The sequence below is a fragment of the Capra hircus genome, chromosome 3 (genome assembly GCF_001704415.2).
Source record: "Capra hircus breed San Clemente chromosome 3, ASM170441v1, whole genome shotgun sequence".
Lineage (NCBI taxonomy): Eukaryota > Metazoa > Chordata > Mammalia > Artiodactyla > Bovidae > Capra > Capra hircus.
The window spans coordinates 80,480,481-80,624,659 of NC_030810.1; positions in this window are offsets into that span (position 1 = coordinate 80,480,481).

Sequence of the window (144,179 nt, forward strand, 5' to 3'; positions counted from 1 at the left end):
TGAAAAAAATCAGTTTGTTAAAGCTAAAACATGAGCTTCAGTTTCATGATAGAACTATCTGAGCTGAGAAATAGCTGGTTTATCTATTCACTTCTCTACAGACTTTCTTGTCAAAAGTGCTAAAGTGTGATATTTTAAGTTTTTCAATAAAATGAAAACAAAACACTAATAAATGTGTCTCTAACTTGCCATTTTATATTTTACTTTGAATCGAAATCCTATCATGCTTTATTTGTTCTTTTCCCCCCCTCTATTTCTGTTTTCAGACATTGGGCTGAATTATTTCATTACAAAGTACTGAACAGAATTATACAAATTTAGACATCTCCAAACATTTGCTACATGCAGCTGGACTAGGGTAGAACAGCCTAGCTTTCCAGAACTCACACACACACACATGCACACATATAAACGGGTCACACTGAAATGAATGGAACTATTCATGGAAGTAGAGAGAGGGACCTGTGCAAACTTTGAAAGAACTGTTGTTCCATATATACATACTCTACCACATTTACCATCTTTATTTGTGGAGAGCAAATGTTTCTGTCTTAAGGTTTACTGCATTTAGACTCATTTATTATTCACCATTCCATATTCATTTTTTTTTTCTGGGAAATGACAGCAATTTGAATATTTAGCTTGCCCTTCATACTAAAATAAACACCACAGTCAGCACACTCCCAGACAAACTAAAAGCAGCAATTGAGAGAGTTGAACTGACAGTTGAATTCATAATTCATTCATTTGAATTATGCGGATTTCAGACTCTTAAAACTGGTCTGGGTTAACTTTCTTGTGAGAATTCATTTGTTGTCAATATTTTGGAATTTTTGCAAAACAGGGAGGAATGTCATATGCAATAGTACAATAATTCCGTAAGATTCTCACAATTTTTTTTCTAAAAAGGCTGAATAAATTCAGTATGTGTTGTCAAATGATTTTAAGACCAAAGTAACTTTTTTTTAAAGGGACTCTTACTTAAGGAAATGAATGCTTTAGGCTGGGATCTTTTCCCTACATTTAACTTTATTTTATTTATCATTTTCTGCTTGTTTATTTTTTTAACCCACTTTGACTACATGAGTAATTAACCTTTAGCAAAGCAAATAAACAATCCAGGTATGCTGGGTTTAAAAATTTAGAGCTAATTACTTTCAAAGGGTCCATGACTTTCCCCATCCCACTACAGCCACTTTTTTTTAACCTTCCAAAGCTCTTGTGTTAATGACCATCTAGTGTTTCATCTACAAAAATGCCAATTATTGATCTTAATGGACAATTATGATCATATTTTAACAAATTTCATCTCCATAATGCAGCTGATCAGAGCATATTTATTTGCCAAACATTTTGCCTGCTAAGTCGCTCAGTCATGTTTGACTCTTCGCAACCCATCGACTGTAGCCGGCCAGACTCCTCTGTCCATGAAATTCTCCAGGCAAGGAAATTGAGCGGGTAACTGTTCGTTTTTCCAGAGAATCTTCCTGACCCAGGGACCAAACCCAGGTCTCTTGCGCTGCAAGTGGATTCTTTATCTTTTGAGCCACCGGGAAGCCCCAATATTTAGAACTGTATCTTGAAGCACAAGTAAGTTTACTCTGAGAAAACAGGGGGAAACGTGAAATGGTAAAATATAAAAATAGAGAGGGTATTTTGAAACCACAAATATGTTGTGTGATTGGAGTCCCTGGTACATGAAAAAGAGGGATTCAGTTTCATAAACTATTTTATTTTCCACACAACTAAGACACGTTTTATCCTCCTACTTTTCTAGAATGTAAATGCAATTAATTTTTCAGGCATGATTTCTTGTAAGTAATTGATACCTACTTTGGATTATTTCTATCTTTTCTTTGGAACTCAGAACTCATGTATCTTAGGCCATTTGTTATTGCCCCATGTCATTGAGGCTTAACTGATTTTAAAGTCACTGTTTTGGTTTTTGCAAACTCCAAAGTGTTTTTAACCCACTCATGTTTTTTTTTTCATTTCAGATATCGTATATTTTTATTTCCAGAATACCATTCTTTCTTTTTGTAGATTCCATATTTTTACTAGTATTTCTCAACTGTCCACACAGTATGTCCCTTTTCTCTTTAAAGCCTTAACCATATTTTTAATATATGTTTTAAACTCTCTGTGAATTTCAACATCACTGTCATCATAATGTCCGTTTAAGTATTCAGCCAAATACTTATGTAGTACTTTGGGAAGTTCTTCTCTTTAAAGATCTCTTCTTTCTACCCCACAGATTCCAACTGCGCAGAAGCTCAGAAATACAATCTCTGCTCTAAGACCTCTGTGTTTTACATGGGCTCCACTATTGTATATCATAGTCTAAAAAACTACTTCTAGACAGAAATTATATCTACATAGCTTGTGTGTTTCTCTCCAGAGAACAAAGTGCTAAGTTCTCTGTTTCACAATGTCTATAAATCTTTGCTTAATATATATGTCCAGTTTATAATTTATGATGGGGGTCTAAGCCTGTATTATTACTGTATTAATTGGGAGTGAAAGCTCAGTGATTGTGATTTTAATTTTAATGGATACTATCTTTAATTTAGTCCAAAGTAAAGCAACTCATATTCCCGTTAGCAATGTATGAAAGTACTTATTTTCCTAAAAATTTTCTAGTCATAAAGATAATTTGTCCTTTTAATTTCTACAAGATCAATATGCTAAAATGTTATTTTATTCTAGTTACATTTCCCTAACAACTGAAATATCTTTTTTTGGTTATCCTTTTACAATACTCTGTTATTACTGTTTATATACTTTGCCTATTTTATATTGAATTTACCTTTTTAATATCCATTTTCAGGATTTCAATTGCTTTACAACAATGCATTCAATTTTATTTTGAATATTCTATTATCTGCAAATTGTCAAAATATATATTTAGTTTCTGATACATAAAATTTTATTTAATTGTATTCATGTGTATTTATTCAACAAATGAATTATAAGCAAATATAATACATTGTATGTAACACTGTACATTATACCTAATAAATGAATATTAATTACTGAACAGTTTCTTCTTATTTATGTGCTACTTCTTTACAAATAAATGAGATGGGATTTTTTAATGTAATTTTTAAAATTTCCACAGTACAAGCCATTTGCTGCAGTAAAGTGATGACTTAATATTAAGTCTCCTACAGCTTCCAAAACAATCTAATGACACTCCCAAGCACTGGCTTAGACACTGGGAAAAAGTGACCATTCTATATTAACTACTATATTTCTAGTAGGTAGTTTTAATAGCTTGTGATTCATTCAGCATATTATAAGCATGAGATTTACCTATTTCTTTTAAAAAACATTTTAGTTAAACTAGAATGTGGGAGTAGAGGCTAAATTAATTACTATAAGATTTGTCCAAATTCTGCCTTGTGGTGGGCGTGAGCTGAATATGCTTATGTCATGTTTCCATTATTTAGCTAAGAATTTCTATTTTTAATATTTTGCTTGATTTCATAGTGATCTACAAAGTTATTTACACCCAGAATTTACCTAAGTAGTAATGTTTCATATGAAACACATGTCAAATCATTACTGTCAAGTTTTCAAGAATAATGAGATTGTTGAGATTTAAAAGTATGAGTTTTCTTTGACATAGATATCAAATAGACTTGTTCAAGCTGAGATACCTAAATTTCTGATAAAATAATGTAAAGGTAATCATATCATTCAACAAGCAAGCTAATCTATAGAATCTACAACTATACAGAAACATATACCTGGAGAGGCATACATGAAAATAAAAATAATAAATATAACTTATATGAAGCATTTTATTTCAAATACACACATTAAAGCTAAATAATATGGGTCAATAACAATGGGCCCTTCACAAAGGGTCTGATGAAAAAGACAGATACATATATCAGTAACAACAACATATTTCTCAAGAAGAAATACTCTCATATGGCTTCCATTTGTCAATTAGTATTTTGGTTGTGTATAGAAAGAGAATCAACTTCAGGTAATGTCCTTACAGAAACAATTCTTCGTGAAATTAATAATTGTTGTATAACCCCCAAGAGTAAAACAAAAGAGGAATGACAACATTAGTTAAAATTTTTGAAAAATTATTCTGTATGCCATTTTTTCCAACTATACCATCTTTCCAGCAAAATTATTTTAATTAATTTTCTTAATATTCACAAAAACTCTAGTAGAAAATTACTTCTGAAATTGAGGACAAAACAGACTTAAATAAATCTAGTGAACTATTTCACCATGGAGTTTTCCTGGTGGCTCAGTGGTAAAGAATCTGCCTGCCCATATGGAGATGCAAGAGACTCAGGTTTGATCCCTGGCCCAGGTAGATCCCCCAGAGAAGGAAATGGCAACCCACTCCAGTGTTCTTGCCTGGAGAATCCCAGGGTTGGGGGAGCCTGATGGGCTGCCATCTACGGGGCCACACAGAGTCGGACACGACTGAAGTGACTTACCAGCAGCAGCAGTGAATTATACAAAATATCCAACTAATAAAGGGTAAAACTGATCTTCAACTAAGAGTTGCCTGCCTCTTGCTTTGTTTACCTTAAAAATAGAGCCTGAGAATGGGATGCTTATAGAAGAAGGGGAGATGAAGAGAGCAGTATCTGGTAGACACAATATAGCATCTACTACAGCAATACTGGAGTTTCCCTGGTGGCTCATTGGTAAAGAATCCCCCTGCCATAGGGAGATGAAAGAGACTCAGGTTTGATCCCTGGCCCAGAAAGATCCCCTGGAGAAGGAAATGGCAACCCACTACAGTATTCTTCATGGGAAACGCTATGGACAGAGGAGCCTGTCAGGCTATAGTCCATGGGGTTGTAAAGATTTGGACACAACTGAGTGAACAAAAATAGTGACCCTGACCCTCCCTCCTTTCTGAGGGATATTAGACCTTGATTTCTAGATTCATCTATTAATGCATGCCCTTGTTAGATCTTGGTTGCTATATTCATCTCTTAATAATTACAACTGGGGGTAGATGCCAAACAGATTACCTGAATGTCAAATGCATTCCTCAATGCCCCCATTATTTTGTAAAAGTCCTACTCCTCCCACATCTAATGATCAGCTTCAATTACTCCTGACAGTAATAATTTCTTTTTGTTTCTTTTATTCTATGAATATCAGGAGCCCAAAGTCACTGGTAAATACCATAGTTTTAAGTACAGTGGTGCTCTTACTGTGTCCCCTGGCAAAACCATCCCTCTTAAAGGAACTGAGCCTAAAATCATAAATCCTATAGTCTCAGGGATAAATTCAGTTCAGTCGCTTAGTCATGTCCGACGCGTTGCAACCCCATGAATTGCAGCACCCCAGGCCTCCCTGTCCATCACCAACTCCCGGAGTTTACTCAAACTCACGTTCATCGAGTCAGTGATGCCATCCAGCCATCTCATCCTCTGTTGTCCTCTTTTCCTCCTGCTGCCAATCCCTCCCAGCATCAGAGTCTTCTCCAATAAGTCAACTCTTTGCATGAGGTGGCCAAAGTACTGGAGTTTCAGCTTTAGCATCATTCCTTCCAAAGAACACCCAGGGCTGATCTTTAAAATGGACTGGTTGGATCTCCTTGCAGTCCAACGGACTCTCAAGAGTCTTCACCAACACCACAGTTCAAAAGCATCAATTCTTCGGCACTCAGCTTTCTTCACAGTCCAACTCTCGCATACATACATGACGACTGGAAAAACCATAGCCTTGACTAGACAGACCTTTGTTGCCAAAGTAAGGTCTCTGCTTTTGAATATGCTATCTAGGTTGGTCATAACTTTCCTTCCAAGGAGTAAGCTTCTTTTAATTTCATGGCTGGAGTCACAATTTGCAGTGATTTTGGAGCCCCAAAAGATAAAAAGTCTGACACTGTTTCCACTGTTTCCCCGTCTATTTCCCATGAAGTGATGGGACCAGATGCCATGATCTTAGTTTTCTGAATGGTGAGCCTTAGGCCAACTTTTTCACTCACTTGTTTCATTTTCATCAAGAGGCATTTTAGTTCCTCTTCATTTTCTGCCATAAGGGTGGTGTCATCTTCTCATCTGAGGTTATTGATATTTCTCCTGGCAATCTTGATTCCAGCTTGTGCTTCTCCCAGCCCAGCATTTCTCATGCAAGGTCCCAGGGATGGGAAGCACTTATTTCAAAAACACACATGACTGTAGATCTACTGATACATATTGGGCCATCTGGAGATGCCAGTCCAAATACTGTTGGCTAGCTCTAAGTCAACATTCACAAGCAGCTTATTGATGGAGACATTAGCCCGGTAAAAAGGATCTCAAAAAGCACCTTTAGTATCCACTACAGTCTTAATTATTCTTATAAATTTAAATCTGTTTAACCAATGTTTCAAATCAGACTGGATTTGCAATTCACAACCCCAAACTCCTCACAATCTATTGGGAGTGAAGCATTCCAATTTCTTGGAAGAGACAGATAACTTGTCTTTTCAATTCACAGGTCTTCAGAGGGAGCAAAGTTATAACAGAGTCCTTTCATTCACATCTGGACCTGGTTTCGAAGACAAAATCTTGGACTATAAGACTGAATCTGATGCCATAATTGGGTAAGTCTTTGGGCATCTTGGGACAGTGTATTTTGGTTGTGTGTTGACTATAAGCTATTAGGAGTGAGAGGATGAATTGTAGAAGACTATTCCTTTGATAACTCAGCTGATAAAGAATCTGTCGGCATTACACAAGACACCAGTTTGATTCCAGGGTCTGGAAGATCTGCTGGAAAAGAGATAGGCTACCCAGTCCAGTATTCTGGCCTGGGGAATTCCATGGACTGTATGTCAATGAGGTTGCAAACAGTTGGACATGACTGAGTGACTTTCACTCATTCACTCATTACTTTGATTGTCCTCCAAAAATTTCATACCACTTGGGATTCATAGCCTTGTGTAGTCCCCTACCTATTGATTTTTTTTTAAATTGCTTTAGCCAATGTAATTCAGTGAAAGTGATACTGTGTCAGATTCATGTCTAACCTTATGCATTGTAGCTTTTGCTTTTACATTCATCCTGAGCTGCCATGGAAAAATTTTAGTCACCATGCTGGAGAGATAATGGGGTCATAGAGAGGCCATGTGAAAAGGAAGGGGCCTTGAAATTACATAGGAATGAACCAAGAAATCCAGATGACAGCAAGTATAGAGATCCTAGACATTTAACCCTTAGTTGAACTGTTCCAGCCAGCCCAACTCTTTAATCTTTCCTAGGTGAAGTTAAGACATGTGACTGGAGAAGCTATCTTTGATCTTCTAACTCCTATAGATAACACATGCAAAAACACACTTTCCCTACTATGCTAGGTCTGAATTCTGGGTCTCACAGAAACTTGTACAAATAAAACAGCTTTTGTTTCAAGCCATTACATTTTGGGGTAGTCTGTCACACAGTAATGATAACCAGGATAAACAGATATTTTCCCCCTTTATAATGAGAAGGAAGCTAGTATGATGTACCTCAAGAGCAATATAATTGAACAGTTCAATCTCAAGGGCCAAGAACACTATGTTATTATAATAGTATTGATTTTTACATTGAACTTCAGGTAGTGCATGATAATTTCTGTGCCAATGTTCACTTTCTCTAGCATATTTTTAAACATAACACAAAATGTGATCAAATATATAAAATATTTTTCATCCTTAACAGAATTATCTTGGCTATGGAGAAGAGAACACTTATTTTTTAGAAATATGTTTTCACTTAGGGATTCTAACTTTCATTTTGCAAAGCCTAGTGGGAATACTTTTTCTTAGTCTGCATTCCAGTAGCCTTTTTATTTCCTGTGCCTGTTTCAAAAGCAATAGTAGCAACTCAAAAGAATGGAACAGGTTACCTTATAATATACGTACCATATGGTTTCATAGTTTTATGCTTTCATTGGTTTGAAAATTACTGCTATGTGATAATAGTAAATTGGCCTGCTAATTACTTCTCCCTGTCTTTTACTATGTAATTTTTAATGTAATAATTAATGTAATTTAATATCCATTAAATAATAAAGATGTGACCTTTTTTTTTCCCCAAATCTTATCTTTCAGATTGTTCTGTGTTTGTAATATAACTACATTTCTTAAAATCTACTTTTATGGCAAGACATTAATATTCCATCCCTAAAGTTCTAAGTAATAGTCTTAGCCAAGTCAAGATACAGAAAGAAACAGAGCCAAAGAAGCTCTGGCAGAATGAGTGAAGAGGAAAGCAGATTGACTGTGAGGTAAAGGAAAAAATCATTGACAGCTCCAAGATTGTTGGCTCAGGCAACAGTCATTTACTGAAATGAGTAGGGATGGGGGAAATGTATGAAGTGTCAAAACATTTATATTAGTTGTATTCATTATATACAACACTTACATGAAGAACTACTATTCTATGTGAAACTGTATCATAAGTAAAGAACTCTATGTTTAACAAAAGTAACCATTTCACCTCAATGGAAGAAAGTCACCTAGAAAAATCCATGATATAAATTAGCTATTGAAGTGGGCATGTTAGGTCATATTACTTTGAATAAATAGGCTTATTTTTCTGAATGTATCTTTCTTGATAAAAATCTGAATTAAAGAAAAAAGCAAGGCCTTGTATAAGTTTTTGTAGCAAAATGGAAAATATATCATCCTAAATATTCTAAATAAATGCATATATCTGAAATCCATCAGTCAGTCAGTTCAGTCACTCAGTTGTGTCCGACTCTTTGTGACCCCATGAATCACAGCACACCAGGAGAGGCTTCCCTGTCCATCACCAACTCCTGGAGTTCACTCAGACTCACATCCATTGAGTCAGTGATGCCATCCAGCCATCTCATCTTCTGTTGTCCCCTTCTCCTCCTGCCCCCAATCCCTCCCAGCATCAGAGCCTTTCCCAATGAGTCAACTCTTTGCATGAGGTGGCCAAAGTACTGGAGTTTCAGCTTTAGCATCATTCCTTCCAAAGAAATCCCAGGGCTGATCTCCTTTGAAATGGACTGGTTGGATCTCCTTGCAGGCCAAGGGACTCTCAAGGGTCTTCTCCAACACCACAGTTCAAAAGCAACAATTCTTCAGTGCTCAGCTTTATTCACAGTCCAACTCTCGCATACATACATGACCACTGGAAAAACCATTGCCTTGACTAGGCAGACCTTTGTTGGCAAAGTAATGTCTCTGTTTTTCAGTATGCTATCTAGGCCCTATAGGAAATAAAAATTATTCTAGAAAGTGTTCATTCATCCATTGAAAAATATGCAAAGAATATGCCTCTGTGAGATACTGGGATTCATAGGGAAAAATTAATTTAGACAAGGAGAGAAAGTGGGATTGACCAAATTAATGGCCAATTAAATTAAATAACTAATTAAAATTACATTTTAATTACATTGCTAAATTAACATCCATGTGGAAATAAGAGAAGTGGAATTGACACTGTGGAAAAGTCAATTAGTGTTTTCCTCTAAAGGGAATTAAAAAAATAAGTTTATAAAACAAAAGTACTGTAACTGACAGATTAGTTATTAAACCTGAGAATTATGAGTATACCTTGGCAAGAAATTTGAAAAACTGAGAGTAAGCAAAAAAAAAAAAAATGCTAAACAGGAAAAAATATTCTGACTTTTCTTGAGTCTTCTCTCTCTTTTTTATTAGTTAGTCTAACTAAAAGTTTTAGCTGATACCACAGAAATACAAAGGATCATAGAAACTTCTATGAACAATCATATGTCAACAAGTTCGGTAACCTAGAACAAATGAGTACATTCCTAAAGACAAAATCTACCAAGACTGAATTAGGAAGAAATAGAAAATCTTAGCATGTCAATAACTAAAAAAAAACATTGAATTAGTAATCAAAAATCTCCCAACAAAGAAAAACCCAGGACCAGGTGGCTTCACTAGTCAACCTTACCATGCCTAAAAGAATTAATATCAATTCTCAAAATATTGAAGAAGAAGGAATATTTCCAAACTCATCTGAAGAGTTCAGTCCTAAACTGATACCAAAGCCAAACAAAGATACTATAAGAATAGAAATATCCCATTTTAGAAATATCTACTATTTACATGTAGATAAATGTACATGTAAAATCCCTCAACAAAATATTAGTAAACTGAACTGAATTCAGCAGCAAATTAAAATGATTATACACTGTGAACAAGTAGGGTTTATCCCTGGGATGCAAGGATGGTTCAAGGTGACCAAATCAATAAATGAGATACATCACATAATGAAATTAAGATTAAAATTATACAGTCATCACAATAGAGATTTCATTAAGGGTTTTAATGCTCTTTTGAGCATTTAATAAAATCTAACATACTTTCATGATTAAAAACTGTCAATCATTTAGATACAGAAGACCTGTACCTCAACACAATAAAGACCATACATAATAAATCCATAGCTAACATCATATTTAACAATGAAACACTGAAAGTTCTCTAAGATCAGAAACGAGAGAAGGTTGCTCACTCTAGTCACTCCATTTAGCATATTTCTGGAAACCTAGCTAGACCAATAAAGATAGAAAAAGAAAGAAAAATTATCCAAATCAAAAAGGAATAAGAAAAAGTGCTGGCAGATAACATGATCTTTTATACCAAAAACCTTGAATACTCTACCAAAAAACTGTTAGGACTAATTGTTAGAAAATGGTTAGCGCTAGAAATTAACATACAAAATCAGTTGTGTTTGTTTATACTAATAATGAAATAAAGAAAATAATGAATTTATAATAGCACTGAAAAGAATAAAATATTTAAGAATAATTTTAATCAAGGAGGTAAATCCATACACTGAAGACTATTAGACATTGATGAAAGACATAGAAGACAGAAATAAATAATGGCTAGAGATAACATATGCACAGAATAGATGAATTAACATTGTTAAAATGTCCAAAGAGGTTCAGTATAATCTTTATGAAACTTCCAATGAAATTTTCCACAGAAATTAAAAAAAAAAAACCTAAAATTTGTTTGGAACCACAAAAGATCCCTAATTTTTAACAAGACTAGCAAAGCTAGAGGTGTCATACATCTTGATTTCAAACTATATTACAAAGTTTTAGTAATCAAAGCAAGATGATATTGGCATTAAAACAGACATATAGATCAACAGAACAGAATAGAGAGAACAAAAATAAACTCATGCATATACAATCAATGATTGGCAAAGGCAAAAAAAAATACATACTGGGGAATGATTGTCATTCAATAAGTGATGCTGGGAAAACTAAATATCCACATGAAAAAGAATGCAATTGAACTCTTATCTTACATCATACACAAAAATCAACTAAACGTGGGTTAAAGATTTAACCATTAGACCTGAAACCATAAGACTCCTAAAATAAAACATTAATAAAAAGATCCTTGACATTGGTCTTTTCAGCTATAATACCAAACACACAGGCAATAAAAACAACAATAAGCTTATCAGACTAAAACATTTCTGCACTATAAATGAAACAATCAATAAAATAAAAAGGCAACTAATGGAATGCAAGAAAATATCTGGAAGGCATATATCTGATAAGAAGTTAATATCTAAAATATATAAGGAGTTCTTATAACTCAATAGCAAAAAATAACCTGATTTTAAAATGGGCAAAGAACCTGATAAATATTTTCACAAAGGAGATATACAAATGGACAACATGCATGTTAAAAAATGCTCACTACCACTAATCATCAGGGAAATACAAATTAAAGCATAATTATATATTATCCCACATATTTTAGGATGTCTATTAGAAAGACAAAACAGAATAAACATTGGAAAGTCTGTGATGCAAAGTGAATTCTTGTACACTGCTGTTATAACCATAATGGAAAACAGTATGGGGATTCCTAAACAAAGTAAAGATAGAGCTACCATATGATCCAACAGTCTTCCTTTTAAGGTACACATCCAAAGGAAGTCACTATCAGGATGAAGTATATATACCCTTATGCTCAATGCATTCACAATAACCAAGATATGGAAACAAACTGCGCACTGGCATATGAATGAATCAAGAAAACATGGCATATATACAATGAAATGTTGTTAAAAAAAAAAAAAGAAAACCCTATCATTTGTGACAACATGGATGAACTTGGAGGGCTGTTTGTTATGTGAAATAAGCTAGATAAAGACAAATAGTTTATGAAACTGCTTATTTGAGGATCTTTTTAAAAAAGGTCAAATTCAGAAAAGGATGTAGTGAGTAGAAGGGGTTGAGTATGGGAAGAATGAAGGTGGGGAGATGTTCAAAATGTACAAACTTTTAGTTATGAGCTGAATAAGTTCTGAGGATCTAATGTAGAGTAAGATGAATATAAAAATTCTGTATTGTGTTCTTGAGATTTGCTTAGAGAGTAGATCTTAAGAGTTTTAACTATTAAAAAAGTACAAATAAAAGAAAACCTTTTCCAAACTGGAATATTACTCAAGTATATGAATCAAAAGGAATAACTTTATGAATTCAATAAAAGCAATGAAAAAGTGACCCAAAATAAAGTATTAGCGCTAGGCAGAAATCTATGAAAGAACAAAAGTTGGGTTGTCCCCAAATTTCTCTTCTACATAACTGAATGCCAGAAAACAAATAATTTTAATGGGAAAGTTTTGTGAAGTGAGAATTCCACATCAACCGATTTATTGTTCTAATATGAAAGCAACTGAAGACATTCTTACCTTATAAGGACTTGGAATATATTGCAACCAAGTACTCTTCTTGGAAAAGAAAAAAAAAATAGTGATATAATTCAAGTGATAAAAATATAAATCAAAATGAAAATACTACTGCTGAACACTGAGACTACTTAAAGATATTGCATTAACATACTGAATACAACCTCAACAAAAATTTTCTAAGGATCTACTGTGGTTGAAACCCTTTTAAGTGTCAGAGAAATAAGAGTAAACAAGAGAGTCTGTACCTGCCTTGTTAGAGCTACATTCGAACAGAGGAGTAAGGTGTTAACCAAAGAGTTTTAGATAGTGACCAGCACTCTAAGAAAATAGAAGAGGGTCCAGAGATAAGACAGAGCTGCAATTTTAGACAAGTGGGCTCAATAAAACTTTCTAAGGAGCAAGGCCCTGACTGAAATGCAATAAGAAAGCTTTTAAAAGCCTTAGAGAATTTTTGCAAAGTTCCAAATACTGAAGGTGGGGGAGAGCTTGCCATAATCCAGCAAGGAGGCAAGTGTGAGAGCAGTGCAGAAAGAGGAAGAGTTATAGAGGTCTGTCGGTAAGATGCTCAGAGTCAGCATAGCATTACTCAATCCCTAGGTACATCCTTTCAGATTTCATTCTATGGCAGTTGGAAAACCAATGCAGTGATGTGAGCTTGGTACTGGTATAATCAAACTTAGATTTGCAAAGGATTGGGGTAGAATGGTGGTTGCCAGTGGCTGCGGGTGGGAGAAACAGTGAGATGTGAATCAAAGCGTAAAAACTTCCATTCAAGATGGTAACGATAACCCTGTATGGAAGACAGCAAAAGAGACACAGATGTATCAAACAGTATTTTGGACTCTGTGGGAGAGGGAGAGGGTGGGATGATTTGGGAGAATGGCATTGAAACATGTATAATATCATATAAGAAATGAATCACCAGTCCAGGTTTGGTACAAGATACAGGATGCTTGGGGCTGGAGCACTGGGATGACCCAGAGGGATGGTACGGGGAGGGAGGTGGGAGGGGGGTTATAAGATTGGGAACACGTGTATACCCGTGGTGGATTCATGTTGATGTATGACAAAACCAATACAATATAGTGAAGTCAAACAAAATTAATAATAATAATAATAACTTCCATTCATAAAATGAATCATTTTATGATGACTATAGCTAACCATATTGCATTATATACTGGCAAGTACTTGGAGAGTCGATCTTAAAAATTTTTACCTCAAAAAGGAAACAATATTTTTGTGAGGTGAAGAGGTGTTGTGGTATTCATTTCACAATATATATCAAGCCATTATATTGTACACCATGAACTTATAAAATGTTACATCTCAGTAGAGCTGGAAAAAAGATTATTTTGCAGTTTAGAAAAGACACAGGAATCAGAGATCAAATTGTCAACATTAGCTGGATCATTGAAAAAGCAAGAGAGTTCCAGAAAAACATCTATTTCTGTTTTATCGACTATGCCAGAGCCTTTGACTATGCGGATGACAATAAACTATGGAAAATTTTGAAAGAGATGGGAATACCAGATCACCTGACCTGCCTCTTGAGAAACCTATATGCAGGTCAGGAAGCAACAGTTAGAACTGGACATGGAACAACAGACTGGTTCCAAATAGGGAAACGAGCACAGTAAAGGTGTATATTGTCACCCTGCTGATTTAACTTATATGCAGAGTACATCATGAGAAAAGCTGGGCTGGATGAAGCTCAAGTTGGAATCAAGATTGCCAGGAGAAATATCAATAACCTCAGATATGCAGATGACACCACCCTTATGGCAGAAAGTGAAAAAGAAATAAAGAGCCTCTTGATGAAAGTGAAAGAGGAGAGTGAAAAGATTGGCTTAAAGCGCAACATTCAGAAAACGGAGATCATAGCATCTGGTCCCATCACTTCAAGGCAAATAGATGGGGAAACAGTCGAAACAGTGGCTGACTTTATTTTTCTGGGCTCCAAAATCACTACAGATGTTGACTGCAGCCATGAAATTAAAAGATGCTTAATCCTTGGAAGGAAAGTTATGACCAACCTAGACAGCATATTAAAAAGCACAGAGACATTACTTTGCCAACAAAGGTCCATCTAGTCAAGGCTATGGTTTTACCAGTAGTCATGCATGGATGTGAGAGTTGGAATATAAAGAAAGCTGAGCACCGAAGAATTGATGCTTCTGAACTTGGTGTTGGAGAAGACTCTTGAGAGTCCCTTGGACTGCATGGAGATACAACCAGTCCATTCTAAAGGAGATCAGTCCTGCGTGTTCATTGGAAGGACTGATGTTGAATCTGAAACTCCAATACTTTGGCCACCTGATGGGAAGGGCTGATTTATTTGAAAAGAACCTGATGCTGGGAAAGATTGAGGGTGGGAGGAGAGGGGCAGGAAGACAACAGAGGATGAGATGGTTGGATGGCATCACTGACTCGATAGACATGAGTTTGGGTGAACTCTGGGAGTTGGTGATGGACATGGAGTCCTGGAATGCTGTGGTTCATGGGGTTGCAAAGAGTTGAACACGACTGAGCAATTGAACTGAACTGAACTTGCATTTTGATAGGTAATAGACTATAAGATGTCAGGAAGACCAATTACAAGGTCATAATAATAACTGTCTTTATGATCTCATATTAATACAAAAGAAGTAAAGCATCTTGCAAGAAAAGCAGAAATATTTTAAACTTCTTATTGTGCCTTACAAAGGCAAATTTATTGTACTTTAATAATTGGAGAAATATGTGTCTAAGTAGGCATTTAACAAGCTTAAAGATAAATACCAGTAGAATTTAAAATAGACCGCTTAAATTCCAAATAACTATTGAAGGAAAAGTAGAGAACACATGTTGTTGTTCAGTTACTCAGTCACATCGGATTATTTGGACCCCATGAACTGCAGCATGCCAACCTTTCCCTATCCTTCACCATCTCCTAGAGCTAGATAAACTCATGTCCATTGAGTCAGTGATGCCATCCAACTCTCTCATCCTCTGTCATCACCTTCTCCTCCTGCCTTCAATCATTCCCAGCATCAGGGTCTTTTCTAGTGAGTTGGCTCGTCACATCAGGTGGCCAAGGTACTGGAGCTTCAGTTTCAGCAACAGTCCTTCCAATGAATATTCGGGGTTGATTTTCTTTAGGACTGACTAGCTAGATCTCCTTGCAGTCCAAAACACTCTCAAGAGTCTTATCCAACACCACAGTTCAAAAGCATCAATTTTTCAGCACTCAGCCTTCTTTATTGTCCAATTATCACATCTGTACATGACTACAAGAAAAAGCATAATCCGGACTATTCAGATCTTTGTCAGCAAAGTAATGTTTCTGCTTTTTAATATACTGTCTAGGTTTGTCATAGCTTTTCTTCTAAGGAGCAAGTGTCTTTTAATTTCATGGCTACAGTAACGATCTGCAGTGATTTTGGAGAACAAAATATGTCTGTCACTGTTTCCATTATTTCCCCATCTATTTGCCACGAGTGATAGGATCAGATGTCACAATCTTAGTTTTCTGAATGTTGAGTTTTAAGCCAGCTTTTTCACTCTGCTCTTTCAGTTTTATCAAGAGGCTCTTTACTACTTCTTTGCTTTCTGCTATAAGAATGATGTCATCTGCTTATATAAGGTTACTGATATTTCTCCAGCAATCTTGATTCCAGCTTGTGCTTTATCTAATCTGGCATTTTGCATGATGTACTCTCAGTATAACAGTAATTCAAGTCTATGCTCCACCAGAAATGCTGAATAAGCTGAAGTTGAACTGTTTTATGAAGACCTACAAGACCTAGTACAAACACCCAAAAGATGTCCTTTTCATTATAGGGCTGGAATGAAAAAGTAGGAATTCAAGAAATACTTGGAGTAACAGGCAAATTTGGCCTTGGAGTACAGAATGAAGCAGGGCAAAGGCTAATAGAGTTTTGCCAAGAGAATGCACTGGTCATCGCAAACACCCTCTTTCAACAACACAAGAGAAGACACTACACATGGACATCACCAGATGGTCAATACTGAAATCAGATTGATTATATTCTCTGCAGCCAAAGATGGAGAAGTTTAATACAGTCAGCAAAAACAAGACTGAAAGCAGACTGTAGCACAGAACATAAACTCCTTATTATCAAATTCAGACTTAAATTGAAGAAAGTAGGGAAAAAAAAATAGACCATTCAGGTATGACCTAAATAAAATCGCTTACAATTATACAGTGGAAGTGACAAATAGATTCAAGGGATTAGATCTGATAGACAGATTGCTTGAAGAACTATGGATGGAGGTTCATGACATTGTTCGGGAGGCAAGGATCAAGACTATCCCCAAGGAAAAGATTTGCAAAATGGTAAAATGTTTTTCTGATGAAGCCTTACAAATAGCTGAGAATAGAGGAAAATTGAAAGGCAAGGAGAAAGGAAAGATATACCCATTTGAATGCAGAATTCCAAAGAATAGTAAGGAGAAACAAGAGAATTCCTCAGCGATCAATACAAAGGAATAGAGGAAAACAATGGAATGGGAAAGTCTAGTGAACTCTTCAAGAAAATTAGAGATGCCAAAGGAATATTTCATGCAAAGATGGGCATAATAAAGGACAGAAATGTTATGGGCCTAACATAAGCAGAAGATATTAAGAAGAGGTGGCAAGAATACACAGAAGACCTATACAAAAAAGATCTTTATGACCCAGATAATCATGATGGTGTGATCACTCACCTAGAGCCAGACATCTGGAATGCGAAGTCAAGTGGACCTTAGGAAGCATCACTACAAACAAAGCTAGTAAAGGTGATAGAATTCCAGTTGAACTATTTCAAATCTTAAAAGATGATGTGGTAAAGTGCTGCACTCAGTATACCAACAAATTTGGAAAACTCAGCAGTGGCCACAACTGGAAAAAGTCAGTTTTCATTCCAAACCCAAAGAAAGGCAATGCCAAAGAATCCTCTAACTACCATACAATTGCACTCATCTCACAGGCTAGTACGGAGAAGGCAATGGCAATCCACTCCAGTACTCCTGCCTGGAAAATCCCATGGACAGAGGAGCCTGGTAGGCTGCAGTCCATGGGGCTGCAAAGAGTCAGAAACGACTGAAGGACTTCACTTTCACTTTTCACTTTCATGCATTGGAGAGGGAAATGGCAACCCAGTGTTCTTGCCTGGAGAATCCCAGGGACAGCGGAGCCTGGTGGGCTGTGGTCTATGGGATCGCACAGAGTTGGACATGACTGAAGCGACTTAGCAGAAGCAGCAGCAGCACAGGCTAGTAAAGTAATGCTCAAATATCTCCAAGCCAGGCTTCAACAGTACATTTATCATGAACTGACAAATGTTCAAGCTGGATTTAGAAAAGGCAGGGAACTAGAGATCAAATTGCCAACATCTGCTAGATCATCAAAAAATCAAGAAAGTTCCAGAAAAATATCTACTTCTACTTTATTGACTGCCAAAACCTTTGACTTTGCAGACCACAACCAACTTTGGAAAATTCTTGAAGAGATGGGAATATCAGACCAACTGACCTGCCTCTTGAGAAATCTGTATGCCAGTCAGGAAGCAACAGTTAGAACTAGACATGGAATAACAGACTGGTTTAGAATAGGCAAAGGAGTACATCAAGGTTTTATATTATCACCCTGCTTATTTAACTTTTATGCAGAGTACATCATGAGAAATGCTGGGCTGGATGAAGCACAAACTGGAATCAAGATTGCTGGGAGAAATATTGATAACCTCAGATATGCAGATGACACCACCCTTATGGCAGAAAGTGAAGAAGAACTAAAGAGCCTCTTGATGAAAGTGAAAGAAGAGAGTGAAAATGTTGGCGTAAAATGCAACATTCAGAAAACTAAGATCATGGCATCTGGTCCCATCATTTTGGGAAACAGTGTAAACAGTGGCTGCCTTTTATTTTGGGGAGCTCCAAAATCACTGCAAATGGTGACAGCACCTATGTAAAAGATGCTTGCTCCTTGGAAGGAAAGTTATGACCAACCTAGACAGCATATTAAAAAGCAGAGACATTACTTTGCAAACAAAGGTCCATATAGTCAAAGGTATGCTTTTTCCAGTAATCATGTATGATGTCAAAGTTGGACTATGAAGAAAGAGTCTTCCTCGGTGGCTTGATTGCCAAAGAATTGTAGCTTTAAAACTGTGATGTTGGAGAAGACTCTTGAGAGTCCCTTGGATTGCAAGGAGATCCAACCAGTCCATCCTAAAGGAAATCAGTCCTGAATATTCATTGGAAGGACTGACGAAGCTGAAACTCCAGTACTTTGGCCACCTGATGAGAAGAACTGACTCACTGGAAAAGACCCTGATGCTGGGAAAGATTAAAGGTGGGAAGAGAAGGGGCTTACAGAGGATGAGATGGTTGGATGTCATCACCAACTTGATAGACATGAGTTTGAGTAAACACTAGGAGATTTTGATGGACAGAGAGGCCTGGCATTCTGCAGTCCATGAGGTCACAAAGAGTCAGACGTGACTGAGCAACTTAACTGAACTCTGCATAGAAATTAAATAAACAGGGTGACAATATACAGCCTTGACGTACTCCTTTCCCAATTTTGAACCAGCCAATTGTTCCATGTCTGGTTCTAGCTGTTGCTTCTTGACCAGCATACACGTTTCTCAGAAGGCAGGTAAGGTAGTCTGGGATTCTCATCTGTTTAAGAACTTTCCACAGTTTGTTGTGATCCATACAGGCAAAGGCTTTAGTGTAATCACTGAAGCAAAAGTAGATTTTTTTTATGCAATTATCTTGCTTTTCCAATAATCCAGCAGATATTGACAATGTGGACTCTAGTTTCTCTGTCTTTTCTTTTTTTCTTTTTTTTTCAATATACAAAATAATTTTATTTTATTTTATTTTTAATTAATTAATTTATTTTTTAAATTTTTTGTTTTTCATTTTATTTATTTTATTTTTTTTTTAGTTTTTTATTTTTTTAATTTTAAAATCTTTAATTCTTACATGCGTTCCCAAACATGAACCCCCCTCCCACCTCCCTCCCCATAACATCTCTGTGGGTCATCCCCATGCACCAGCCCCAAGCATGCTGTATCCTGCGTCAGACATAGACTGGCGATTCAATTCTTACATGGTAGTATACATGTTAGAATGTCATTCTCCCAAATCATCCCACCCTCTCCCTCTCCCTCTGAGTCCAAAAGTCCGTTATACACATCTGTGTCTTTTTTGCTGTCTTGCATACAGGGTTGTCATTACCATCTTTCTAAATTCCATATATACGTGTTAGTATACTGTATTGGTGTTTTTCTTTCTGGCTTACTTCACTCTGTCTTTTCTAAATCGAGTGTGTACATCTGGAAGTTTTCAGTTAACATACTATTGAAGCTTAGCTTGGAGAATTTTAAACATTACTTTGCTAGCCTGTGATATGAGTTCAGTGGTGTGGTAGTTTGAACATTCTTTGGCATTGCCCTTCTTTGGGACTGGAATGAAAACAGACCTTTTCCAGTCCTGTGCACACTACTGACTTTTCCAAATTTGCTAGTATATTGAGTGCAGCACTTGAATACCATCATCTTTTAGGATTTGAAATAATCTTAGCTGGAATCCCATCACTTCCACTAGCTTTGTTCATAGTGATGCTTCCTAAGGCCCATGTGACTTCATACTCCAGGATGTCTGGCTGTAGGTGAGTGATTACATCATCGTGGTTACATGGATCATTAAGTTATGGGTATATTACAATGGACAGGGAGGCCTGCCGTGCTGCAGTCCAAGGGATCACAAAGAGTCGGACATGACTGAGTGACTGAACTGACTGAATTGAAGATATTTTTAAATAGTTCTTCTGTGTATTCTTGCCACCATTTCTTAATATCTTCTGCTTCTGTTAAATCCATAATATTTCTGTGCTTTATTTTGCCCATTTTTGCATGAAATGTTCTCTTTGTAACTCTAATTTTCTTGAAGAAATCTCTAGTCTTTCCCATTCTATTGTTTTCCTCTATTTCTTTTCATTGTTCACTTAGGAAGGCTTTCTTATCTCTCCTTGCTATTCTTTGGAACTCTGCATTCAGATGGATATAACTTTCTTTTTCTCCTTTGCCTTTCACTTCTCTTTTCTCAGCTATTTGTAAGTCCTCCTTAGACAATCATTTTGCCTTTTTGCAGTTCTTTTTATTGGGGATGGTTTTGATCACCATCTCCTGTGCACTGTTATGAACTTCTGTCCATAGTCCTTCAGACTCTCTGTCTATCAGACATAATCTCTTGAATCTATATGCCACTTCCACTATATAATCATAAGGTATTTGATTTAGGTCATTCCTGAATGGTCTAGTGGTTTTCCCTACTTTCTTCTATTTAAGTATGAATTTGGCAATAAAGACTTCATAATCTGAGTCACAGTCAGTTCCTGGTCTTATTCTGCTGCCTTTAGAGAGTTTCTACATCTTCAGCTGCAAAGAATATACTCAGTCTGATTTCTGTATTGACCATCTGCTGATTCCCATGTGTAGAACTGTCTCTTGTATTTTTGGAAGAGGGTGTCTGCATGACCAGAGGAAACATGAATCCTATCTTAATCAGATCATCTATTAAAGTTATAGAAAGTGAAGTCACTCAGTCGTGTCTGACTCTGCGACCCCGTGGACTGTAGCCCACCAGGCTCCTTCGTCCATGGGATTCTCCAGGAAAGAATACTGGAGTGGGTTGCCATTTCCTTCTCCAGACTAAAAGTCTTAATTCTTCTTCTTAACATAATCTTCTAATTTTAACATTGTTGTTGTTTAAACCATAAGTCATGTCCAACTCCTTTGTGACCCCATGGACTCCAGCCCACCAGACTCCTCTGTCCGTGAAATTTTCCAGAGTTGAATACTGGGTGGGTTGCCATTTCCTTTTCCAGGGGATCTTCCCAATCCAAGGATCAAACCTAGGTCTTCTGTACAGCAGATGGGCTCTTTACCCACTGAGCCACCAGGCAAGCCCTGCTTTTAATGTACCTAAAGGATTAAATTCTCAAATCATGCTTTATAAAACTCACACTATTAGTTTTTTTTTAATTTCTACCTCATTCATATTTTAAAAATGAGTTAATTTAATTCAATTATTTTACTGCCATTAGATTCACCAAAATGTATCCAAAGGGTAAAAAAATATGAATAAAATTAAATTCAGTGCTTACAGAAACTTGGAATCCTCCTATAAGGTATATTTTTTGAAAAGGTCAGTTCAGTTCAGTTCAGTTCAGTCACTCAGTCATGTCCGACTATTTGTGAGCCCATGAATCGCAGCACGCCAGGCCTCCCTATCCATCACCATCTCCTGGAGTTCACTCAGACTCACATCCATCGAGTCCATGATGCCATCCAGCCATCTCATCCTCGGTCGTCCCCTTCTCCTCCTGCCCCCAATCCCTCCCACCATCAGAGTCTTTTCCTATGAGTCATGAGTCAACTCTTCGCATGAGGTGGCCAAAGTACTGGAGCTTCAGCTTTAGCATCATTCCTTCCAAAGAAAAGGTCAGTGAGCATAAAAGCTAATCATCCACTCTGCTGAGCAACTGGGTGAGATAGTCCTATACTCCAGTGTCCATAGAACTCAGAGAGAAGGGATATAAAGCAGGGTTTCCAACCTCCAAGATCTAATGTCTGATGACCTGTGGTGCAGCTGATGTAATAATAATAGAAATAAAGTGCACAATACATGTAATACACTTGAATCATCTCAAAACCATCCCCCTACAATGTCCATGGAAAGAATTGTCTTCCATGAAACTGGTCCCTGGTGCCAAAGACTGGTGACTGCTAATATAAAGAATATTATAAAAAGCTAGCACCAGAAAAAGAAAATAATTAGAGATATTAGTCAAATGAAAGGAAGGGTCTGGTGAATTAAGAGCCACTATTAAGGTGAATTTTTGGTGATTTTGAAAATGGATTTTGTACACAGAAAGAAAATTGGCAGTTAGTTGAGTTATTATAATTCATGTTAAATTTATTGAAGTTATAAACTCAAAAACCTTTCCTTCTCATATGCCCAAGATTGTAATAGGTTAGATAACCTCAAAGATACCCACATTTTAATCCCCAGAATCTATGAGTATGCTATATTAAATGGCAAAAAAAGACTTTCCCAAGTTGATTAAATTAGAAATCTTAAAATGAAAAGATTGTCCTATATTATCTAGTGGGCCCAATGTAATCACAGGACCCTGAAGAAAAGGAAGCAGGAGCATCAGAGTAAAAGAATGAGATGTGAAAATAGGAAAAAGGATTCTAGTTCGACTGAGATTTGAAGATGCTGTGCTACTGGCTTGAAGCTGGAGATAGGGGCTGTTAGCCAAGGAATGCAGGTGGCTTCCAGAAGCTGGAAATCTCAAGGAAATAGATTCTCCCTAGAACTTCCAGAAATAACACAGCCTTGCCAACACCATGCTTTTAGTCTCTAAAATACATGTACTTCTGGCCTCAAGAACTGAAAGATAATAAATTTGTGTTCTTTTAAGGCACTGAATTTGCAGTAATTCACTACACTAGCAGCAGAAAATACGTTAACTTGAAAATATTAATGTGGAAAATTTCAAGTATAATTTTCAAGAGAACACTTGACTAATCCAATGGAAATTTTGAAATCATCCATTTTCAAACCTAGTTAATGAAACAGTAATAAATATGTGCAATCACATTTATAAATCTGAAATATATTTTTCACTACTTAAATTATTTAACAAATGAATACATTCTTGCCAATGAAGATCATTCATGTAACATATTATGGCCAACAAAAGTATGGTGAATATTACACTTTCTCAAATATTAGAATATCATTATAAACTTTGCCACGTTCTTTTACAATACTAAATTTATAATCACAAGTTTAAAATGAAATATTCAATTAGAGTATCAGAGTCATTTGGCCAGTAATTAAATATTGCAATTGCCACATTCTCTAAAGCAATGCAAACATTAGAAAACAGTCATCCTAAAGGTTTTAATTACTTCATCTCCTCTATACTTCTTTCTAACTTCCACGGGCTATAAGTTGTTGTTTAGTCACTAAGTTGTATCTGACTCTTTTGTGACCTCATGGACTGAAGCCTACCTGTCTGGCCCCTATGTTCATGGGACTTCCCAGGCAAAAATACTGTAGTGGGATGCCATTTCCTTCTGCAGGGGTTCTTCCTTACCTTGCGAATGCTTATGCACTAAAGAGCCAGTCACTTCATTCTAAGGGGTTACAGTTTTAGCTGAGTAAAATGAAATTTTGACCAAGGAAATTTAAACATAAAATAGGATTTTAATTCTTCCTTTTATTTTTTTTTATATAGCTTTATAACTTACTGAGAAAAAGGATGATCTCACAGTTGACATCCCATAGATTCAAGTTATAAACGCATCAGTTCAGTTCAGTTCAGTCACTCAGTCATGTCCAACTCTTTGCAACCCCATGAATTGCAGCACCCCAGGCCTCCCTGTCCATCACCAACTCCGGGAGTTCACTCAAACTCATGTCCATCGAGTCAGTGATGCCATTCAGCCATCTCATCCTCTGTCATCCCTTTCTCCTCCTGCCCCCAATCCCTCTCAGCATCAGAGTCTTTTCCAATGAGTCAACTCTTCGCATGAGGTGGCCAAAGTACTGGAGTTTCAGTTTTAGCATCAGTCCTTCCAAAGAACATACAGGACTGATTTCCTTTAGAATGGACTGGTTGCATAGCTTCCATCTAATTTAAATCATCAGCTCTTAAGCCCTTCTTCAGGGTATTTCACTGCTTGGTTGGGTTTACTATTTACTGTTTTGTTTTCTCCTGACACTTTTCAAATCCCTCCTGTCTGTCAAGTCCAAGATTTTGGGATATATTTAAATGACATTCAGTTAAATTCAGGCCCAATTAATGTCTACTTTTGACCATAAGGCCATATTTTTAAGGTCCCAAAAGTAAAACTGGACATGTTTCCTATGATATAGTTTGGAGATTTTAAAGTTTTCAAAAGCAAAAGTTCACTACCCATTTATTTGCTGGGATGTGGCAAGTAGCTCCTTGGTAGATAGAGTACATGAAGGCAAAATTGAAAATAATGACTATATAATCATAGAAACATAGAATCACAAATGACAGAGGATGAGATGGTTGGATGGCATCACCTACTCAGTGGACATGAATTTGTGTAAACTCCAGCAGTAGGTGATGGACAGGGAAGCCTGGCATGCTGGAGTTCATGGGGTCACAGTCAAACACGACTGAGTGATTGAACTGAACTGAATCATAGAAAAGCAATTTAAGGGGATAATAACCAATGGGAGCCACTAATGTTGGGAAACAGTAAGTTGAGGTTAACAACAGTATCTTCCACTTTTACTTATTGATGAGAGATTTGGAGCCAAAGGTAACATCAATTTCTTCATTATTAAATTGAGAGTTTGGAGTTTTGAGGTGACAGAACCAATGAAGACATCTGCTTTTCATTCCAAGTGATTTGTCTTGGCAGCGAGTAGGCACTCCAAGTTAATTCAAAACTGTTGTGAAATCCAAATTCAAGCCTTTACTGCTGACCTAAAAAATAAAGATAAGGATTTTAAAACCACTGAATAAGAGGCAGATCATCTGCTTAGGGAGAAAACTAAGTTAAAAAACTAGGGAAAATATAATTATACATATAGTGGGCATGATAAACACTGAGACTGAGCTACACTCAACTTATAATAAGAAGAGTTTAGCCATCTACCTGCTTGAACTATGAATTATCATTATTAAAGTCTCCCTGCATAAAAGTATTTGAACTAAAATTGACTCATTTTCTTGAGTTACCAATCTTTTTGGATTCTTTGTTGTATTTATTGCACTTTTTTCAGCTTAGCAATTAAAACTTTACTCTAAACTTAGATGCACTCTACCAGAAAATGCATTCAGGAATTAACTGTAAATATTCCCTGGTGGCTCAGAGGTTAAAGCATCTGCCTGGAATGCGGGAGACCTGGGTTCAATCCCTGGGTCAGAAGATCCCCTGGAGAAGGAAATGACAACCCACTCCAGTATTCTTGCCTGGAGAATCCCGTGGACGGAGGAGCCTGGTGGGCTACAGTCCACGCGGTCGCAAAGAGTCGGACACGACCAAGCGACTTCACTTTCACTTCCATTCTAAGAATGCTGTTGGAAAATTCACCTATCATACAGTTTAAAAACCACATACCTATGTTTCAAAACTCTTCAGACCACATTGGTCTACTTCATTAGCATTTATTATTATGCAATAAGTCTGTTTATACTATTTGGTGGTGTTAATTTTTGAATTCTCTTAAGTGAGATAGCAAATGTATTATATCTAATTTCATTTTTATCATGCATATCTTTCCTGTGTGCTCAATTATGTCTGACTCTTTGTGACCCTATGGACGTTAGCCTGCCAGGCTTCTTTGTCCATGGGATTTTCCAGGCAAGAATACTGGAATGGGTAGCCATTTTCTTCTCTAGGAGATCTTTCCAACCCAGGGGTCAAGTTCATATCTCTTGTCTCCTGCACTGCAGGTGGATTCCTTACTGCTAAGCCACTTGGGAAGCCCCTATCAAACATACCTCTATCCTGTTCATAGCTAACTATTATAACACCTATTTAAACAAATTTAAGAAAAAAAAATCAAAACTAGCCATATTAATAGCTGATTCAACAGAAATCAAACCAAAAGCACTAAATAGGGGAAAGAAACTTTTATGTATTAACAAAAATTAGTTCTATATCAAAGCTTTAAAAATCTTGAATCTTCATATTGTAAAAATATAAAATAAAATTTAAATTAAAAATAAAAATATAAATGCAAGGAAAACAACTTTTGCAGTAGACACTTCTCTAGTTCCATAATCAAGCTCAATAATTTAAAACAAAACTCATATTAGAGTTTTACTAAAGAAAAAAAAAACACTTCTTTTCAAGGAATCATAGAACATATAGAAAATACATTGTACAACATGCCACTAAAAAAATCTTCCAAAAGTGAAAGAATGACATTATGTAAATCTCTATTTTATATCATATGTGGAAAATTAAGCCACTATGAGCAAAATTAAGAAGGTCTAAAGATTAAGAAACACTTCTAAAAACCAAAAGTAACAATATATAACATTATTCCAGTAGATTTGTAAAGAAAAATATTACCTTATCAAAATCTATGTGCTTCAAACAGTGCTATACTCAGGTGCAAGAAAACAGAATTCCAAAGATGGAAAGGACTTCTTATGTAATATGACATCTCAAAATTTATTTTAAAAAATGGCATGATTCATCCATATAATGATGAATGACATATTTGTTCAATGACACAAAAAATAAAGTTTTTTTAAAAAGAAAGAAATATTTGCACTTTTTTAAAAAGCAAAAATGAAAACAGATATATTAAATAAATATACATTAAAATAGACAAAAACATGTAGTATGTATATGTTACACTATACCCCATACATGTAATACAAATATAAAATATGCATCCATAATGCAAAGGATTTTCACAAATCCATGACAAAGCATCAAACAACTTATCCTAGACTGGTTACCCTAGAAAGCAAATCTGATGAAAAAGAAATACTTAAAAAAAATTATGTGTCTCCACTTTATCAGATAGTGCAAGGAATTGGGAGTGAGAAGTATGTGGCTAACGTATGCTCAAGCTTCAAGGAAACATCTCAATACATTATTATAACTAAATCCAGGTAGTCTTGCCAAAACACTGAATTCTAGGTCACAGATGAGTAGACCCCAATTATTAAATCCTGCTTTGACAAGCCTAAAAATCTACCCCCTTGACTTAACCTCCTCAGTATTCTTCCCCACATATTTTTCTCTGGTCCTTGCAGGCACACATTAACCAGGCCCTTCAACTTGATGCATAGAATACTTCTCTTGGAGTGGAGCAGGGACTGTACTTTCCTACTCAGACTATGCTGAAATCTGCTCCTTGCTATCAGCCAGAAGCAATAAGGGTTGTGAGGTATAAGCATCATCTAACTGCAGTCATGAAGTTAAAAGATGCTTGTTTCTTGGGAGAAAAGCTATGACCAACCTAAACAGCATATTACAAAGCAGAGACATTACTTTACCAACAAAGGTCTGTCTAATCAAAGCTATGGTTTTTCCAGTAGTCATGTATGGATGTGAGAGTTGGACTATAAAGAAAGCTGAGCGCCGAAGAATTGATGCTTTTGTACTGTGGTGTTGGAGAAGACTCTTGAGAGTCCCTTGGACTGCAAGGAGGTCCAACCAGTCAATCCTAAAGGAAATCAGTCCTGAATTTCATTGGAAGGACTGACACTGAAGCTGAAACTCCAATACTTTGTCCACCTGATGCGAAGAACTGACTCATTTGAAAAGATCCTGATGCTGGGAGAGATTGAAGGAGAGAGGGGAAGGGGCCAATAGAGAATGAGATGGTTAAATGGCATCACTGACATGATGAACATGAGTTTGGGTAGGCTCCAGGAGTTGGTGATGGACAGGGAAACCTGGCGTTCTGCAGTCCATGGGGTCACAAAGAGTCGGACACGACTGAGCGACTGAACTGAACAAGCAGTTGCTTTCAGGTCTGTCACAGTCCTGTCTGTCACAGGACTGCCAGGCAAGAAAAAGACAGTTCTCTTCTGGTGAGCAGGAGGAAGATTCTTCTGCTGGCCTACAAGTTTCAGAGGAATTTATATGTACAATATTCTCAAGGTCATTAATACAAATATCCTCAGGCCAGAGTTAAGGTCTCTCTCTTATCTTACCAATGTTTAACTTTTACATGTAAAGTTTTGAAGCTGCACATTAAATCTGTTTGCAGTTGTGAAACCTTTATAGTTAGAGGTTAGGCCTTATTTTTAACATGATCTCTGGTACTCTTTCTCTCCCCTCAACTCCCTCTCCCCTCATAGTTTTTGTAACAGAAGCTACAATCTTTATAATTTTCATTGCCTCTCTAATATTTAGTCCACTAGATAGTGCCTGTCCCAATGTTACCTTTCACCAATTAACCACGATGAAATCCTTCATGGCTGTGAAGGCAGTGCACCCCATGGATTACAGCCACTCCACCTCTCACCTGCAGCAGGGTTCTTCCTGCTTTCACAGTGTTGAGTGATCTAGCTCCAAAACACCATTCTGAGACTCTGTGTTCTAGACTCATTCCAAGTATTTATTTATGGTTGCCTCTCATATTAGTGAAAGTCTACCCCAGGGGGTTTAACTTCCCCAGACCACTTGGTAGTGCAGGTATGAGTTCCAAACAGATCTTTTGAGGTAACTGTCATGTTGTGACCACATGAAGCAGTAAGAGCCCATACAGAGTCAGTTGCCTCAGTAGTAGGTGGGACAGAACACATTTCCAAGGTCTCAGGAAATATTAGATAAAATGGCTCAGAAGTAGCACATAAATGGTATATGCTATATATACATCAGGCAATTCTAGAAAATAACCAGAAGTGGTCAATGAACATATCTTAATATATATACAAGTTCACTAGTAATCAGCAGAAGAGCATATTATAAAAAAATAATGAGATACGTTATAATCAATCAGATTGGCAAGCATTAAAAGAATAATCATTTCTAGGGTTGATACCGTGTATGAAAATGATCCTTCCTAATGACAACTCTATCCTATGCAAAGTACAAAATTTAGAGAATAGCTGGCATAGTTTACAATGTCTGCATCTCTCCACCTTTCTTTCACACATAGGACAGACTCACTTCTCCTCAAGGGAGACAACCTTAAGGCCAGTTATCCAGCTCAAACTCCAAGATCTCATGCACAGTCTATCCTCCCATCCATCCAGTTCAAATATTATTCCTTATGATACCCTAAATTATAAATTTAAAAGATAAGTTATCTATCTCCTGATCTTCAATCCAAATACAATGGTGAAGCAAAGGTAAAATATCTGCATTAAGTCATCTTTTAAAAACAATTATTTTATTTAAGTATAGTCTGTCTAGACACAGTTACTGGTTCATATAAATATAATTCCAGGCTATGTATCAGCTCTTCTCTGGTGACAAGAAAGTTTCTCTCCACCTCCCTAGTAAAACTTGGTTAATGTAAGGCAATCCTAAAATTTTTGCTATGTCTACATTTCTTCACACACATACACAAAAGAAAGAATAAAAAAGAAAGAAGAAAAATAATCATTGGAATACAGTCAAGCCACTGAGTAAAGTTTTTTTAGTGATTGAGTAGAATTTCTCCCAACATGCTCTCCATCATTATTATATTTGATCATTAATGCTGTCAAAAAATTGATGGAATCAATAACAATAAGTGAATTTATTTTTTGCCCAACTTTTTATATTTTGAAAAATTTAAAACCCATATAAACACTGGGAAAAATAGTACATGGAGGGCTTCACTGGTGGTCCAAGGCAGAGTCTGCCTTGCTGTGCGAGGGACACCAGTTTAATCCCTGATTCGGGAGGACCCCACGTATTGCGGAGCAACTAAATCCATGTGCCACAACTACTGAGCCCACACACTGCAACTACTGAAGCCCACATGCTTAGAGCCTGTGCTCTGCAACAAGAGAAGCCACTGCAATAATCCCACCTACCACAACTGAGTACCCCCTTGCCACAACTAGAAAAAGCCTATGTGCAGCAACAAAGACCTACCACAGCCAAGAAATAAATCTTAAAAAAAAATACAGTAGAATGAGTACACATATTCCTTACCTAGATGCATCTTTTTTGATCCATTAAAAGGTAAGATACAAACATCATATTTCATCCTTAAATATTTCAGCATGTATTGGTTAAAATGAGAATATTTTCTACATATTGGCAATGCTATTATGACATCCAGATATTTAGCATTGATTCAGAAGTATTATCTAATATGTGATTCACATTTAAACTTCCCCATTGTTCTGACAAGTCTTAATGATCATTTTAACTTGATTCTGGGATCTAAAACAAATATCATTTGTAATTTAAGTTATATCCCTAGCATCCTAGAACTGTTTGTCAGTTCTTTTTCTTCTCCTTTCTTTTCATTCTCTTCCTTCTTCTCCTCCTTCTCTTTCTCATTCTTTCATGGTATTGAAAGCATGGTCAATACCATTCAAAGGTCATTCATGATATTGACCTTTTAAAATCTGACCAAGTTATTTAGTAGATAATCTTGCAAGCTAGACTAATCATTTTTTCTTGATTGTATACACATTAAATAGTTTTTCAAAAAAATCTCTTAATTGATATTGTGTACTTCCCTATAATCATCTCATGATATACTTATTGTCATATTTTCTCACCATTGGTGATTCTCCTTTCAATCGTTTGGTTAAGGTAATATGCTTAAAATTTCTCCATTACAAATGATCCTTTTCTCTTTTTAATTAACAAGTAATCTCTGGAGTAATACCCTGATCTTGTATGAATATTCTGTACCCAACATCTTTCACCCAATTATTTTAGTATTCATTGATAACCCTTACCTGAATCGATTAGTACTATGATTTGAGAGTTGGACTGTGAAGAAAGCTGAGTGCTGAAGAATTGATGGTTTTGAACTGTGGTGTTGGAGAAGATTCTTGAGAGTCCCTTGGACTGCAAGGAGATCCAACCAGTCCATTCTGAAGGAGATCAGCCCTGGGATTTCTTTGGAAGGAATGATGCTAAAGCTGAAACTCCAATGCTTTGGCCACCTCATGTGAAGAGTTGACTCATTGGAAAAGACTCTGATGGTGGGAGGGATTGGGGGCAGGAGGAGAAGGGGATGACAGAGGATGAGGTGGCTGGATGGCATCGCAGACTCGATGGACGTGAGTCTGAGAGAACTCCGGGAGATGGTGATGGACAGGGAGGACTGGGGTGCTGCAATTCATGGGGTCACAAAGAGTCGGACACGACTGAGCGACTGAACTGAACTGACCTGATGACACTTGCAAATGATGATTTTCTATTTCTGTCATTCCTTCAACATTTATTAACTGGCATCCTTCTATGAGAAGGGGCTTTCCTTTCTTCTTCCTCCTCCTTTTCTTTGTCTTTCACTGTAATTATACTTTTTGATGCTCAAGTGATTCCATATTTGGTTCATGGGAGCTACTTCAAGCTGACTCCTCTGTTCTTCAGACATGTTTCTATCAATTTTGAAGAAATTCCTATTCTCAAGTTTTATTTTTTTAATATTATTCTAATACTTGAATAACAAAAATTTATAAAACCACATTTTTTCTTTTTTAAATCTGATTATAATAAGTTATTGAAACACAATTTAGAATAAGAGTTAAGCTCTAACAAATCTAATTTACATGCTGAATCTATCATCTACAAGGTGTGTACATTCATGGGTAAGTTATTTACTCTCCCTAAGTCTCAGTATTTTCATTTCTAAAATTGAAACAAATATCACTGGGTTATTTGGAAGATTAAGTAAGATAACACATAAACTGCATTAGCATATTACCTGATTATTAAATACTCAAATGTTAACAACTGTTTAGAATTATATAACATTGCAAATTACAGCATGGTTAGCAGAAAATTGCAACTTAGACATCCTCTATATCCTTTATGAACTGATGTCATCTATCTTTTATGCCAGACTTTTCACAATCATTCTGTACCAAAAATATTTTCTGTTCACACACACACAAATAAACAAAACTCAAAAAAAAATAAATAAATAAATAAAAAACCAGTTTGTATCACTAAAGACCTACAAATGATAATTTAACTTTTAACTATACAGTTTTGAATATTCCACATTATTTCACTGAGCTTCATATTAATTAACAAGCAGAATAGTCTATTTTCACCATTTAAGGAATATTTCCACAGGAAAACTGGATCAGTTAGAGCAATAATAGACTGGGTCATTGTTGCAGTGGTTTGATTTCCTAAGAGCTAAACTTTGTGGGAATTTTGGAATGTCTCTGAGAAATGCCTATATATTTTTTTCAAAATCTGCTTATACTTCATTTCCCTTGGTACAAACAGGACACAACGTTGTGTGAGTATTTACATAAGGTCTGGTGTCAAATACTAAGCAGCATTTTTAATGCATTAAATGGAAAAATATTTTATGAAAATTGTCTACTGATAAGTCTGCCTCATTTTATTTCTCATTTCCCAGGACTCCCAATATCCACTTTAAAGAAAGGCTTCAGAGTAATACAGAGCAGTCAAAAAATTTTTAATGATTAGAATATGGGATGCATATTCAAGAAAAGGTGTCAGTGGATTCTTTTATTTGAAAGTTTATTTAAACTTAAACTGTTTTATAACAGTTTTCAACCTTGGGAAATAAGATCATAATCTTTATTTCCATTCCCATCTATAACGTATTATAACCATTTAAAATTATACTTAACAAATGATTCTCGTAAATATGTTAAATGCATGGTTAAATACACTGCTTTTACTCAAAACACATAGCAATAGCAATAAAACAAAGGGATAAATCCAGCGGAACATGGGGATAATAGAGAAATACAAAATAATGACCTGGGACAAAACCATAGGCTTGGAGGATTTCAAGACTGGAAGCAGCAGTGGTGCCCAATAGTTTGTAACCAGGTGTTGTCGAAGGGTTAACATTCTCAATACAAAACAGAAGACGAAAGGTAAACTCACTGCCTGAGACCAGAACAACTATGGGATGCTTGGGGAAAAAATATTGCTGTTACACTGCCTTGGGTTAGATTTTCAAGGATATCTTTCTACCTAAGATAATGAGAAAAAAAAGACGTAGCCTTATGACCCAGGAATTTAATCAACTACCCAGTATTTATATGACCAGATAGTGAGATTCAACCATATTACAATAAAGCAGAAAACCCAAAGTAACATTACATAAGGAAGGTCCCAAGGATCAAGTACAAATAAACACAAAGCCCAAAAATCTTCCATTGGAAAGAAAGAGATGGAAAGTTAAATCAAAATGAAAGTAAAGCTAAAAATATGAACTTGCTCCAGATGAAAATAATTTTATAGACACTCTGAAAAAGGTTTCAAAAGAACAACTAGAGAAACCAAAAATAACTATGAGACATGTGGGGTCAATTAGGAAGATTCAAATTATTGAACAAAAATTCCATAAGAAAGTTGATGAAGAAACAACTTTAAAATAATAAAAAAAAAATTTTTAAGACTTTTACAAAAAGGCCCAATCCTCAGATGGAAGTAAAATTTAATTACTACACCATTAATTTAATCAAAATCTAAACTAATTTTATAATAAAACCATCTAAGATTGCAAGAAAATGTAAAGTTATCAAAAAGATATTTTTCAGAAAGAATTGGTCATTAGGCTGACTACAAGAAAAGTGCCAAGAGGAAATATCATCCACTAAACATTTTATGTCCAGTTAAATTACCATCAACGTAAAAATAAAATGAAGATTCACAGTAATTAAAACAAAAATACATTTAAAAAATATCTTGGATACTTCCTAAAAAAAAAAAAGATGTATGAGGTAATATAAATGTAATCAATTAATTAACAACTAGCAATTTTTCTTTATAATAACTTATTGATTTTAATTTTACATTTATTATAGTAAAATATATACACAAAATTAAATTTAATCATTTGTAAGTGTAGAGCTCTGTGTACATTCACACTATTATGCAACCATCACTACCATCCATCTCTAGGACACTTCTAGTAATGAAAATCTGGAACTCTTTATCACTGAACAAAAAAACTCCCTATCCCCCTCTCTTCCCATCCCCTAACAAACATCATTCTACTTTCTGTCTTTATGAATTTGACCATTCTAGGTATTTCATATATGTTTACCAATACAGCACTAATTTTTTGTGACTGGCTTAAAAATTGATGAATTTGATTATCTTTAAATAATCAGTGAAATATACTATCAACAAAGTTAAAAGAGAAGCTATAGTTGCCAATGCTTATAACTAGTTCAGTGAAATATACTATCAAGGAAGTTAAAAGAGAAGCTATAGTTGCCAATGCTTATAACTAGGTAACCATATAATACAGATTTCCCAGAGTAATCCTGATTTTCTTCTATTACTGTTACAGTGATTAAAGGTAAATCCTTGCATTTTTAAAAAATGGTCTGGTTTGGATGATCACCCCATAAAACTTTCACAAATGCTATATGCAAAACTTATGAAGAACACATAAATCTATAAGAAAAAAACTAATCTAGAGGTCAATTGTTAAAGGCTATTTAACAAATAATTTGTTGAGGAGATAACTTACATAGCCCACCAAAAATGAAAAGATTCTCAACAACATGACTAATCAGGGACATGCAAATAAAGCAATATTAGCCATTACTTCACACATGTCAAATTAGAAAACTTTAAGTCTGACAATAATAACTAGTGAAAAGATCTGGAAAAAATGCTTAACCTTGCTTTTATGCATACTCATCAACATGATGACTTTGAAGGATAATTAAATAATATCTAATGAAAGTGAAAAATGCATAAAAGTTTTTATTAAAAATTTACACCTTTAGGTACATTAGGGAAATGTTCACACTTGTTCCCAATGATGGGTGTACAAAAAGTAATTAGAGCAATATATAACAATAAAAATTAGAGACAGCCTAAATGTTTATCAATAGAATGAATAAACTCATTTTAGCATAATTTTTAAATACTATATAGCAATTAAAATTAATTGAGCTATCAGTATTATCATACAAATACCAACAGAATTATGGTGAGGGGAAAAGCAAGTTGAATATGACTTGAATTATGGCATCACATATATAAAGTGTGAAAAGACATAAAACAATATTGTAGAAATAGATGGAGACAGCCATATGTTATATATATGTATATAAATTCATAGAAATTTCAAATACCAAATTCAGGATAGCAGTCAGTCTGGGAATATAGTAGCAAAAAATGGGATCATCTGATATTTCAAGATGTTCCAACTATATCTGTAATTTTTTAACAAACTGTGAAGAGCAAATGTGGCAAAATTTTCAGGCTCTGATAAAATTTAATGTTGATCTTGCAACATTATTTAAACTTAATCCTGCAAGTATTTATTATATTTTTGTTCCATTCTATAAAATTCATGGGTCATGCTAATTTTAAGATTAAATCAGACATAAAAACCCAGTCCCCTTCATGCTCAGCTTAAATCTTATGATTCTTATTAAAATCATCTTTTTGAATAAAAAGTATGAAAATATAAACAAGCAGCAAGTGCTTCAGTTCAGTTCAGTCACTCAGTCATGTCCGACTCTTTGCGACCCCATGATTTGCAGCACCCCAGGCCTCCCTGTCCATCACCAACTCCCGGAGTTCACTCAGACTCATTTCCATCGAGTCAGTGATGCCATCCAGGCATCTCATCCTCTGTCGTCCCCTTCTCCTCCTGCCCCCAATCCCTCCCAGCATCAGAGTCTTTTCCAGTGAGTCAACTCTTTGCATGAGGTGGCCAAAGTACTGGAGTTTCAGCTTTACCATCATTTCTTCCAAGGAACACCCAGGACTGATCTCCTTTAGAATGGACTGCTTGGATCTCCTTGCAGTCCAAGGGACTCTTAAGAGTCTTTTCCAACACCACAGTTCAAAGGCATGAATTCTTCGGCACTCAGCTTTCTTCACAGTCCAACTTTCACATCCATGCATGACCACTGGAAAAACCACAGCCTTGACTAGATGGACCTTTGTTGGCAAAGTAATGTCTCTCCTTTTGAATATGCTATCTAGGTTGGTCATAACTTTTCTTCCAAGGAGTAAGTGTCTTTTAATTTTATGGCTGCAATCACCATCTGCAGTGATTTTGGAGCCCCCAAAAATAAAGTCTGACACTGTTTCCACTGTTTCTCCATCTATTTCCCATAAAATAATGGGACTAGATGCCATGATAGTTTTCTGAATGTTGAGCTTTAAGCCAACGTTTCCACTCTCCTCTTTCACTTCCATCAAGAGGCTTTTTAATTCCGCTTCACTTTTTGTCATAAGGGTGGTGTCTTCTGAATACCTGAGGTTAGTGATATTTCTTCTGGCAATCTTGATTCCATCCTGTGCTTCTTCCAGCCCAGCGTTTCTCATTGATGTAGTCTGCATATACATTAAATAAGCAGGGTGGGGTGACAATATACAGCCTTGATGTACTCCTTTTCCTATTTGAAACCAGTCTGTTGTTTCATGTCCAGTTCTAACTCTTGCTTCCTGACCTGCATATAGATTTCTCAAGAGGCAGTGCTTAATACATCTCTAATAATTTTCTTGACAAATGAAAAATTCCCCCATAATTATCATTCTGAAAATGGGCCTCTGAGTTCTAATTTTTACACTTATCAGACAGAATCCACATGCCAGGCACTGTTCTAGGTGGTGAAGATATATCAGTGAGCGAACAACAAGCACTTTACCTAATGAAGCTTTCATGATAGTTTACAGAGGCAGATAATAGATGAAATAAGTAAATTGGAATTTTGTTAGAAGATGCAGTAATATTTGCTATGGAGAAACGTTAAGTAGGATAAGGAATTCCAGAGTAAGAGCCTGCAACTTTAAACAATCTGTTCAAATAACCGCTCATTAAAAATGTGTTATTAGAGTAAAGATCTGAAGGAGATAAGAAAGCAAGCCAGGCCCACATCTAGGGAAAAGCGTGCTCCTGAGGAAAGCCATCCCACCATCTCATCCTCTGTCACCACCCTTCTCATCCTGCCCTCAATCTTTCCCAGCTTCAGGGTCTTTTCCAATGAGTGGACTCTTCATATCAGGTGGCCAAAATATTGGAGCTTGAGTAGCAGTCCTTCCAGTGAATATTCAGTGTTGATTTCCTTTAGGATTGATTGGTTTGATCTTGCAGTCCACGGGACTCTCAAGAATCTTCTTCAACACCACAGTTTGAAAGCTTCAGTTCTTCGGTGCTCAGCCTTCCTTATGGTTGAGCTCTCACTGTTTCCATATTTTCCATATCTGTTTGCCATGAAGTGATAGGACTGAATGCCATGATCTTAGTTTTTTGAATGTTGAGTTAATCTATTTTGTTTATGTCTTTAACTACTTGGCTAAAAAAAAATTCCAAATGAACAATTTAATCATTAAGATTTATTTATATCTTTTCAGAAGTCTTACAAATTCACGTTCCAATTGCCAATAAATATCTTCAGTATGGTGTTTTAAAAAAAATGCAAATGGTTGAGATTTTAATAAATGAGTATCACATCTGGATGATAGTCCATTGCTTTCATTCTGATGCCTGTGTAGCTGCCAGTCATCAAGACTCCCTGAACCAGGCAGGTTAAGGACAGTCTCCAGATATGTTTATGAGCCACATGCAACTTGCTGTCTATGTGTTGTTTCAAGGGTAACAAAGAAAACCTATCAGCTCTGGATTATACTCCTAATTAAAGTTTTAAATACTATCTAAAAAGCTCATATTTTAATGCTTGCAATATTTTCACTTTTTCATATATTATTCTAGAATTAAAGTGCAACTTTTTGTGCCCAAGATTTTGAAATGACCAATATTTTTTAAAGGTAAATGAAAGCTTGTAAGACAATTTAGCCAGCTAAGTGGAAATCTCAAATCTTTCATTATACCAAAGAAGCAACTTTCCAGCACCATTTTAATTATCTTTTCTCTGAGATCACTGCAATTAAATAAAAATGTAGGTTTGAAAAACTCATATTTACATTTTAAATGTGATTTTAGTTATTTGAGTTTAGCTATCCTTGTATTCCCAAAACAATTTTAAAATATCTAACATATTCTGTATACTTGGTCTCAGTTATTTATATATGGCATGATCATGGCTCTAGCATCCCCAACTTTTCACCAACGAGAGACGATTCAGCCAGCACTACATGAAAATAATTTTATTTTTATGACTATTTGGTACCCAGTCATTCAGTACATTGTGCTTATGCGTATAACACTTGCTATCATCCAGGTTATGGACCCTCTGATTTTCTCATTTTCCCACACTTTCATGTTTACACTACTCTCTCTCCTTTCTCCTTAACCATTCTCCTACTGTTCCCTTAGTCCTTCACAATTCTCCCACCCCCGGCCCCAGAATTTCATTATACTCTATTTTCTACTAGATTTACAATTCCTTCATAGAATGCTACTTCATCTTATTCTTTCCAGGCAAAAATGCAGACAGAGAAGTCACAATTCTCTTCTTACAAATTACTATTTAAAATTTTATTTCTGATTTCACCAGAGCATGAAAGTCAGGTTTCTTTTGTTCCAAGCTATCACCACTAGCAATCCCCATTACCACTTTCTATCATTCTTTTTGCTATTGATGCCTTATGTTCATTGACAACTTTCAGACTTGATCCCTCTGAACTCAAAATCGATAACACAAATGTCCATGACCTATTTAACAACAGTAACAGTAAAAATGATAGCAGTAGCAACAATAAAATAATGCAATCAAACAACTCCCATGCTAGGCTTTTTGCTAGGCTCTTTGTATGTGCCTTATAAAAAAATGCTCAAAATAGCACTTTAATTCTACTTATAGGAAACCAAGGGCCACAGAGATGTTATTTTTTCCAATGTCCCACAGATTAAGAGATACATGTCAGTATCTGTGCCTTTTTCCACTGTAACATGTAACCTTCACCTTCAGTTTATTGACCTCAGTTTCAGTGGCCTTCATTTCCATTACAGTAAAATCATCAATTTCAAAAACCTTGTTATTTTCTACATGACTCCATCTCTGAAATCTTGAAATTAATAAGCTAATTTCTTACCATATCTTCTTTCTCTTATTTTCTTTAAACCATTTAGTCCAATTTCACTGCATCAACCAGTTTGTCAGTCTACATCTATACACTCATTGAAAAACTCGAAACTTTCTTTCAGTATACACTTTACCTTGATGTAGAAACATCACTTCAGAAAACCTGCACATCCAATATATGTACCTCAAAAAAAAAAAAAAAAAAAAAAAAAAACCACACACAAGGTCTTCAAACAACTGAGTTAGAACTAAATCAGCTTACTCAGTCCTATTTCCATTGTAATCTAATCCAAGCTTCTTTATTCTCAAATAGCACTGCTTTCTCCCCTCCTTTGGCAAATACCCACATTTTCCATTTTGTAAATAAGACCACTCTAACACAGTATCATCAATTTTTATAATATCTTACCACCAGATTTAACTGCATCCCTACTATTAACTCCATTCTCAAAAGAGGTTTCTCTGCTTCTGTACAAGATCTATCTTTCCTCTTGTGGGCTCCATCATGAACTACTCTCTTCATATCATAAAATCTGTTCCCTCACCTAATTTCCTCCTTACATGCCAGGAATGTGTTCAATCTCTCACACATTAACAAACAAAAAGAAACAAGCAAAAGTTTTCTCTTTATTTCTGTTCTCTTTACTCTCTACTTTCCTTCCCTGCAAACTCGTTTTCAACTCACTAAAACCTGACCCATTAAAATGTCTGTCACATGGTCAATAATTCCTAACTGGGGAGTCTAGTGGGTGCTTTGGAGTCATCTTGTATGATCTGTGGGTGGTATTTGACTTTTTAACCATTTATCCTTTGCAATGCTCTGTTTCTCCTGATTTATATAGCATTAATATCGTATATTCTGCATTAACTTATTCATTGAACAAATATCAATGGAAGCAGAAAGAATGAGAATAAACTAAGATCTACATGTATGTCTGCATATAATTGTCATGTCTGATCACCATGTGGTTGTTTAGTTGCTAAGTTGTGTCTGACTCTTGGCGACCCCATGGACTATATCCTGCCAGGCTCCTCTGTCCATGGGAATTTTCAGGCAAGAATATTGGAGTGGGTTGCCTTTTCCTTCTCCACAGGATCTTCCCTACCCAGGTAGCCTTCTAAAATAAATGGTTTCTCCTTCCTTCTTCTACTCCACACCCTCTGGGAGGTCCTTTATTTGAACAACTGTATCAACTCTTCAGTCAGATACTACAGAATAAAGAGGAACCTAAGAAAAAAATTTTAGATTTAGATAATAGCAGCAAATGCCAGTTTGACATTAAGTAATCCAGCATACAAGTGCTTCCCTAGCAGCTCAGCTGGTAAGGAATCCACCTGCAATGAAGGAGACCCCAGTTCGATTCTTGCGTGGGGAAGATCCCCTGGAGGACAAGGCAAGCCACTCCAGTATTCTTGCCTGGAGAATCCCCATGAACACGGGAGCCGGGAGGGCTACAGTTCATGAGATCACAAAGAGTCAGACATGACTGAGTGACTAAACACAGCACAGCATACATTTGTGTGATTGTTTTTCTTATTTACATATTACTTAATTTTATAAATTTGAAATGATATCCTTTGACTCTAGGACATTTCTGAAGTGGTAACAGACTTGCTTTCCTTTCACCTTGTGAGTAGTTAGCATTTTACCATTGTTAGAACATATAAAGTTTATATTCGGTTTGTCACCCTCAGCTCCACATTTGCTTTCAGTTCAGTTCAGTTCAGTTACTCAGTCGTGTCCGACTCTTTGCGACTCCATGAATCGCAGCACGCCAGGCCTCCCTGTCCATCACCATCTCCTGGATTTCACTCAGACTCGAGTCCATCGAGTCAGTGATGCCATCCAGCCATCTCATCTTCGGTCGTCCCCTTCTTCTCCTGCCCCCAATCCCTCCTAGCATCAAAGTCTTTTCCAATGACTCAACTCTTTGCATGAGGTAGCCAAAGTACTGGAGTTTCAGCTTTAGCATCATTCCTTCCAAAGAAATCCAAGGGTTGATCTCCTTCAGAATGGACTGGTTGGATCTCCTTGCAGTCCAACATTTGCTTTAGTCTTGGTTTTAAAAAATACATACATTAAAAACTAATTCATGACTTTTCCATTGCTTTCCAGTTACCTCTTATTTGATTGAAGTTCACCTATAAGCAGTTTCTGTAGCAATAATCCATGAGTACTTGGTGTGTTCAAATCAATTTGTTGAATTTTCACTTGAAGCACAAATTGACTGGATATACAATCCTTGATTTATACATTTTACCTAGCTTATCACATAAATATTGCTCCACTATCTTCAAATGCTCAAACCTGCTAAGGAAAACATAAAATCTGACTAATTTTGTCTTTTCCCCCCTCTTCTAAAGAAATTGATATTTTGCCTTATCTTTGCAAAAGATTCTTTATTTAAGGACTAATGGTTTTAAAAATGTATCTCATTATTGACCATTAAGGTTCAAATTGCCCTGGCGTACAATATATCTTCAAAAATGTACATCCAAGCCTCGTTTTATTTCAGGAATGTTTTCTTGAATTATATGTTTCTATATTCTGTTGCATTATTTTGTCTTTCTACTTGGGAGACTCCAATTATGTGCATTGATCTCCTTTGCCTTTCTTGCATATCTAATCATTCCCTTTAATCCTTTTCAACTCCACTATATTTTTATTTTATTTAGATCAATTTTCTCATTCTATACTCTGGATCTCTTCCTGTATTATCCTGAATGATTTTGTTATTTTCTGTTACAGTCAATTTTGACTTCATTTGTATTTTGTTGTTGTTATTCTTCCTACATTTTTCCTTAGTTGGCCTGTGTACATTTCATTATTTCCTGTCTTTTCACTATATTTTCCCCGAAATGTTGAATTTTCACTTTGGGGTTTCCCTTCACGGAAATTATCTCTCTTTTTTTAACTTTTTATTAATAGTTCATGAAAAAGACATAGGATGAGATGGCTGGATGGCATCACCGGCTCAATGGATATGGGTTTGGGTGGACTCCAGGAGTTGGTGATGGACGGAGGGTCTGGCATGCTGTGGTTCATGGGATCTCAAGATTTGGGCACGACTGAGCGGCTGAACTGAACTGAACTGAACTGAAAAAGTATTGATCAAAACTTTAATCCATTCTTTCTTATTTTGTGACATATACTTTGGAAAGGTCTTTCCCACTTTATTTCTTCAATGCTGGGCCAGCTCCAATTTTACTTATTATGTAATAAACTAGATATCTGTCCAGCCACTGCAGAAGTTTCCCCTACAGAATGGTTTTACTGGCTTTTTGAAGACATACCACTGCTTATCCATAATTCTATTCTATACATTTCTCTCTCTCTCTCTCTTTTTTCTTTTTGGCACTGTGGTGTGGCTAGTGGGATCTCAGTTCCCTAATCGGGGACTGAACCCAGGCCTGGGCAATGAAAATGCTAAGTCCTAACCACTAGATCACCAGGAAATTCCTCGTATACATTTCTTTCATGTTCTATGACTGTTATTATTTTTTGTTTCTGTTTCTGTTTTGTCCTCTCCAGATCCACAGCCTTCTTTTCATGTTGGCCTTTCTAGAAACCTGTTGCTCCTGAAGTACTTTGCTGCTTCCCTTCTCCCGTGTGGCTCATGCTGCCTTGCAAAACTTAGCAGCCTTTACACTTAAAATCTATGGGGCATTTCTATTTTTTTAGTTTCAATATAAAAATTTCAGGGGATTTTTATTTGCTTGTTTTTCTAAGAAAAAAATGGAGAGACAGTTCAATCTTCCATTTACTAGAAATAAAGAATTTTATTTTCACTTTTGAAATGCAAAAGTTTAAAAAGAATACATTTTTATGTTCAGCAGCCTATGAAAAAATTTCCTTACAAACCATGTGCTCTTTTCATCTTTTGATCAGAGCCATTTTAGAAATCATTTTCTGTTCCATTGATTAAGTTCTGCCTTCAGAGATGCTGATCATACTTTACTGAATTATCTGTTCTTTAACAACTCTATCTTTTTTATAAATACATGCTTTGCAATTATCTTAACCCATTTCTTCATCAATATTTTAATTTTCAGTGTTATTGATACTTGCTATTTATAATTCATGTACTTAGGCCATAAATAGTGTTTGCTTCTTCAATTTATTTCCTGACATTTGTAATGGATGCTGTGATGCACCACCCAGATGGCCTCTTCATGACAGGGGTGCTTAGCAGGGCAGGAGTGTTGGCTGATAATGGCTCACAACTGAATTTCTCTCTGAGAATCACCATAGGCAAAAGAGAGCTTCCTCAAAAAAAGTTACATGGCTTTATTTCTCAGAGACAGTCCGGACCAAATGACTACACTAACTTGACCTGCTGGCCATAATTCAGGACAACTTCAAATGGTCATTATAGCTCCAGAACTCCCAGTGGGATTTGCTGCTGTTGCAAATGTATTTCAGTCTAAATTCTCCCTCTGCCCAATCCTGCTTCCCTTGATTCCTTAATATACCATGTCCTTGAGAGTATTTGTGTCAGATTGGCCACAAAGATGACCGCAAATCCTGTGACATTCTTACCACCAAGTCTATGTATCTTCACATCGAACCTGAGCTACCTATGACTACTTTAATCAAAAAACTACAATGGAAGGGGATATTGACAGTTTAGGCCTAATCTGTAAAGAAGACTATGGAATTTAAGAGGTCCTGACTTTATATGAAAGGAGTAAAGAGCTCAACTAAACAGCCTTTCAGTTTTCTCTGCCAGTATGTCAGGCGCAAGTGATCTGAAAACCAGCTCAGCCGCCAAGTGCATACATCCCCAACCGATTTTTGTCAACTCCACATGAAGCACAAGAATCACTTAGCTAAGCTCTGCCCATATTCTTGACCCTTATGACTGTAAGATATAATAAAATTGCTGTTTTTCTTCTGCCATAAAAGTTTGTTATTATGTAGAAGTAGATAAGTCAAACCACACTCCAACATAAATATCTCATGTTCAATCTCCATGTCTGAGCTTACAGCCTGAGAAAGAAAAATAAGGCAATTGATACGAGGTGTGATCCTAAGAAGCAGGCCCTAAAAGAGGTTTATAGCTGGTTATAAACCATCGTTGGCTGTCTAGCAATGAGGACACCATCACTAGTGATAAGTGGATAACTGATGTCTCCTGTTATGCTATATTAGTGCCATTTTTAACATTTTCACCAGTGATGATCTGGGATGCAATACCAAATGAAAGGGTACACCAGGAGCTTTAGTACTGTGGATGTTTGAGAGGTGCAGTGGGAGTAGTAAGTATAAGGATTACAGAATCAGATGAGTATTCCTCGGCAATATTGATGCACTAATGAAAGACAGTAAAAGGCTATGGGTTATTAAATACCAGTTGAAAACAAAGTGTGAATTGAGGTCCTTTTTGACATTATATAAAGTCTCTAGTTCCCTGTCATGGAAATGCGGAAGAATGCTCTGAATGAGACCTAGAACTTAATTATAAGACTAGCTGAGTTCAAGAAAAGTTTGCATTGTCATGTCCAGCTAGTCTGTTATGCCAAGGTCAGGTTCTTAATTGAAGAGATGTTGGACACTCAGATTTGGACTGAACTTTTGATACTGATGCAGAGAATACACTGAATCTTCAGATTCCCCTGAAACATCCTACAGAAAAAAAGTAACTGTTACCAATTAAAGTCTAGCATCTTCTGTATTAAAGATGATACAGTAAACTTTGTGTTGCAAAACAACACATACCTACAGGAGTGTCTTTTCTCCACATCTCTCCTTTTGACCATTAGATCAATGATTTTTGTCAAGTCACCTAGGGGAGGGGTGTGAGTGAGGGTTACTACTAGGCCTGCTATGAGAGGAAGAGAACAATAAGTGAATATATGTAATGGATACTGAATGTATTGGATCAAGGAAACAATATATAATTCAATAAAGCATAGTTTGTTTGTTTTTTAATGAGAGCAATTCCCTGAGATGCAGAATAAAATACTTTGATAGGAACTCTAGGAGACTATGCTAACACATAGCTTAGATGGCCCTTTGAAGCTTAGAAAAAGTTAAGGTCCATACTATGTATCTACATACTAAGTTGCTTCAGTCATATCCTACTCTTTGTGATCCTGTGGATTGTCAGACCCCAGGCTTTTCTGTCATGGGATTCTGCAGGCAAAACCACCAGAGTGTGTTGCCTTGCCCTCCTCCAAGGGATCTTTCTGACCCCAGAGACAAACCCGTGTTTCTTAAGTCTCTTTCACTGGCAGGCAGGTTCTTTACCACTGTGTCACCTGGGAATCCCAAGGCCCATACTAAGTGATGTAGAAATACTAGAACTATCATAGCAGATGGTGAAAGAAAGGATCAAAAGGCTCAAGAAAATCAGAAATGCTAGAGTGCATAATAAGATTGATTAAACCAGAAATTCACCAAATTCATGAAGCTGTGCTTCATGAAAATTTTCCATTTATTGAAATGATAAAAGTGAGAAGCTATTGCCATTGCTGAGAGCAGTAGTTTTCATTTATAGCCAGTCTTGATATACATCCAGAATCCTAGTATCAGTAAGGATTATAGGATTTTTGAAATAATTGAATCCAGGTGATATTACTAATGGTCGGAAGCAGGATGAGTATATTTATCATGAATATCAGAAAAGTCTGATTGGAAACCACATGTTCCCAGAGAGAACATTGATGAAGAGCCAAAAAAGTGTATTGCTTAGTTTACACAATCTAAAAACAAAATAAAGAATGAACATGGGCCTGTGGAATCTTCTCCAATAAAATTATCATCCTTGCTCAATTTCTGAATATGAACCACTTCTCAGAACCTGAATCCAATGAATGGAGGAGAGGACAGGTATCAATGAGGAAGGACCCATAAATACAATGTAAGTGTATTTTAATGCTTCCCCTTGCCCATTCCCAAGAGAACTGATGGCAATTTATTTTAGAAGCCAAACGATATGGAAAGATAAAAAATCAATTCAAAAAAAGCAAATAAAAGGAAAATTAAAAGCAAAAGAAAGAAAAAGACCAAGTAAAAGAAAGGAAAGTTGGGCAAAAAAGGACAAAATAAAATGATAGAAATAAAAATATTAATGATTATAGTAAATGTAAAATGGACAAAATGCTACAGTTAAGTCAAGAATTATCCCAGTGTCCTAAAAAAGCTCAATCTAGATATAGCCTCCTTGGGAAAACTACATCTAAAACACAGAAATTTGAAAGTAAAGAAATGATAAAATATATACCAGGTTCATACTCATAAAAGTGAGGAGCATGCAGTTCTATTTCTACCAGACAAATAAACTTCAAAGCAAAAAGCATTTTTATAGATATAAAGGAAAACTCTATCATGTTAAAAAAATTTAATCTACCAGGGTAAAACAAAATATACCAGATAACAGTCACAAAATAAATGAAGAAAAACTTTACAGAACTACAAGAAGAAACAGAATAAACCAGTGACATATTGAGGGTTTCCCTGGTGGCTCACACAGTAAAGAATCTGTGTGCAATGCAGGAGACTTGGATTCAATCCCTGGGTCGGGAAGATCCCTTGGAGAAGGGAATGGATACCCACTCCAGTATTCTTGCCTGGAGAATTGAGAACAAATCTCTTCTTGTTACCTGTATATTCAACAGGAAAAAAAATAGGAAAAAATTAAAAACTTACAATAAACAAGTTTGAAATAGTACACATATATAGAACGCTACATCCAAGAGTTGGAGTAAGCACCACTTTTCTCCAAGGTCCACCCAAATTATGGAGCATAATCTGCTTTAATCAAAGGTTCAGTTCAGTTCAGTCGTGTCCAACTCTTTGCGACCCCATGGATCGCATCACGCTAGGCCGCCCTGTCCATCACCAACTCCCCGTGTTCACTCAGACTCACGTCCATTGAGTCCATGATGCCATCCAGCCATCTCATCGTCGGTCGTCCCCTTCTCCTCCTGCCCCCAATCCCTCCCAGCATCAGGGTCTTTTCCAATGAGTCAACTCTTCGCATGAGGTGGCCAAAGTACTGGAGTTTCAGCTTTAGCATCATTCCTTCCAAAGAAATCCCAGGGCTGATCTCCTTCAGAATGGACTGGTTGGATCACCTTGCAGTCCAAGGGACTCTCAAGAATCTTCTCCAACACCACAGTTCAAAAGCATCAATATTTCGGCACTCAGCCTTCTTCACAGTCCAACTCTCACATCCATACATGACCACAGGAAAAACCATAGCCTTGACTAGATGGACCTTAGTAGGCAAAGTAATGTCTCTGCTTTTGAATATACTGATTTAAATATTAATCATATCTGAAAAAAATAGCTCACAACGTCTAGACTGGTGTTTGGCCAAACTCAGTGCCATAGTCTACATATGTTGACACATACAATTAACCAGAACACCTGTCTAGATTAACCAGTCAAAAATATAAGACTCATGAGGGTATAATGAAAGCATGCTTAGGCATGTAAAGTCTCAAAAATTTTATCTCCAATGCATTGTTTTTTTTTTTTTTTTGGAAGATACACAAATAGACAAAGGTGGAAATAAAGAAAGAGCCATGATACCAAAAAGCAAATATCCCAATCTGTTAAAGAAGTAAAATCTGGGTAGTGACACTGGGACCACCCAGAGGGAAGGGATGGGGAGGGAGGTAGGGGGTGGTTCGGAATGGGGGACACATGCTCACCTGTGGCTGATTCATATAAATGTATGGCAAAAGCCACCAAAATATTATAAAGTAATTAGCCTCCAATTAAAATAGATAAATTAATTTAATTTAAAAAAGAATGTATCAGGCCTAGAGATAACTGAACCTAAATTGGAAAAAGAGGAGAAAGAGGTACGAGAGGGATACCTTCATCTTACAGTCTAAAAACAGGTCAAATAATATATTTGATGTGTTCACTTATAGAGGAACCAGTCCATTCTGAAGATCAGCCCTGGGATTTCTTTGGAAGAAATGATGCTAAAGCTGAAACTCCAGTACTTTGGCCACTTCATGCAAAGAGTTGACTCATTGGAAAAGACTCTGATGCTGGGAGGGATTGGGGGCAGGAGGAGAAGGGGACAACAGAGGATAAGATGGCTGGATGGCATCACTGACTTGATGGATGTGAATCTGAGTGAACTCCAGGAGTTGGTGATGGACACGGAGGCCTGGCGTGCTGCAATTCATGGGGTCGCAAAGAGTCAGACGCGACTGAGTGAACTGAACTGAACTGAACTGAATCTATATTTAAGTTGGAAAGTTTCCCATGAATTTTTCATAGGCACATAGAAAACAAAAGGTCAACAAAATTGTTTGAGCAAACAACTATGAAAGTATCACATGGATCAATTGTAGTAGGTTTTCAATCTCCCTCAAAATATACCCATAATATCACCCTTTCTCAAAATCCCAACCACCTTGGTCCGAGTTATCATCATCTCTTGAGGAAATTCTTACAATTACCTCCCATCTGGTCTCTCTGCTTTCAAACAATTCCCTAATCCATGATCTGTTCTCATCACAGCAGCTGAAGTTATCCTGCTTGAGTGCTTGCTAAGTCACTTCATTTGTGTCTGACTCTTTGTGACCGTAGGAACCATAGTCCTCCAGGCTCCTCTGTCCATGGGATTCTCTAGGCAAGAACACTGGAGTGGGTTGCTGTTCACTCCTCCAGGGAATCTTCCTGATGCAAATTAATATATAAAGCAAAACATATCTGTCCATACCTTGAAGTCCTCCTTGGCTCTCCAGTTCTTTGAAAATGAAGTGAAAGTATTAATCATTCATTTGTGTCTGACTCTTTATGACCCTATGGGCTGTATGTAGCCTGCCAGGCTTGTCTGTCCATGGAATTCTCCAGGCAAGAATACTGCAGTGGGTAGCCATTCCTTTCTGCAGAGTATCTTCCCAACCCAGGGGTCAGACCTAGGTCTTCAGCATTGTAGGCTGATTCTTTACCATCTGAGACACCAGGGAAGCCCCCATTTCTCTGAGTAAATGCCAACATCTTTATAATGGCCTACAGGGCTCAACACAAAAGGAACCTCTCATGAATCTCTAACCTCAGTTCTTGCTACCGTCCCTCTTTCTTCCTGTTCCACCAACACTGTCTCTTTGTTTTCCTGAAACACATAGCACACTTCCACATTAGGACCTTTGCCTGGTTTTCTTGGTCTGGAACATTCACCTGCTAGATCTCTGAGTGGCTTATTCCTCACTTGCTGAAGTGCTTGCTATATGTCACCTTTTCAATAAGGTTCCATTTAAAATCACAAAGTGTTCTCAATCCCCATCCCTATTAACTGGTTCTGTTTCTTTTAGCACCTGCCTTCTGCAAACTTACACACAACTTACTCATTTATCATTCTCATTTTTGTGTTTTCGCTAAAACATTCTGTTCATGAATTACCTCTTGTATCTAAAAAGTAGTATGGCACATTGTGTGAAATTCACTCAGTCGTGTCCTACTCTTTGTGACCACAAAGGAACTCTCCAGCCCAGAACACTGGAGTGAGTACCCTTTCCCTTCTTCAGGGGGTCTTTCCAACCTAGGGCTTGAACCCAGGTCTCCTGCATTGCAGGCAGATTCTTTACCAGCTGAGCCACAAGGAAAGCCCAAGAATATTGGAGTGGGTAGCCTATCCCTTCTCCAGTGGATATTTCAAATGCAGGAATCAAACTGGGGTCTCCTGCATTGCAGATGGATTCTTTACCAGCTGAGCTTTCAGGGAAGCCCCATGGCACATTATAAACTTATAATAAAAACTTGTTGAGTGAAAGTGAATATTACATACATAGGCATAAACATATGCCTTAACTAAATATTGACTTAACTAAAAACACTCGGGCTTGCCTGTAGCTCAGATGGTAAAGAATCTTCCAGCAATGCCAGAGACCCAGGATCATTCCTAAAAACACTGACTTAAACTGAAAATTTATTTAACTCCAAATGCATATCTTAGAGAGAACAGAAGACAGGAAAATGCAAAGCAGAAGTGGATAATGTAAATTCTTATACTTCATTCTATATAGAAAATTAATATATATATATATATAACATCTGTGATATTGTGATTTATAATTAAAAAATGTGTATATATTTGGCCTTCTTCCTTGTTTCTGGCACAGAGCTCCTAAAATCTAAGTAATGAGAGTCATAAATGTCTTTCATATTCATAGCAAGTCCCTTTACATTGCAACTGAGTTTACGTTATACAGTGATTTTTGGAAAGCCCCTAGATGAGGACGAGGGTGGGTTACCAGGGGAACCAGCCAAATTAGAAGGCTGGGTGTTTTAGCCTCACCCTCATGCTCAGGATGGGTGAGAGGCTGGAGATTGAATCAATTACCAATGGCTAGTGATTTCTTAATCATCCCTATATAGTGAAGCCTCCAAAAAACCGAAAAGGACACGCTCCAGAGAGCTTCCAGGTTGGTGAACAGGTGGAGGTTCACCGAGAGAGGGCATGAAAACCCCACACCCTTCCTACATACTTTGCCTTTGGCATCTCTTCCATTTTGCTGCTCCGAGGTTTTGTTCTTTCACAGTAAATTAGCTATCTAGTGAGTAAAATGCTTCCCTGAGACCTGTGAACCATGCTAGCAAATAAATTGACCCAAAGAAGGGGTATGTGGGAAGCTCCAATCTATAGCCAGTCAGTTAGAGACACTGATGACAATCTAGTTTCACGGTGGCATGTGGCAGGGAGGGAAGTCCTTGAGGACTAAACTCTTAACGTGTGGGATTTGATGATATCTTCAGGTAGATAATGTCAGAATTGAGTTAAACTGTAGAACATCTAGCTGATATCACAGGATAATCTGATGTATAGAAAACCCACATCCATATGTGGGGTTGGAAGTGAAGTAATATTCTGATAATACTGTGCTTAATATAAATGAAAACAATAGAGGTCTTTCTCTGTAACATCTAAAAAATAATTCATTTAGAAAACAATATAAATATCTTATTTTTCTATAGGAAAAAAATAAATATCAGAAGAAATAGCTAAAGGAGATGAAAATAATCAGCTCAAATAGTAAAACTGGGGAATATAAAGGAAATAATAGCTTATTTTTATCACTCTATAAAATTATTACACATTTTCCCTTGAAATATCTATACTTCAATATAAGTTTTACATAGAACAATACTTCAACAATGCAATAAATAAACTTTACATGTGTTTGGCTTAAGAGATTACTTTCCTTAAATCACATGATGCAAATCATTAAATTTCTAACAAGTAAAGATCTGTCCTCTGATACACTTTAACATGTCACAATGCTAAGGGTAATAATCAAAGTTGGAAATATTGTTGATGTAGTATGATAAAAATGTGCATATTGATGTCTGTCTTTTAAGGGTCTTATCATACCATGGCACATCATAAGGAGCCTCAGAAAAAGAAAAATAAGCTCTAATTTCATCTTCAATTGAGAAATTTTTTTTACAAAATCTTGAATATTCCTTCTTATAGATTGGAAACAAAATGTTTATTATCTAAATTAGAGGGTTATTATGAAAAGCCAATATAGTAAGATATATGAAAGCAATTTTATCACTTCAGTGTACTACAGATTTATAAGCTATTATGCCAACAAATCCATTAAAGTTAATTAACATATGTGATGGTGAACTTATACTCCTGTCACCCCTATTAAGGCATTATTGCCCTGCATACAAGGCCATCAAATCTATCTAGATTTTCGCATACTACTTTCAATCCTACTCACTTTACTCTTACAGTCAGTGGCTCCCAAACATGAGCATATACCAGCATCATCTGAAGAGTTCATTAACACTCAGATTTCTGGATCCCATCCCAGTGTTTCTAAACCAGTACTTTCAGGTGTGTTTGAAAACAACAGAATATTTTATGCTGTATGTGTCCCTTCAATTTAAAAAACCAAATTTTGTGTATGATTCTGAGGTAACATGTCATATTTCAAAAATTAAACCCGAAAGATACTTTGGTAATCACCGAATCCTATAATTTCTTAATCTGGGTTTCAGTATGTGGGTCAAATACTTTGAACTTACTAGTTCAGTTCAGTTCAGTTCAGTCACTCAGTCGCGTCCGACTCTTTGCGACCCCATGAATCGCAGCACGCCAGGCCTCCCTGTCCATCACCAACTCCCGGAGTTCACTCAGACTCGCGTCCATCGAGTCAGTGATGCCATCCAGCCATCTCATCCTCTGTTGTCCCCTTCTCCTCCTGCCCTCAATCCCTCCCAGCATCAGAGTCTTTTCCAATGAGTCAACTCTTCACATGAAGTGGCCAAAGTACCAGAGTTTCAGCTTTAGCATCATTCTTTCCAAAGAAATCCTAGGGCTGATCTCCTTCAGAATGGACTGGTTGGATGAACTTACTAGGAGTGTATGAAAATTGTGTCCATAAGTGCACTTGTGCATTTTCTTAGAGAGGGGATGCAAATCTTCACTTAACTCTTAAATGGGTCTCTCTCTGATGCCAGAAAACTAAAAGACACTGAAATTAAACCCTCTCATATTTCCCTACTGCCACTTAGATTCAGAGAATTAGCTTGACTACAGTTACATAGCTATTCTTATAACAAAGACTAGAGTTTAGGCCTCCTAATATCTTTTGATTTTTAAGTATTCAACTTTTTGGTTTCCTAATGCTAGTGTCTTTTAAGTGTTAGACATTCTTAATATAATACTGAGCATTTATTTAAAGAATTTCATAGAAATATAAAGATATCATCTTATGGCCTTGATCTACAGATCTTTATTTTTCATTAGTTTCCTCTTATTTTACTGTTGTTATTTCCAAGTTACCTGGCATCTTTGTTATATCAGTTCAGTTCAGTTCAGTCGCTCAGTCATGTCTGACTCTTTGTGACCCCATGAATCACAGAACGCTAGGCCTCCCTGTCCATCACCAACTCCCGGAGTTCACTCAGACTCACATCCATCGAGTCAGCAATGCCATCCAGCCATCTCATCCTCTGTCATCCCCTTCTTCTCCTGCCTCCAATCCCTCCCAGCATCAAAGTCTTTTCCAATGAGTCAACTCTTCGCATGAGGTGGCTAAAGTACTGGAGTTTCAGCTTTAGCATCATTCCTTCCAAAGAAATCCCAGGGCTGATCTCCTTCAGAATAGACTGGTTGGATCTCCTTGCAGTCCAAGGGACTCTCAAGAGTCTTCTCCAACACCACAGTTCAAAAGCATCAATTCTTCAGCACTCTGCCTTCTTCACAGTCCAACTGTCACATCCATACATGACTACTGGAAAAACTATAGCCTTGACTAGATGGACCTTAGTCGGCAAAGTAATGTCTCTGCTTTTAAATATGCTATCTAGGCTGCTCATAACTTTTCTTCCAAGGAGTAAGCGTCTTTTAATTTCATGGCTGCAATCACCATCTGCAGTGATTTTGGAGCCCCCCAAAATAAAGTCTGACACTGTTTCCACTGTTTCCCCATCTATTTCCCATGAAATGATGGGACTGGATGCCATGATCTTCGTTTTCTGAATGTTGAGCTTTAAGCCAACTTTTTCACTCTCCTCTTTTACTTTCATCAAGAGGCTCTTTAGCTCCTCTTCACTTTCTGCCATAAGGGTGGTGTCATCTGCATATCTGAGGTTATAGACTAATTCTTTCCTCTATAAGCATTTATGAATGTAATCTTCAATGACTTGAACCACTGGCAGAAAAATATTAAGAACAGCTTGAGGCTGATTAAAATTATCCCCAAAGTGGGGTACAATTATAATTAATCCTAAATAAAGACATAAATAAACCTCAATCCTAGGGACTACTGTTCTATAAAATATTTTGATAGCCAGTTCTTTTCATTTCTCTAAATTTTCTCAAATGTGAATAAAAAATGTAGACCATTAGTTGTTTAAATATCCTTTTTTACCTTTAAATTCTATAATTCATGATACCAAAAAGGCACTAGATAGTATTTCCTAGCTCTCTAGCTTTTTTACCTAAGTATTTTCTACATTTGTCATGCCTCATTTTATATTTAAAATGAAAATTAAAATGATATCTATGTGTGCAGTGAAGAATTAACCTTACTCAAAGAGAGATCTAGCCTTTGCCTTCAGCTATTCGAGGGGACCTCCAGGCTCCCGGAATATTCTGCTTTTTGTTTGCCTATGATCTTAAGCCACAAGACAGTCTAGCAGTGTGATTTACAATGGAGACTTTGTGCCATGCAGTAGAAGTTCCAACATCTAGAAGAACCAAAGATATTAGCCTGACCTTCACTCATTTATTTGGAGATTAGATGAAATTAGAGGAAGTACAGAAAAACAATTTAGCTTATATGCAGAGTACATCATGAGAAACGCTGGACTGGAAAAACACAAGCTGGAATCAAGATTGCCGGGAGAAAACATCAATAACCTCAGATACACAGATGGACATCACCCTTATGGCAGAAAGTGAAGAGGAACCAAAAAGCCTCTTGATGAAAGTGGAAAGAGGAGAGTGGAAAAATGTTGGCTTAAAGCTCAACATTCAGAAAATGAAGATCATGGCATCCGGTCCCACCTCTTCATGGGAAATAGGATGGGGAAACAAAACAAGTGGAAACAGTGTCAGACTTTATTTTTTAGGACTCCAAAATCACTGCAGATGGTGACTGCAGCCCATGAAATTAAAAGATGCTTACTCCTTGGAAGGAAAGCTATGACCAACCTAGATAGCATATTCAAAAGCAGAGACATTACTTTGCCAACCAAGGTCCATCTAGACAAGGCTATGGTTTTTCCAGTAGTCATGTATGGATGTGAGAGTTGGACTGTGAAGAAGGCAGAGCACTGAAGAATTGACGCTTTTTAACTGTGGTGTTGGAGAAGACTCTTGAGAGTCCCTTGGACTGCAAGGAGATCCAACCAGTCCATTCTGAAGGAGATCAACCCTGGGATTTCTTTGGAAGGAATGATGCTAAAGCTGAAACTCCAGTACTTTGGCCACCTCATGCGAAGAGTTGACCCATTGGAAAAGACTTTGATGCTGGGAGGGATTGGGGGCAGGAGGAGAAGGGGACGACCGAGGATGAGATGGCTGGATGGCATCACTGACTCAATGGATGTGAGTCTGAGTGAACTCCGGGAGTTGGTGATGGACAGGAAGGCCTAGCGTGCTGCAATTCATGGGGTCGCAAAGAGTCGGACACGACTGAACTGAACTGAACAGAAAAACAAGCACATATCTTACAGACTACAATTCACTCTCAAAGAGCATGCATGCTGATAAAAAGTTTGAACACTTCTAGTTTTAAATTACATGTTACAATGATTCAAATAAGTTAATAAAAATAAATCAACTATGAAGTATGTTTATTTAAGTATTTTGTAATTTTCACAGTTTCATTTAAATTCAATATCATAAATCTAAATCTCACAGAAGTATTAATTTACAAGGTAAAATTAAGAAACATAATAAAGTAGTTAACTTAAAATTGAATATATTAGATCCTGCAAACATATAACTTTACCAGGACTAGAATTTATTCTACTAAATTTGCCTTTTTATTTGATGAGTAAATTTACATCTGGCATCATCTTTATATTCAAACTGATTCAATTAAATTAACATTTGCATGTCATATTGATGTTGCTCAGTTGATCATTTATGTCCTACTCTTTGTGACCCCATTGACTGCAGCATGGCAGCCTTCCCTGTCCTTTACCATCTCCCAGAGTTTGCTCAAATTCATGTCCATTGAGTCAGTGATGTCATTCAGCCATTTCATTCTCTGTCATCCCCTTGTCCTCCTTCCTTCAATCTTTCCTAACATGAGGGTCATTTCCAACAAGTTGGCTCTTTGCATCAGGTAACTTTCATGTTCAGTGCTGAGGCAAACTATTGTGCAGATTGCTTATAAATCTTCAATCTACTCTCTTCCCCATACTGCACTGTCTCTGTCATTCCATTTCCTGGTCAAGGGGAGGTAGCAGAAGTGAGGCAATGTGTAGCCAGTGACACCAACTTGTATATGTGATCAGTGACTGGCTCATCATATAACTAGAAAGTCACAGAGCCAGAATTAAAATTCAGGTCTTTTTCTTCCTCCAAAATCTGTATGTTGAACCATTGCAAACCCTACTTCCAGGCACTGACTGAGTTCAAGTGCTTTCCCATATGTTATCTGATTTGATCCTCATAAAATCTCTGATGAGGCACAAGTAGGAGAATCAGCCTTGCTTTTCTCCAGTTTCTATGACATCCTTCCAACATCAAACACGGTTTTCAGGCACTTATCAGAGAAGCAGGGGTGGGACATTCAATGTGATTGTCCAAACCATGGAGACATCCAGTACTCAGGTTCCAAATTTCCTCTCCAAGTTTTCAGTGTCATTCCTGGTATGGTATTACTTGATTCAAGGCTGTTCTTGCTTCACTATGATGGGTCCTCTTGAACTGAGCTATTCTTGGTAGGGCCTACAAATTTCAGCACTGAGAAGTCCCATGTCACAGCACATCCAGAGTACTAATTGAGAACTACAGAGTAACTCAAGTTATATTAATTAGGATCATGCAAAACAGAGTCCACAGTATTTAATAACACTTTGGCATGTCATTAACCTCAAGATAAAGCAAATATTGTATCCCTAGAAAATAACAGAGAACTTCACAAGTTGTAGTGAACTGTGGTTAGGGATTATTTTTGCCTATTCATTCAATACTGTAGTTGAAAAGTGAAAATGTTAGCTGTTCAGTCACGTCCAACTCTTTGCAACCCCACAGACTATAGCCTACCAGGCTCCTCTCTCCATGGAATTCTCCAGCCAAGAATTACTGGAGTGGGTAGCCATTCCCTTCTCCAGTAGATCTTCCCTACCCTAGTACCAAACTCAGGTCTCCTACATTACACACAGATTATTTACCATCTGAGCCACCAAGGAAGCCCATATATATTTATTGAGCAACTATTCTGAACCGAGTAGTCTACCAAGAACTGAATTTAAAATAGTAAATAAGAAACAAAAAATAAAATTTTACCCTCATGAAAATTACATTCCAGGCTAGATACAAGTTTTCCCTTTTTTTCATGTTTAAGTCTTCAAACTCTTCCTCATCACCTTTCTAAATTTGGCAAATAGCCCGGTTGGGACTCATCATAGCATCAATATCCTCTGGTAACAATAGTTGGTTCAATATCAGGCATATGACCCAAGTAAAGATATTAAGAGTTCTTCTTTATTTGGTTTAAAGTTAAGATAAATCACTGTAGTTTGTAGCTCAGAGAAAGGCATGAAAAAAAATAAGTGATAAGCAAACTTTAGCAAATGCAACATATAATTTGGTAAATGAGTCACTTCCTACAAAAGAAACAACTGGACTCTGTTAATCAATGGATTATTCCACAAGATTTACTCCTCAACACAAGTAGGAAAAGACTTACTACAGTCTTCAGGAAACTGCAGGAAAGAGTAAATTGTGAAGAACTCAAGGTGAGTTTTCATGGCCCATATTGCTCCCTACAACTTTTAGGCCAAGCTGAAAATCACTCTTGCTCCTTGGAGAAAAGCTTATGACAAACCTAGACAGCATATTAAAAAGCAAAGACATTACTTTGCCAACAAATGTCCATATAGTCAAAGCTACGATTTTATCATTAGTCATGTATGGATGTGAGAGCTGGACCATAAGGAAGGCTGAGCACCAAATAATTGCACTGTGGTGTTTGAGAAGACTCTTGAAAGTCCCTTGGACTGAAGAGAGATCAAACCAGTCCATCCTAAAAGAAATCAGTCCTGAATATTCATTGGAAGGACTCATGCTGAAGCTGAAACTCCCAACACTTTGGCCACCTCATGCGAAGAGGTAACTCATTACAAAAGACCCTGATACTGGGAAACATTGAAGGCAGGAGCAGAAGGGGAAGACAGAGGATGAGGTGTTTGGATGGCATCACTGACTCGATGGACATGAATTTAAGCAAGCTCCGGGAGATGGTGAAGGACAGGGAAGCCTGGCGTTCAGCAGTCCATGGGGTCACAAAGAGTCAGAGGTGACTGAGTGACTGACTGACCAACAACAAAAAGCACTCAGTGCTGTTTGATCATCTGTTTCTTATTTCAATTTGTAAATTAAGATTGTTGATTCCCAAAGGACATACAAATATTTTAGATAAATTGCTTAAAATAATTTTTTCACAGCTGCCATTTAAGAAGTAAGTTATTACAGATGATATTTTCTTACAAACTATCAAATGATTTTTTAAGTATCAATTTACCAATAGTGGTAATTAAAATGTAAATATAAATGGTAATTAAAATGTAAAAGCTCAGCAATAGCTTAAATCTTTCACAATTGAGGTAACTGCAAGTCATATTAGGCTCTTTTTATATATATTACTTCACATAATTTAAAACATAATTACTTTTAATGCTATGGGTTTTACTATCTCCAATAAAAATTATTACATAGTTTGTATTTTGGGTCTTCATCAGGAATCAAAGTGTCAAATATTAAATGCTGATGCCAAAAATCTATTGCAATCAAAAAACATGTGAAGTGAATTTAGCATATACCTTAAGCTTCTTAAATAATCAACCTGATAATTAATAGATAACCTAAACTGGCCATATTCTTATTTCCTCACTAATCCCTTTCTGCATATTTTAAAGCAATTTGAGTAAAAAGAATCCATAAAAAATGACCATTTCCCCAAAGGCATGCAAGTCAGCCTGCTCCTTTGCTTGAACCACTATTTATTGTGACTTTACCTATAAGAGGTACAATGGGCATGCATTTTGTGAACTGTTAAATGTCTGAGCATTAAAGTAAACATCTAGCCAGAGTCACTGTTTCAAAGTCAGATAGCATCATCATAGAATAAACTAATAGAATATAAGAACATTTCTGAAATTTTATCAAGTAATTTAACTTTTGTTGGAATTTTATTATTAAAACAACATAGTCAGATATTTTAAATGTTACAATATTGTGCAGCAACAGACTGCTCCTCTAGTCACTATCTTGGACATATGCAATAATAAATAGGAACTCATTTCAACTGAGGTTAGTAAAGAAGCAAAACCCTGTCGGTAAGCTTTACAAAAAGGTGTGTATTACGTGTATATATTGTTGTTCAGTCGCTCAGTAATGTCTGACCCTTTGTGACTACATGGACTGCAGCACTCCAGGCTTTCCTGTCCCTCACCATCTCCTGGAGCTTGCTTAAATTCATGTCCATTAAGTAGGTGATGCTACCAACGATCTCATCCTGTGTTGTACCTTCTCCTCCTGCCTTCAGTCTTTCCCAGCATCAGGGTCTTTTTCAATGAGTTGGCTATTTGCATCAGGTGGCCAAAATATTGACACTTCAGAAGTGATATATGTGTGTTAGGTTAGCGTTGACACAATAAAGCCACCATTGCCAAGTCATTAAGTTTTTCTTCCTATTTACTTTAGTAACCAATTAAAATAATTACATGCTCTTTAATTTGCAGAAATAAGTTTTTGGTAAATGGTCATGTCAACCACAAATTGGCATTTTCCAAAGGCATTTGCCATCTTTCTCTGCAGGGGCTAAATCCTTTGCTGCTTCAGCCTTTGACAAGCTCTGAAGGGAGATGGGGTGGAGAATGAGGTTTTTTTGTGTTCCAGGAAAACTAACAAAACAGATATTTGGATATATATTACCAGGAACTGATTTTATGAAGCCAATCCTTGCATCTCTTATGTCTTGTTGCTCAGTTGTTAAGTCCTGTCCCATTCTTTGCTACCCCATGTTCTGCAGCACATCAACCTTTTCTGTCCTTCACTATCACCCAGAGTTTGCTCAAACTCATGTCCATTGAATTGGTGATGCCATCCAACCATCTCATCCTCTGTCGTCCCCTTCTCCTGTGCTCAATCTTTCCCAGCATCAGGGTCTTTTCTAATGAGTCAGTTTTTCCTATCAGGTGGCCAAAGTATTGGAGCTTCAGCTTCACCATCAGTCCTTCCAGTGAATATTCAAGGTTGATTTCCCTTAGGATTGATGGGTTTGATCTCCTAGCTATCCAAGGAACTCTGTAGAGTCTTCCTTAGGACCACAACTTGAAAGCATCAGTTCTTCGGTTCTCAGCCTTCTTTATAGTCCAATTCTCATATCTGTACATGACTACTGGAAAAATTATAGCTTTGCAGATATTTGTCTGAAAAGTGATATCTCTGCTTTTTAATATGCTGTCTAGGTTTGTCAGCTTATCTTCCAAGGAGCAAGCATCTTTTAATATTATATCTGCAGTAATATTAGAGCCCCCCAAAATAAAGTTCATCATTGTTTCCACTTTTTCCCCTTCTATTTGTCATGAAGTGATGGGACCAGATGTCATGTCTTAGCTTTTTGAATGTTGAGTTTTAAGCTAGCCTTTTCACTCTCTTTCACCTTGATCAAGAGGCTCTTTAGTTCCTCTTTACTTTCTGTCCTTAGAGTGTCCTTAGATATATCATCTGCATATCTGAGGCAGTTGATATTTCTCCTGGCAATCTTGATACCAGCTTGGGATTCATCCAGCCTGGCATTTCTCATGATATACTCAGCATAGAAATTAAATAAACACAGTGACAATATACAGCCTTGATAGACTCCTTTCCCAATTTGGAACCAGACCATTGTTCCAAGTCCAGTTCTGCTTTTTTCTTGACTTACATACAGGTTTCTCAGGAGACAATAAAGATGGTCTGGTATTTGCATCTCTTTAAGAATTTTCCACAGTTTGTTGTGATCCACACAGAAAAAGGGCTTTAGCATAGTCAAGATGAATAAGTAGATATTTTTCTGGAATTCTCTTGGGTGTTTCTATGATCTAATAGAGGTTGGCAAATTATCTCTGGTTCCTCTACCTTTCCTAAATCCAGCTCATATATCTAAAAGTTCTCAGTTCACATACTGTTGAAGTCTAGCTCAAAGGATTTTGAACATTAACTTGCTAATATGTGAAATGAGCTCAATTGCACAGTAGTTTGAACATTCTTTGGTTTTGCCTTTCTTAGTGATTGGAATGAAAACTGACCTTTCTCAGTCCTGTGGCCACTGCTAAGTTTTCCAAATTCTCTGGCATTTGACTGCAACACCTTAACAGCATCATCTTATAGGATTTGAAATAGTTCAGCTGTAATTCCATCACTTACACTAGCTTTATTCATAGTTCAGTTCAGACCAGTTCAGTTGCTCAGTTGTGTCCAACCGTTTACGACCCCATGGACTGCAGAATCCCAGGCTTTCCTGTCCATCACCAATTCCCAGAGCCTACTCAAACTCATGTCCATTGCGTCAGTGATGCCATCCAACCATCTCATCTTCTGTTGGCCCCTTCTTCTCCCACCTTCAATCTTTCCCAGCATCAGGGTATTTTCCAATGAGTCAGCTCTTGGCATCAGGAAGCCAAAGTATTGGAGTTTCAGCTTCAGCATCAGTCTTTCTAATGAATATTCAGGACTGATTTCCTTTGGGATGAACTGTTTGGATCTCCTTGAAGTCCAAGGGACTCTCAAGAGTCTTCTCCTACACCACAGTTCGAAAGCATCAATTCTTCGGTGCTCAGCTTTTTTATAGTCCAACTCTCACAGCCATACATGACTACTGGAAAGACCATAGCTTTGACTAGACAGACCTTTATTGATAAAGTAATGTCTCTGCTTTTTAATATGCTGTCTAGGTTGGTCATAGCTTTTCTTCCAAGGAGCAAGTGTCTTTTAATTTCATGGCTGCAGTCACCATATGCAATGATTTTGGAGCCCAAGAAAATAAAATCTCTCACTGTTTCCATTATTTCCCCATCTATTTGCCATGAAGTGATGGGACCAGATGCCATGATCTTAGTTTTCTGAATGTTGAGTTTTAAGCCAAACTTTTCACTCTCCTCTTTCGTTTTCATCATAGCAATGCTTCCTGAGGCCCACTTGACTTCACATCCCAGGATGTCTGGCTCTAGGTGACTACACCACGGGGGTCATCTGGGTCACTAAGACCTTTTCTGTACAGTTCTTCTGCCTATTCTTGCAACCTCTTCTTAATCTCTTTTGCTTCTGTAAGGTACATACTGTTTCTGTCCTTTACTGTGCCCATCTTGGCATGAAATATTCCCTTGGTATCTCTAATTTTCTTGAAGAGATCTCTAGTCTTTCCTATTCTATTGTTTTCCTCTATTTCTTTGCATTGTTCATTTAAGACAGCTTTCTTTTCTCTCTTTGCTATTCTTTGGAACTCTGCTTTTAGTTGCATATATCTTTCCCTTTTTCCTTTGCCTTTTGCTCTTCTTCTTCTCTACTATTTGTAAAGCCTCCTCAGACAACCATTTTGCCTTCTTCCATTAATTTTTTCTTGGAGATATTTTTGGCCACTACCTCCTGTACAATGTTATGAACCTCCAATCATACTTCTTCAGGTACTCTGTCCGCCAGATCTAATCCTTTGAATCTATTTGTCACCTCCACTGTATAATGATAAGGGATTTGATTCAGGTCATACCTGAATGGTCTTGTGGCTTTTCCTACTTTCTTCAATTTAAGCTTGAATTTTTCAATAAGAGCTCATGGTCTGAGCCACAGTCAGCTCTAGGTCTTGTTTTTGCTCAATCTATAGATTTTCTCCATGTATAATCAATCTGATTACCATGTTGATCATCTGGTGATGTTCATTTGTAGAGTCATCTCTTGTGTTGTGGAAGAGAGTGTTTGCTATGACTGGTGTGTTCTCTTGGTAAACTCTGTTACTCTTTTTCATGCTTCATCTTATACTCCAAGGCAAACTAGCCTGTTACTCCAGGTATCTCTTGACTTCCTACTTTTGCATTCCAGTCCCCTATGATGGAAATGACTTTTTTTTTTTTTTTTTTTTGGTATTAGTTCTAGAAGGTCTTGTATGTCTTCAAAGAACCGTTAACTTCAGCTTCTTCAACATCAGTGGTTTGGGCATAGCTTTGGATTACTGTGATGTTGAATGGTTTGCATTGGAAACAAACTGACATCATTCTATCATTTTTGAGATTGCACCCAAGTACTGCATTTCAGACTTTTGTTGACTATGAGGGCTACTTTATTTCTTCTAAGGGATTTTTTCCCCATTTTAGTAGATATATGATAATCTGAATTAAATTCACCCATTCCTGTCCATTTTAGTTCATGGCTTCTAAAATGTTGATGTTAATTCTTGCCATCTCTTGCTTGAGCACATCCAGTTTACCTTGACTCATGGACTTAACATTCCAGGTTCCTATGCAATATTGTTCTTTACAACATCAGGCTTTATTTTCACCACCAGACACATTCACAACTGAGCATAGCTTCTGCTTTGGCCCAGCATTGTCATTTTTTCTAGAGCTATTTCTCCTTCTTCCCTAGGAGTATGTTGAACACATACTGTCCTAGGGGGCTCATCTTCCAGTGTCAAATATTTTTGCCTTTTCATACTGTTCATGGGTTTCTCAAGGCAAGAACATTGAAGTGTTTTTTCATCCTCTCTCCAGTGGACCATGTTTTGTCAGAACTCTCCATCATGACCCATACATTTTGGGTGGTCCTGCATAGTATGACTCATAGCTTCATTGAGTTACACAAGGCTGTGATCCATGTGATTCTAGCATCTCCCCATATCTAGGAAAGCACTAAATCCCTCCATGGTGACATCAGCTCCTTATCACAAAATCTTTTTGTAAGATAAGTGCTTGATTACATGAACTCCCACTTCACCAAAATCACATATATTAACCTTCCTCCTTCCACCTCTCTGGAGGAGTTTCTCAGAGCTATCTGAGGTGCTGTCTCCCAGACTGCAACTCTCATTTTTCCCCAAATAAAACTTAACTCACAACTCTTACATTGTGCATTTTTTAAAAATTGACAGTGGTGATGTAGTTTTAGAATGCAATCACATAAACTAAAGCTTTATACACAGCTTGAACAAATCGCTTTTTGATATTTTTAGATGTAGACTTAAAATTGATTTTTTTACCTATAGTTTATGGGGTCACACAGAGTCGGACACGACTGAAGTACCTTAGCAGCAGCAGCAGCAGCAGCAGCAGCAGCAGCAGTTATTAAGATCAGATTTTTTTTAAGGTACTTTCTTGTGAAACGGTTCTAGTGACTGATTTTATAATACATATTCTTAAGATATAAAGAATTCTCAAGCAGAATGTTTGTCATGAAAAACCCATAGCTAATGTAGAATTAAATATTTAATAAATGTAAATTTTAATAACCATTTTAATATTGCATACAGTGGATGTACCAAATAATTATAGAAATATTGGAATTGTAACATGATGTCTTTTAAGACATCATTTTTGCTAAAAATCCCATTTATTATGGTTATAGTCACTCTTGCACAGAAATAGGCTCATGGCGGTCATACTTCTATCAAATGACCGACCAGCTCATAATAACCATCAAATATGAATGCAATAGCAGAAAACTGATACTATTAGCCTTGATTCTCCAACTTTGAACTTAGAATTTTGAATTGACACACAGAAAGAGAGTTTGTTGAGATGGGTCATGTTAAAATTTTAGTTCTAAAAGGAAGTCCAAGCATCTCCACTGGTAAGGTTTCTGAGACCATTCTGGTATCAACCCTCCCTAAGTCTTTAGACCCCATATGTTGTCAATACTGTCCCAATAAATTTCACTTTTTCTTGTTTTCTGTTTTTACTAATTTCATCTTAAATATAAAGTTTTATCACATCATTGTCCTTTCACTCCTAACATTTAAGTATTTCTTATTGTTCCTTAGTCACTAAGTTGTGTCCAACTCTTTTGCAACCCCATGGACTGTAGCCCACTGGGCTCCTCTGTCCATGGCATTTCCAAGGCAAGATTATTGGACTGGGTTGCCATTTCCTTCTCCAGAGGATTTCCTGCAACAGGGATTTAACCTGCATCTCCTGTGTTGGCAGGAAGTTCTTCACCACTGAGCCACCAGGAAAGCCCAAGTATTTCATGATGTCTTAAGTTGAAATTTGTTAGTTATTAAAGTCTCTGATAATTAATATATGGTTGTTAAATATTTTATTATTGTCAATCATGAAACTGTGTAAAATGTCTTAAGATTATCAATAATAAACATTCTAAAATTCATCTATAGTAATGAGAATTCTTTAGGAAAGGTAATACACAATCAAAAAAAAATAAGTAAACAGATAATAAATATTCCAAAAATTTTCTATTTAATATTTTCCTAATATAAATCCTCTTGGTTTTTAATTGAAATTTCCAAGAATGTGTTTACCTCTCAATAAAAAAAAAATGTGGTTGATGGCTATACTGGAAAAAATTGTGTTTTAATATCCAAAACACTATAAAATACTTTTATTAAAATGATGTACAGGAAAAGTCTCAAGGTATGTAGATATGGTTGGTGCTCAGAGCAGCAACATAGTATCATACTCAGCGTTACTCTCTGTCACTCTGGCTTGTCCTCTACTATGCTTTAAACATAATCATGTTTTTGTCTAATGTTGTGCAACTAGTACACAAACTTTTTGAGAAAATGTTGAAGAAAATTGTACAAAATTCAGCATCTTAATTGAGAAAAATGATTAAAGTGAAAGAAATTTTTTTCTGCATAAAAGCAATTATTAACCATATAAATGCTTTGAAGTCAGAAATCAGTGTTTTAGACATGCTAAATCACAAACAAATAGTTGATTACTCTTGTATGGGTTTCATGTTTTAGTTATATTTAGGGAAATTTGTTTGAGTCTTAGGGTTTATATGTGATGTAGAATAATATTTTCTTTCTAAAGTAATGGGAGGAAAGCTCTTGTTACTATCTTCATGAAATACATTTATTTGAAGAAAGCTATTTTTCTGCAATTAAGATGTTCTGTAGTATAGAGAAAAAAACACTTCAAAATTATTTATTATCCAGAATAAAACTGCAGACTATTGTTCCTTATCACTTTTAATGCAAAGATCATAAACACACTTAAAACAGCATTAAAAGGAAATATAGAAAAACTATATCAATTATAATTCATGGAGTAAGAAGCCAAGTAAATAAAAATCCTCTCCATACAATACAAAAAGGCATTTAAAAATTATATATTTATATGTAGTTTTGCAAAAGCAGAAACATTATATGGCTAATCATATAATATGATGAGCATTTATATTAAAGTCAAGAGTAAGATAACCAGCACATTACTTTTTAAATCATTTAAAAAGTGTAATGTATGTAACTAGATAAGACAAAGTAAAAAGCAAACTTTTTATTATTTTTAGTGATAGTTTTCAAATTTAGAAATCAAAAACAATGGAAATTTAAATGAGAATTCTTGAATAGGAAAAAGAAAGTGAAATTGAAAGTCGCTCAGTCATCTCTGACACTTTGCAACCCCATGGACTATACAGTCCATGGAATTCTCCAGGCCAGAATACTGGAGTGGGTAGCTGTTCACTTGAGTGGGTAGCCCATTCACTTCTTTAGGGTAACCTTCCCAACCCAGGGATCGAACCCAGGTGTCCTGCATTGCAGGCAGATTCTTTGCTAGCTGAGCCACCAGGGAAGCCCAAGAATACTGGAGTAGGTAGCCTATCCCTTCTCCTGTGGATCTTCCCAACAGAGGAATTGAACTGGGGTCTCCTGCATTGCAGGCAGATTCTTTACCAGCTGAGCTACCAGGTAAGCCTTTAATATGGAATAGTACAAAAATCAAAACTCTTCATTTTGACAAATAATAACCAGTTAGGAGGTATAACAAAAGAAAATATTTTATGTATAAGAACAGAAAATAATATTAACATTGAATTATAAATTAATCTAGTAATAAATATAACTGTATGGAAGAAACATTAAAACTTACCTAAGCATTATAAAGATTTGGATAAATGAAAAGAAATATCTTTCTCTTGTATTGTCAAACTCACTATTGTAAAGATTCACTTTCAAAATTAACACATAAATTAATATAATCTCAATAAAAGACTAACATATTTCACTGTTCTTTTTCCTTTTTTATGTTTCTTTTTAGCTTAAATCTAAAGAAAAATCAACATATAAAACATCCAAAATAATTTAATTTGAACGTGTGATGGGGGAAAACTCTTCCAGTAAGATTTTAAAATATATTATGAAGCTGTAGTAATTAAAACAACGTAGTTCAAGTGCTGGTATACATGGATATATCAATGGAGTAGAATATATTGGTAGAGAACAGGACTCTAGTGCATATAGAGGTTTAATATATAAAGAATTTAGCACATATTGGTCAGAACATTTAGAGTTACAAGTGAAAGAAACACAATTCAAATTGGTTCAGGTAAAAGGGGGATTTTTTTTTTTTTTTTTTTTGGCTAATGGTATATCATATTGTGGAAATGCAAGATTTCTATCTGGGTCAATAGAAATGAGGACTTGCCATGTAGCACTAGTGGTAAAGAAACCATCCACCAGTTCAGGAGACATGAGATGTGGGTTTGATCCTTGGGTCAGGAAGATCACCTGGAGGAAGGCATGGCAATCCACTCCAATATTCTTGTCTGGAGAACCCAATGGACAGAGTTTCATGGTGGGCTACAGTCCACAGGGAGCTGCCTTTGCTGAACTGATTTAGCTGAACTAATAACTGAACTGATTCAGCACACATGCAATGGGAATGAGGGATTCTTCATTCTCTGAATGTCCCTCATGATTGTCACAGAACCTAGCACAGGTGTCTGAGCCTTCCAGAGTCCCTATCCATGGGATTTCCCAGTCCAGCTTTCCTACCAGCAAAGCAAATGCCTATTACGTTTTCTTGAAATCTTAAACCACTATCAGAAATGTTCTTCTGTGTAGTTGAGCAGTAGAGTCTTGACTTAGATTCATGTTACTCTTCAGAGTCTTCAATTTTGTGTGGCTCAGGCCACCCCAAAATGGTGGGCAAAGGTGTTCTCCAGATATCAAAGTATTGGGATCTCAAGGGGCACACCCCTTGTGTGTGAAAGCACACCCCCAGGTGACTTAAAGAAAGACAAAACAATCAAGTCTTCAGTTGTGATATTAAGTCCCTATCTGTCCTAGCTGATAGAATACAAATTTGGGTCACTAAAATCATCTCTCATGCATGACTTTCCTCTCTCCTGGAGTGAGTTACCACTTCCCCCTCCTTTCCTTCTTTAGTTAGCTTTAAACATTGAAAACAGTTGAAGGGAGGGGTTCACTCTCTACCAGGTGGAGCAAACAGTGGAGAGTTTACTCAAAGCAGGCCCTCTCCATGCCTGTTCATGATGGACCTGAGCCACATTCCATGGGTCTATGTCTCTTCTAAGGCCAAGTCTCCAAACTGTCTAGCCTCAGAATCAACATGTAGAAACCTTTTAATCAGCCCTCTGGTTGACATTTAAAAAACTGACCTGATCAGAAACTTGCTCTAAACTACTCATAGTCAGCCACAGCACTTAACACTTTTGAGAATCAAATAGCCTCGAACTCTGAGACTTTCATTCTATTTCATCATTGTTAGTGTTCCATGACCTCAAATAATTTCCGTTACTCTAGAAGTGAATTTTTCCAGTGTCTTCTCAATCCACCCAGAAGTTTTATTCTTCTCAAAAGTCCTCAGTTTTGGGGAGTTTATCATCTTCATTGGAAGAACAGTTGTCTCTACTTCTAGTCATAACATTCTACTCCATGTGTAAATGATATCCAACTTTGGAGAATATGATAATTTCCACAAAATATGACAGTCTCCAATTCATTTGATCTGAACCTTAGTCAAATACAGATTTCATTGTGATCCATTATATATGTATTTATAGGTATATAAAATACATATAATAAATATAAAACAATAGAATCTTACTATATGTGATGTAATCAGGTATTTCCATTTTATCCTATTGTACTTTAATTTATGTTTTAAACAATGATTGTTGTGATTCTCCAAACTGATTTCATAATTTACTAATGGTTCCCAAAAAACAATTAAAAAACACTTCTCTAGGACAATGAGGACATTGACTAATGTATACTCTTCTCTCAGATGAAAATGGTTATTTTTGAAATGTAGGATTTGAGATAGGGAACTTAAATATTCTCTTTTATGCCCCTTACTTCTCTGTAGTCTCTTGGAAATCACAGAGAAATTTATTTAAAAGATTAATTTCTCTTCCCTTAGTGTTATCTGCCAATCACTACATACATGTTCACAATTGTTAAAATATTATATAAACTCCCTTCACATTTACTCCCATTTCATAATCCACAGTCTTTATGAGAGTGCCCATGTGTGCTGTGCTAAGTCACTTCAGTCGTGTCCAGCTTTTTGCAACCCTACAGACTGTAGCCTTCCAGGGTCCTCTGTCCATGGAGATTCCCCAGGCAAGAATTCTGGAGTGGGTTGCCATGCCCTCCTCATGAGAGTACCCACTATCTTTTAACTTTCCAACATGGTAGTATGTACTGTCTAAAAATTAGCTGTCCACAATTCCAGGCATTATTATTAGTATTCCTTATAAATACATGTTGCACAAAACTTTTTTAAAATTCTGTTTTCCTATATGCAGTTGGTATTAATTTTATCCCATAATATTCTAGATCAAACATCTTCCATATTTCTATGTAACTTTCTGGAAAGTAAATTCAGTTCAGTCAATATTGGAATCCTTCCCCATGAAATACTTTTAAAATCCTGGATTTATATGATGTCTGAAAAACAGTCCATCATTATTTTCAACTTATCATCAGTCCTTTAGCATCACATTGCTGCAATTGAGCAGTGAGGTTGACTGCCTCTCAGAAACTGGTTCTCTCTGAGTTTAACCAAACTCAGACATTCCTGTCACCCTGTCCTCTCCATTGGCCCCTAAGTGGCAGCACGAAGCAATCTTTAACCCCAATCCCAAAGTGTGATAATATATACTATCTAGAGACAGGTTTCCATAGCAAGCAGAAAAGTGAAAGTCCCTTTCTCATTTGCATATAACTTAATACTCTTAGACTAACCACGTCTTTAACTCCCGCTGAAAACTCACTTTCATTGCCTACTTCTCCAGGAAAATTCAGCCTAAAAAATAGTGCTATTCATTTTCCTCTTGAATGTGTTACTTGTGGAAACTCAGAGTTTTAAAAATATAATGAGTACTTCTGACTTTTAGGGAAGGAGGTGAACATGAGAAAGAAAATGCTTAGTATTTTCTTCCTAGGTTTCCACAACAGCAAGAAAACCTAGGATACCAGGTGTGTGTGTGTGTGTGTGTGTGTGTGTGTGTGTGTGTGCGTGTGCGTGTGTGTGTGTGTTGTGTGTGAAAGAGAGAAAGAGGGAGGGATGAAGGGATGGAGAATATGACAATGTGGTGAGAAAGAGGGAGAGAGAAAGAGGGAAAGGAGAAAGGAAGTTCTTTTTACAAATTCATTTTAAGCACTTAAAATTGCCATCTTTTGAATAGTGTGTGTGTATGTATGTGTGTGTTAGTCACTCAGCAGTGTCTGACCCTTTGTGACTCCCTGGACTGTAGCTCGCCAGACTCCTCTGTCCATGGAATTCTCCAGGCAAGAAAACTGTAGTGGGTTGCCATTCTCTTCTCCAGGGATCTTTCCAACCCAGGGATCAAAACTGGGTCTCCTGCATTGCAGACATGTTCTTTATTATCTGAGCCACCAAGGCAGCAGAGAAAAAAGTTACAGAAACCTTTTACAAACATTTTGCTTTCTATTTGATTCATTAGAATAATCATGAGATTAGAGATTATTATTTATGATATTAATTTCTAAAATTGCATGCCCTATTGAATACATATTAGGTTTAAACAATATATTACACTATATAAACTAATATCAAGAGAATTATAAAATCTTTCTTTATATTACCCCAGAAAGAAAATGCTGCTTATATTTTTTGAAGAAGCATAGATTTGAGATTTAGCCAACTTTGCATTTGTGAAACTTCAAAAATAGACGTTGTCTAGATTAAGACAACTGCAATAGTAAATAAGATGGCAATCAGTCCTGTGTTCTCAACATATGCATGAAATACACACTAACTCTAAGCAACCAGAAGAATTGCAATGAAGAGAGAGAGAAAATAAAATTCAACAGTAACAAAACTAAGGAAATTAAAACTACTTTTGCTTGCCACAGCAACTTTAATGATCTAATTGACTTCATCTATATTTTTTCAGTTGATTTCTTTCATTTCTTGAGGTTAACTTTGCAGTGGTTTTCTTCTTTCAGAATGGGCGTGTAGTGTTTTAAATGATTGGTTTTAGAATTATTAAAAGCATATTTGTTTTTCCTATGGATAAACAAATGCTTATGTGTGTGAGTGTGCACAAACACACAGCATGAATATGGAAAAAATGAAAGTAATGGAGAAAAGAAGAAAATAAAAGTTTATCTTAGGTTTTGAGTGGCTGTGGAAAGGCCCAATTGCTCATGTTAGTGCTTTAGTTCATTTTGAATTTATATTAATTTCATTAATAACTTCTGCAAAGTTATTCTGCAGTAAAAAAAACAAACAATATTAGTAGCCTACAACAACAAAAGTTGATTTCTTATCCCTGTCACTTGGTCTTCTGAGTTCATCTGTGCTTTGCTTTATATTGTCTTCATTGCAGAACTCAAGCTGAAAAAACAGCTTTATCTGGTTTTTATGATGGAGAAGGAACAGTAATGTTGGAACCATGCAATGCTGGGAGAGGGATATACAGCATTCTAGTTAGCTTTAGTCTTCTACATGGAGGAAAAGAAATATCCAACTCAAGGACCCTTTAATCTTTTTGTCCTACCTAAAGGACTGAAAATCATGTCCAAAGTAATGTCTAGAGGCTGCTAAGTCACTTCAGTCGTGTCCAACTCTGTGCGACCCCGTAGATGGCAGTCCGACAGGCTCCCCCATCCCTGGGATTTTCCAGGCAAGAACACTGGAGTGGGTTGCCATTTCCTTCTCCAATGCATGAAAGTGAAAAGTGAAAATGAAGTCATTCAGTTGTGTCCGACTCCCAACAACCCCATGGACTGCAGCCCACCAGGCTCCTCCGTCCATGGGATTTTCCAGGCAAGAGTACTGGAGTGGGGTGCCATTGCCTTCTCCGAATGACTAGAGGCAGAGTCACTAAAATAGTAAGATTTAATCATGGGACTTTAAAATGTTTCCCTTTCCTCCATAGCTTACCATCAAATTACAAAACGTCTATTGACAGCAGTTACTTTTACCCAGTACATTTAACTCAGCTATCAAAAAATAAATAAATAAAAAATAAAAAAATTACAAGACACACTCAAAGGCAAAAGACACAGTTGGAAGAAACAAAGAATAAAAATCAGAATCAGATATGCCAGGAATGTTGAAATAACCAAACCAGGAATTTCAAACAGTTATGACTGATATGCTAGGTGAACGAATGGATAAAGTATACAGCATGCAAGAACAGATGGGTAAGATAAGCAGGGAAATGGAAATTCTAAGCAAAAAAAAAAAAAAGAAGAAGAAGAAAAGCTAAGGATCAAAAACACTATAACAGAAACGAAGAATGCCTTTGATGGTCCAGTAGACTGGATACAGATGAGGAAAGAATTCCTGGAGGGTGGTCCTAAGATGGCAGGGGAATAGGAAGGGGAGACTAATTTCTCCCCAACAAATTCATTAAAAGAACATTTAAACACTGGGTAAATTCCACAAAACAACTTCTGAATGCTGGCAGAGGACATCAGAACCCAGAAAAGCAACCCATTGTCTTCAAAAGGAGTGCTATATAGATGGAGAAGTCTTGAGGCTATTGTAAAAATAAGACTGAAAACCACAAGCAGGAGGCTTAAGTCCAAATCCTGCGAACACCAGAGAACTCCTGATTCCAGGGAACATTAATCAACAGGAGCTTATCAAATGCCTCTATACCTACACTGAAACCAAGCACCACCCAAGGGCCAACAAGTTTCAGAGCAAGACATACCACACAAATTCTCCAGCAACACAGGAACACAGCCCTAAGCTCAATATACAGGCTGCTCTAAGTCACTCCAAACCCATTGACATCTCATAACTCATTACTGGACACTTCATTGCACTCCAGAGAGAAGAAATCCACCTCCACCCACCAGAACACCAACACAAGCTTCCCTAACCAGGAAACCTTGAGAAGCCACCTGTACAACTCCACCCACAGCAAGGAAACTCCACAACAAAGAGAACTCCACAAACTGCCAGAATACAGAAAGACCACCCCAAACGCAGCAATATAAACAGGATGAAGAGACAGAGGAATACCTAGCTGGTAAAGGAACAGAATAAATGCTCACCAAACCAAACAAAAGAGGAAGAGATAGGGAATCTACTTGATAAATGATTCAGAATAATGATAGTGAAAATGACCCAAAATCTTGAAATCAAAATGGAATCACAGATAAATAGCCTGGAGACAAGGATTGAGAAGATGCAAGAACGGTTTAATAAGGACTTAGAAGAAATAAAAAAGAGTCAGTATATAATGAATAATGCAACAATTGAGATCAAAAACACTCTGGAGGGAACAAATAGTAGAATAATGGAGGAAGAAGATAGGATTAGTGAAGTAGAAAATAGAATGGTAGAAATAAATGAGTCAGAGAGGAAAGAAGAAAAACAAATTAAAAGAAATGAGAACAATCTAAGAGACCTCCAGAACAAAGTTAAACACCCCAACATCTGAATCATAGGAGTCCCAGAAGAAGATAAAAAGAAAGACCATGAAAAAATACTTGAGGAGATAATAGTTGAAAACTTTCCTAAAATGGGGAAGGAAATAATGACCCAAGTCCAGAAACCCAGAGAGTCTCAAACAGGGTAAACTCAAAGTGAAATACTCCAAGACACATATTAATTGAATTAATAAGGATCAAACACAAAGAAAAAATATTAAAAGCAGCAAGGGAAAAACAACAAATACCACACAAGGGGATTCCCATATGGATAACAGCTGATCTTTCAATGGAAACTCTTCAGGCCAGGAGGGAATGGCAAGACATACTTAAAGTGATGAAAGAAAATAACCTATGGCTCAGATTACTGTACCCAGCAAGGATCTCATTCAAATATGAATAAGAAATCAAAAGCTTTACAGACAAGCAAAACCTGAGAGAATTGAGCATCACCAAACCAGCTCTCCAACAAATGCTAAAGGATCTTCTCTAGACAGGAAACACAAAAAGGGTGTATAAACTCAAACTCAAAACAATAAAGTAAATGGCAACAGGATCATACTTATCAATAATTACCTTAAACGTAAATGGGTTGAATGCCCCAACCAAAAGACAAAGACTGGCTGAACGGATACAAAAATAAGACCCCTATATATGTTGTCTACAAGAGACCCACTTCAAAACAGGGGACACATACAGACTGAAAGTGAAGGGCTGGAAAAAGATATTTCACACAAATAGAGACCAAAAGAAAGCAGGAGTAGCAATACTCATATCAGATAAAATAGACTTTAAACAAGGCTGTGAAAAGAGAAAAAGAAAGACACTACATAATGATCAAAAGATCAATCCAAGAAGAAGATATAACAATTATAAACATGTAAGCACCCAACATAGGAGCACCACAATATGTAAGACAAATGCTAACGAGTATCAAAGAGGAAATTAACAATAACACAATAATAGTGGGAGACTTTAATACCCCACTCACACCTATGGATAGATCAACTAAACAGATAATTAACAAGAAAACACAAACTTTAAATGATACAATAGACCAGTTAGACCTAATTAATATCTATAGGACATTTCACCCCAAAACAGTGAATTTCACTTTTTTCTCAAGTGCACATGGAACCTTCTCCAGGATAGAGCACATCTTGGGCCATAAATGTAGCCTTGGTAATTTCAAAAAAATTGAAATCATTCCAAGCATCTTTTCTGACCACAATGCAGTAAGATTAGATCTCAATTATGGGAGAAAAACTATTAAAAATTCCAACATATGGAGGCTGAACAACATGCTTCTGAATAACCAACAAATCTCAGAAGAAATCAAAATAGAAATCAAAATGCATAGAAATGAATGAAAATGAAAACACAACAACCCAAAACTTGTGGGACAATGTAAAAGCAGTGTTAAGGGGAAGGTTCATAGCAATACAGGCATACCTCAAGAAACAAGAAAAAAGTCAAATAAATAACCCAACTCTACACCTAAAGCAACTAGAAAAAGAAGAAATGAAGAACCCCAGAGTTAGTAGAAGGAAAGAAATCTTAAAAATTAGGGCAGAAATAAATGCAAAAGAAACAAAAGAGACCACAGCAAAAATCAACAAAACCAAAAGCTGGTTCTTTGAAAGGAGAAATAAAATTGACAAACCATTAGCCAGACTCATCAAGAAACAAAGAGAGAAAGATCAAATCAATAAAATTAGAAATGAAAATGCAGAGATCACAACAGACAACACAGAAATACAAAGGGTCATAAGAGACTACTATAAGCAATTATATGCCAACACAATGGACAACTTGGAGAAATGGACAAATTCTTAGAAAAGTATAACTTTCCAAAACTGAACCAGGAAGAAACAAAAAATCTTAACAAATCCATCACAAGCACAGAAATTGAAACTGTAATAGAAATCTTCCAGCAAACAAAAGCCCAGGTCCAGACGGCTTCACAGCTGATTTCTACCAAAACTTTTTTAAAGAGCTAACACCTATCCTACTCAAACTCTTCCAGAAAATTGTAGAGGAAGGGAAACTTCCAAACTCATTCTATGAGGCCACCATCATCCTAATGCCAAAACCTGACAAAGATGCCACAAAAAAAGAAAACTACAGGCCAATATCCCCAGTGAACATAGATGCAAAAATCTTTAACAAAATTCTAGCAATCAGAATCCAACAACACATTAAAAAGATCATACACCTTGACCAAGTGGGCTTTATCCCAGGGATGCAAGGATTCTTCAATATCCGCAGATCAATCAATGTAGTTCACCACATTAACAAGTTGAAAAATAAAAGCTATATGATTATCTCAATGATGCAGAGAAAGGCTTTGACTAAATTCAACATCCATTTATGATAAAAACTCTCCAAAAAGCAGGAATAGAAGGAAAATACCTCAACATAACAAAAGCTATATATGACAAACCCTCAGCAAACATTATCCTTAATGGTGAAAAATTGAAAGCATTTCCCCTAAAGTCAGGAACAAGACAAGGGTGCCCACTTTCACCACTACTATTCAACATAGTTTTGAAAGTTTTGGCCACAGCAATCAGAGCAGAAAAAGAAATAAAAGGAATCCAAATGGAAAAGAAGAAGTAAAACTCTCACTGTTTGCAGATGACATGATCCTCTACATAGAAAGCCCTAAAGACTCCACCAGAAAATTACTAGGACTAATTAATGAATATAGTAAAGTTGCAGGATATAAAATCAACACACAGAAATCCCTCGAATTCCTATATACTAATAATGAGAAAATAGAGAAATTAAGGAAACAATTCCATTCACCATTGCAATGGAAAGAAATATATCTACCTAAAGAAACTAAAGACCTATATATAGAAAACTATAACAAAAACAAGACCAGGAGCTGACTGTGGCTCAAATCAGGAACTCCTTATTTCCAAATTCAGAGTTAAATTGAAGAAAGTGGGGAAAACCGCTAGACCATTCAGGTATGACCTAAATCAAATCCCTTAATATTATACAGTGGAAGTGAGAAATAGATTTAAGAGCCTAGATCTGATAGATAGAGTGCCTGATGAACTATGGAATGAGGTTAGTGACATTGTACAGGAGACAGGGATCAAGACCATCCCATGGAAAAGAAATGCAAAAAAGCAAAATGGCTGTCTGGGGAGGCCTTACAAATAGCTGTGAAAAGAAGAGAAGTGAAAAGCAAAGGAGAAAAGAAAAGATAAAAGCATCTGAATGCAGAGTTCCAAAGAATAGCAAGGAGAGATGAGAAAGCCTTCTTCAGCGATCAATGCAAAGAGATAGAGGAAAACAACAGAATGGGAAAGACTAGAGATCTCTTCAAGAAAATTAGAGATACCAAGGGAACATTTCATGCAGAGATGGGCTTAATAAAGGACAGAAATGGTCTAGACCTAACAGAAGCAGAAGATATTAAGAAGAGGTGGCAAGAATACACGGAAGAACTATACAAAAAAGAGCTACACGACCCAGATAATCATAATGATGTGATCACTAATCTATAGCCAGACATCTTGGAATGTGAAGTCAAGTGGGCCTTACAAAGCATCACTATGAACAAAGCTTGTGGAGGTGACAGAATTTCAGTGGAGCTATTTCAAATCCTGAAAGATGATGCTGTGAACGTGCTGCACTCAATATGCCAGCAAATTTGGAAAACTCAGCAGTGGCCAAAGGACTGGGAAAGGGCAGTTTTCATTCCAATCCCAAAGAAAGACAATGTCAAAGAATGCTCAAACTACCACACAGTAGCACTCATCTCACATGCTAGTAAAGTAATGCTCAAAATTCTCCAAGCCAGGCTTCAGCAATACGTGAACTGTGAACTCCCTGATGTTCAAGCTGGTTTTAGAAAAGGCAGAGGAACCAGCGATGAAATTGCCAACATCCGGTGGATCATGAAAAAATAAGAGAGTTCCAGAAAAACATCTATTTCTGCTTTATTGACTATGCCAAAGCCTTTGACTGTGTGGATAACAATAAACTGTGGAAAATTCTGGAAGAGATGGGAATACCAGACCATCTGACCTGCCTCTTGAGAAATCTGTATGCAGCTCAGGAAGCAACAGTTAGAACTGGACATGGAACAACAGACTGGTTCCAAATAGGAAAAGGCCTATGTCAAGGCTGTATACTGTCACCCTGCTTATTTAACTTATATGCAGAATACATCATAAGAAATGCTGGGATTGCGGGAGAAATATCAATAAACTCAGATGTGCAGATGACACCACCCTTATGGCAGAAAGTGAAGAGGAACTAAAAGCTTCTTGATGAAAGTGAAAGAGGACAGCGAAAAAATTGGCTTAAAGCTCAACATTCAGAAAATGAAGATCATGGCATCCAGTCGCATCACTTCATGGGAAATAGATGGGGAAATAGTGGAAACAGTGTCAGACTTTATTTTGGGGGGCTCCAAAATCACTGCAGATGTTGATTGCAGTCATGAAATTAAAAGACACTTACTCCTTGGAAGAAAAGGTATGACCAACCTAGATAGTATATTCAAAAGCAGAGACATTACTTTGTCAACAACGGTTCGTCTAGTCAAGGCTATGGTTTTTCCTGTGGTCATGTATGGATGTGAGAGTTGGACTGTGAAGAAGGCTGAACGCTGAAGAATTGATGCTTTTGAGCTGTGGTGTTGGGGAAGACTCTTGAGAGTTCCTTGGACTGCAAGGAGATCCAACCAGTCCATTCTGAAGGAGATCAACCCTGGGATTTCTTTGGAAGGAATGATGCTAAAGCTGAAACTCCAGTACTTTGGCCACCGCATGGGAAGAGTTGACTCATTGGAAAAGACTCTGATGCTGGGACGGATTGGGGGCGGAAGGAGAAGGGGATGACTGAGGATTAGATGGTTGGATGGCATCCCTGACTTGATGGACGTGAGTCTGAGTGAAATCCGGGAGATGGTAATGAACAGGGAGGCCTGGCATGCTGCGATTCATGGGGTCGCAAAGAGTCAGACACGACTGAACGGCTGAACTGAACTGATAAAATACTGGTGAAAGAAATCAAAGAAGACACTAAGAGATGGAGAAATACACCATTTTCATGGATCAGAAGAATCAATACATTGAAAATGAATATACTACCCAAAGCAATTTACAAATTCAATGCAATCCCTATCAAGCTATCAATGGTATTTTTCACAGAGCTAGGACAAATAACTTCACAGCTTGTATGGAAATATAAAAATCCTCAAATAGCCAAAGCAATCTTGAGAAAGAAGAATGGAACTGGAGAAATCAACCTGCCTGACTTCAGGCTCTACTACAAAGCCACAGTCATCAAGCTGTATGGTACTAGCACAAAGACAGAAATATAGATCAGTGGAACCAAATAGAAAGCCCAGAGATAAATACACACACCTATTAACACATCTTTGACAAAGGAGGCAAGAATATACAATGGAGTAAAGACAATCTTTTTAACAAGTGGTGCTGGGAAAACTGGTCAGCCACGTGTAAAAGAATGAAACTGGATCACTTTCTAACACCATACACAAAAATAAACTCAAAATGGATTAAAGATCTAAACATAAGACCAGAAACTATAAAACTCCTAGAGGAGAACATAAGCAAAACACTCTCTGATATAAATCACAGCAGGATCCTCTATGACCCACCTCCCAGAATACTGGAAATAAAAGCAAAAATAAACAAATGGGACCTAAATAAAATTAAAAGCTTCTACAGAACAAAGGAAACTAAGAAGGGGAAAAAACAGTCTTCAGAATGGGAGAAAATAATAGCAAATTAAACAACTGACAAAGAATCAATCTTAAAAATATACAAGCAACTCCTGTAGACCATTTCCAGAAAATTAAATGACCCAATCAAAAAATGGGCCAAACAATTAAATAGACATTTCTCCAAAGAAGACATACAGATGGCTAACAAACACATGAAAAGATGCTCAACATCACTCATTATCAGAGAAATGCAAATCAAAACCACAATGAGGTACCATTTCATGCCAGTCAGAATGGCAGAGATCCAAAAGTCTACAAGCAATAAATGCTGGAGAGGATGTGGAGAAAAAGGAACCCTCTTACACTGTTGGTGGGAATGAAAACTAATACAGCCACTATGGAGAACAGTGTGGAGATTCCTTAAAAAAACTGGAAATAGAACTGCCTGATGACCCAGCAATCCCACTACCGGGCATCGAGGAAATCAAAATTGAAAGGGACACATGTACCACAACGTTCATCACAGCACTGTTTATAATGGCCAAGACATGGAAGCAACCTAGATGTCCATCAGCAGTTGAATGGATAAGAAAGCTGTGACACGTATACACAATGAAGTATTACTCAGCCATTAAAAAGAATACATTTGAATCACTTCTAATGAGGTAGATGAAACTGGAGCCTATTATAAAGAATGAAGTAAGACAGAAAGAAAAACTCCAATACAGTATCAGTTCAGTTCAGTTGTGTCCGACTCTTTGCGACCCCATGAATCACAGCATGCCAGGCCTTCCTGTCCATCACCAACTCCTGGAGTTCACTTAGACTCTCATCCATTGAGTCAGGGATGCCATCCAGCCATCTCATCCTCTGTCGTCCCCTTCTCCTCCTGCCCCCAATCCCTCCTAGCATCAGAGTCTTTTCCAATGAGTCAACTCTTCGCATGAGATGGCCAAAGTACTGGAGTTTCAGCTTTAGGATAATTCCTTCCAAAGAAATCCCAGGGTTGATCTCCTTCAGAATGGACTGGTTGGATCTCCTTGCAGTCCAAGGGACTCTCAAGAGTCTTCTCCAACACCACAGTTCAAAAGCATCAATTCTTCAGCGTTCAGCCTTCTTCACAGTCCAGCTCTCACGTCCATACATGACCACGGGAAAAACCATAGCTTTGACTAGATGGACCTTAGTCGGCAAAATAATGTCTCTGCTTTTGAATATGTTATCTAGGTTGGTCATAACTTATCTTCCAAGGAGTAAGCTTGGAATCACCATCTGCAGTGATTTTGGAGCCCCAAAATATAAAGTCTGACACTTTCCACTGTTTCCCCATCTATTTCCCATGAAGTGATGGTAATGATAACCCTGTATTTGAGACAGCAAAAGGGACACAGATGTATAGAACAGTCTTTTGGACTCTGTGGAGAGAGGAAGAGAGTGGGATGATTTTGGAGAATGGCATTGAAACATGTATAATATCATATATGAAACGAATCACCAGTCCAGGTTCAATGCATGATACAGGATGCTTGGGGCTGGTGCACTGGGATGACCCAGAGGGATGGTACAGGGAGGGAGGTGGGAGGTGGGTTCAGGATGGGGATCACGTGTATACCCATGGTGGATTCATGCTGATGTATGGCAAAACCAATACAATATTGTAAAGTAATTAGCCTCCAATTAAAATAAATAAACATATTTTTAAAAAATATTTAAAAAATAAATAGATCTCCATGAAAGAAAGAAAGAAAGAATTCCTAAGCTTGATGATACCTCTGTGGAAAGCTCCCATACTATAAAAGCAGAGAAAAAATGGACCAAAACAAACAAAACCTGCAAGAAAACAAAAGCAAAGGAACAAACTATTGAAGAATTGTGGTACGTATTACAAAAGGTGTAAATATAGGTAATGTAAATACCAGAAGAGGAAGAGAGAAATACAGAATATTTAAAGCAAACATGATTGAGAATTTTCTCCAAATTAATGTCAGACAACAAACCACAGAAGTAGGAAACACAGAGAATACAAGCAGGATATATGCCAAAGAAAACCTATAGAAAGGCATATCATTTTAACCTAAGGAAAATAAAAAATGAAAAATCCTGAAAGAAGCCAGAGAGAAAAAATGCCTTACATATAGAGGAGTAAAGTTAAGATTTATATACAACTTCTCAGAAACTATGTGCTAGAGACAGTATATTTGTGTCCCCTGTTCAAAAAATTCATGTTGAACTCCTAACCCCCATTTTGATGGTATTTTGGATATGAGGCTTTTGAGTGATTAAGTCATGAGGGTGGAGCCCTCATAAATGGGATTAGTGTCCTTATAAGTGATCCAACCTAGACAGCATATTCAAAAAAGAGACATTACTTTGCCAACAAAGGTTGGTCTAGTCAAGGCTCTGGTTTTTCCAGTGGTCATGTATGGATGTGAGAGTTGGACTATGAAGAAAGCTGAGCACCAAAGAATTGATGCTTTTGAACTGTGGTGTTGGAGAAGACTCTTGAGAGTCCCTTGGACTGCAAGGAGATCCAACCAGTCCATTCTGAAGGAGATCAGCCTTGGGATTTCTTTGGAAGGAATGATTTTAAAGCTGAAAGTCCTGTACTTTGGCCACCTCATGCAAAGAGTTGGCCCATTGGAAAAGACTCTGATGCTGGGAGGAATTGAAGGCAGTAGAAGAAGGGGACAACAGAGGAAGAGATGGCTGGATGGCATCACCGACTCGATGGACATGAGTTTGGGTGAACTCCGCGTGTTGGTGATGGACAGGGAGGCCTGGCGTGCTGCAGTTCATGGGGTCGCAAAGGGTTGGACTTGACTGAGCGACTGAACTGAACTGAACTGAAGTGATCCAAAAAAGTTCTCTCATGCTTTAGGCCATGTGAGGGTATAGCAAAAAAGATGGCTATCTGTGAACCAGGAAGCAGATCTTCATGTATGCTCAGTCATGTCTGACTCTTTGAGACCCCGTGAACTGTAGCTTGTTATGATTCTCTGCCCATAGAATTTTCAAGGCAAAAATACTGAAGTGGGTTGCCATTTCTTACTCCAGTTCAACTGATTATGCTTCTGCAATTAGATAGACATCCTTAGCCCAAATAAATAAATAAACCTTGATATAAAATCTAACACAGTATATGAAAATTAACTCAAAATGGATCACAGATTTAATTGGAAGATGTAAAATTATGAAATTTTTGGAAAAAGATGAAGAAAAAAAAAACTTTGAGAACTAAGATTAGGAAAGGAATTCTTGGACATGACAGCAAAAATGCAATTCACTAAAAGAATGTAATAAAAAATTGGACTTCATTAAAATTAAAGTTTTTTTCTCTGCAGAAGACTCTATCAAGTGTATGAGAAACAAATTAAAAACTGAAAGAAAATATCTGCAAACTATATATCAGGAATATATGAAGTATTACAAAAACAGTCAAAAAGATGAAAAGGATTCAATTAGAAAATGACAAAAGACATAAATACAAAGAAAATATACATATGGCAAATAGCAAATAGCACATTGAAAGATGTTCATTAGCCATTATGGAGACAAAAATTAAAACACAATGGAGTATCATTATAAATCTTCTAAAGTGGTTACAACTTAAAAAGTGATAAATATCAAATACTGATGAGGCTGCAAAGAAACTAGATTTGTAATACATTGCTGGTGGGATGTAAAATGGTACAGTTACCCTGTGTAGGAAACCAGTTTGGTAGTTTCTGATTAAACTATATAAACATCATATGACTCAATACTTGCAATCTTACATATTTATTCCGAGGAAATTAAAACTCATTTTCACATAAAGTCCTACACATAACAGATACTGCAAACAACCAAAACTTGGAAGAAAAAAAAAATCCTTCTATGGGTGAATGTGTAAACAAACTGTGGCACATTCATAAAATGGAATACTACTCAGAAATACAAAGAAATCTACTTACACATGCAACAACTTGGATAAGAAGCCAAGATCAAAAGATTATATACTATATTATCCCATTTGTATAACATTCTTGGCAAAATGTAATGTCTTGAAAATGAAAAATGCTTCAAAAGAAAACAGATTAGTGTTTGCTAAAAGACAGTGAAGGCATAATGGTTAGCATAAGGGAATTCCTTTGTGGTAATGAAAAATTTCTGTATTTTTGCAGTTATATACAAATTAAAATTGCGTGGGGCTACACACACGCATACATGAGTTTATGCTGAGTAAAAGCTGATAAATCTGAATGAGGCCTGTAACTTAGATAAGAGTATTTACCAATATCAATTTGCTGGTTTTGAGATTATACTACAGTTAGGTGGAATATAAACATTGGGGAAGCTAGGTAAAAGTTACACAAGACTCTTTATTTTTGCAACTTCCTGTAAGTCTACTATTCTTTCAAACTCAAAGTTTAAAAATGCAAAATTTAACAAATTAGAATTTCCCAAACATTTAAATACTGATATAAATGAGTTTAATAAGATATTTCTTACCTTTTGTTAATTTCTCAAGTTTCCTATATCAGACAATTTAAATGATTTAAATGTTATAGGAATTGGAATTTGCTGTCTCTGGTCCCTAGTATGTATTAAGTGAAAAAGAGTGTTGTAATCAACTTAACATCTAGATAAAGTCAAATGATTTATTAAATTATAACATTTCTTGAACTCATCAGAATTAAAGTTGCAAGGTAATCCAGTTGCCTGAAATCTGAGGAAAGACAAACATTTCCAGAGAAAGACAGGATATAAGTATTGCTTACCAAAGGCAGAACTTAGGAAGGAGATGGAGCTGGCATTCAAAAATGTATAAGAACAATTTAGCCAAATTTGTAACTGCTTACATCTGAGTGTAGAATAGCATGAGATTATACAGTGGCAGCCCACTCCAGTACTCTTGCCTGGAAAATCCCATGGATGGAGGAGCCTGGTAGGCTGCAGTCCATGGAGTTGTTAGGAGTCGGTCACGACTGAGCAACTTCACTTTCACTTTTCACTTTCATGCTTTGGAGAAGGAAATGGCAACCCACTCCAGTGTTCTTGCCTGGAGAATCCCAGGGACCGGGGATCCTGGTGGGCTGCCATCTGTGGGGTCGCACAGAGTTGGACACAACTGAAGAGACTTAGCAGCAGCAGCATACAGTGTCTTGGAGCCAGAAACACAAAGGGAGTGTGCATCCCTTCATGTGCTCTTTCTACACCACATCATATGGTCAGGGCTGCAGCCTAGAGGGTTTAATTTGCTGCTGAAGATGTGGTGGAGGGGAACAATCTAGCTGTGGAACATTAGAAAGTCTCACCTCTATCCTTCTCTACAGAATAAAATCTTAAGCCACTGTGGAAAGAGCAGCAGTCTGTCCAAGTGAACATCTGGAGACCCATTTTGGTTGTGGAAGGGAACTGACTAAATTTCTCTCTACTTCCTCAGATTGATATACAGACAGTTCCCAACTTAGCATAGTTCAACTTAAAATGTGGTTCCACTTATGATTTTCAGGCTTTATAATCGCGCAAGAGCAATATACACTCAGTAGAAACCATACTTGGCATTTTGAATTTTGATCTTTCCCAGATTTTGATCTTTTCCTAGGCTAGCATGTACAGTAGGAATGATACCCTCTGCAAAGCTTCACAGAGTCTACCAGTCAACTACAAGTTCAAGAGGGTAAACATCCAATACAATTACAACCATTCTGTACCCATACAATCAATACAAGAGATGCAGGTTTAATCCGAGGGTTGGAAATATCCTCTGGAGTTGGAAATGGCAACCTGCTCCAGTATTCTTGCCTGGAAAATTCCATGAACAGCAGAGCCTGGCGGCCTATAGTCCATAAGGCTGCAAAGAGTTGGACACGACTGAGAAACTAGTTGCACACACACACACACACAATAGTCAATTAATTGCATGGAACATTCAACACTTTATTGTAAAATAGGCCTTGTGTTGATGACTTTGTCCAATTCCTGCCTAATGTAAGTGTTCTGAGAACATTCACAGCAGCCTAGACAAAGCTGTGATGTTTGGTAGATTAGATGTGTACTAAACACTCTTTCAATTTAGGATATTTTCAACTTTAGGTTGGTTTATTGGGATATCACCCCATCGTAAGCCAAAGAAAATCTGTATATATAAAGCAAGTTATTAACAATGCGGGAGACCTAGGTTTGCTCCCTAGGTTGGGAATATTCCCTGAAGGATGGCATGGCAACCCACTCCAGTATTCTTGCTGGAGAATCCCCATGGACAGAGGAGACTAGCAGCTATAGTCCGTGTGATCACAAAGAGTCGGACATGACTGACCAACTAAGCACAGCATTAATAGGGCAAAAAAGTCAATTAAAAGTAGATATAATATGTAATAGACACCTCACAAAAGAACGCATGCAAATCATTAATAAACACAAGAAAAGATGCTCAATGCATCATCAGAGAAATGCAAATGCCAATTAAAACACAAAAAGATACTACTATATATTAACCAAAATGAGTGAAATTGAAATAACTGATATGTATTGGGAAGTATGTGGAACAACCAGAACTTTCATACATTTTTGGTTGGGAGTGTAAAATGATAAAACAAATTTTGGAAAGTTGTTCAGAGAAAGCTTTTAAAGTTATACAGAAATTTACGATTTGACTACCAGTTCCACTCCATGTTATTTACCCAAGAGAAGCTAGATCATATATACTACAAAGATTGTTTGCATGATGATCCATCACAATTTCATTCATAATAGCCCAGCAATGAAATTGACCCAAATGTCCATCAAAAGGTGAATAACAAATTAATATATATGCATAAAAAGAAATTACTATTCAGTAATTAAAAGAAAATACTGATATATGCAATGACATAAATGAACATCTATCCTGTTATAGAGATTTCCTGAGACTCATCTGTACTTCTTTACTCATTTTTTCTTAACATATGAGGAAGACAAGGACACTGAAAGATAAACTATGCTATGAGAAAACATATTATGATTGTTGATACAGAAAATTTTAACCACGAGGGGAAGAATTCCCAGACCTTGAAACTTATGCCATAAGGCCAGGGGTAGAAATGGAAGATCTGAGTAATTAGTGTCATTTAAATCTTTTAGTTTACACACACACACAAACACTCCAATAAGTAAATGGGTCCAGACATCCTGGAATGTGAACTCAATGGGCCTTAGAAAGCATCACTACGAACAAAGCTAGTGGAGGTGATGGTTTTCCAGTTGAGCTATTTCAAATCCTGAAAGATGATGCTGTGAAAGTGCTGCACTCAATATGCCAGCAAATTTGGAAAACTCAGCAGTGGACACAGGACTGGAAAAGGTCAGTTTTCATTCCAATCCCAATGAAAGGCAATGCCAAAGAATGCTCAAACTACCGCACAATTGCACTCATCTCACATGCTAGTAAAGTAATGATCATAATTCTCCAAGCCAGGCTTCAACGGTACATGAACCATGAACTTCCTGATGTTCAAGCTGGATTTAGAAAAGGCAGAGGAACCAGAGATCAAATTTCCAACATTAGCTGGATCATCGAAAAACCAAAAGAGTTCCAGAGAAACATCTATTTCTGCTTTATTGACTATGCCAAAGCCTTTGACTGTGTAGATCACAATCAACTGTGGAAAATTCTGAAAGAGATGGGAATACCAGAACACCTGACCTGCCTCTTGAGAAATCTGTATGCAGGTCAGGAAGCAACAGTTAGAACTGAACATGGAACAACAGACTGGTTCCAAATAGGAAAAGGAGTATGTCAAGGCTGGATATTGTCACCCTGCTTATTTAACGTATATGCAGAGTACATCATGAGAAACGCTGGGCTGGATGAAGCACAAACTGGAATCAAGATTGCCAGGAGAAATATCAATAACCTCAGATATGCAGATGACACCACCCTTATGGCAGAAAGTGAAGAAGAACTAAAGAGCTTCTTGATGAAAGTGAAAGAGAGTGAAAAAGTTGGCTTAAAGCTCAAAATTCAGAAAAATAAGATCATGGCATCGAGTCCCATCAATTCATGGCAAATAGATGAGGAAACAGGGGAAACAGTGGCTGACAGGGGCTCTAAAATCAATGCAGATGGTGACTTCAGCCATGAAATTAAAAGATGCTTACTCCTTGGAAGGAGAGCTATGACCAACCTAAACAGCATATTGAAAAGCAGAGACATTACTTTGTCAACAAAGGTTCGTCTAGTCAAGGCTATAGTTTTTCTAGTAGTCATGTATGTATGTGAGAGTTGGACTATAAGGAAAGCTGAGCACTGAAGAATTGATGCTTTTGAACTGTGGTGTTGGAGAAGACTCTTGAGAGTCCCTTGGACTGCAAGAAGATCCAACCAGTCCATCCTAAAGGAGACCAGTTCTGGGTGTTCATTGGAAGGACTGATGCTAAAGCTGAAACTCCAATATTTTCGCCACCTGATGCAGAGAGTTGACTCATTTGAAAAGACCCTGATGTTGGGAAAGATTGAAGGCAGGAGGAGAAGTGGATGACGGAGGATAAGTTGGTTAGATGCCATCATCGACTCAATGGACATGAGTTTGGGTAAACTCCGGGAGTTGGTGATGGACAGGGAGGCCTGGTGTGCTGTGGTTCATGGGATTGCAAAGAGTTGGACACAACTGAGCAACTGAACTGAACTAAACTGAGTTCCCTTTTCTTGGTACCTGATAAAGCAAGTTTAGTTCAAGGTAAGCATGCAAGTATATTATGAAACTGTTTATTAAATACTGAATACTGTTTATGAAACACTGAAACTGTTTATGAAATCTCAGAAGTCATTCTGTAACAAGTAGGAGGAGATATACCAGACACAACATATATTGAGTCATAGTATGAAGAAATGAAAATCAATAGATGCTTAGACCCAGTATTATAGATGGCCTCATATACCATATGGAAGAGTTCAAATTTGACGATGGGGTGGGAGGTAGAAGGGAGGTTCGAGGTGGAAAGGAGGTTAAAGGTGGATGGGGCATATGTACTGGCTGATTGATGTTTGGCAGAAATCAAGACAACATTGTAAAATGATTATTCTCTGATTAAAAATAAATAAATTAAAAAGAACAAATCTGATGCAATGCTAGGGCTTCTCAAATTGTTCTGCCTAACTGTCTCTAATAGCAAAGGGGAACATAAGATTCTAGAAGTATAATTGAAGTGCCTTAAGATTCTAGAAGTATACTTCTATCTGCCACTAGCTAAAATTATTTTGAAGTCTCATTTGTTATATTTAAAATTTGGGAGAAATTTATGTGCTAATAACCAATATAGGACATATTTATTGCTCATCAAAGTAGCAAACTTCTACCCTAATACTCATGTGACACTGACACTGTGTAAAAGTATGCTGCGCTTTTCCTGTGACATTAAAGCATGCCAGAGTGTATCTCCTGAAGTATGCACACCATTGTTTCGAAAGGGTAGCATAGGCAATAAGTGGATATTTTTACATTCTTACACAGAGGTTAAAGTGTATGCTTGGAAAGATTGCATGAAAAATAATGCCTCAGACCTCATTTTTGGCAAAGAACTTTCATATTTGACCCTTACATTAACCTATGGCAGTATGGCAGATAAAATGTATCCATGTCCATTTATAAATAGATTAGAAAATTGATACATAGAGAATTGAAAGTGCACAGTTAATCATCAGTAGAGCCAAAAAGAGAAAATGTTTTGACACTGAATCAAATGTTAATTCTATAATCCCTAGTCACCCTAGAGCAGAATATACTTTAAAACTGATTTATCTTGGGTCACATTCAAGAGAATTTATTTTACCCATACCAAAAAAAAAAAAAAAAATCAGATTTACCCTTACAAGTCACCTTAACTATTCTCTGAGGTTTTCTAGTATAGTAAGTTTACACATATCAAATTTGCTAGGAGATAATCTGCTATAGACACAGATGTGTTTTTCTTATGCTGAAATGTTATTGATTGCACTTAAAAAAATGAAATTGACCTGCCCAAATTCACTTGAGCAAACAAAGAAAAAAAAAATCCACCTGCCCCTTCCCACTCTCTGTTTCCCAAATCTCATGAAAGTAGTTAATATGTCAGGGAGATTTTTTTATAAATCATCTGGGAGTTCTCACTACTATCTCCTTACTTTTTAGAACTTCAGTGACCAAACACTCAAAGACCCCACCAGAAACCAACAAGGATTCAATTGCATTTTTGTTCTAAGGGATTACTCTCTGGTTGGTTGGTTGTAAGATACTAACTTGCTCTAGTTGCACTCACAGAATTCCATCTTCCTTGCAACCAACTTCTGGTTCTTTCAGAGGGCCCATCTGTCCAGAACAATTAAGAAGTTGCTTTTTGTTTGTTTGTTTGCTTTAATTTTTATTATTTTTTTAAAAATACACCTATGCCTTTGACTAGAGCCAGAAGCTTTGAAGTTTGTTGCTGATAACAAACCTGTACCTGATGAGCCAACCTAGACTTTTGATTGAATTTTCCCAGTTGGACTACCTCAAAAGAATTATCATACCAGTCTCTGGTTCCAATGAGGACAGACTTCCTGGAGTATTCTAAATTGAATTCTCTTAGCCTACTGGGCACAGAAAATCCTGCCAAATTAGGCCTGAATTCCTGGACTCCGGATTTACAAGAGAACAGAGTGGTGTATTTGATATCCACGACCTTCTTTCATGCTCACTGATAGCAAAAGTTGCTTGTTTCCTCCAATCTTATTAGCAAAAATCCTTTGAAATAAACAGAACAGGAGTAGAGATGATAATAAAAGAATGAGATAAGTAGCTAACTTTGAAAGCAGTTCCCAAAAGAAATAAGCAGGAATTTTGGCTTAAAAAAATAAAGTTTTTTTCAGGAATTGTATTTTTGTTTTCATTTTTCTTTTTCTTGGTAACTAGGTTGACACAATTAGTAAGCTAAGAATTTAATCAGTTTTCATAGAACTTATAAATGCCAATTTATCTTTCACATATTTCTGGTATATCATATTTCTCATATCAGTGAAATCTGATAAAAGCCTACTAATTACATTTATGTTTCTATGTTTAGGGATAACATCCACCATGTGCGTGAATAAAATTCATGGTAAGAAATCAGTGAGAATATGTGTTAATGATGCCTTAGAAACAATCCTGAAAATGAGTAAATAATCTTAGGAAAAATAGTAATTAAAAAGACTGCTGCTGCTGCTGCTGCTAAGTTGCTTCAGTTGTGTCCGACTCTGTGCGACCCCATAGATGGCAGCCCACCAGGCTCCCCCATCCCTGGGATTCTCCAGACAAGAACACTGGAGTTGGTTGCCATTTCCTTCTCCAATGCATGAAAGTGAAAAGTGACAGTGAAGTCAATCAGTCATGTCCGACTCTTCGCAACCCCATGGACTGCAGCCTACCAGGCTCCTCCATCCATGGGATTTTCCAGGCAAGAGTACTGGAGTGGGCTGCCATTACCTTCTCCGAATTAAAAAGTCTAGTAGTTTTTAAAGTTTTTTCAAAACTGTATTCACCTGGAATCTTTAAAACTACTGACATCTGACTCTCACATTCTTACTTAATTTATCTGAAGTATAGCCTGAGTATCAGGATTATTAACAGCTTTCCAGCTAAATAGCTAGTCTAATGGAATCAAAACTACACTAAAAGTCTGAAGACCTGAGTTCAAATCCAGTCTTTTTTTTTTTTTTTTTTTTGCCTATGGGCTATAAAGTTTTGAATAACTCAGATGACCTCTCCAAGTCTCTCTTGCCTAACTGTAAAATCAGATTATTGATAATACATTTTCTCTTCTTACTTGTTTTTAATTTATTTTTTACAATGTTGTATTGGTTTATGCCATACAAAAACTCAAATCAGCCATAATTATACATATATACCCCTCCTTGAGACTCCCCTTCTCTCTCTCTCTCTCTTATAAGGAGCTTGTGGAGATTAAATGAGATGCTATACAGGAAGGCCCTGTAGAAACTATTATCAAGTTAAATTTGAAGTGATACATGGACATGAATTTCATATTTATTTATACAGAGACACTCATTATATATAATATATGTAAGTAAATTGATTTAATCAATATTACATATGATATATAAAGATATTTATTATAATGAATTGGATTGCAAGATTATGGAGCACACCTCAAATTTGTAGAGTAGGCAGGCAGGTTAGAAACCCAGGTGAGTTGATATTTAAATTCAAGTCCAAAGTTCATCTGCTACAGAATTCTTTCTTGCTCAGGGAAGAGTGGGCTCTTTGTTTCATTCAGGCCACTCAAAATATGGAAGTCAATGGTTTTACTCACGTCTACCAATTTAACTCTTTATCTCATTTAGTATTACCCTAAGGGCTTCCTCAGTGGCTCAGAGGTAAAAGAATCAACAAGCAATGAGTTCAGTCCCTGGGTTGGGAAGATCCCCTGCAGGAGGAAATGGCAATCCACTGCATAATTCTTGCCAGGAAAATTCCAAGGACGTCAACAGCATGTGAACCAAGAATTTCCAGATGTACAAGCTGGATTTAGAAAGGCAGAGGAACCAGAGATCAAATTGCCAACATCGACTGGATCACTGAAAAAGCAAGGGAATTTCAGAAAAACATCTACTTATGCTTCATTGACTACATGAAAGCCTTTGATCATGTGGATCACAAGAAACTGGAAAATTCTGAAAGAGATGGGAATACCAGACCACCTTACCTGCCTCCCGAGAAACCTGTATGCAAGTCAAGAAGTAAGAGTTAGAACCAGACATGGAACAACAAACTTGTTCAAAAGTGGGAAAGAAGTACATCAAGGCTGTATATTGTTGCCCTACTTATTTAACTTTTATGCAGAGTACATCATGGAAAATGCCGGGCTGGATAAAGCTCAAACTTTATCCAAGCTGGAATCAAGCTGGAATCAAGATTGCCAGGAGAAATATCAATAACCTCAGATATGCAGATGACACCACCCTTATGGCAGAAAGTGAAGAACTAAAGAGCCTCTTGATGAAAGTGAAAGAAGAAAGTGAAAAGTTTTGCTTAAAGCTTAACATTCAGAAAACTAAGATCATGGCATCTGGTTCCATCACTTCATGGCAAATAGATGGGAAACAATGGAAAGGATGAAAGACTTTATTTTCTTGGACTCCAAAATCACTGCAGATGGTTACTGCAGCCATGAAATTAAAAGATGCTTGCTCCTTGAAAGAAAAGCTATGATCAACCTAGACAGCATTTTAAAAAGCAGAGATATTTTGCTGACAAAGTCCCACAAAGCCAAAGCCATGGTTTTTACAGTAGTCATGTTCAGATATTAGAGTTGGACCATAAAGAAGGTTGAGCACTGAAGAATAACTGATGCTTTTGAACTATGATATTAGAGAATACTCTTGAGAGTTCCCTGGACAGCAAGAAGATCAAACCAGTCAATCCTAAAGGAAATAAACCCTAAATATTCATTAGAAGAACTGATGTTGAATGAAGCTCCAATACTTTGGCCACATGATGTGACTCATTGGAAAAAACCCTGATGCTGGGAAAGATTGGAGGCAGAAGGAGAACAGGATGACAGAGGATGAGATGGTCGAATGGCATCACCAACTCAATGGATATGAGTTTGAGCACTCTGGGAGATATTGAAGGACAGGGAAGCCTGGCATGCTACAGTCCCAAAGAGTCACAAAGTGATTTCAGTACCATAGCACAATATTACCTACTCAGATACAACACCCTATATAACACCCAGAATAATATTTGACCAAATATCTGACATCCCATAGCCCAGCCAAGTTGACACATGAAATTAATCATCACAGTATTACTAATACCATTTTTTTTAAAACTACCTGAAAAGTGGAAATACTAGACTAATTAAATATGCAAGATTACAACTACTGAGCTGTATTCTTGACCCTTATCTTCACCTCAGCTTTGCCCCAAGTATGTTGACTTATAATAGATGGTGATTTGAAGGACAGCAAACAGAGACTTGCTCAAATCATCAGGGAAAAGCCATTTTAAGAGAGAAGGTTTTAACTAAAAGTCATTTTTTTCCCCTTTAACTCTAGTGTTTACACCTCAGAAAAAAATACCTCTTTTAGAATCCAGCGGCACCCAATACTGGCCATATGAGTAGGCGATATGATCTGAGAAATGCCAAGGGGCCCCACTTGCCAAATAAATTTTCCCTTAGGGACATTCCTGGAATTCTCATTGTTAGAGACAAAACAGAAAGACCCATTTTAAAAATGCACAGAAGTGTTAACATTTCATGGATTGGCTTTACAGGTTGACTAGAACAAAAATAAAAATAGCTTTTCATAGTAGAAAAAAATGGTTATTCTCTCACCTTTGCTCTGGTAAAAAATGTTCTTCTTTACCAGACAAATTCAGTCTGGCTAAACTGGTCTAAAACTAATCTTCCCTGGTGGCTCAGACAGTAAAGTACCTGCCTGCAATGCTGGAGACCTGGGTTCAATCCCTGGGTCAGGAAGATCTCCTAGAGAAGAAAATGGCAACCCACTCCAGTACTCTTGCTTGGAAAATCCCATGGACTGAGGAGCCTGGTAGGCTACAGTACATAGGGTCACAAAGAGTCAGAAAAGACCGAGCAATTTCTCTTTCTTTCTTTCTAAACTAGTCTAAGTTCTTTACTTAAAATCTGATAGATCAAATATTATTGGCTATTATGACTCTATTATCTGTTTCCTTACTACCTTCTCCATATATTTCTACATAGCCACATCTCTGCAACAGAATCAGTAATAAGCTTTAGAGATATTTTCTCACTTTTTTAGTAAACATTGGTGGAGCTTGGTGGATCCTTGTTTTTATCAGTTAGAAAAAACATAAAGATTTTGACCTAAAAAAAGGTTTTGTTGTTGCTGTTCAGTAACTCAGTTGTGTCTGACTCTTTGTGACCCCATGGACTGAAGCACACCAGTATTCCCTGTCCTTCACCATCTCCCAGAGTTTAACCAAACTCATGTCCATTGAATAAGTGATGTCATCCAACCATCTTGTCTTCTGTCATCCCCTTCTCCTCCTGCCTTCCATCTTTCCCAGAAGCAGGGTCTTTTCCAAAGAGTCTGTTCTTCACCTCATGTGGCCAAAATATTGGAGCTTCATTCAGTATCAGTCCTTCCAATGAATATTCAAGGATGATTTCATATAGGATTGACTGGTTTTATCTCCTTACTGTCTAAGAGTCTTCTCCAACACCACAGTTCAAAACCATTAATTCTTTGGTGCTCAACTTACTTTATGGTCCAACTCTCACGTCCATACATGACTACTGGAAAAACCATAGATTTGAGTATATGGACCTTTGTTGGCAAACTAATGTCTCTGCTTTTTAATTACTGTCTAGGTTTGTCATAGCTTTTCTTCCAAGGAGCAAGAGTCTTTTAATTTCACAGTTGCAATCACCATCTGAAGTAATTTTGGATCCTAAGAAAATAAACTCTGTCACTGTTCCCATTGTTTGCCCATCTATTTGCTATGAAGTGATGGGACCAGATGCCATGATCTCAGTTTTCTGAATGTTGAGTTTTAAGTCAGTTTTTTCACTCTCTTTCACCTTCATCAAGAGGCTCTTTACTTTTGCAAATAGAATCACCAAATCAACTGGTATACAACAGAATCTGCAATTAAAACTAATGTGAAGGAGAGATTTTTTGAGGAATATTTTTATGATGATACAGGAACATTAAAAAATTTATTTCTTTTTAAAAATATTCCATGCAGTCCAAGAAATTAAGGACAAGGTTTCTATGTACCTTTAATTCTTGAACCCCATCCTAAATATTAGTCTCTGAAAGTGAAAGTGTAGTCACTCAGTCATGTCTGACTCTTTGGGACCCCATGGACTGTAGCCTGCCAGGCTCCTCTGCTCATGGAATTCTCCAGGCAAGAATACTGGAGTGGTTCACCATTCCCTTCTCCAGAAGATCTTTCCAACCCAGGGATCAAACCCAGGTCTCTCACATTGCAGGCAGATTCTTTACCATCTGAGTCATCAAGGAAGCCCCTTAGGATGTTCATGGTGCAGGAAACTATGACTTGAAGAATGCTAGTTTATTAGGTCAGTTTGGGAAATGATGGTAGTCTCTGGGTTATGTTATATGTCTAGTAGCCTTTTCTCAGACACTGATCCATGAACTTCTTGACTTCATCAAAAGCTACATTATAACTGTACATTACTGTGGCTAATGTTGCTAAGCATTTATTACATCTTCCCATAATTCAGAGCCTACCATAATTTCCCAAACTGACCCAGTAATCTAGTGTTCCTCTTTGAGTGATAGGTTCCTGCACCATGAATCTCCTAACATTATTAAACAGGTAAAATACACGGGGTTTGTCTTTTGGGAAGGTAAGTGAAGTGAAGTCACTCAATCATGTCCGACTCTTTGCTACCCCATAGACTGCAGCTTGCCAGGCTCCTCTGTCCATGGGATTTTCTAGGCAACAGTACTGGAATGGATTGCCATTTCCTTTTCCAGGGGATCTTCCCAACCCAGGGCTCGAACCCGGGTCTCCCGCATTGTAGACAGAGGCTTTTCCATCTGAGCCACCAGGGAAGTCCCTTTTGGAAAGGTACTATATAATAAATCTATCCAGCTGTTCTATCAGCCGAGAAAATGGCTCTACCGTAAGACCACTGGGGCTTTCCACGTAGCTCAGATGGTAAAGAATCTGCTCCCAATACAGGAGATTGGGTTGATCTCTGGGTTGGGAAGATCCCCCAGAGAAGGAAATAGCAATCCACTCCAGTATTCTTGCCTGGAGAATTCCATGAACAGAGGAGCCTGGCAGGCTACAGTCCATAGCATTGGAAATGAGTGAATGACTAACACATACACAAGCGCATGACCACATGCGACCAGATTAAGTGAAACACAAAATATCTCTGGCTGATTGGAGCCTTTGGAAATTCTCATTAAGAAAATCTTAGCTCAGTCTCATGGACTTTTTCGATCCCTGGGTTGGGAAGATCTCCTGGAGAAGGAAATGGCAACCCACTCCAGTACTCTTGCCTGGAGAATCCAGGACAAGGTTTCTATGTACCTTTAATTCTTGAACCCCATCCTAAATATTAGTCTCTGAAAGTGAAAGTGTAGTCACTCAGTCATGTCTGACTCTTTGGGACCCCGTGGACAGAGGAGCCTGGTAGGCTATAGTCCATGGGGTCGCAAAGAGTTCGACATGACTGAGCGACTTCACTTTCATTCTCCCTTTAAGAAACAGTTCATCATTTATTACTGGAATATAAGTGATATTGAATATTTGACCATGGAACAAGTAACTATGTAATTCGAGCTGTCCATCAAAATTGGGTAAAATAGGGGACACCAAAACATGAAGTTTAGCATGTGTAAATACCTTTATTTATTAAGTAGAAAACAGGTATATGTAGATAAGGCTAATAAAGCATCAAATATTCTCACAATGCAGGAAACTTTTCCATTTTTTCCACTGCTGCTGTAGTAAGAGGTACAAGTCCTGATGGTTGGAAACCTCTCTAAATATACTAAAACCATTACCCTATACAAATAAATTAGGTGAATCTTGTAGCAAAAAAAAAAAAAAAAAAAAAAGTTAATTGATGCAAATTTAAAAAAATAATTTAGGAGATCTGAGAATCCTAGTATGAACAACAGAATTTATATCAAGAGATATAAATAGACAGTGTGTTGAAAAGCAGAGACATTATTCTTCCAGCAAAGGTCTGTATAGTCAATGCTATGGTCCTCTCAGTGGTCACATACAGTTGTGAAAGCTGGAATGTAAAGAAGGTAGAACATTAAAGAATTGATGCCTTTGAACTGTGGTGCTGGAGAAGACTCCTGTAAGTCCCTCAGACAGCAAGGAGATAAAACCAGTCAATCTCAAGAGAGATCACTGCTGAATACTGACTGGAAGGACTGATGCTTAAGCTGTAGCTCCAGTATTTTGGTCATCTAGTGTGAACAGAAGACTCATTGGAAAAGTCCTTGATGCTGGGAAAGATTGAGGGCAGAAGGAGAAGACGGCTGGATGGCATCACCGATGCAGGGAAGATGAACTTGGGCAAACTCTGGGAGATGGTGAGGGATACGGAGGCCTGGTACGCTGCAGTCCGTGGGATTGCAAAGAGTCAGACACAACTGGGCGACTGAACAACAACAACAATGCATAATAACTATAAATCAACCTCTCTGAAAGGGGTGAGAGAAATAAGTATTAACTTGAGACTTTTTCTAGAAAGAGTGGAGACTTTGCCTTAAAGGCAAAACAAACTGTACATAAGCGCTATATTCTATTTGATGAAGTTGTTCCTGATAAGGCTACAAATTAAAAATTTTCAAACCACAATACATGTATATAACAATCAAACAATTAATTATATAGCAGATAATGAGAACCAAGTTTCTCACTGTTGAAGAGGGAGATTACACATAGCCAAGGAGAAGAAACTACAGTGATCCATGTGATAATGGACTAGAGTTGAAGCCCGTACAAGCTCTTGTGTTCCTTATTATAGATGCATATGGACACACACACACACATATATATATATACATATATAACACAAAAACATATATAAAAACATGTATCTCACTCTGTCAGTTGAGAGGGCCTAGACAGCCCAATAGCAATGAGCTTTCTTAATGCTCAGTGCTTAGGTTTTAACACTATTTTCCAGCAAAAAGAACCTGGGATCCTTAGAGAAATGGCTGATTCTAGGACTGGGAGAGGAAATACATAAGACGAGCCTATACTACATATCATCTGTGTTGTGTAGAAAGTAAGAAAATTTTTCAAAAACAAAACCTCACAATGATGGGTATGATGGGTGTCATGTCATGATAGAAAGGATACAGATCCAAATGAAGATGTACTAATGGCCAAATCCTAGAACAACTTGAATAATAAAGTTAAATAATATTGGATTATAATCCAAAACAAAATAGAATCAATAACTTCATGCCTATAAAAACAAATTATTAAAAAATAAATAATGAAGAAACAAATTTGCCATATAGAATAATTGCTATGTATTTCAATATATGATACTCTACTATGTGTAGTAATTTCTATAAAAATACTCAAACGTATTTATATATGTTGGTTGGTTGGTCGGTTCAGTCTCTCAGTTGTGTCCGACTCTTTGCAACCCCATGAATCGAAGCACGCCAGGCCTCCCTGTCCATCACCAACTCCCGGAGTTCACTCAGGCTCACGTCCATCAAGTCAGGGATGCCATCCAGCCATCTCATCCTCGGTCATCCCCTTCTCCTCCTGCTCCCAATCCCTCCCAGCATCAGAGTCTTTGCCAATGAGTGAACTCTTCGCATGAGGTGGCCAAAGTACTGGAGCTTCAGCTTTAGCATCATTCCTTCCAAAGAAATCCCAGGGTTGATCTTCAGAATGGACTGGTTGGATCTCCTTGCAGTCCAAGGGATTCTCAAGAGTCTTCCCCAACACCACAGTTCAAAAGCATCAATTCTTCGGCACTCATATATGTATATGTGTATATATATAGCTATTACTAAAATTAAAAATTGTTTTTAGATAACCTACCCTCAAGGAGTAAGCATATAACCCCTCACTCCTTAAGTATAGGCTGTGCATAGTGACTTTTTCTAAAATGTCTAGCATAGAAAAGAAGGGGGGGAAGGATAACTTTACAGTGGAGAAACTTGAAATCCTCTTAAGCCAAGTGATCAAGTTAACATCAACAGTGATAAATCATATTGATAGTATGTAGTTCTAAAATGATATAATGAGAATGACACTTTACCTCTATGATTTTCTCCAAAAAAATATTATCCTAGTGAAAACATGAGAAAAACATCAGAACAATTCCATCTGAGAGACATTCTATTTTCCAAATAATTTACCAACATTTCTTAAACTGTCAAGGTCACCAAAAACAAAGTTTCAGAAACTGTAACAACTAAGAGGAGCCTAAGGAGTTATGACAAATGCAGTTCATTTCAGTCACTCAGTCATGTACAATTCTTTCCAGCCCCATGGACTGCAGCATGCCAGGCTTCCCTAACTGTCACCAACTCATGGAGCTTGCTCAATCTCATGTCCATCGAGTCAGTGATGCCATCCAACCATCTCATCCTCTGTCGTTCCCTTCTGCTTCTGCCTTTAAACATTCCCAGCATCAAGGTTTTTCTAGTGAGTCAGTTGTTCACATCAGGTGGCCAAAGTATTGGAGTTTCATCTTCAGCATCAGTGCTAATGAATATCAGGACTGATTTGCTTTAGGATTGACTGGTATGATATCCTCATAGTCCAAGAGATTCTCGAGAGTCTTCTCCAACACCACAGTTCAAAAGCATCAATTCTTTGGTGCTCAGCTTTCTTTATAGTCCAACTCTCACATCCCATACATGACTACTGGAAAAACCATAATTTGACTAGACAGACTTTTTCAACAAAGCAATATTTCTGCTTTTTGATATACTGTCTAGGTTCATCATAGCTTTTCTTCCAAGGAGCAAGCATCTTTTAATATCATTGCTATAGTCACCATCTGCAATGATTTTGGAGCCCACCAAAATAAAGTGTCTTACTGTTTCCATTGTTTCCCCACCTATTTGCCATGAAGTGATGGGATCGGATGCCATGATCTTCATTTTTTGAATGTTGACTTCTAAGACAGCTTTTTCACTTTCCTTTTTCACTTTTATCAAGAGGCTCTTTAGTTCTTCTTCACTTTCTGCCATAAGAGTGGTGTCGTCTGCATAGCTGAGGTTATTGATATTTCTCCCATAATCTTGATTCCAGCTGTGCTTCATCCAGCCAGCATTTCACATGATGTATTCTGCATATAAATTAAATAAGCAGGGCGACAATTTACAGCCTTGACATACTCTTTCTCAATCAGGAAACAGTATATTGTTCCATGTCTGGTTGTGACTCTTGCTTCTTGACCTGCATACAGATTTCTCAAGAGACAGGTCAGGTGGTCTGATATTCTCAGCTCTTAATGAATTTTCCACAATTTGTTGTGATCCACACAGTCAAAGGCTTTGGCATAGTCATTAAAGCAGAGATAGATGTTCTTCTGGAACTCTCTTGCTTTGTTGATGATCCAGCGGATGTTGGAAATTTTATCTCTGGTTCCTCTGCCTTTTCTAAATCCAACTTGAACATCTGGAAGTTTATGGTTCATGTACTGTTGAAGCCTAGCTTGGAGAATTTTGAGCATTACTTTGCTAACTTTTGAGATGAATGCAGTTGTGTGGTAGTTTGAACATCCTTTGGCAGTGGCCTTCTTTGCGATTGGAATTAAAACTGACCTTTTGCAGTCCTGTGGCCATTGCTGAGTTTTCCAGATTTGCTGACATATTGAGTGCGGCACTTTCACAGCATTATCTTTTGGGATTTGAAATAGCTCAACTGGAATTCCATCACCTCCACTAGCTTTGTTCATAGCAATGTTTCCTAAGGCCCACTTGATTTCGCATTCCAGGTTGTGTGATTCTAGGTGAATGATCACACCATCATGGTTATCTGGGTCATGAAGGGTTTTGTATAGTTCTGTGTATTCTTGCCACCTCTTCCTAATATCTTCTGCTTCTGTTAGGTCCATACCATTTCTGTCCTTTATTGTGCTCATCTTTGCATGTAATGTTCCCTCAGTCTCTAATTTTCTTGAGGAGATCTCTAATCTTTCCCATTCTACCGTTTTCCCCTATTCCTTTGCATTGATCACCGAGAAAGGCTTTCTTATATCTCCATACTATTCTTTGGAACTCTGCATTCAAATGGGTATATTTTTCCTTTTCTCCTCTGCCTTTAGCTTATTTTCTTTTCTCAGCTATTTGTAAGGCCTCTTCAGACAATCATTTTGCTTTTTTGCATTTCTTTTTCTTGGGGATATTCTTGATCACTGCTTCCTGTACAATCTCAAGAACATTCATCCATAGTTCTTCCAGCACTCTATCAGATCTAATCCCTAAATCTATTTATTACTTCCACTGTATAAGCATAAGGGATTTGATTTAGGTCATACCTGAATAGTCTAGTGATTTTCCCTGCTTTCTTCAATTTAAGTTTGAATTTTGCAATAAGGAGCTCATGATCTAGCCACAATCAGCTCCAGGTCTTTTTTTTTTTTTTCGCTGATTGTGTAGAGTTTCTCCACCTTTGGCTGCAAAGAATATAATCATTCTGATTTTGATATAAACCATCTGGTGATGTCCATGTGTAGAGTCTTCTCTTGTGTTGTTGGAAGAGTGTGTTTGCTAAGAGCCTAAGGAGATATGACAAATAAATGTAATGTAATATCCTAGATAGGATCAGGAAAAGAATATCAGGGAAAAACTGACTAATGTGAATGAAGTATGAAATTTAGTTAATAAAAACATATCAGTGTTGATTATTTAATTATAATAAAGTTTTAATACAAATATAAGATGATAATAATAGATGAAATAGAGTGTAGAGTATACAGAATACTGTACTATCCATGTAATAATTCTGTAAATCTAAAATTGTTCTAAAATTTTAAAAGTTATTAAATACATATTTATATTCTTACATTTTAAACTAATATTCTAAGAGAGTTAGCTTACATGTGTAAGCATGTTGTGGTTGATATTTATTATCACTGTAGCCCATGTATCATCATCGTTCCCTACAATGGATGACAAAAGGGGCTGTTTGCAATATTTTGAATAAAGATAAACTATCCACAATAGCACTATGAAAAAGTAGTAGTATTATCTACCCCACCTTTTTTCTAAGATTTTTGTTGATGCAAATCATTTTTAAAGTCTTTATTAAGTTTGTTATAATATTGATTCTTTTTTCTTTTCATGCTTTGATTTTTGGCCTCAAGCCACGTGGGTTCTTGACTCCCTAACCAGGGATCAAACCAGTATCTTCTACACTGGAAGGAGAATTCTTAACCACTGGGCCATGAGAGAAGTCCCTATCAACCCCCTTTACTGTTAGCTGCACAATAAATTGCTACGTAGTGTAAGACTCAAATCCAGGTAGCTTTAACTCCAAATGGGACAGTGTAAACTACCTGTCAGACCTCCTTCCCAAACCATACACAAGTGGTAAAATAAATAAATAAAAGAAAGAAAAAGAATTATCACACATATGTACTCAGAGACAGTAACTTTTCTTTGATGAGTAAATACAAAATATTTTACATGTCAGATAATGATAGTATTTATTATGCTAATTGTGCCACATTTTAGCATAATTTTTGAAGCCCAATAGCCTTTACTTACTCTTTCTAAGATTAAGAAATAAAGCATGCAGTTCTTTTTCCAGTAAATAATTTGTATTTGTTATATTTTAATTGATTTGATAACTTTATGAAACTATTCACCTTCTAATATATTTTATAGTGTATGGTTTACTAGAGATGAGGCTAGCAAAATACTTCTCTAAAATCTTTTTTTTTTGCATTCAAATTATTTTTATTGTATTGTATTGTATTGTATTCTTATTATTTTTACTTTACAATATTGTATTGGTTTTGCCATACATCAACATGAATCCACCATGGGTATACACATGTTCCCAATCCTGAACCCCCCTCCCACCTCCCTACCCATACCATCCCTCTGGGTCATCCCAATGCACCAGCCCTAAGCATCTTGTATCCTGCATCGAACCTAGACTGGCGATTCATTTCTTATATGATATTATACATGTTTCAATGCCATTCTCCCAAATCATCCCACCCTTTCCCTCTCCCACAGAGTCCAGAAGACTGTTCTATACATCTGCGTTTCTTTTGCTATCTCCCATACAGGGTTATCATTACCATCTTTCTAAATTCCATATATATGTGTTAGTATACTGTATTGGTGTTTCTTTCTGGCTTACTTCACTCTGTATAATCGGCTCCAGTTTCATCCACCTCATTAGAATGGCTTCAAATGTATTCTTTTTAATGGCTGAGTAATATTCAATTGCTTTCCTATCCATTCATCTGCTGATGGACATCTAGGTTGCTTCCATGTCCTGGTATTATAAACAGTGCTGCAATGAACATTGGGATACACGTGTCTCTTTTAATTCTAGTTTCCTCGGTGTGTATGCCCAGCAATGGGATTGGTGGGTCATCAGGCAGTTCTATTTCCAGCTTTTTAAGGAATCTCCACACTGTTCTCCATAGAGGCTGTACTAGTTTGCATTCCCACCAACAGTGTAAGAGGGTTCCTTTTTCTCCACATCCTCTTCAGCATTTATTGCTTGTAGACTTTTGGATCACAGCCATTTTGACTGGCGTGAAATGGTACCTCATTGTGGTTTTGATTTGCATTTCTCTGATAATGAGCGATGTTGAGCACCTTTTCATGTGTTTGTTAGCCATCTGTATGTCTTCTTTGGAGAAATGTCCATTTAGTTCTTTGGCCCATTTTTTGATTGGGTCATTTATTTTTCTGGAATTGACCTGCAGGAGTTGCTTGTATATTTTTGAGATTAGATGTTTGTCAGTTGCTTCATTTGCTATTATTTTCTCCCATTCCAAAGGCTGTCTTTTCACCTTGCTTATAGTTTCCTTTGTTTTGCAAAAGCTTTTAATTTTAATTAGGTCCCATTTGTTTATTTTTGCTTTTATTTCCAAAACTCTGGGAGGTGGGTCATAGAGGATGCTGCTGTGATTTATGTCAGAGAGTGTTTTGCCTATTTTCTCCTCTAGGAATTTTATAGTTTCTGGTCTTATGTTTAGATCTTTAATCCATTTTGAGTTTATTTTTGTATATGGTGATAGAAATTGATCCAGTTTCATTCTTTTACATGTGACTGACCAGTTTTCCCAGCACCACTTGTTAAAGAGATTGTCTTTAATCCATTGTATATTCTTGCATACTTTGTTGAAGATAAGGTGTCCATAGGTGCATGGATTTATCTCTGTGCTTTCTATTTTGTTTACATTGATCTATATTTCTGTCTTTGTGCCAGTACCATACTGTCTTGATGACTGTGGCTTTGTAGTAGAGCCTGAAGTCAGACAGGTTGATTCCTCCAGTTCCATTCTTCTTTCTCAAGACTGCTTTGTCAATTCAAGGTTTTTTGTATTTCCATACAAATTGTTAAATTATTTGTTCTAGGTCTGTGAAAATACCGCTGGTAGCTTCATAGGGATTGCATTGAATCTATAGATTGCTTTGGGTAGTATATTTGTTTTCACTATATTGATTCCTCCAATCCATGAACATGGTGTATTTCACCATCTCTTAGTGTCTTCTTTGATTTCTTTCACCAATGTTTTATAGTTTTCTATATATAGGTCTTTATTTTCTTTAGGTAGATATATTTCTAAGTATTTTATTCTTTTTGTTGCAATGGTGAATGGAATTGTTTCCTTAATTTCTCTATTTTCTCATTATTAGTATATAGGAATGCAAGGGATTTCTGTGTGTTGATTTTATATCCTGCAACTTTACTATATTCATTAATTAGTCCTAGTAATTTTCTGGTGGAGTCTTTAGTGTTTTCTATGTAGAGGATCATGTCATCTGCAAACAGTGAGAGTTTTACTTCTTTTCCATTTGGATTCCTTTTATTTCTTTTTCTGCTCTGAATGCTATAGCCAAAACTTCCAAAACTGTTGAATAGTAGTGGTGAAAGTGGGCACCCTTGTCTTGTTCCTGACTTTAGGGGAAATGCTTTCAATTTTTCACCATTGAGGATAATGTTTGCTGAGGGTTTGTCATATATAGCTTTTATTATGTTGAGGTATGTTCCTTCTATTCCTGCTTTCTGGAGAGTTTTTATCATAAATGGATGCTGAATTTTGTCAAAGGCTTTCTCTGCATCTATTGAGATAATTGTATAGCTTTTATTTTTCAATTTGTTAATGTGGTGTATTACATTGATTTATTTCCAGACATTGAGGAATCCTTGCATTCCTGGGATAAAGCCCACTTGGTCAAAGTGTATGATCTTTTTAATGTGTTGTTGGATTCTGATTGCTAGAATTTTGTTAAAGATTTTTGTATCTATGTTCATTGGGGATATTGGCCTGTAGTTTTCTTTTTTTGTGGCATCTTTGTCAGGTTTTGGCATTAGGATGATGGTGGCCTCATAGAATGAGTTTGGAAGTTTCCCTTCCTTTGCAATTTTCGGGAAGAATTTGAGAAGGATAGGTATTAGCTCTTCTCAAAATTTTTGGTAGAATTCAGTTGTGAAGCCATCTGGACCTGGGCTTTTGTTTGCTGGAAGATTTCTGATTACAGTTTCAATTTCCATGCTTATTATGGGTCTGCGAAGATTTTCTATTTCTTCCTGGTTCAGTTTTGGAAAGTTGTACTTTTCTAAGAAATTGTCCATTTCTTCCAAGTTGTCCATTTTATTGGCATATAATTGCTGATAGTAGTCTTTTATGATCCTTTGTATTTCTGTGTTGTCTGTTGTGATCTCTGCATTTTCATTTCTAATTTTATTGATTTGATTTTGCTCCTTTTGTTTCTTGATGAGTCTGGCTAATGGTTTGTCAATTTTATTTCTCCTTTCAAAGAAACAGCTTTTGGTTTTGTTGATTTTTACTATGGTCTCTTTTGTTTCTTTTGCATTTATTTCTGCCCTAATTTTTAAGATTTCTTTCCTCCTACTAACTCTGGGGTTCTTCATTTCTTCCTTTTCTAGTTGCTTTAGGTGTAGAGTTGGGTTATTTATTTGACTTTTTTCTTGTTTCTTGAGGTATGCCTGTATTGCTATGAACTTTGCCCCTAGCACTGCTTTTACATTGTCCCACAGGTTTTGGGTTGTTGTGTTTTCATTTTCATTAGTTTCTATGCACATTTTGATTTCTTTTTTGATTTCTTCTGTGATTTGTTGGTTATTCAGAAGCGTGTTGTTCAGCCTCCATATGTTGGAATTTTTAATAGTTTTTCTCCTGTAATTGAGATCTAATCTTACTGCATTATGGTCAGAAAAGATGCTTGGAATGATTTCAATTTTTTTTTGAAATTACCAAGGCTAGATTTATGGCCCAGGATGTGATCTATCCTAGAGAAAGTTCCGTGTTCACTTGAGAAAAAGGTGAAATTCATTGTTTTGGGGTGGAATGTCCTATAGATATAAATTAGGTGTAACTGGTCTATTGTATCATTTAAAGTTCGTGTTTCCTTTTTAATTTTCTGTTTAGTTGATCTATCCATAGGTGTGAGTGGGATATTAAAGTCTCCCACTATTATTGTGTTATTGTTAATTTCCCCTTTGATACTTGTTAGCATTTGTCTTACATATTGTGGTGCTCCTATGTTGGGTGCTTACATATTTATAATTTTTATATCTTCTTCTTGGACTGATCCTTTGATCATTATGTAGTGTCTTTGTCTCTTTTCACAGCCTTGTTTTAAAGTCTATTTTATCTGATATGAGTATTGCTACTCCTTTCTTTTGGTCTCTATTTGCATGTATTATCTTTTTCCAGCTCTTCACTTTCAGTCTGTATGTGTCCCCTGTTTTGAGGTGGGTCTCTTCTAGGCACCATATATAGGGGTCTTGTTTTTGTATCCATTCAGCCAGTCTTTGTCTTTTGGTTGGGGCATTCAACCCATTTACATTTAAGGTAATTATTGATAAGTATGATCCTGTTACCATTTACTTTATTGTTTTGGGTTTGAGTTTATACACCCTTTTTGTGTTTCCTGTCTAGAGAAGATCCTTTAGCATTTATTGGAGAACTGATTTCAAGATTTTGGATCATTTTCACTATCATTATTTGGAATTGTTTATCAGGTAGATTCCTATCTCTTCCTCTTTTGTTTGGTTTGGTGGGCATTTATCCTGTTCCTTTACCTGCTGGGTATTCCTCTGTCTCTTCATCTTGTTTATATTGCTGCATTTTGGGTGGCCTTTCCGTATTCTGGCAGTTTGTGGAGTTCTCTTTATTGTGGAGTTTCCTCACTGTGGGTGGGGTTGTATCAGTGGGTTGTCAAGGTTTCTTGGCTAAGGAAGCTTGTGTTGGTGTTCTGGTGGGTGGAGGTGGATTTCTTCTCTCTGGACTGCAATGAAGTGTCCAGTAATGAGTTATGAGATGTCAGTGGTTTTGGGGTAACTTTGGGTAGCCTGTATATTGAAGCTTATGGCTGTGTTCCTATGTTGCTGGAGAATTTGCATGGTATGTCTTGCTCTGGAACTTGTTGGCCTTTGGGTGGTGCTTGGTTTCAGTGTAGGTATGGAGGTGTTTGATGAGCTCCTATCAATTAATGTTCCCTGGAGTCAGGAGTTCTCTGATGTTCTCAGGATTTGGACTTAAGCCTCTTGCTTCTGGTTTTCAGTCTTATTTTTACAGTAGTCTCAAGACTTCTCCTTCTATACAGCACCATTGAAAAAACATCTAGGTTAAAGATGAAAAGTTTCTCCACATTGAGGGACACCCAGAGAGGTTCACAGAGTTACATGGAGAAGAGGAAAGGGGGGAGGGAGTTAGAGGTGACCCGAATGAGATGAGGTGGAATCAAAAGAGGAGAGAGCAGGCTAGCCAGTAATCATTTCCTTATGTGTGCTCCACAGTCTGGACCACTCAGAGATGTTCATGGAGTTATACAGAGAAGAGAAAAGGGAGGAAGAACACAGAGGTGGCCAGGAAGATAAAAGGGGGAAATGAAAAGGAGAGAGACAGATCCAGCCAGTAATCAGTTCCCTAAGTGTTCTCCACCATCTGGAACACACAGAGATTCACAGAGTTGGGTAGAGAAGAGAAGGGGGAGAGATGAGACAGAGGTGACCTGGTGGAGAGTCCAAAGGAGGAGAGAGCAGTCAAGCCAGTAATCTCGCTCCCAAGTGAAAATGGGTACTGAAGATTTGGTTTTTAAAGGTACAAAATTGATAACAAATACCATAAAGCAAAGGTTAAAAATCTAGAGTAGAGGTTGGATTTTCAAAAATACAATATTAAAGAAAAGAAGAAGAAGAAGAAAAAAAAAGTCACAAAAATTACTAAAGATATATATATATATGAAGTTTGCTTTAAAAATAGGGTCTTTTTTTGAAAAGTAATAGTAGGTTTTAAAAATTAAAATTAAAGGAGTAATAGAGGACTGAATATTTTTTTACAAAGTTTAAAAAAAGAAGAAAAAAAAAGAGTGATCGTAAAAATTGTAAAGATAAATCTAGGACTTTCTCTGGTGTTGTTGTGGGCAGTGTGGCGTCAGTTCATTTTCGGATAGTTCCTTGGTCCGGCTTATATTTCTCAACATCTATAGGCCCCTTCCTATGTAGTTGGTACTAACGACAGGGTTTTAATCTATTGCGCCTGTCACTTCCAAGGCAGTTCCCTCTGTTTTAGCTTCTTCTGTTTGCTGGTCTTTTCAGTGTCTGATTTCCGCCCTGACACAAGGGGGGCGGTGGTGGACACTTTTTTTAGGCTCACTTGTTCAGTTGCGCTGTGGGGAGGGAGGGATGCTGCAAACAAATAACACTGGCATGTGTTCTCAGTATCTCAGCCACACTGGGCCTGTCCCCGCTGGCAGTGCACACAGCTCAGGCTCTAGATTGCTCCACCGGGAACCTTCTGACGCCGTCCCTGGGCTGCATGCACTTCCCAGGTCTAAGCCGCTCAGGTTCAGGCACTCAGGTATCCTCAATGGTGCAGACTTGGTTGAGCCTGCATTTTGTGCCCTTCCCAGGTCGGAGTAGCTCATGTGTTTGGCAAGCGCATTCACTGCAACTTATCACCTCTCCCATCCCTGCTGCTCAGTTTTCTGGATGTATAACTGGAGCACCTTCTCAGGCAGATGATGACTGTCCAGAACCCCAAGAAGTCTTAGTTAGCAAAGAAGCCTGCTTGCAGTTTGGCAGATAATGTCTCTCTGGGGCTGCAATTGGCCCCTTCTGGCCCTTCTGGCTCTGGCTGCCTGTCACAGGAGGGGGATGGTCTGCAGCTGGCTAATTCTGTTCCTTCCTTCATTTTGTGTGCAGTCTTGGCGGTGTCTTATGTTAGAGCTTTTCACGTGGTAGCTATCCCATTGGCTGGTTTGCTAGCCCAAGTTATTTCACACTGATTACACTCGGAGCATTCGGGCCCGATCCTTACTCTAAGCAATGCAGCCTGCGCCTCCCTGCTCAGTCCCCGCTTGCTAGTGGCAGATGCAGGCATCTGCACTGCTTCTCCACTGGGGGAGTTGCTGTTGGGCTCATAATCTGCGGGCTTTAATTACTTATTTATTTTTTCCTCCCTGTTATGTTGCCCTCTGGGCTTCCAAGGCTCACCACAGACTCGGCAGTGAGAGTGTTTCCTGGTGTTTGGAAACTTCTCTCGTTTTAAGACTCCTTTCCTGGGATGGAGCTCCATCCCTACCTCTTTTGTATCTTTTTTTGTCTTTTATGTTGTCTTTTATATATACCTCTTTTTGAAGACAGTGGGCTTTCTGGCTGCCTTATGTCCTCTGCCAGCATTCAGAAGTTGTTTTGTGGCATTTACTCAGCATTTAAATGTTCTTTTGATGAATTTGTGGGGGAGAAAGTGGTCTCCCCATCCTATTCCTCCACCATCTTAGGACCGCCTCTCTAAAATCTTTTAATTTTTTATATTTTTTTCACTTAAAAACCGGTATTACATAAGAGCTCAAGAGAATAATCTGCCCATATTATTTTACTTACTTGACTGTATAAAGAACTATTTCAGTTCAGTTCAGTTGTTCAGTCATGTCCAACTTTTTGCAACCCCATGGACTGCAGCACGCCAGGCTTCCCTGTCCATCACCAACTCCTGGAGGTTGCTCAAATTCATGTCCATAGAGTCAGTGATGCCATCCAACCATCTCATCTTCTATCATCCCCTTCTCTTCCTGCCTTCAGCCTTTCCCAGCATCAGAGTCTTTTCCAGTGAGTCTTCTTCACTTTAGGTGTCCAAATTATTGGAGTTTCAATTTCAGTATCAGTCCTTCCAATGAATATTCAGGACTGATTTTCTTTAGGATGGACTGGTTGATCTCCTTGCAGTCCAAGGGACTCTCAAGAGTCTTCTCCAACACCACAGTTCAAAAGCATCAATTCTTTGGTGCTCAGCTTTGTTTATGGTCCAACTCTCACATCCATACATGACTACTGGAAAAAACATAGCTTTGACTAAATGGACCTTTGTCAGTAAATTAGTGTCTCTGCTTTTTGATATGCTGTCTAGGTTCATCATAGTTTTTCTTCCAAGGAGAAAGCATCTTTTAATTCCATGGCTGTAGTCACCATCTACAGTGATTTTGGAGCACAAGAGCTCCAAAAGAGTAGTTTTTAGGTAATATTTGGAATAGATATGGCTAGATTTTCTTGAATTGTATTGGATAAGGTGAACCTTGTACCTTATGTTTCTTAAATTTCTGCATTTATTTAACTAAAAATGCTACCAAGCCAAATAAAATACCATTCTGGTGAAACTGAGTTCCAACAGAAGAACAAGAACCCATTCAGTTCAGTTTAGTTCAGTCGCTCAGTCGTGTCCAACTCTTTGCGACCCCATGAATCACAGCACACCAGGCCTCCCTGTCCATCACCAACTCCAGGAGTTCACTCAGACTCACGTCCATCGAGTTGGTGATGCCATCCAGCCATCTCATCCTCTGTCATCCCCTTCTCCTCCTGCCCCCAATCCCTCCCAGCATCAGAGTCTTTTCCAATGAGTCAACTCTTTGCATGAGGTGGCCAAAGTACTGGAGTTCCAGCTTTAGCATCATTCCTTCCTAAGAACATCCAGGACTGATTTGTTTTAGGATGGACTGGTTGAATCTCCTTGCAGTCCAAAGGACTCTCAAGAGTCTTCTCCAACACCACAGTTCAAAAGCATCAATTCTTCAGTGCTCAGCCTTCTTCACAGTCCAACTCTCACATCCATACATGACCACTGGGAAAACCATGGCCTTGACTAGATGAACCTTTGTTGGCAAAGTAATGTCTCTGCTTTTCAATATGCTATCTAGGTTGGTCATAACTTTCCTTCCAAGAACCCATTATACATGTACAAATGAACGGGGTCTGGTAGAGTCTAAGTCTTATTTATCTCTTTTCATAACTACTCATTAAGAACAGTGGCTATTAAACAAAACCTAAAACTATGAAATGGAGAAAGCTAATTAAGATTTCAACTCTATTCTTCTAGAATAAATATGCTTGAAATATCTTATTTGGTTCTTTAAGTAGCATGAAAAATTTGATCTCCAAACTGACCCACTTCACAAATATAGTTGTAAATATCAAATATCCGCAGCTCATTTTATGGTACCATGCTAAAATACTGAGTAAGATCTAATCTCTTTTTAGATTAAAACTCATTGGAAGGAAAAGACATCTTAAACATGATGCATTTTTATATAATATCCAGGAACTACAATGAAAATATCTTCCTGAACTTCTCTGGAAGAGAACCTAATCAAATGACAAGGTCAATTGCTATCTATTTCCTTCCAAAACAATTTGACTCAAGGCTACTCAATAATGGGATGGGAAAAGTCACAATATCAAGACTGTGCTGTCACTCACAGAGAGAAGTTGAAGTTATTTCTCTTCCAGTTATCAATCGCTATTTCTCTAGACTCATTGCTATATCCAAAAAGAACAAGAAAATAATTTATAAGTGCACCAAACTTTCAAAAGTGTTTTACAAATATTAATTATCAGGTCTAACAGGACAGTAGGAGGAACCAAATAACCTGCAGGGATGGTCCACAGTGGGGTAGGGGTTTCTCAAGGCACTTCTGAAGCACATATAAATACAAAAGTCTTGTAAATATTTCTACCTGGACTATTCCCTTGCAGCATTTTTAACAGGGTCCAAACACATTTTAGACCACCTGTAAATTGTTTGTATAATGTTAAAAATATGTTTATTGTCACTTGAGGAAGGCATTGAAAGAATGTAAATCCAACTTTGTGGTTAAGATTACATAGATCTACATCAGTCGTTCTTCCCAAGGAAATGAATCTGTCAGATTTTCAAAGAAGCAACATATTGCACAGTACATTAAAGGACAATGGTCTCATAGTGAGAGATTCTTGGCTCCAGCCATAACTATTTTTTTCTTATTTTCATTTTTTTTTTTTTTTACTTTACAATAGTGTATTGGTTCTGCCACATATCAACATGAATCTGCCACAGGTGTACTTGTGTTCCCCATCCTGAACCTCCCTCCCACCTCCCTCCCCATACCATCCCTCTGGATCATCCCAGTGCACCAGCCCCAAGCATCCTGTATCGAACATGGACTGGTGATTCATTTCTTATATGATATTATACATGTTTCAGTGCCATTCCCCCAAATCGTCCCACCTTCTCCCTCTCCCACAGAGTCCAAAAGTCTGTTCTATACATCTGTGTCTCTTTTGCTGTCTTGCATACAGGGTTATCGTTACCATCTTTCTAAATTCCATATATATGTGTTAGTATACTGTATTGATGTTTTTCTTTCTGGCTTACTTCATTCTGTATAATAGGCTCCAGTTTCATCCACCTCATTAGAAGTAATTCAAATGTATTCTTTTTAATGGCTGAGTAATACTCCACTGTGTATATGTACCACAGCTTTCTTATCCATTTGTCTGCTGGATATCTAGGTTGCTTCTGTGTCCTGGCTATTATAAACAGTGCTGCAATGAACAATGGGGTACACGTGTTTCTCAGTTCTGGTTTCCTTGGTGTGTATGCCCAGCAATGGGATTGGTGGGTCATCAGGCAGTTCTCTTTCCAGTTTTTTAAGGAATCTCCACACTGTTCTCCATAGAGGCTGTACTAGTTTGCATTCCCACCAACAGTGTAAGAGGGTTCCCTTTTCTCCACACCTTCTCCAGCATTTATTGCTTGTAGACTTTTGGATCGCAGCCATTCTGACCGGCATGAAATGGTACCTCATTGTGGTTTTGATTTGCATTTCTCTGATAATGAGTGATGTTGAGCATCTTTTCATGTGTTTGTTAGCCAACATTTCTCCAGCCATGACTTTTTTTTACTGGCTTTTGCAAATCACTAAATCTCTGATTTCTTCAGCTTACCTATGTTTAAAATAAAAAGAAAAATCAATAAACAGAAAAGAATAAAACAATATTTTTTTTTGTTTTCACAATAAAAATAACAAACTAGAATTTACTGAATCAAAGTGAAAATTTGCAATTATATTTTTTCCTGTATGAAACACTTATTATTAAAGCATTTTTCTAGGATAGAGTCCTATATTATATTTAGCCATAAGCAACTTTTGCTAGCTTTGTTGTTTAGATTTCTTAGATGTGAATCAGACACGGGAATGTCTCTATTCCATGCTGCAAAGGGCACTTATTGAGTTCTATTTGTATTCTTCTTGATGTTCCTCTCACTTGGCATGATGTAAGTGAGAAGTCATCTATCCTCATTTACAGGAGACTAATAGAACCCTGACAATTCTTATCAATTTCCTACTTTCTGGCTGAATTATTAATCTTCACTTACATAAACACTGACCTTTCAAAAGCTAATTTTTAATCACTTGCCTTCTAATTCCTACATGAGTTGTATTGTACCTCTCTTTACATAGTGGGAATAAAATATATACTTACAGAGAACAAATTCTGATGCTATTGTGTTGGGTGGCTTTATCATTTACTGTGCGACCTTGACCAAGTTATTTAAACTTTATGTGTCTCAGGTTCCTTGATATGTAACATACAAGAAAAAAAATCATATGGATTTCACAGGGTTATTATGAGAATTAAATTAACTATATACACATGCCTATATACAGTCTTGTGTATATATGCTGCTGCATATACACATACAAACACAATATACACACAACTAAGAATACATATGCTATATATTATATTGCTGTTGTTCAGTCACTCAGTCACATCCAACTCTTTGCCATCCTATACACTGCAGCATGCCAGGCTTCCTTGTCCTTCACCATCTCCTTGAGTTGGTGACATGCTCAAACTCATGTCCATTGAGTCAGTGATGCCATACAATCATCTCATCCCCTGACATCCTCTTCTCCTCCTGCCTTCAACCTTTCCCCGTATCAAGGTCTTTTCCCATCAAGTGACCAAAGTACTAGAGCTTCAGTTTCAGCATCAGTCCTTCCAACAAATATTCAGAGTTGATTTCCTTTGGGATTGACTGGATTGATCTCCTTGCTGTCCAAAGGACTGTTAAGTGTCTTCTCCAACACCACAGCTCAAAAGCATCAATTCTTCAGTGCTCAGCTTTCTTTATGGTCTGACTCTAACATCCATACATGACTACTGGAAGAACCAGAACTTTGACCACAAGGACCTTTGTCAGTAATTTAATGTCTCCGCTTTTTAATACACTGTCTAGTAGTGTCATAGCTTTTCTTCCAAGAAGCAAGTATATTAAATATAAGTACATATTATATACTCATATCAGTTTATAATATATACCAGTATATGCTTGTGTATATACTTATATACATATATATGTATTTGTGTGTATGTTTATACATGTACTTATGTTCATTAATAATTATTGTATGTTCTTGAAACCTACTATTATGTTCTTAATTATTTTACAATTTAAACTTGAGATAAAAAGTCTTGTCTTAGGATGCCATCAAAAAGTATGAATAAGCAAAATATGATAAATCATAAGTTAAGTATGTTTGTGCTGTGTGTTTAAAAAATATCTCAAATGCATATTAATACAAATTTTAAAAATATAAAACTAAAGCCTTTTCTTTAACAAAGTAATTTGAGTTCATAATTTTCCCTGAGAGTGATCATTATTATTTTAACTATACAATACTACATATGTATTGTACTTAATATTGAAATGTATTCATTACATCATCACACTTGCTCTAAATGACCTCATTTAGAAAAAAAAGGCATGTCATATGGCATTATTACATTTTTACTCTTACATGTGAAGAAGTTGATATTAAGAAAAGCTGTGAAACATAATATATAAGGTGACCCAGTATAGAAAAGTAGATAGAGCTAAGACTAAAACAGTGCCTCAGCAAGTCCTTATCCAGTGATCTTTATACTATAAGAAATTGCTCCCTAACCCAGATATAGAAATAGTCTATCTACTATATGTGACTGCACAGAATTTCATACATATTTTATAAGATATACAATTAGTATATAGAACACAAGACTTATAGGATAAGTCAAAAAATCACAATTCTGTTTTATCTTCAATGCCTTTTTTTATTTTTCAGGGAAATAAATTTCTGCTTATTAATTTTTTAAAACTTTATATTTTGTTATTGGTGGTTGTATCAGTTCAATAATTATAACATACACATTCCAGGTTATTGATTAATGTTTCAATAGGCATTCAAATTAGGATTTCTCTTCTTCCCAAGACCTATTAGAGTGGTCCTGTGCTCTTTTTCCTTCCGTGTCTCCCTGTTCACTAACAGCTTATCAGCTTTCTCATATTCTTCCAGGGTCAAAGTAAGCAGGAAAAGTTAGAGTAAAAGTATTTTCCTTTGATTGATTGTGCCATATTCTCTGCTGGACATTGGCCAAATGTCTCTCATATGGAACAAAACTTCCTCTCTTATGGGATGATTTTGTGGATTTTGTAGGTTTTCATAGCTGTGGTTTTCATTCTTCTGGCTGGACATCAGTCTCTAACTTCCCTAGAGATTTCAGTTCCATGAAAGTGAAAAAGTGAAAGTGTTAGTCAGTCACTCACTAGTGTCCTACTCTTTATGACCCTATGGACTATAGCCCATCAGGCTTCACTGTCCATGGGATTTCCCAGGCAAGAATACTGGAGTGGATAGCCATTCCCTTCTCCAGGGAATCTTCCTGACCCAGGGATTGCAACTGTGTCTTTTGCATCTCCTGCACTGCAGGTGATTCTTTACCATCTGAGTCACCAGGGAAGTTCCCTTTCCTTACATAACCTCAAACTATCGAAGAACCTTCAACAATCCCTATTGATCTTGGACAGTCTTTGAATGGATTTTACCCAGCTGTTGCCCACATGGCCCATAGCTGATTTAGTCACACATCCTTTGCCTCAAGCTCTAGAACAGGCTAGCCTCAAAGCAACAGCAACAGTCTCCTGGCTCTACACCAAGCAGCTAATTGTTTGTTTGTTTGTTTGTTTTCATCCTTTAGATAGATCAGGTAAGCATCTGTCTCCAGGTTGCAAGGCCTTCTATTGTTAGGAAACACATATAAAGCTCTCTGAGTGGTCTTGTTGAATACCATTCGTTTCGACAGGAAGAGCCACATTACCTTTCTGAAAAGAGAAGGTGAGATTTACTGCATCACTTCCCTGAAAGAAATTTTTCTCAAAACATCTTCTTATATTCTCACAGTTTTTTTATGTCCTTGAAATACCTGAGGGTTTCAAAAACCAGAAAACTGAGTTTCTGGATTTTCCTTTTTATATTCAGCAAACAGTCAAAGGGTAAGGTCTGTCTCATATTCATTTCATATCTCTTGAATTATTACTTCAGTCAAAATTAGGTAAAAATATTCTCATTTCAATAATCTGTTCTGCATGTATCACATTCTGCTTTGTATTATACATATGTATATAAATATTATAGTCTTATGTCCCCTAAAAAATAAATTATATTCTTTTTAAAAGCAGATACTGTCATTTATTTGCTTACATAATCTTCATGACATATACATCTGTTCACTAATTAACTGTTGAGTTGAATTTTCACACAGATTAGCAGGGAAAACTGGCCAAGGACTAGGGAAAACTGGCCTCCCCCAGTCTGTTGATTTTCTATACCACATCTGTGCTGCTCTCAGTTCACTGGAAAAACATTCTGCTGCTGTCTGGGCTACTGTATGTATATGGAGCAAGAGATACTATAGAGTCACCTTAACGCTGTATTTTGAACACCTCATCCACCTACATTCTTTTATTTCTCTCCATGCCAGGGGGAAGAGGTTTGAATAAGGGTAGAGGAGTAGGACAGACTTAAAGTTAAATGTATCTATAAGCTCCACTTGGGAAATATCAGGTCTCTTAGTTCTAGAATCCCAAATTTAACAGTTGGTTGTATTGTTAATTCTCTATTACTGAGGAGATATGGAAACAAATACCCAGAATTTTTTCTCAAGTGATGCACTCTTTACCCTTTATTTCTTTACCCTTTACCCTAAACACTCTTTACCTTTTATTTCTTGTTCTCTTCCTCACTCCTCAAATTTTTCTTTGTAGGTTGGGAAAACTGGTTTTGATTGATGATGTGTTAATGTATTAATGCACCTTATTTTTTTAACATGCTTTTTGTTTTTGTGCTTTTTTAATTTTTTTTTTTAATTTTTGCATTTGAAACACAAGCACTGATACTTTGGTTGTATTGTTGTTGTTCTGCTCTTTCACCCTTTTTATAAGACATAAGCTTGAGATTTCCATGGCTGTCCAGTGGTTAAGACTTTGCCTTCCAATGCAAGAGGTACCGGTTTGATCCCTAGTCAGGGAGCTAAGATCCCATATGCCTTGTGGCCAAAGAACCAAAACATAAAACAGAAGCAATATTATAATGAGCTCAATCCCGGATGGCTCAGTGGCAAAAGAATCTCCCTGCAATGCAGGAGCCACAGGAGATGCGGGTTTGATCCCTGAGTTGGGAAGATCCCCTGGAGGAGGACATGGCAACTACTCCAGTATTCTTGTCTGGAGAATCCCATGGACAAAGGAGCCAGGTGAGCTACAATCCATAGGCTTACAAAGAGTCGGACACAACCGAAGCAACTGAGGACAGGAAAAAAAAAAAGACACAAGCTCAAAATACTCTGGTTGCTGCTAGAATTGAGGCCTGTGAGGGTAGTTATTACCATGTAATAACTACAACAACTTAAAAAAAATTTTAATATTAAAATGCTACATAATGACCAGATAATCAGATTTCTTAGAGAAAGTCTATAGAGTGATAATATCATAAATAGTTCTATTATTTATTTTTTATAATTATTTTTAATATTAACAAATAATTATTTGTAATTATTTATTATTTGTCTTTACTTCCTGAGTCTTTGGTAATCCATGTTCAAAATAAGTCTTCAAGTTAGGTTACATACTGGGTGTGTCATCAGTCTTGGGGGAGTTATCAGAATTGTCAAAAAAGAAGAAAAGACTCAGTCTCTTGCTGAACAGGTACATAGACTCCCAGTTTACTAATGATAAATCTGAACTTCCATTAGTTTTCTCATTCATGAAACTGAGTACTAAAATCCTCAGTTTATCTCATTCAATTATGGAAACATCTGCTCAAATAAAAAGTTTTCATAAAATCTATGAAATGAATTGTACATCTAAGTATGGTGATCAGTGTGGTCAAATTCTTTCAAACTAATATTTTCTATACCATCAGTTCCCAACCTTTTTGACATCAGGGACTGGTTTTGTGGAAGATAATTTCTCCATGGAATAGGGGAAGGGGTTGGTTTGGGGATGATTCAAGTGTATTACATTTACTGTGTACCTTATTTCTATTATTATTACATCAGCTCCACCTCAGATCATCAGGCATTAGATCCCAGTAGTTGGGGATTCCTAGTCTATACTTTCATTTATGATTCATAAACTTACCTGAATATTTTTGAATTTTTTAAATTATTGAATTACAATGAGATCTTATTTAAAACCATTTTGGAAGCAACATAAAAGCATTACATATATTCATGTGTATATGTATGTATTTAATTATATAGGTGTATGTTTATACATCTATGGGATATTTTTACCTTGTATGTCTTCCAAAATCGCACACACACACACACACACACACACACACATACACAGGTATCAGCAATTGAATTCTTTATTTTATAGTTCTAATGTCAATATCTAATTAAAGACAAGCCAGAATACTGCTTTTCTAAGACACGAAATAAAACCCTATTTTTGTGGTTTTGCAGACCGCTCTTACGAAAATCTAGAAAAAGAGTTGTAATGTGAGTCAAAGACAGAACATTGAAATTTATTCATATTTCACAGAGATCTGCAGAACTATGGGGTCTAGATTGCAGTTCTGAGCCACTAGCCAGCTTTGCATGCATTTCCACGATAGGCTCTGTCTTCACTTTGTAAAATACTAACAGGCTTCTTATGGGTGGGATCAAATGACTGCCCCTTTCCCTTCACCTGTGAAATTTCAGAGCCTATTTGAAAAGGGGCATTGTTTCCCAGGAATGCCAGGCCTAGTCCAGGAAAGAAAGTCTTCATTTCAACAGGAATTTGGAGCCTGCCTGAGAAGGCCAGCCAGTTACTTGGTGAAAACTGGCAATTCATTCAAGTTCTGAACTGTTACTATCCCAGCCTTACTCTCTTACTTTCAACTTCTGAGCTTTATGACTGATAGGTTTTTTTTTTCCCTTAAATCATAGGGAAGTGTGTGTGTGTGTGTGTGTGTGTGTGTGTGTGGTGTGTGTGTGGGTATGTGTGGGTGGGTGCATGCTTGTGTGTGAGTCACAGCAGCAAGAAGTATGTACCTACTGCAGCATGTGCATTAGCAGTGACCTGATGAAGGAAACCTGTTGCCTCAAACAGTAAGCTGCAGCCATGAACATGAGACATTGGTTCCTCTGTTCCAACATCTGCCCCTACATTTACAGCACTTGAATGCATTCATGTGAATAAGGTCATGTGTTTAACAAGCATTTTGAAATAGGTTCCCAATAAAATATATTTGTACAAGAATACAAAACAAAAATACAGTACTGGCATTCAAGACCTGGACAGAAGGCCCCTGTCTGAAGCACATTAAAAATAATTTCTGAAGTAAAATTAGGACTAGAAGCCAAAAGAGTACATTGCTTTAAAAAGGAAAAAACAAAAACAAAAACAAAAACAAAACACTTGATATAAAGGTACAGAATTAAATCTTTCTTCTTAAAGTCTACAAGGGCTAACTCTATGAGCTTTACTATCTAATGTTCCTATGTTTAGAGCTCTCTGTTATTTTCCACAAATGACCTGGAAATTTTCTGAGATTTGTTTATTCTAGTAATAAGATCTTTGTTAAAAAAATCTACCTTTGCTTCTTAAAAATTTCAAAAGATCCCCCAAGCATTCAAATTAACTAAAACATAAAAATTTTTAAAAAAAAGTTTAGTGAACTTGAAGGCAAAGCATTCACCTTTATGTGTGATTATTAGCAGAGAAGAAAGTAGTGATGCCAATACAGCTTCAGGATAGGATTTTAGAAATATGTTTTCAAGGTAAGTGCTAGCAGTTTTGAATGTGAACTAACCCTGACATGAACTGCTTTAATCAACATATAAAAATTCTGGAAACATTTTATTATCCTTAATATATCACAATTTAATCTTTCATCTAACAAATAGGTACCATTAATTTGTGGTAAATAACCACAAAATAATTTTCCAAAGAGAATGTTCTAAAATTGGAAAACAGTGAAGCAGAGGTTAACCAAGTCAAAAGATGACATTTTTTTTTCTTTGCTTCTCCTTCATCAGACGTTTCTTGTGATCTTGTGAAAAACCTGATGTTTGTAACATTATTAGTTGTTGGACTTTAGGAAAGATGGTGCACAAAAGGAAGCTTGTCCTTTTGAGACCCGGTTTTGAATCAGTTACAGGCGACAGAAAAATACTCTTTTGTGGCTGCTAAAGTTCAGGAATGAATTCTGGCAGTCTTGCCCAATTCCCTAAAGTAGAATCCACATTACCAATGTCTAATTGGCAGGCTTCACTTGTAACTCCCACTAGGGCCACTGTAATGAATGGATTTAGTGAAGGTGTAGTCCTGAGTCATCTGTAGACTGGCTGGTCTGGACACTGAGGCTCTTCCTTATAACCTCCCCAGATTTATCACACAAGGAAAAGAGGCTATGTGCTTGCATAACAGTGATAGACGTGGTAGTTTTATTAAATTGTAGTCCCAAGGAAAGCTGTTCCCTCCATTTGATCTAGAAAAGCAAAGGGATCTTAGGAAAGCAAACATTTTTGTTAGATCTCTCCTTTCCTTAATTTTCATCCCCAAATCTTTTACATTTGGTTTAACTATCCTGCTAAATATGGCTAAATGTGACTTTCCAGACCTATGCCAGAGTATTCTTTAGGCAATCAGGTGAGAAAGTTGCTCTATTTCTGTCCAGACAGCAAAGGCTCAAAAGTGACCCACAAGTTAGATTCCCACTCTGATAAGGTGAGGTCCTGACACTAACCTTATGACATTTCTTTCTTAGCCCTTAGGCTTGCCATATTAGAATTTACTTTAATATACTAAGTAACTTGTATTCCTAAATCTGAGGGTAATTTCTTTACTCCTTCTAGTTTAGTACATATCTATAGCATCAAATCATTTGTATTGAGACATTTTTTATCTTAATGCTTTAAATCACTTATGCTAAATTCTCTCTGAAATATTTTTACATCTATCTCTTTGAAGAAATTTCACCAGTCTCTCAAATCCAGCAACCAAAATTGGATATTGACCATTTTAGTACCAATAATACTTATTGGTACCAATAATAATACAATAATAAATCCAGCTTAAATTAAGAGTATAAGGGAGAGGTTGAGAACAAGAATAAAATTCTGACTATGACAAAAATTAATGAAAGACTTATTAGTGTTGGAGAAAGCACTCTTACTTTCTACTAAAAGACTTATGATAAAGTAATATTATTTATCTTCATGAACATTTTCAGCACTGATGTCTCTTGAAATAATCTATGAGGCACTGCAATCTGAAAGTCACATGGAATTACATCATTAGATCATTTTCATTCTTTGCTACATTCTTAAGCCCCCTCCACTTCCTAGAATCAACAATCAACACGTACTACACTCCAAAGTTTAAAATGAATAAAAAAGATAGAGAAGTCTCAATAACAAAATCCACATTGAAAAGTTAGGTGCTTTGAACTTTCTCATCACCTTACCAGGCTTTCCGCATGGGCAGTCTAAAAGACAACTCAGCAATGTCTGAATGGAACTGCAAACAATGACTCCTTCACAAGTGGGTCTTTAATTGATTACGGCTGTGTTTATGGAAGCAGAAGAGAATTTACACAAAATGACAGATTCCCTTCATTTTAAGGAGGTTTTACTGGCATTTGCATGGTAAGGATGGTTTCTCTGTTAAGTAGTCCTCCTATCTTTCCCTAGATATATCCACTTGATTACCATCCAACTATATAAGCATTAAAAGTGGTTACTTTATATAACTTTTTATTAGAATTTTCTCAGTTTTTTTTTTTTTTAAATGGGGTAAAATTTACACTTTCTAAAGATACAGCTCATGTTTGGTTTGAGTCCAAACAAAATCCAGTTTCCATCTCTGTCTTTACCATATATTCTGATACTAAATATTAGAGAAAATAAGTAAATAATAGGAAATCATTAGAACTCAATTTAGTGGGGTCACTTTTTGTTTTCAATTTAAGTAATTGCAGAAATGGGAAGTTTTAAATCATGAGATTGTGGCTAACTGATCCAAGTAATAACATCAATTTTTATTATACAATTATCTAAAACTATTATGATTTTAAAGTTATGTCATATTTCTATGATATCTTAACATAAAGTACTGCCATGGTCTTTCCAGCGATTTGAGACAAACAGATTTTAAGTTTTAACTACATTAACCTGTAATTCTAACAGGCTTTTCATTTACCTGTTAATAGTGACCTCTACAGGTCAACTATAACAACAACACAACACTCAAGTAGGTGCTCTGGAGTAAAACGTTTATTTAATGAAGAATCGTGGTATAAATGCAATAATAAATTTAATACGTATTAGACTGTCAATGCCAATTTATATTTTAAAACTTTCAATCCCACAAAAACCAACTGGTCTCATAAATATCTGTGTACTCTAAAAACAAAGTAATACTTGACAAAGTCTTTGATGATTTATTCAAAAGAAAATAAAATTTGATAGCTTAGAAGCAGAAAAATTTTAAATGTATGTTAATGTAAATATTCTGTATATTGGAAATTAAGAAAGCATTATATTCTGGCTCTTTTTTCCTAGAAGTATGTGAACATGAAAGCAATTTTAAAAGAATAAATCTATCTTACCTTAGAATATTTGACATTATTTTTTTCCTTATTCACCATCAACTTTCCTCTTTAAATCAATAGTGACAATGAGTACTTTTGAAACTTTATTTCAGGAATATACTTTTATTTTATTAGCATTTTACTTGGTTATATTGGTTTTTAAATGACAATATACTCTAAGCTGGTAAAATAGAGAATATCCCTGTTTGCTGTATCAAATTTCACAATTGTATACAAATAAACTGGGAAGTATTTTAATATTACTTAATTTATATTCACCATCTTGAATTCTCAAGGAAAAATTCTTTCTAATTCAAGTCAGCCAAAAATTTAATCAATCCAGTAATTAGGCTGCTTGTTTTTGTTCAGTCCTGTGCAACTCTGCGATTCCATTGACTGCAGCACATCAGGTTTCCCTGTCTTTCCTCATCTCCTGGAGTTTGCTCAAACTCATGTCCAACCATCTCATCCTCTGTCATGCCCTATTCCTTCTACATTCAATCTTTCCCACCATCAGGGTCTTTTCCAATGAGGCAGCTCTTCACATCAGGTGGCCAAAGTTCTGGAACTTCAGCTTCAGCGTCAGTACTTCCAGTGAATATTCAGGGTTGATTTCCTCTAGGATTGACTGGCTTGATCTCCTTGCTGTCCAAGGAGCTTTTAAAAGTCTCCAACACCACAGTTCGAAAGCATCAATTATTCAGCACTCAGCCTTCTTTATGGTCCAAATCTCACATCCGTACCGGACTACTGGAATAATAACCATAGCTTTGACTCTATGGGTTTTAGTTATTTTTCTCTAAACTAAATGTTCTAGCGATTTCCCTGAAGTCCAGTGGTTAGGACTCCTAGCTTCTACTGCAGGGGGCACAGGTTTGATCCTTTGTTGGGAAACTAAAATCCAAGAAGCCACATGGCACGGTGAAAAAAAACCCAAAGCCAAACAAACAAAACTAAATGTTCTAGTGAATACCTAAATACCATAGTATAGTACAATTTTCTGACTCCAATCCCTTATCCTTCCATCTATTTCCATTATCTTTTACCTCACTGGGGCCTCAACTTTACTGACATCTGTTTATTTTCCCTAGCTATACATCCCAACACTTCAAACACTCTGTTGTCAATATCCTACACTCATTGTGTCTATGCCATTTCAAGGCTAACAATCTTGAATGACACCTATATGTCTGTTTTCTTTAGGGCTACTCTCAAGCAGAGAAACTTAGCAATTTAAGAATATTTTGTAATCTATAAATTGTTCCCAATAAAATAAGGCAGAATATCTTGAAAATAATAAGATATGGTTTGTAAAGAACTATTGCTTTGTAAGCTTCTGAAATCTAGGATAAAATATAATTTATAAAAAGTAGATTTTAGGGTCCTAGTCAGAGAAATTAGTAAATAAAAATAAAGGGAAGGCTTGCAAACTGGAAAGGAAGAAGTAAAACTGTCACTATTTGCAGATGACATGATGCCATACATGGGCTGTGCTGTGCTGTGCTGTGCTGGCTTGGTTGCTCAGTCACGTCCAACTCTTTGCAACCTCATGGACTGTGACCACAAGGCTCCTCTGTCCATGGGGATTCTCCAGGCAAGAATACTGGAGTGGGTTGCCATGCCCTCCTCCAGGGGATCTTCCCAACCCAGGGATCAAAATCAGGTCTCCCCCATTTAAGGTAGATTCTTTACTGTCTGAGCCACCAGGGAAGCCCCAGAATACTGAAGTAGGTACCCTATCCTTTCTCCAGGGGATCTTCCCAAACCAGTAATCAAACTGGGGTCTCCTGCAATGCAGGCAGATTCTTTACCAGCTGAGCTACCAGGGAAGGCTGTTATCATACATAAGAAACCCAAAAGACGCCACCAAAAAAAAAAAAAAAAAGTTGGAACTAATAAACAAATTCTGCAAAGTTGCAGGATACAAAATCAACATATACAAATCAGCTGCATTTATATACAGTAATAATGTACTTTCAGAAAGAGAATGTAAGGAAACAATTCCACTTACACCATCAAAAACAATAAATGAATTTCAGATGAATTTAATCAAGGTTTAAATGAAAACCTATAAACACTGATGAAAGAAATTGAAGAAGACATAATAAATGGAAAGGCACAGCATGCTTCATGGATTAGAATTAATATTGTTAAAATGTCCATACCCAAAGCAATCCACATATTCAGGACAGTCTCTATCGAAATTCCAATGGTATTTTTCACAGAAATGGGACAAAAATCCTAAAATTTGTATGAAACTAAAACAGACTCCAAACAACCAAAGCAAAATGGAGAAAGAAAAACAAAGCAGGAAGTATCACATTTCCTGATTTCAAAGTAGATTACAAAGCTATAGTAATCCAAACAGTATGGTATAGGTAAAAATTTAGACACATACCCCAGTGGAACCAAAAAAGAAAGCCCAGGAATAAACTCATGCATATATGGTCAATTAATGTATAACAAAGGAACCATGGGAAAGGACAGTCTCTTCAACAAATTGTGTTGAGAAAACTGGATGATAAAACTATACCACTATCTACACCATGGCCAAAAATTAACTGAAAATGGATTAAAGACTTAAATATAAAACCTGGAACCAAAAAACATACTATATAAAGCATAGAAGATATGCTTCTCAACATGGGTCTTGGCAATGATTTTTTTGAATGTGACACCAAAGGGGGAAAAAAATGCAATGAAAGCAGAAATAAAGAAGATTTTCAAAAAGATTCAATACCCATCCTTCTCAAATTATTCCCCAAAATTCAAGAAAATGATATACTCCCAAATTCATTCTATGAGGCCACCATTACCTTGAAATTGAAAAAAAAAAAAAAAGCAAACACTACAAAAAATAAAATTATAGGCCAAAGTTGTTGTTGTTGTTGTTTTTAATATTAGCAAACCAAAATCCAACAATATATAAGAAGGGTCATACATCATGATCAAGTTGGACTTATTCCAGGGATACAAGGATGGCTTAATATTCATAAATCATTGTGTTACACAACATTAAGAAAAGGAAGGATAAACAGCTCAAATAACTCTACATCAAAAAACAAACAAACAAAAAAAAAAAACAACAAAAAATAGGCAGAAAATCTACATAGACATTTCTCCAAAGAAGACATACAGATGGCCACAAGCGTATGCTCAACATCAGTAATTACTAGAGAAATGCACATCAAAACTATAGTGAGCTATAACTTCACATCAGTATGAATCAGTTCAGTTCGGTTCAGTCACTTAGACATGTATGACTCTCTGCAACCTCATGCACTGCAGCACACCACACTTTCCTGTCCATCACCAACTCCTGGAGTTTGCTCAAACTCATGTCCATTGAGTCAGTGATGCCATCCAGCCGTCTCATCCTGTCGTCTCCTTCTCTTCCTGCCTTCAATCTTTCCCAGCAACAGGTTTTTTCCCAATGATTCAGTTCTTTGAATCAGGCAGCCAAAGTATTGGAGTTTCAGCTTCAGCATCAGGCCTGCCAATGAATATTCAGGAGTGATTTCCTGTAGGATCGACTGGCTTGATATCTGGTTTGATGCTGTCCAAGGGACTCTCAAGAGTCTTCTCCAAAACCACAGTTCAAAAGCATCAGTTTTTCAGCTCTCGGCTTGATAGTCCAACTCTCACATCCATACATAACTACTGGAAAAACCACTGACTTGACTAGAGACCTTCGTCAGCAAAGTAATGTCACTGCTTTATAATATCCTGTCAGGTTGGTCATAGCTTTTCTTCCAAGGAACAAGTGTCTTTTAATTTCATGGCTGCAGTCACCATCTGCAGTGATTTTGGAGCCCAAGAAAATAAAATCTCTCACTATTTCCCTTATTTCCCCATCTATTTGCATGAAGTGATGAGACCAGATGGCATGATCTTAGTTTTTTGAATGTTGAATTTTAAGCCAATTATTTAACTCTCCTCTTTCACTTTCATCAAGAGGCTCTTTAGTTCTTATTCTTCACTTTCTGCCATAAGGGTGGTGTCATCTGCAAATCTGAGGTTATTGATATTTCTCCCAGCAATCTTGATTCCAGCTTGTGCTTCAAACAGTCCAGCATTTCTCATGATGTACTCTGCATACACGTTAAATAAGCAAGGTGATAATATACAACCTTGATGTACTCCTTTCCCAAATTTATATTTTTTAAAAAATGTAAAATCAAATTGGAACCAGTCTATTGTTCCATGTCCAGTTATAACTGTTGCCTCTTGACCTGCATAAAGATTTCTCAGGAGGCAGGTCAGGTGATCTGGTAGCCCCATCTCTTTCAGAATTTTCCGCAGTTTATTGTGATCTGCACAGTCAAAGACTTTGGCATAGTCATTAAAGCAGAAGTTGATGTTCTTCTGGAACTCTCTTACTTTTTCAAAGATCCAAAAAATGTTGGCAATTTGATCTCTGGTTCCTCTGCCTTTTCTAAATCCAGCTTGAACATCTGGAAGTTTGTGGTTCATGTACTGTTGAAGCATGGCTTGGAAAATTTTGAGCATTACTTTGTTAGCATGTGAGATGAGTGCAATTATGTGGTAGTTTGAACAATCTTTGGCAGTGGTCTTCTTTGGGATTGGAATGAAAACTGACCTTTTTGAGTCCTGTAGCCACTGCTGAGTTTTCCAAATTTGCTGACATATTGAGTGTAGCATTTTCACAGCATCATCTTTTAGGATTTGAAATAGCTCAAATGGAATTCCATTACCTCCACTAGCTTTGTTTGCACTGATGCTTCCTAAGCATCCACTTGACTTCACATTCCAGGATGTCTGGCTCTAGGTCAGTGACCACACCACTGTGGTTATCTGAGTCATGAAGATCTTTCTTGTATAGCTCTTCTGTGAATTCTTGCCACCTCTTCTTAATATCTTCTGCTTCTATTAGGTCCATACCGTTTCTATCCTTTATTGTGTCCATCTTTGCATGAAATGTTCCCTTGGTATCTCTAATTTTCTTGAAGAGATCTCTAGTCTTTCCTATTCTATTGTTTTCCTCTATTTTTTTGCATTGATCACTGAGGAAGGCTTTCTTATATCTCATTGCTATTTTTTGGAACTCTGCATTCAAATGGGTATATCTTTTCTTTTCTCCTCTGCCTTTAGTTTCTCTTCTTTTTTCAGCCATTTGTAAGGCCTCCTCAGACAACCATTTTGCCTTTTTGCACTTCTTTTTGTTGGGGATGGTCTTGATCACTGCCTCCTGTACAATGTCATGAACCTCCATCCATAGTTCTTCAGGCACTGTCTATCAGATCTAATCCCTTGAATCTATTTGTCACTTTCACTGTATAATCTTGAGGGATTTGATTTAGGTCATACCTGAATGGTCTAGTGGTTTTCCCTACTTTCTTCAATTTAAGCCTGAATTTTGCAATAAGGAGTTCATGATCTGAGCCACAGTCAGCTCCCAGTATGAATGGCCATGATCAAAAATTCTATAAGCAACAAACACTGGAGAGGGTGTGGAGAATTGGGAACCCTCCTAAACTGTTGGTGGGAATGTAAATTGGTACAACCACTGCAGAGAACATTGTGTGTGCTCCTTTAAAAACTAAAAATAGAACTACCATATGATCCAGCAATCCTACCCCTGGGCATATATCTTGAGAAAACAATAATTCTAAAAGATACATGCACCCCAAAGTTCACTGAAGCACTATTTACAATAGCCAAGACAAGGAAACAACCTAAATGTCCACCAATAGTGGAACAGATAAAGAAGATAGAGTACATATGAATATTGCTCAGCCATAAAAAATAATGAAAAAAATGCAATTTGAAACAACATGGATGGATCTAGAGATTATCATCCTAAGTGAAGTAAATCAGAAAGACAAATACCATTTGATATCACTTATAATTGCAATCTAAAAAACATGATACAAATGAACTTATTTAAAAAACAAAACAGAATGGATTCACAGCAGTTTTACTGATCCTAGAGGAGCCATTTGTAAAATACAAGAACACGTATCTGAGTCAGGTCTTACAGGATGACTGAGTTTTTCCAAAGCAGTGGAAGTGGAGAAGGGTGTTGGGACCTAGGGATGGAATAAGCAAAGTCATGGAGCCATGCAAAAGTGTAATTTGTTGGAGAAAATTAAAATGATATAAAACAGCTGAATTTATGGATACTGTGGGAGAATGTAGGACCAAGATTATAATAATGAATTAGGGGGATGGAACAAGGAAGAGGGCAAAAACAAACTGGGAGGCAACAGGAGGTCTGAAAAAGGAAAAACAGCTATTTAGAAAGATTTGAGTTATTAGGGAAGTAGGATCAATTGGCTTTGTGCTATGGAAATTAAATGAAAAAAATGTTCTAAAATGAACTCAAAATGTATGTCTTGAGAAGCCATTTTCCCCAATAAAGATGCGAAAGAAAAATTTATCTTTAACCTTTTCAGGTGATATGCTTGTGTGTGGGTGTGTGCATTTATGTTTATGTATATGAGGGAGACAGAGATGAGTTTGACCCATGTTTTATATTATAAGCCAACAGGTATGTAGATATTCAGGGGAAAAGATGAAGTGAAAGTGTCCCCAGATTCTTAACATTTATTCAGTTCAGTTCAGTTCAGTCACTCAGCAGTGTCCTACTCTTTGTGACCCCATGAACCGCAGCACTCCAGGCCTCCCTGTCCATCACCATCTTCCGGAACCTACCCAAACCTATGTCCATCGAGTCGGTGATACCATCCAACCATCTCATCCTTTGTTGTCCCCTTCTCCTCCTGCCCTCAATCTTTCCCAGTATCAGGGTCTTTTCAAATGACTCAGCTCTTCACATCAGGTGGTCAAAGTATTGGAGTTTCAGATTCAACATCAGTCCTTCCAATGAACACCCAGGACTGATCTCCTTTAGGATGGACTGGTTGGATCTCCTTGCAGTCCAAAGGACTCTCAAGAGTCTTCTCCAACACCACAGTTCAAAAGCATCAATGCTTCAGCACTCAGCTTTCTTTATATTCCAACTCTCACATCCATACATGACCACTGGAAAAACCATAGCCTTGACTAGACGGACCTTTGTTGACAAAGTAATGTCTCTGTTTTTTAATATGCTGTCTAGGTTGGTCATAACCTTCCTAGAGTAAGGAGTAAGCATCTTTTAATTTCATGGCTGCAGTCACCATCTGCAGCAATCTTGGAGCCCAGAATAATATAGTCAGCCACTGTTTCCACTGTTTCCCCATCTATTTCCCATGAAGTGATGGGACCAGAAGTCATGATCTCAGTTTTATGAATGTTGAGCTTTCAGCCAACTTTTTCACTCTCCTCTTTCACTTTCATCAAGAAGCTTTTTAGTTCTTCCTCACTTTCTGCCATAAGGGTGGTGTCATCTGGATATCTGAGGTTATCGATATTTCTCCCAGCAGTCTTCATTTCAGCTTGTGCCTCTTTCAGTCCAGAATTTCTTATGATGTACTCTGCATATAAGTTAAATAAGCAGGGTGACAATATACAGCCTTGCTATACTCCTTTTCCTATTTGGAACCAATCTGTTGTTTCATGTCCAGTTCTAACTGTTGCTTCCTGACCTGCATACAGGTTTATCAAGAGGCACATCAGGTGGCCTGGTATTCTCATCTCTTTCAGAATTTTCCACAGCTTATTGTGATCCACACAGTCAAAGGCTTTGGCATAGTCAATAAAGCAGAAATAGATGTTTTTCTGGAACTCTCTTGCTTTTTTGATGATCCAGTGGATGTTGGCAATTTGATCTCTGGTTCCTCTGCCTTTTCTAAAAAAAGCTTAAACATCTGGAAGTTCACAATTCACCGCACCCCACTCCAGTACTCTTGCCTGGAAAATCCCATGGACAGAGGAGCCTGGTAGGCTACAATACACGGGGTCGTGAAGTCGAATAGGACTGAGTGACTTCACTTTCACTTTTTACTTTCATGCACTAGAGAAGGAAATGGCAACCCACTCCAGTATTCTTGCCTGGAGAATTCCACGGACGGGAGCCTGGTGGGCTGCTGTCTATGGGGTTGCCCAGAGTCGGACATGACTGATGTGCAGCAGTTACTAGCGTGTGAGATAAGTACAATTGTGTGGTAGTTTGAGCATTCTTTGGCATTACCTCTCTTTGGGACTGGAATGAAAACACCTTTTCCAGTCCTGTGGCCACTGCTGAGTTTCAAAATTTATTATAAAAATCATCAAAACTCTTTTTATTGACAATCTTCAGAATAAAAACAAAGTTGGTAAGAGGGGTAAACCTTTTAAAATGTGATACAAAGACACTGAAGTTTATTCTTTCTACAGTTTAATATTGAACAAAGAACACTGGGCTTAAAATTGTAAAATATGAGCTTCATTCACTAAATGTTACTCACTAGTTTTACAACCCTGAATAAGTCCAAGACTCAGTTTTCATATATATAGTCTAAAGAAATCTCATCAATAACTATAAAAACGATATGATTTTAATCTCTTTCCTTGTCTGTTTCCTGAACTATAAAATTTTGTCCACCTACATTTTTATAACCTTACCCATATTTTCCTGGATGAATTTCTTTAAGTCCAGATGTGGAACTATACATCTTTGAATATAATCCCTCACTTTACTCCATTTTTCAGTACCTCAGTAATTAGCAAAAAATGCATTATAATTTATTTTTGTACAATATTAATGTTCATAAAATTTAGAAAAATTGTCATCTATAAAGTATATTTTAATAGGTGTTTTAATAAATTATATACACTTGGATTTTGCAATGCTGACAAAAATATAAATAAGTTCAACATGGGCATTTCTAATAACATGCAAAGTTATATAAAATATATTCATATGTTCTATCAGTAAACACATTTTTCTGAAAGTTATCATTCTTTAGAACTTCATTTATTAAGCATCCAACACAGTGCTTGTAATAGGTTAAGGATTATAAATAGAGGATGATGTGAATAGCTACAATAGCTAAAACTGTGAAAAACATTTAATTACCTGAATTAAGTTTGCAAGTTTTGCCTAAAATACCTGAAGGATTAATCCATGTTTAGTTCATCAGGATTTCCATTTATTTCTTGATTTATGTAAAATTCTACTGAGATTAAACACTCAGGAATGATTGTAGAAGTCTTCATATTTGATAAAACACTATTGACTCAAGTTATCAAGTGTTCTTATCAATTCCACTAGAGAACCTAGATTTTGCAATAATAAAGGTAGAGATAAAATGGATAAATAGAATTCAAACACAATCCAAAACCTGATTTCAACCATTTTGTTCTCCATCATAGTATTTATGAGTATTAATAAGAAATATTAAAATTCCTACATTAATAACTTTTAAAAGTTTACATCCTCTAACAAAGACTGTGTGTGTTAGTCACTCAGTCATGCCCAACTCTTTGTGACCCCATGGACTGTTGTCCTCCAGGCTCCTCTGTCCATGAATTCTCCAGGCAAGAATACTGAATTCCCTTCTCCAGGGTATCTTCTTGACCCAGGGACTGAACTCCAGCCTTCAGCACTGCAGGCAGATTCCTTACCACTTGAGCCATCAGTGAAAGTGTTAATCACTCAGTCATGTCCAACTCTTTGTAACCCCATGGACTGTAACCCACCAGACTCCTTTGTTCATGGAATTTTCCAGGCAAGAATAATGGAGTAGGTTGCCATTTCCTCCTCCAGGGAATCTTCCCAACCCAGGGATCAAACTTGGGTCTCCTGCCTTGCAGGTGGACTCTTTACCATATGAGCCACCAGGGAAGACTTGAATCATCAAGGAAGCCCACTAACAAAGACTGGAAGAATTATAATGTTCAATATTCAGGAAACTTTATGTAAGTTGGTGTGCTTTATTTCCAGGTTTCCCAGGTGGCTCAGTGGTAAAGAGCCTGCCTGCCATGCAGAAGATACAGGAGACACAGGTTCAATTCCTGAATCAGGAAGATCCCCTTGAGTAGGAAATGGCAACCCACTCCAGTATTTTTTCCTGGAAAATCCCACGGAGAGAGGAGTCTGGCAGGCTGAAGTCCATGGAAGTCACAAAGAGTTGCACATGACTGTGCAACTGAGCACACACACATACATTAGATATTTTATATTAATTTACTCTTTTAATCCTCAAAACCAGCCTATAAAACAAATATTTATTCAATGCTTACTAAGAAACAGAAACTCAGAAACGTTAAAACAATTTGTTCAAAGTGATACAACTAATAATTAATAGAACCAAGATTAAAATCCAGATCTGTGTCACTGTATACTCTATCCTCTATGTTATAATTCCCTAGTACTCGTAAAGCATGGGTAACTTTTAGAGCCAAAACAAATAACTTAGTTCTATCGAGAAGGTTTTATGACAACACAATTCATGGAAAAAGAATACATTAAGCACATTTCAATAATAATCTCTATTGTGATATGACCTGTTATTGTGATTTTTCAGGTGTCCTTTTAAATTTTCTTGATATTCTCACCTTTAGGAAAAAAAATTATTTAACAAGTGAATAAAATAATGACTTTGACTTTGCTAATATCAATGAGAAAATTAAAAGGTCCATGGAAGACCAATTTAAAGAGTAGGGTTAATATATTTGTAGGAGAACTCATTAAAGTAAATGCTGCCCTTTAATCCTAATTGTTCAATTAAACAGAACAACTGGAAAAGAGCTATCTCACTTGGTATTCTGCTAAAAAATGAATGCAGGTAGCAGAGAAATTTTGAAAATGCCTGATTGATTTTTCTAAGATGACCAGGTTGTTTCTTTCAGGGCAGACAATCCCTCTCCTGGCCAATTATAGTATGAAGTAGATTGTGTAGTATTAGCTAAGATTTAGATAATGCTAATCATATACCAGACACTGCTTTAAATGCTTTACATATCTTATTTATCCTTAAAAAATCCTAATGAGATACTTTTATTACTATTTTCATAAGCATTTTGCAGAAGAGATCATTGAGACAGAGAGGTCCATTCTTCAAAGTCACACAACTGGTTAGCGGCAGAGTATAATTTGTTTTTTTAACCCAACCAGTCTTCTGCGTCTGCTTTAAACAATATAATCTCCCTGCATAGAACAAAGGTAAAGAGCACAGACTCTGGAGCCAGACTGCCTGAACTCAAAGATTAACTCTACTGTATATTTGGTATGTGACAATGAGCATAATTTCTCTCAGCCTCAGTTTCCTCATTTGCACATTAGAATGATAAATGGAATTATGCCTTATTCAGATCTTTGTCAGGATTCTATGACATAGCCCACAAAGAGCCCTCAGCTTAGTGCTTATTAACTGAAATTATTTAATCACTGTAAGCCATGATAATGATAATGAAGTTACTCTTCCCTTTCCTCTATATTAGATAAACAGGTGTAACACCAGATGAGCCAAAGGGATTAACCAATTCTTGGGTATCAACATTTAAATATCACATATCCTTAAACGTGGGCTTAAGACTTTTAAAAAAAGTGTTTCAAAACATTTCATTATTAGATCATGGAAGATATGATAAATTATGATATTTTATCTAATCTGATATTGAATAGAAAAATCTCACTCTTTTATGATATGATATTTGCAAATACTCCTAGTTGTACATAGTTATGCATTCTTCTAATTTTTATTGAAAACATTTATTTAGATATAGATTTTTAACATATATCACAAAGAAAATGTTACTTAAGGAAATTTGTTTATTCCTGAAAACTTTTTCATTAAATCTAAATCTATAAAATCTTGTTTGTAACTTGGAATCATTGTCTTCCATGTTTTTCAACATAATCTGTTTCATCAAATTTTGTTGGTGATACAACATTTCTTAAAAGACTTCTATTTTGTTGTCTACAAGATTTATCTTCAAGTTTTTAATATCCATTTTGAAAGTTGTGATGCTGGTATTTTTCTATTTGAAAGCTCATAGTATCATTTTTTCCTTAGTTGAATTATATTTTGCTGAAAGTTAAGCAGTCTGTTCAAAAATAATGAGAAGTTTTAAAACAAATTGATGTCTCAGTACTTTAACAATATATTGTGTGATGAAGGGATTTGGTCATTCTTTTGGCCTTAGTTTACAATTTGTTTCATTTATTTCAATGAACTTGGTAATCTCTCCTGCTTTGGTTGCATTGTTTCATGTGCAGGAACAACAGATGTAGTTCCAATAATACACATAACTCAATTAGATGAGTAAAATATAATTTAGCTATGCCAAGTTTGCATAATGAGTATAGGCATTAGCTAGTACATCACAATTGACACAATTGACAGCAATTGTAAGATGCATTCTAATTTTAGATATGTTAGTATTTAGGGAATTGGAGAAGGAAATGGCTACCCATTCCATTGTTCTTGCCTGGAGAATCCCAGGGACAGGGGAGCCTGGTGGGCTGCCATCTCTGGGATCGCACAGAGTAGGACATGATTGAAGTAACTTAGCAGCAGCAGCAGCAGCAGTATTTAGGGGGGAAAAAAATGGATCTTTGATTGGATGAAATGTGATAACTTACTACACTGCTTATCTAATAACATAAACATATCTGTCACACCCTCACTGTCACTAACTTCACTATTCATAGCTTTCTAAGCCTTTCTTTCTTTGCCTACCCAACAGGAACATTTTTAACTTCCCCTAAACTTCATAGTTTAGAATAGAGACACAGGTAGCCCTTCAGGCACAGGGCTACCAAGAGAAACAGAGTCTAATAAGTAGGCTGCAAAAACCAATCTACATCGCTTACCAAAATTAATCATCCTACATTTGATGGACTGTGGTGTACTACATGGGCTTCCCTGGTGGTTCAGAGGTTAAAGCGTCTGCCTGCAATGCGGGAGACCCGGGTTTGATCCCTGGGTCGGGAAGATCCCCTGGAGAAGGAAATGGCAACCCACTCCAGTACTCTTGCCTGGAGAATCCCATGGACGGAGGAGCCTGGTAGTCTACAGTCCATGGAGTTGCAAAGAGTCGGACACGACTGAGCGACAAAGTACTACTAGTGTACTACATAGATTGATCATTTCTTCATCAGCCCTTTGCCCTTTTGTGTAAAAGCTGATGAAAAGCCTTGGGCAAAGTTGAGACTTAGACTTCTATTGGACCCTTTTACCTCCAGTGTTAAAGTAATTAACTATACATTTTGGGGGAGTGACCATTAAAATGTTGAAATTTAACCTTTTAAAATCTGTACCTTTGAATATTTTGCTCCAATTTTCAAAGTTCTACTATACTTTCTCTGAATAAACTACCGAGGAAGAACCAAAACTAAATATAATTTTTCAAAGTAGCCAAACAACTTACAGATATTAACAGAACCTAGAGATCAAATAACATAAAGAATATTCTGACTAAGAATTAAATCTCAAATTGAAATCTTTAACAATCTTCCTAAGCTATCCTCCATTCTTAATAAACTAAAGGGGAAAAACATTCTCTAGGAATTTGGTCTATAATTACATTTTTAAGAACAAGTTTTTTTAGTGATTTTGTTATCTCTGGGATAATACTCTTCTAAGTATTTTACATAGCAAAGATTCATGGTAACTACTCAATATATGTCCATTATTATTTTCAATTCATTTCCCACATACAAAGTCTTGTCCTTTAACTCAGGATAATTAAGTCCTATTAAAAGCGTCTTAAAGAAGTGTATTTATCCTGTTTGCTTATGCTTCCCCTGAATAGGGTCTAGTACTGCTGATTTACAGTGGTTAATTTAAAAGATCTAGTTGACCTAAATATAAATTTAGCTTTGTTTGAAATTTCTGCAATTCCATTGAACATATTATTTTCCATCTGGATAATTAATTACTATAAATATAAAAAAGATGATCTCATATTGTCATTACATATACATTTTACAAGGTAGAGTTAAACATAATCTTTGATAAATAAAACATTTTATTTATAAGGATACAAATAGAAACATTATTTGTTTACACTCTCTGACATTTTATAAGAATAGGGAAAAAAAAAAAGGCCAAAACTGGCTTAAATGATTAGATTAGATAGTGAAAAAATTATTCATAAGAAAGCATTCCCTATTGAATTGAATTTGCAATTGATTGCAGAGTGTTAAAAAGTTCCATTTACTTAAATGTTTATTTTGCTAAATATTACTGTCCTTGGAACTAGTGATTAAACAATTCTTTTAGGCAGTAGTTCAATATAAAAGTTAGTGAACTGATTATATCTTATTTTGTCCTACTGAAAAGTACAGCATTATAAAGGTTTCACATTGTAATTTACAATCACAAACCATTAACTGTCTCAGCATGCTACTAAATGGTGTATTCTAATTTAGACTGCTGCTCTAATTAGCTCTTAAATGAATTTACTTTAAAAACACTGAATGCTATACAACAGCATTTGGTAAACACAGTATTTGAGGGATATTATAAAATATATAATAAAAAAAAAAACAGTCTGGCAATCACCAAATGAAGAAACAGAATGAAATTTTACAAAAGTTGTATTGAGAAATGTGATATATAACATTCTCAGGTGTACAACTTAATGATGCAATATGTGTATATACTGCAAAATGATCACCACAATAAACTAAACAGCTATTACCTTATGCACTTTATCTTGTGATGAGAACTTTATATATATTCTCTTCAGTTCAGTTCAGTCACTCAGTAGTGTCCGACTCTTTGCACATCATGAATCGCAGCATGCCAGGCCTCCCTGTCCATCACCAATTCACAGAGTTCACTCAGATTCACATCCATCGAGTCAGTGATGCCATCCAGCCATCTCATCCTCTGTCGTCCCCTTCTCCTCCTGCCCCCAATCCCTCCTAGCATCAAAGTCTTTTCCAATGAGTCAACACTTCGCATGAGGTGGCCAAAGTACTGGAGTTCCAGCTTTAGAATCATTCCTTCCAAAGAACACCCAGGGCTAATCTCCTTTAGAATGGACTGGTTGGATCTCCTTGCAGTCCAAGGGACTCTCAAGAGTCTTCTGCAACACCACAGTTCAAAAGCATCAATTCTTCGGCGCTCAGCCTTCTTCACAGTCCAACTCTCACATCCATACATGACCATTGGAAAAACCATAGACTTGACTAGACGGACCTTAGTCTGCAAAGTAATATCTCTGCTTTTGAATATGCTATCTAGGTTGGTCATAACTTTTCTTCCAAGGAGTAAGCGTCTTTTAATTTCATGGCTGCAATCAATATCTGCAGTGATTTTGGAGCCCCAAACAATAAAGTCTGACACTGTTTCCACTATTTCCCCATCTATTTCCTATGAAGTGATGGGACCAGATGCCATGATCTTCATTTTCTGAATGTTGAGCTTTCAGCCAACTTTTTCACTCTCCCCTTTCACTTTCATCAAGAGGCTTTTTGGTTCCTCTTCACTTTCTGCCATAAGGGTGGTGTCATCTGCATATCTGAGGTTATTGATGTTTCTCCCGGCAATCTTTATTCCAGCTTGTGCTTCTTCCAGCCCAGCATTTCTCAGGATGTACTCTGCATAGAAGTTAAATAAGCAGGGTGACAATATACAGCCTTGACGTACTCCTTTTCCTATTTGGAACCAGTCTGTTGTTCCATGTCCAGTTCTATCTGTTGCTTCCTGACCTGCATACAGATTTCTCAAGAGGAAGGTCAGGTGGTCTGGTATTCTCATCTCTCTGAGAATTTTCCACAGTTTATTATGATCCACACAGTCAAAGGCTTTGGCATAGTCAATAAAGCAGAAATAGATGTTTTCCTGGAACTCTCTTGCTTTTTCCATGATCCAGCGGATGTCTGCAATTTGATCTCTGGTTCCAGTGCCTTTTCTAAATTCAGCTTGAACATCAGGAAGTTCGTGGTTCACGTATTGCTGAAGCCTGGCTTGGAGAATTTTGAGCATTACTTTACTAGCATGTGAGATGAGTGCAATTGTGCGGTAGTTTGAGCATTCTTTGGCATTGCCTTTCTTTGGGATTGGAATGAAAACTGACCTTTTCCAGCCCTGTGGCAACTGCTGAGTGTTCCAAATTTGCTGGCATATTGAGTGCAGCACTTTTACAGCATCATCTTTTAGGATTTGAAATAGCTCAACTGGAATTCCATTACCTCCACTAGCTTTGTTCGTAGTGATGCTTTCTAAGGCCCACTTGACTTCATATTCCAGAACGTCTGGCTCTAGATGAGTGATCACACCATCGTGATTATCCAGGTCATGAAGATCTTTTTTGTACAGTTCTGTGTATTCTTGCCACCTCTTCTTAATATTTTCTGCTTCTGTTAGGTCCAGACCATTTCTCTCCTTTATCGAGCCCATCTTTGCATGAAATGTTCCTTTGGTATCTCTAATTTTCTTGAAGTGATCTTTAGTCTTTCCCATTCTGTTGTTTTCTTCTATTTCTTTGCATTGATGGCTGAAGAAGGCTTTCTTATCTCTCCTTACTATTCTTTGGAATTCTGCATTCAGATGCTTATATCTTTCTTTTTCTCCTTTGCTTTTCACTTCTCTTCTTTTCACAGCTATTTGTAAGGCCTCCCCAGACAGCCATTTTGCTTTTTTGCATTTCTTTTCCATGGGGATGGTCTTGATCCCTGTCTCCTGTACAATGTCACTAACCTCATTCCATAGTTCATCAGGCACTCTATCTATCAGATCTAGGCCCTTAAATCTATTTCTTACATCCACTGTATAATCATAAGGGATTTGATTGAGGTCATATCTGAATGGTCTATCGGTTTTCCCTACCTTCTTCAATTTAAGTCTGAATTTGGTAATAAGGAGTTCATGATCTGAGCCACAGTCAGCTCCTGGTCTTTTTTTTGTTGACTGTATAGAGCTTCTCCATCTTTGGCTGCAAAGAATATAATCAGTCTGATTTCAGTGTTGACCATCTGGTGATGTCCATGTGTAGAGTCTTCTCTTGTGTTGTTGGAAGAAAGTGTTTGCTATGACCAGTGCATTTTCTTGGCAAAACTCTATTAGTCTTTGCCCTGCTTCATTCCGCATTCCAAGGCAAAATTTGCCTGTTACTCCAGGTGTTTCTTGACTTCCTACTTTTGCATTCCAGTCCCCTATAATGAAAAGGACATCTGTTTTAGGTGTTAGTTCTAAAAGGTCTTGTAGGTCTTCATAGAACCGTCAACTTCAGCTTCTTCAGCGTTACTGGTTGGGGCATAGACTTGGATTACCGTGATATTGAATGGTTTGCCTTGAATCAGAGATCCATTCTCAGACAGAGATCATTCTGTCGTTTTTGAGATTGCATCCAAGTACTGCATTTTGGACTCTTTTGTTGACCATGATGGCTACTCCATTTCTTCTGAGGGATTCCTCGCCACAGTAGTAGATATAATGGTCATCTGAGTTAATCTCATCTATTCTCTTAGTAACTTTCAAATATACAATGCAGTATTTTTATCTGGAGCAATCATGCTCTACATTACATCCCCAAGACTTGTGTTTTATAACTGGAAGTTTGTACCCATTTCTCTCACCATCATCCCTTGCCTCTGGCAACCACCAATCTGTACAACTGAAATTTTTGTAGCTATTAACATGAAAACTGTAAAAAAAATTTTCACATTTTACTGTTAAATAACCAACTATGAGACCTTAAAAGTGGCCCTACTATTCAACAGAATGGATAACAGTTGATGCTGGATAAAAGTAAAGAAAATCTGAGTAGTTGTCAGCTTTTAGGTTTTGTCATGCCCTCTAGTCAAAGACCAAATAAGGAATACGTCTATAGTTGAACAAGTTAAGTTTGTTGCTTGCTGTTGTGAGAAAGAAGGCATGTTACAGAGAACTGTGGAAGTTTTCAGAGATCTAGACTCTGGCTACACGTTTTGGGGGAGGGTGCAAGCAGTAATGCCCTGAAGTTGATTGTTAGAAAATGGGACAATTTTATGAATGGGTATCTCAATAAATCTTATTTATAAGGAAGGCACACTAGAGTGGGGCTAAAGCTATAACTGGTAAAGAAGCAAGAGTCATTCATATTAGCTAGAAGACTGAAGTGTTTGCTCTTCTATCATTCCACAGTTATTTATGTTCTTTTGTGTTCAGACATGATTAAGTGGGCTTGTTTTTGTCTTGCTCTATTATGGTCACACAGTAGCCTTGTCTAATCTTGGCATTCTATAAAATTATTCTATGAGCAACAAAAAGAACACCAACATTTAGCTAGGAATGGCAGATAAACTGATAAGAACACTAAGCCTATGTTGATAGCATCAAGCCAGCCCCCAAATGTTGGCAGTGGCTTTTCTCTTTATGAGTATTCATTTATGTAGACATTTAGTTGACTTTTTTCCTCTTCTTTGACAATTAGTTTATTTAATTCAGTAAAATGTATACAGTGGCTTTGTTTTCACTGAATTCTGTACTATTATTATGAATATTTTAAAAATGTTTTTATTCCAGTTTTAATGAGATAAAATTGACATTCAGGCCTGGATAAGTATAAGGTGTACAGCATAATGATCTGACTTACATTTATCACGAAATGATTACCATAATAAGTTTAGTGAACATCCATCATGTCATATAGATATAAAATAAGTGGAAAAAATGTCCTTGTAATAAAAACACAGGATTTACTCTTTTAACAAGTTTCACATATAACATTAAGCAGTGGTAATTATATTATTCATATTGTACTTTAGATCTTTAGTACTTATTTATCTTACAGTAAAAGATTGCAACTTTTGACCATTTGTCATCACATGTAGATGCAAATGTGCTCCTGAATAAGCAATATGGGTAGAGTGTGTGCTAAATCACTTCAGTCATGTTTGACTCTTTGCAAGCCTATGAACTGTAGCCCACCAGCCTCCTCTGTCCATGGGATTATCCTAGCAAGAATACTGGACTGGGTTGCCATTTCCTCCTCCAGATGGGGTAGAGTGACTCAATATTATCTTTACTAATTAATTTTTATTACAACTAATGATGTGATCTTTTAAAAATGTTTTAATGATATTTGTTGGACTTCCAATTTATATTAAGGACTTATGTAGGGGAAATTTTATCATTAAAACTAGTAATTCAAAAGATTTGAAATAAATATGGAGAAAATAAAGCTGAAGTAGGAACTAGATTTTTTGTTAACTTTGGAGAATCAAGGTTTACATAAAGTGAAGATAATAAAGAGCAAATAGGATAGAAATAGCTAATGGCTAACATTTATTAGAATTAAATCAATAATATTAACATTTTGAGTACTAACTATGGGCCAAGTACTAGACTTGCAAAAATTTATTTATTCCTTGCAACAACATCATGAGTTCTAGTATTATTCCAATTTTACAGATGAGGAAAAAGAATGTGACAAGTTGCATAACTTATCTTAGGTCATCCAGACTAATATATAACAGAAACAGATATGTGATATGAAACCATGTCTGTCTGCCTTCAGTGCCAAGACTTCAATCTTTATGCTATCACTTTATTTTCTAAAGAAGTTCCTCTAAGAAGACAATAAATCATAAGATTTAAGGTTATTAGGCATCAGAGTGGCTATCTAGTATGAGGACACAGAGAATATGATGCCAGTCACTAATGAGGTCATTATTTTAGACTGCTTAGTCACTTCAGTCATGTCCGACTCTGTGTGACCCCATGGACGGCAGCCCTCCAGACTCCCCCATCCCTGAGATTCTCCAGGCAAGAACACTGGAGTGCCATTTCCTTCTCTAATGCATGAAAGTGAAAAGTGAAAGTGAAGTCGCTCAGTCGTGTCCGACTGTTAGCAACCTCATGGACTGCAGCCTTCCAGGCTCCTCCATCCATGGGATTTTCCAGGCAAGAATACTGGAGTGGGTTGCCATTGCCTTCTCTGACTAGATTTTTGATTTATTTTAGACTAGATAATATAATTTAATATTAATATAAAGAGTGAGAAAGGTAATACATAATTTTCTGCTATTTCTAAGATGTAGAGGAACCAGAAATCAAATTTTTAACTTTTGTTGGATCATGGAGAAAGCAAGGGAGTTCCAGGAAAATATCTAATTCACCTTCTTTGACTATGCTAAAGCTTAGTAGTGGCCACAGGACTGGAAAAGGTCAGTTTTCATTCCAATCCCAAAGAAAGCCAGTGCCAAAGAATGTTCAAACTACTGCACAATTGCATTCATTTCATATGCTAGAAAGCTAATGCTCAAAATCCTTCAAGATAGGCTTCAACAGTACATGAACTGAGAACTTCCAGATGTACAAGCTGGATTTAGAAAAGGCAGAAGAACTAGAGATAAATTGTCTACATCTGTTGGATCTTAAAAAAAGCAAGGGAATTCCAGGAAAGCATCTATGTCTGTTTCATTGACTATGTGAAAGCCTTTGACTGTGTAGATCACAAGTTGTGGAAAATTCTGAAAGAGATGGGAATATCAGATCACCTTACCTGCCTCCTGAGAAACCTATATACAGGTCAAGTAACAGAACCAGACATGAAACAACTGACTGGTTCAAATTGGGAAAGGAGTATGACAAGGCTGTATACTGTCACCCTGCTTATTTAACTTCTATGCAGAGTACACCATGAGAAATGTTGGGCTGTGTGATTCACAAGCTGGAATCAAGACTGCCGGGAGAAATATCAACCACCTCAGATATGCAGACGATACCACTCTAATGGCAGAAATCAAAGAGGAACGAAAAAGTCTCTTGATGAAGGTGAAAGAGGAGAGTGAAAAAGCTGGCTGGAAACTCAACAGTAAAAAAAGTAAGTTCAGGGCATCTGGTCCCATCACTTCATGGCAAATAGACGGGGAAAAGTGGAAGCAAT